The sequence below is a fragment of the Anopheles nili genome, chromosome 3 (genome assembly GCF_943737925.1).
Source record: "Anopheles nili chromosome 3, idAnoNiliSN_F5_01, whole genome shotgun sequence".
Lineage (NCBI taxonomy): Eukaryota > Metazoa > Arthropoda > Insecta > Diptera > Culicidae > Anopheles > Anopheles nili.
In genome coordinates this window covers 32,562,984-32,707,162 of record NC_071292.1, presented here as the reverse complement: position 1 = coordinate 32,707,162, position 144,179 = coordinate 32,562,984, and the positions used below count along the sequence as shown (strand labels likewise).

At 45.3% G+C, this 144,179-nt stretch overlaps 6 protein-coding genes and 1 non-coding gene across 8 annotated transcripts in view; 1 reads left to right on the top strand and 6 right to left on the bottom strand.

The window, feature by feature from the left end:
- The window catches only part of LOC128727780 (coatomer subunit gamma), a 4,583-nt gene extending 451 nt beyond the window's left edge, over positions 1–4,132 (bottom strand). Inside the window, exons 1-8 of one of the 2 annotated variants that reach the window (XM_053821723.1) lie at positions 3,782–4,132; positions 3,467–3,594; positions 1,764–3,393; positions 1,501–1,685; positions 1,247–1,421; positions 987–1,172; positions 758–910; positions 1–688 (exon numbers count right to left, since the gene is read on the bottom strand). The exon at positions 1–688 is cut by the window's left edge and continues 451 nt beyond it. In XM_053821723.1, coding sequence (XP_053677698.1) covers positions 558–688; positions 758–910; positions 987–1,172; positions 1,247–1,421; positions 1,501–1,685; positions 1,764–3,393; positions 3,467–3,594; positions 3,782–3,821 — 2,628 coding nt within the window. In that variant the 5' untranslated portion in view covers positions 3,822–4,132 and the 3' untranslated portion in view covers positions 1–557. Of the gene's footprint in view, positions 689–757; positions 911–986; positions 1,173–1,246; positions 1,422–1,500; positions 1,686–1,763; positions 3,394–3,466; positions 3,641–3,781 lie in introns of those variants that run through there. The other variant, XM_053821722.1, reaches the window with a different exon arrangement.
- Positions 4,133–7,106: 2,974 nt separating this feature from the next.
- Positions 7,107–16,008, bottom strand: LOC128723082 (nipped-B protein). Its single transcript, XM_053816791.1, has 16 exons — positions 15,942–16,008; positions 15,485–15,862; positions 14,095–14,822; positions 10,747–13,995; positions 10,464–10,658; positions 10,295–10,387; positions 9,940–10,233; positions 9,690–9,865; positions 9,436–9,626; positions 9,077–9,355; positions 8,757–8,992; positions 8,194–8,659; positions 7,937–8,102; positions 7,690–7,867; positions 7,377–7,613; positions 7,107–7,298 (listed from the first exon to the last, which is right to left on the bottom strand). Exons 1-16 carry the CDS (start codon positions 16,006–16,008, stop codon positions 7,107–7,109), a joined length of 7,125 nt encoding a protein of 2,374 aa, XP_053672766.1.
- A 3,881-nt stretch (positions 16,009–19,889) lies between these two features.
- Positions 19,890–21,028, bottom strand: LOC128724094 (protein ABHD11-like). The gene is made up of 4 exons (XM_053817858.1): positions 20,783–21,028; positions 20,543–20,716; positions 20,094–20,467; positions 19,890–20,025 (listed from the first exon to the last, which is right to left on the bottom strand). Exons 1-4 carry the CDS (start codon positions 21,026–21,028, stop codon positions 19,890–19,892), a joined length of 930 nt encoding a protein of 309 aa, XP_053673833.1.
- Positions 21,029–21,251: 223 nt separating this feature from the next.
- On the bottom strand, positions 21,252–22,534 carry LOC128723582 (derlin-1). Its single transcript, XM_053817338.1, has 4 exons — positions 22,357–22,534; positions 22,090–22,281; positions 21,859–22,019; positions 21,252–21,790 (listed from the first exon to the last, which is right to left on the bottom strand). The coding sequence occupies exons 1-4, from the start codon at positions 22,507–22,509 to the stop codon at positions 21,544–21,546; spliced, it is 753 nt and encodes a 250-aa protein (XP_053673313.1). The 5' UTR covers positions 22,510–22,534; the 3' UTR covers positions 21,252–21,543.
- Positions 22,535–43,192: 20,658 nt separating this feature from the next.
- Trnar-ucg (transfer RNA arginine (anticodon UCG)) lies at positions 43,193–43,265 on the bottom strand. The gene has a single exon. It is a non-coding gene; the product is annotated as a tRNA-Arg (tRNA).
- A 3,644-nt stretch (positions 43,266–46,909) lies between these two features.
- On the top strand, positions 46,910–50,272 carry LOC128725172 (fez family zinc finger protein erm). The gene is made up of 2 exons (XM_053818894.1): positions 46,910–46,921; positions 48,020–50,272. The coding sequence occupies exons 1-2, from the start codon at positions 46,910–46,912 to the stop codon at positions 50,270–50,272; spliced, it is 2,265 nt and encodes a 754-aa protein (XP_053674869.1).
- A 30,456-nt stretch (positions 50,273–80,728) lies between these two features.
- Positions 80,729–138,760, bottom strand: LOC128722930 (uncharacterized). The gene is made up of 15 exons (XM_053816623.1): positions 138,677–138,760; positions 96,109–96,200; positions 92,236–92,955; positions 90,045–92,153; positions 89,665–89,963; positions 89,453–89,589; positions 89,098–89,157; positions 87,715–87,814; positions 83,887–86,907; positions 82,624–82,713; positions 81,865–82,052; positions 81,597–81,777; positions 81,233–81,517; positions 80,976–81,165; positions 80,729–80,849 (listed from the first exon to the last, which is right to left on the bottom strand). The coding sequence occupies exons 1-15, from the start codon at positions 138,758–138,760 to the stop codon at positions 80,729–80,731; spliced, it is 7,677 nt and encodes a 2,558-aa protein (XP_053672598.1).
- Positions 138,761–144,179: the final 5,419 nt, after the last annotated feature.

The following is a 144,179-nucleotide window of genomic DNA, read 5'->3' as shown; positions in this document are numbered from 1 at the left end:
ATTTGGATGATCCCACGTGCGACTTCCACAACGTCCCTTCCATTTCATGATGAATGTGTCTATAAGTAACGTAAGCTAAAATATTCCGCAATATTTCCATGTTCCCTCATTTGCCACCGAATGCGGTCACCGAAGGAAACGCAAGAAAAGGCCACCTACTTCTTTAGCCGAGCATTATCCTGGATATCCTACGAGAAAGTATCGGAAACCAAATCGAACAGGAAGGTTTTGCGATGCACGAGCGGTTCGTTCTTGGAGATGGGCATCCACGAGAAACGGAATGAAATAACATCGACCGACAGCCAGTAATAGCGACCCGCCATAATTCCTTTGCATGTACACGTGTGTGTATGTGTGTGGTTTTGGGTATCAGTGTGTGTGTGTGTGTGTGTGTGTGGGTATATGGTGTGCTTCCTTGCATGTGGCTCATAACGAGAGCAGGACAATTTTCTGCTAGGGATACGTGTGTTGGTACAGTTTGTTGCACATGAGAGTTCCGATTTGATGGGCAGGAAAATCGTATCTTGACGGTACACACGGCTGACGGGGATGATGTCTTAGCCCACCGCTGAGGTGATCAATTCAGCAACGTCCATGTTCGTCGATCGTACCGTCAGCTGCATTGTTACTCCATCTGAAACGGCCAGCTTGGAGCGGACGAGCACTTCTACATCGCCACGGAACACTCCTAGATTTCAAGAGAACACAACAATTCAGTATCTGACTGTGAACCAATATAAAGGGCGAGTGAACTCACCAGAGCACATTAACGTGTGTGTATGGGCACCTTCCGGGACATTATGGGAAAAGTTGGCGGCGACCATCCCGAGGAACTTAAGGATAGTATTGACCGCATCCTGTAAGCTGTTTACCGATGACAGCTCAAATGTGTCTTCCGCTTCGATCCATTCTACACCACCACATGTCGGGAAACGAAAATGGTGTCATTAAACACACGAATCTGTATCGATCGGTTCAACCGTTACCTTCCGTGTCGGCACTCTCCCAGTCGCTGATAAAGTTTTGCTTCTTCGATTTCTGTATCTGGTCGGCGACGGTGATTTCGATGTCCTCCAGGATGTACTCGTCATTGTAGCCCTCGTCCGAATCTGGTTGTCCTGTTGCCGGATCGCAATCCTTCACCATGAAGCGCAGCGTTGCACCCAACGTAGCTGAAAGTGTGAATCAAACAGAACGGTAAGATCCTCCGAACCTTCTTCCACCGTCACTGCACTGCAATACTAACCAATTGAGCTCGGTATGTCTTCCGGGAACTGCACGATGACATAGGTAGATTCCTTGTCACCGTACGGTAGCTTGGGGCACGGAATTACGGCCCGCGAAACGAAACCCTCCGGAAGCTCCAGATCTACGCGCACATTCTCCAGCAGTTGATCGGACAGCGTGTTGACGCAATCGAACTTTAAGAACGGAGAAATGGGATGATAGCAATGCTTGATTAGGATCTTGGGAATAAGCATCGTCCGAAAAACGCCATACCTGGAACACGATGTGATGCGCGAAGCAGTGTTTGATGCAGGACACCGTGTATTCCGTTTCGCTTTCGGTCAGCTGCACGGGAGCGCAAGATTTGTGCAGCGCGCCGACATGATGAATGCCCGGAATCGCGAGCAGCTTCTCCGTGTTAACCTCTTCGCGGTTGACGCGAGCAATTTTTGGTGCCGCTGAAATAAATTCGAAATCGTGTAAGCGTTACATTAACCGTCAACCATGCGCTGTTCACCCCAACAAGGTGGCCTTACCTTTGTTCATAATCACCTCGTTCACCTCCGGCTGCACGACCTGAGATTTTGGAACGACCGTCAGATCGAACCGCTCTGTCAGCGGTCCCTTGAGATGATCGTTGAGCGATTTTTCCAGTAGTGGAAGCGACACAATCTCATGGTCCGCGATGAACCGTTTGTTAAGATCCGCGTTCGATTGGTTCAGTATGGTGTAGTAATAGGTCGCGCGATCTCGCACCTCATCGTCGCAATCCATCTGGCATCGGTTAAGCAGCACCAGCACGTTTGGTAGTAAATCGGGACAACTGGCACCGAACTGGGCAATCGCTGCAACGGCGGCTGCTCGAACAGTCGCGTTTTCCAGTATCACCCGGTTGTAGATGAACCGGATGTATCGTGAGGGACACTTGGAGTACGGTCCCTCCTTTCCGAGCAGATGAAGGATGCGAACCGCCAAGGACGTGTGCTCGCAATCCTCGATAAACTCGCACAGATGCGCCAAACCGGACTCCTTTGCGTCCGGGTTCTCCTCGATGATCAAGATGATTGTATCGACGATCGACGTCTTGTACTCCAGACCGCCCTCCTCACGCAGCATTCCGCTGAGGAAGTTCATCGTGACCGCGTGCTTGCGGGGGAACTTCGTGCAGAGCGAGCGGATCGCCTGAACCACCACTAGCTTGAATTCGTCCGATATCTCAGCAACGAACGTCGCGATTTGCTTCATCAATCGTTCGACGGAACTTTCCGCACCGGTCTTCAGGAGCGTGGTGATGGCCAGTGTTGCTACCGAGCGGTTCGTGTCCACGATAAGCGCCTCCAAATCCAGATTGCACACGTTTACGGCCGTTGGGTGCAACACGGTCACCTTGTTCATCGTACGCACGGCCGCGAAACGCAGCGTGGCTTTCGATGATCCGCAGAACAGTTGCAGAATGCTGATCGCCGTCGAGAGTTCGCGTGGGTTCGTCCGCTTCAGGTTGACCACGGCATGGGCTGCCTCATACACCACCATCTCGGACTTGTTGCGCAGGCAACACTCAACAAAGTTGAACAGCGGAGACTCCTCAGTTGCGTTGCCGCTCGCATCCTCTTCCTCCATGATTTTACACGCGATACGGATAAGGAAACACGTTGCGTACGGGCTGCGTAGGGTCTGCCGCGTCAGCTTGTTGACCAGCTTCGTCACCGCGAGTCGATCCGCCTTGCGAATGTGATACAACAGGCCAAGCCCATGATACTGCACCATGATATTGTCGCTATTCAATGCCTCCTGGGCTTCGTTCGCCCAACGCTTCACCACCTCACCGGCCGTGCTGGCCAGATGCAACGAGCTTACGAGTGCACCACTCGATACCGGTGCGTTCCGGTCAACGATGCACTGTTTCATGTACCGCTCCACGGCTTGCAGCATCGTGCTGTCCGTAATGCTGCACAGCGCACGGATCGCCGGAGCACGGTACAGATCCTCCTTGCCGGTCATGTCCTTCGTCAGCGAGCTCGTCACAATGATGACGTCATCGGCGATTGGGCTGAGCTCTTTGATGCCGAGATACACCATGCGCCGCATGACGACATCCTTGGATTGGAACAGTTTCGTCATTGCGAAGAAACATTCGGTGGCCTCTCGAGTGCCGAGCACCTCTCCCTGGAAAATCAAGCAACCAAACAGCGCAGCATAAGAGGCCCGTTGAGTATCGCTACACCAAACTCATTCTTACCTGATTCAAGAGATACAAAATCTTGGTCAGAATGTGTGTACATTTCCGAGCGTTCACCGGTGTTTCGTTGAACATTCGAGTTTCCTGCAGCACTGACGTTTTCTCCAAATTTTGCCACGGGTTACCTCCTGCATGTTCCCGTCGCAGCCGACGTCCGCGTTTCGTGCGCCACATAGTGCGGCAAATTTAGGAAAGGAAAGCGAGTGTTACTGGACAGTATTTCTAATCACTACGGTGCTACGACAGCGGTGCTCACTATGATCCTCGCATTCGCCGCCATGGGTGTACGCAAACAGTCAACCCTTAAATACATACCGTCATCCTCCTCCTTGTTATCTCGCTTAAACGAGCTCATCCTGATGTTCACGGATAGGTTCTTTGGCGCGTTCCGTGCGCGACCTCACAACAGAACAGCGTTGCCGTACAATTTCTACCGTGCCGTGTTGGAATTGGCAACGAAATTATCGCAATTTCCGACGACGAACCGAAACACTTTTCCCGTCCCAATTTTCACCACGTCACAATGTTTTTTATTTATTTATTTTTTTTTATTCTCACCACACCACGTCACATAGTGAGTAGAACCGCAGGTGAGCTCGTTTTTGACAGTTTGCTTTTAATTCGCGGTATTCAACAATGCGCCTCTCAAAGAAGGGAGTAAACGTAAATCATATTAAACCATATTATTTTATAAAACTATACCCGAAGACAATCGACCGTAATGCGGTTAATAGTGTACTCTTTGCACGGATTCCAATTTGACAATCATGATATCCGGTGAAAAAGTTACATATATGAAACACGTTGACGTTGGTCATTTTTGTTTTCCACATCAAACACTTTTATTAAAATGCACGATATCCATTACAGCTCAGCCCAATGAAGAATATACTTATTTTTACAAGCATTTTCCGAACTATGCTTTTGTAATGCTCTTTTGTGACAATGAAACACATATGCACCTAGAAAATTTGATGAAATATTTCATGAAATAGTGTTTATTTCACAATCACCCTGTTGTGTTCGAGTGGTGAAAATATTCCTACATATTTGAACTCCGTACTTTCAATAATCGTTGCTTTTTAGTTATTGTATGTAGTGTTTAAAACATAATTTTCAATGAAATTATGATTGCTTAGTAGGGTGGTGCTACAACTACTAGAAATGGGTTATTCCACAAGCATATTCTTTGGCTTTTATCTGCTGCTTGATATATGTCATGCACAATCGTCATGAGCTAACACTCTTCATATCAATCAACTATAGTATTTTTGAATATTGCTTATAATTAAAAATGATATAAATGCTGTAATGGAACTTCCAAATAACAATACGAAATACAATACTCTGTCTTATTTTACGCCCGCCATAAGCTAACGATGAATTCGTAAATGAAACACACATTTAGTACATTTGGACGAGAAAATATATTTCTTTTCTCGATTGTTTCGTCGTTTTTTAATCGTCTTCTAATTTAACTCCACTGTATTTTATATCTTTTACAACTTTGCGTTTGCTCCATTCCAGTTTTTGTTCAAATATGTACATGAAACAAAACTTGTTACATTAGATGTCGATCAATCACACAAGAGCGTACATTCCCTAATCTCCCATTCAAATTTCAGCCTACTTATGCAGCAGATACACGCACACACACATACACACACACACGTAGTAAAACTTCTTGCCATTCGTTTCCTTCTCCCGAAACAGTCGGTAATACTCTCTAATCGAATCAATTCTTTTCTAGCATTTGTTCCGGTACTGCCTGATCTCCCATCAATCATTGCCCTCACGCTGTGATTTCAAACTGTATTCATTCTACCACCGTTCCGTTGCATTAAATATTCGTTTTAAAATTATTACACATACATGAATGCGATGTTCCGGTAGATGCTGCATCTTTCACACCCCCTTGGCTAGCTGCACGCTGTATCTTAAATACATCGCATTTCCTTCAGTCCGTTACGTTTTTTTTTACTTAAACTCACTGTTAGCAGAAGATAGAAGACCAAACAAAGCTACGGATGTACTATTTACAACTACTTTAACTACGGCTACGGACCACCATCACGCGATTACTCCGATCGCACTGACCCCACTAAACAGCACAGAAGCGGGATCTGAAAACGTGCTACGCCGGTTTTAACATTTATACAACTTCGCGGGTGTGTATGACTAATAACTTACGCTACCCTCTTCACGAAGGGAGAACTTTAAACTTTCCTCACATAAACCACTGGGGCTCCGGGGATCTACCCAGCGTGCTTCAGTTTCGTGTTCTACCCGTTCTGCTCTGCGCGGTTAGTGGTAAACCTATTAGATTCTTTTAAACTAAGGACCTCATTTTGTTAAACACCCGACACAATCTGGATTTAAATATATGTTACAAAACTTGTTTTGCAAATTTTACACCTATCCCGTATCCACACGCTTCATTTTTCACAAATTCTCAGACACACATGCACACAAGCAAGCACGCGAACGAAATACCATCTGCTGCTTTCTTACTTTGCTTTTGCGTTTGCTTTTGTATAACCTTCAAGAACAACCCGTCTTTAAACCCATCCCCCAAAGTCTTTCCTTTACGATTTTAATCATCTAAATTGTTCTCATGCCGTATTTCACTTGGCTACCAATATGAATTAATATCTCTTACATCTGCTCACTTTGTATGCTCAGGCGCACTCGCCTCGTGTCATTTGCTCAACCGGCTCATTTTTGCCAGTCTCCACACTTCCCCCTTCTTTAGCATCGTAACGTTTCTAGCAAAGCATCCGAACGGTTTATAAATATTTCGATAAACTTTAAAAAAAATCATCTCTTTTCTCTTATAATTGTTCTCCCGGAGAGGTAAACTATAACCGACTCTATTGGTTGGTAATAGTTTTGTGTTTGTTTCTATTCGATTTAAGATACTACTCTTTTTGTCCCAATTTTTCACAGCAAAAAGGTTCCACGTGTTATGTTCGACGCCAAATAAATTCCGAAAAATCCGTTTTTGTTTTTTGTTTGTAGAAATCGTGAGGGATTCCAAAGGGATTTTTTTTTGCAAACACACTTCCGACTCACAAAATGTACATACATGTATCGGACAGAGGTAACAGGGATATCAAACCAAGCAAGTATAACCATATATCAAAGCCATCGCCAAACCTACAAGAATAAATATGTAATGGATAAATTTATTTGAAATGAAATGTGAAGTGTGAAAGCTTCATATAAAATGCAATCAGGTGAGCAACAGTTCTGCGATAAATGGATTGTGCTTTTTTGCTGAGCAAATCAATCCTGCAGGATTGGGAATGCAGCAGTTTGCTTTAAGCGTTTTGTAATAAGTATGCGACAAAATTATAGTAAGAGAAGTGATGAAGGTGAATAAAACTAATTTGGGTTGCTTTCTGTCCCGCTAATCGATTGCAATCTGTGGCTTGAAAGCATTTCTGTAATGTAAAGCGCGATATTAATCACTAAAGAACCTAACGATCCGTTTCATGGTATAGTCGACCGTGTCCCGTGCCTTTCCCAGAGCATGCATACATGAGGTACTTGTATGGTTTCGTAACCCGATCGAGTGGTAACACGAGTCTGGACTTCGGGGCTAAGATTGATGTGGTTTGGTTACTAAATTAGATCCGGCTTAATCGTAATCACCCTCGCTAGCATCACTTTCCTCCTCCTCGGAGCTGGATATCTTTTGTTTTCTCTTCTTGGCGCTCCGGGACGAAACGGCAGATTTGCGCGATGTTGCCGTAGCTTGCCGGTTCGATGATGATTTCGGTGTCTTTGGTACACTGCTGACACCATGGTAGCTAGAACGACTACTATAATCCTACAAATTCACAGTAAATGTTTCGGTAACTTCCCCATCGTACGTGGCGCAAGGGCGCGATTATAAATGAATACTTACGTTCTGCTGCATCGCCGGTGGCATGCCGGCGTTATGCACGTTGTTAACGTGAATATTATTGCTTGTTCCATCTAAAGCATGATTATGTTGTGCATCGGCACTTTGCACTGCAGAGTTTCCGGATGCAGATGCAATAGGATTTTGTTTGACTGGGGTCACATTCGTGGTATTAGGCTTTTCGTCTTCATCCTGTAGATCCGGATCATCCGGATCTAGCTTCAGCATTAGTTGCTTGAACTGTTTGTTTGAGAACGCAGATAGTATTGTAAGATAATGCGATAACTTACACGCCAAGACGGCTAGTAATACTCACGTCCAAGTAGCGTTGCGTCAGCTGGATTCGGTTTTGTTCACTCTTGGTGTTACTGTTGGCTAGATTTTCCTTGAGGATTGCTATCGTCGCCTTAGGATCGAATATCGAGTTGGATCTTCGTTGCATTGCCTTGTCGTAAATTTTGCCAGCTTCTGATGGAGAGTAGCGTGAGATTTTGCTAAAAGAAAATACATCACCTCAGTAAAATGCTTAGCAAGCTTCTTTGCTATTAGTATGCTTTCTTTACCTGTCTGTGATACCGTAAATATCCTTGAGATGCTGCTTGAGTATTAAGAGAAGCATACAGCCTTGGGCTGATTGAATACAGCTTTCTAAGTCAGAAATGTCATCGGGAAGTCGATTCAGTATAGCTTCCTGATCATCGTCGTCGTCATCTTCGAGAGGATTTTGTGCTGAAAATGACAATAAAATTAATGTTTCATTATATAGTTCACGAGTGTTTGTGAAGAAACAAAATCAAATGTAGTATAAATCCCTACGAACCTTTCTGTTCAGCATTCGATTCAGTTGCGGGCAATGGCTTCAAGCCTTCGCGGAACGAGGCCAACAAGTTCGTTCCGTTAACGGAAATGGCCATTTCAATGTGATGGATAATATACAACGGCTCATCCTGCACCACATACGGGAAATAGGCTAGATTGTCGGCAAGATACAGCATGTGCCGTAGACTGCTTTTTCCGTCGTCAAACTGCTTGGTCATAGACTGGATTAAAGCACGTCGCTGCGGTTTAGTACCACGAAGCAGTGTGTAGAGGAACCCATTCATCGCCGCCGGCGGTTCCTGCGGATCCTTTATACGGAAACCACGCACGATGCTGTTCTCGTTACGCCGTTGTAACATCTCTTGCAACTCGAACGACAGCTGCATACCGGCATGAGACTTCATATTTACAAAGCCCGGATACTGCTTATCAATCTCCTGCAAATGACGATCTGCACTATGTGCCACCTGTGTGCCAAGAAGAAAAGAGGAAGAAGAGAGTTTAAAGCTTTATCGTACAAGCAACTTCGCACCATGATAGTCAGCACAAGAAAAAACATCATACCTCTTTTTCCGGATCTGTACTTAAGCATATGAGATAAGGAACTATTTGTACTGGATGGACCAAGCCTTGCCGCAGGACAATCTCGATAACCCGCATCGCCCAACTCCGCACACCACAGTCCCGGTGCAGAAAGCTGCGAAGTATCTCCTTCAGGTAAATCTGTATCACACGACTCGCCATACCAGACGACAAGTCGCCCATCTCTTTCAGATCCTCCATCTGCGATTGTTTGGACCCTAATTGAAAAAAAAAATAAAAACAAATATAAACGCACACTGAATCGAGAAGCCAAGAAGATAGGTACCAAGTGCTGCACTTACATTCTTTATCATTTCGCACCATCTTGTTCTCTTCCTCAGTTAAATACATCAGAATGTTTTTCAGCACCGTGATTTTCATATCCGTCAGAACGGTATCTTGTGTAAGTAGATAGTTATAGTAATCTCGCAGCTCGACCTTGGTCAAGTATTCGTAGTTCTTCACGCAAAAGTTGCCCATAGACGTAAGGGCTTCCTTGCAAATTTCACTGTGTGCACAGGAAAGGAAAAATGCCAATGTGGCGAATACATCTTCACAAATGTTTGATGGTAGAGTCGAGCCTGCAAAACAAATACGTATTAGCAAATTAAATGCTTATGCCACAGAGTAATGGTACGGTAAAATGCAAAACAGTACGCACCTTGATTGCCGGTATCTTCGCCACTTTGCGGGGCACCGTACACTTCCGGGAGTCTAAAGTCGAAGTACCGCATGATCAACCCGACGGTGAAAATGCTGCGCCTAAACTGGGGTCGAAAGAACTGCTCGATAGGTATTGTCGGTTCCGCTACTAGCTTGTCTTTGATGCAAACTAAGCCTTTATAATAAAGTCTGAAATACAAAATCAAGACGTTAATAACATAAGAACTGACAACACTTTTGTCAATTACTTACTTTGAAAAACAATCTCGAATAAGTTTGTAGTTCTTGGTAATTTTGTTTACAACAGTCGACAAACAAGACACACAGCTAAGCACAATGGTTCGGCTTTGTGTGACGATTAGCATCATGAGATGCGATTCGAGATCAGCTAAGAATACTTCACTTGGGTGATCCATCAGCGGAACAACCTATGAAAAAGAAGAATATTAGAATTTGTTTACTGCAAGGCAATTAATAGAGCGGTTATGTTTTTCATACACACTTGCTCAAGAATTTCTGCAATCGAACTTATAAACTTCGAGATAATCTGATTCTGGCATCGCATGTTCAGATAAGGCTCCAGCGACATTGCATGGTTGACCAGGAGTTGAGGTTGAATTTTTGCAAACAAATGCAGTGCCGTGATGCATCCAACGAGCCGCGTGTTTTCTGCACCTTCTAGGCGCATCGTGGCCTCTACCAACCCATCAACGATCTGCTGACAGGCTTTGATCAACGTTTTAGGAATCTCTTTTTTCTGCTTTGAATCCTCTTTACTCTCTTTTGGTTCAAATATCTGAAAGTACACACCGGCATATTATTGTTGATCCACATCTAACATGTACACTATAACGTACCGTCTTTAATAGAGCATCAAAACCTTGCGTTCCCGTTTCATGCGACGAACAGACAACATCTATAATTTGTGTTATTTTCCTATCCATTGCAGCCTACAAGCATTCCGATAAAAAGTAAATATTATTTGATTGTTGTTATGCATAGTAAATAAAGCTAACCACAACGTACCTTATCGTTATCATTGCACGGTGTAAACCACATCGTCATAAATACGTCCATAACCAACTTTTGGATTCCTTCTTCGTCATTCACTCGTCGAATCATCTTGACGCAGATATCCGGTATTTTATCATGCGCCGGATACTCTATGCAGATATCTCGTAGAATTTTAATCACCCGTTTTCGCACCGATACGCCCGTATCCTACACAAAAAAATAGAAAGGGAAATGATTAAAATAAAGACAAAACTCAATAGTAATCCTTCGAACTATAAATCTCGACGACGCTTACCAGTATTCGTTGCGATATCATTTCGTAATACTGATCGATAAGATCGGGATCGGAAAGTATGTACTTTCCCACTAAATCGACGGCCGCTTCTCGCACAGAAATTGCCGTATCAAGCAGCTTCTGTTGGACGCCCATCTGCATGTCTTTGCGGGCCAGAACGAGCTGATCCACTTCCACAATGTTGGCGAGACATTTCATCGCGCGCGTCCGTATGGCTACGACCGGTTCCCGTACGACGAGAATGATCTTCTGTAGGTACTTATCGTAGCTCTGCGAGAAAGACCGCTTGCTTGCCAGATATTGCGCGATCAGATTAGCGTTGCTATAGTCGATGTAGGTTTTGATCTCGTACTTCCCTCCCGCTGGCCCACCACCAGATCGTACGCTTCCGGTTCTTAGGAACGACGAAACTTGGCTAAGATAGTATTGCTTCCGGGTGTCCAGCATCCGGAAGATTTCACTATTTAACTCCTGATCAACTTGTCCTTCGCGGATGTTTGCCTCATCTCCACCATCCGAATCGTCAGCGCCATCTGAATCCGAATCGCTTTGATACTTTTTACGTTTTTTCGATGCAGCTTTCTTGCGTGATGCGTAGCCTTTCTCGCCCTCGGCAATTTTCTTTTTACGCTGCATCATATCCCGGTACCACTGCGTGATGTAGAAATGACGTGCGTGATGCCAGACACCGTGGCCCTCATGCGCATTGACCGCGAGAAAGTCCAGCAGGATCTTCTGCAGAAATTCCGTACGCTCTTCCTCCTCGTCCAACTGAAATTTGCTGTTATTCAGAGGCTCATCGCCTTCCTTCTCCTGCTCGATTTTAATGTACTTTATCAGCGTGTCCATGGTGTTCACCTTGCAGCGTGACTCGACGGTATCCTTCCGCAAACGAGCAGCCACGATGCCGAGGTACTCGAGCGAAACGACTCGTATTGACTGCTCCACACCTTTGTCGGACATCTTCTTCACTAGCATCGTACCGAGCAGGCTGAGCAGTAGCTCTGCTGCTGGCCACTCCGGTTTGTTCACCGTAGTGAGCAAATCGTGAATGAAATTCTCAAACAGGGGACGGAAATCGGTTTCGTTCGAGCGGCTCTTGCACTTGTCGAGAAAGGTCGTCAGAAAGTTGCCTCCGATGCTGAGGGCCGTGTTGTATTTGCCGAAGATGAACAAATCCGTACTTTTGGCACCAGCCCCGCCGGCCTGCGTTGCATCTTCAGCATCGTTGAGGGCTCTCTGTTTTCCTCCAGCTGCTCCTGCGCCACCCTCGGGGCTGAACGTATCGGGCAGAATAACAGACGATTGAATTAGCTGCAACACCAGCGCCGTCATCATCTGAATGTTACCACCGTTGTTGACCAGTTTGTAAGGTCGTAGATTACGCTTCGAGTGTGGTAATCGATCGAACGACGTCAGTATGTCCGAAACGATGTTCCGCCGGTGGTGTGCGTACTTTTCATTCTGAAAAATCGTCGTCACCAGATCGAGGCACACGAACTGCAACGTTTCGATGTTGTCCACAAAGAATGGCTCAACTCCGAGCGATGACGCATGAATCACGATGGTATCAACAAAATGGAACGATTCGAACATGGTCACTAGCTGCTTCGACAGCTCCACAGTCTTGGTATAAAGCATCGAGATTCCCTTCTGCTGATACGTAATCACTTTTTTCTTCTTGTTGTCGGCTCCTTTCCTTTTCGTCTCCACCGAGTACACCGGATCGTACGAGGGAAAGAGGGTCTCACGGAGCTGAAACTGCACAAATTTAATTATCGCGTCGATGTTGTCTTCCTGCAGAAATTTCGTGCTCTTGCTCGTGTACAGCAGGCAGATCAACAGCGACGCCTCGACGGCGTTGAGAATCTTCTCGATACACTCATCCCCGACCAGATCGTCCTGTAGCTCGGAGCCACTCAAGTTTTTCGCCGAATGGATCGATCGCATTGCGTACGAGATCAACAGCGTCAGTTTGTTCTCCGGTATGGCGTCGATTGCGTTCCGCACCTTAAGTTTAGCCGCCTCGGCACAGATACTGTTCAGCAGTCCCGTAGGAATGCATTCGTACTGCTCGTCGCCTTCCTCCATCGTTGGTGTTTCTGTTTCGTCGAGCTGATCGAAGATTTTGTTCATCAACGAGACGAACCGTTGATAGGTGCTGGTGGCCATTAGTTCTTCCTTGCTGAGTTTCTTCACAACCGGTGCCGCCGATCGTTCCACCCGACGGACTTTCGGTTTGCTAAGGTAATCTTCCGGATTTTCCTCCACCCGTTCCTGCGCCCTTCGCTTGAGGGTCGAGCTGCCGCGCGATTCCTCCTTCATTTTGCTGAAAATTTGATCGTACGTCTTTTTCACCAGACCCATACGGACGGCCAGCTTAGGCTCTTCGGCGGCAAACTTTTTAATGTCCTCTTGTAGCAACCGAATCTGCTTGTCGTTCAATCGATCGAGGCAGACGGATAGCTTACGCAGCTTTACGCTCGAAACTTCACTCATCGGTATGGAACGAAACAGGACCTTGGGATCAATTTTGGGCTTAATTGGTCCCGGTCGATGTCTGCCAACTGCACTGGTCGATTGGGACGCTCCTCCGGCCGGTTGTGATTGTGGTGCCGTTGGACGAGCCACCGCCACAGGTGCCGCATTGCTTATCAATGCTCCACTGATTCCAATGGGACGAATGGCAGGGGTGCTAACGCCAGATTGTTGACCACCGCCTGCCCCTGGCGGTCTTGGTTTATTCGGAGTCAGCAGGGGCGTAGGATAACGATGACCAGCGGTAGCAGTTTGCGCATGCTGAGGTCCCTTCATGCCTCCACTCTGGTGCTGTTGCATACTGAGCGTGGTTGGCGTTGGTTGCTGAGATGGGACCGGTACCGTTTCCGGTGCCGTACTACCCTGCGCCGGAGAGGGTCGCCCCCGAGCGTCAAGATTTTTGCTCTGTTGTTGCTGCAGATACTCGTTGTTCCTCGGGGCCGTTTCCGGAAGTTTGGCAAGATTGCTAGCATTGCTATACTGTTGCTGCTGTTGCTGGTGATGATTCATTCCAGCAGGGACGATCCCAACCGGGCTGCCATTGTTCAAATGAGATTGCTGGAACGGCTGTTGAGATTGCGATATCTGCTGACCTTGCGGCAGAAGGTTGTGGTTGGGAAGGTGTTGTTGCTGCTGCTGTTGCGTATATTGGTGCTGCTGAATTGAGGCACTGTGTATATTATTATTCGTTTGAGTTATCACATTCGAGTGCTGTAAAACAGAGATGAAAACCGGACGAAATTAACAATCATCCCAAAGGAAAGCTTATTTTGAGCAGAAAACTACATTCAACATGGAAGATATCCATACCTGGGTTAAGTGATTTTGTTGCAACATTGTCGACTGATTACTACTGGGTGCGGCAATTCCCGCCGACGAACCAACCACATGACCCGCAGAACTGTATGGCGCAGACGGCTGGATTACACTCTGCTGCGGATCCAACTGCACAATGTTTGACGAATGAGACACGATCACATTTTGATTGTTTTGAAGTTGCTGCTGCTGCTGCTGCTGCTGGAAGAGCTGTTGCTGCTGCAGTTGGTTGTTCTCTGAAGGATTTGATAAGTATGGAACATTTTGCACGTTAATCAATTGCTGGTGCACTGGCCCACCCGCCTGTTGCTGCTGGCCGAGCAAAACAGCAGAGGAAGACGCTTGAGAAGCAAGATTGGGGAAAGTGGAGCTGGCTCCAGTTTCCGGCTGCCCTTGTATGATTATAGTTTGCTGAGTCGGGACTACATGGTTTGGGTGAGTGAAATGAAATTGCTGCTGCAGCAGCTGAGGTTGCTGCGATACCAGCTGGGATTGTTGCGACAACAGCTGCTGTTGTTGCAGTAATTGTTGCTGCTGTACATGTTGAAGCGTTTGCTGTGCTTGTTGAAATTGTTGCTGCTGAATATCATGTTGGTTTTGAAACACCGTTTGCAACTGTTCGATTGGTGGTTGTTGCTGATTCGTATACGTTTGCTGTGGTTGCACTGGATTGGAATAGCTCTCGTTGGGGAGATTGTAAAATTGAGTGTGTGATGTTGGAGCTGCTCACACGTGTATCGAAAACATGGCAAGAAAATAAAACAAAACAAATAAAAATGAACCAATTAAGCTTAATGCAATCGTTATAAATGTACATACAAGAGTTTTTTAATATACCATGTAGCAACCAGTGCATAGCTTAGATAATTATTAGCTTAGCTAGAAGGATTAGCAAAAAAGGATCGACTTTCAATGTTAGTTACCTATTAGTCTAAAAGGTTTCCGTAAGAGCTTACATCAAAGCAATAATCAACCATTCGATTAGGTGGTACCGGTTAAGTTTCGTTAAACATACACATTTATACAGCAGCAGATTTAACAACAATTCTGCAGCAGCTCTATCAGCCTAGGTGATGTCTATTTGGCTAACATATCCATAGAATTGCTATAATGGACCCTTGGGAATATGTTAGCATTGCCAATGCCAGAAAATAACTACAAATCATTAGAATATTAGTTTTTCAATAGCATACAATGCTGTTATCTGCTAAATTGTGCACGATAAAAATATTGCAGAGCATAGCTCATACATAATTCAAATAAATTCATATTAATTAATATATTAATCGGCGAGGAAATTGATCTTGTACTCTTATTCAATCGCGTTGTGTTAGTGTGCTGTTAGAAGTTAACTCGTCTATTACAACAATGCAATAGAACTTACTTATTTTTTGCTGCTGTGCCACCAACTGTTGCTGATTTCCGACTCCTAACGCTACTGCACTACTAAACATTTGATGAATTTGCGGATTATAAGGACTCTTGAAGACATTTGGGCGGCAGGCATGAATTGCCTGCAGCAGTGGTGGCCCCTCAATCAGGGCGCCATTGGCGGGGGCAGCAGGTTGCGGATATTGATCTTTCAGCTCTATGCTGTCGGAATTGGTTTGCTCGATCGCAGTGACCAGCTGTGCTGTAAGGGCATCATCTCGGGTGGCTAGCAGATTATTCGCCTCTTCGGCCACTCGAGGATGAAACAGTAGCGGACGGTTCAATGGTACTGATACCGACAATGAATCCGAAATGGGCAGTTCACTGAGCACTAAAAGTAGATCATGGTTTAAAAAAATTGCTTAGTAGTATCATTTACTAAAGGGTAATAGTCAAAAGGAATTACTTACAATCCGAAAGGCTGGTAAGACCAGCGAGTGTGGTTATTGGGACGCTTGGAACATCACGATCACTCATTGCTACTGATGGATTATCCGCCGTTGATTGAAACTGTTGAATTTAATAAAAATGTTGATGTCCGTTTGCTTAGGTTGGACACCAAGGAAGGGCGTTAACTAACCTTGGAAGAACGGTTATGCTATGGTTTTATCCTTTTGTGCTGCTTTCGGTTCGTTGCAATTGCTATCGATTATCTCTAAAACGGTGGTTGATGATTATCGGACCTACAGTAAACAACAAAAACATATTAAAAACATTGTTTATATCCCAAAGAAAAACGTTTAAATGTGACAAAAGATTCACGCAATTTTTCCCTTACTGCTGAGAACAATCAACTACTTGTTTACAATGACATTGATCAATCGCATCCCGATTTTATGTCATGTAAGATGTGCAAAAAATTAAACAAAATCGAAATTTGACCCCTAATTATCAATAAACATTAAATCCAGCTCCAGACCCAACACACCGCTCGAAGCAGCGCCACAAAACAGCAGTAGCAGCCTGCATTCGATAGCGGGAAAACATTTTCCGTGCCGTTTTGTTTTGAATGGGCGATTTAAAGGAGTAGGTATTGGTTTGAACGGTCGTCGTCCGCTTGCAGTGCAGTGGTCGCGACGGCTAGACTGAGACACACACACTCCCTTCGCTGGTCTGGGGCCCAGCTGCTAGGTTCATCCCTTTCGCGCTTCGTGTACGGTGAAAAGGGTAAACAAGCTGCAACCTCTAAGCGGGCCAGCGACATTCAGCACTGGCTGGGAACGGCAAATAATAATAATAATTAATCACTGCGTCTTTAAAAGCATGCGAGCGAGCTGGCAAGCAATAGCACACGGTGGTGGCGGCACAATAACGCTCTATAATCGTGCTATTGCGTTCCACGAGGTACAGGTTCTGTCACTGCGTTCTCATCTTGGACATTTTTCATTCATGAAACTGGAGCGCAGAGAATTTTCTCCGCCCTAACACGGCAGCCAGTGCCTGCGGGCAAGGCAAAACAAAGAAACCATGAAAACTCCACGACCACGGAGCGCGTCGACAGCATCTGTCAAAAACGGGAGCAGCGCGAAAATGATTCCTTTTTAGTGTGGTGGCAAAGCCGTATCTGGAGTTTCCCTTTTGAATTCCTCGCTGTACGCGGTACACTTTTTTAAATACCCGTTCGAGGAATGCTGAGATGAATCAATGAAAACACAACAAATTACACGCTCAATTCATCGCAGAACATCTCCGTCCTGGGTACCGTTAACAAAGAGAGCGGAAACTATCTTCCTGCCAGAGAATCTGACCACAAGAAATACCGTTTGAGCTCACCAGCGATGTTGGGCAGCTAATTATGTTCATTGTGCATGCAGATTTTTTAATGTTCTTCTACAATGAATCTATGCGTAAGTGGCAGCTGATTTGCGTTGGATGTTCATTTGGCAAAAATCCATGGAAAGGATCGTCGAAAGTTCACTAAACTGTCATTTTCCATCTGCCATGAAGAGGAATAGCAGTAGGCCACGGAAAGAAGATGCTGTAACCGGTCATTTTTGATAGTTTACGTCCAGTATGTGCTAAGGAAGTTCACTCACAGGACTAAAAATTGTTCGGGGTTTTTGTCACAGGCACAGCTAATAATTTGTCCCGCGGCAAATTGAACGCCGGCTTACTTTGCACCTGGCAGTCGACATTGTACGAACTTAAGCGTGCATAGAATGATTTTGTCGACGATTACTTCACTACCGAACATTTGCGCTAAATGCGACTCGCGCGCCCAACGGATACAACCACGGAGGAGGGTTTTTTGCCCCTGTCACAAGCCGTTCGCGAAGAAAGCAAAGAAAAGGGAGATAGAATGAGCGAGAAAGAAAGAAACAAAAAAAACGACGGACAAAAAACTGTCCTCGGAATTTAAGCATTCCACGCACCCACCTCCTGCGTAAGCCTCACACAATGTTGGCTGGCAACTGGCGATATCGCCGGTGATCTCAGAAACTGGAACTTGCCACCAACATTCGGAACTGATGCGAATCCTTTCCGTTGCACCAGATGATCGAAGGAAATGGTCCGCTTGGGGACCTACGCTGCACTCCGCTTCATGCTGCCTCAATCGGAAATGCACAGCTGCGGCGAGAGTGTGCACTTTGTATTCATTCACAAACGGCGGCAAACTCACGGCACTATGATCATCGCTTAGGCGCATCCGAGATCGTGCATTTTCCTCGAAATGCACCGCAGCCAACTAGCGAATGCTTTCGTTGCTTGAGCCTCGCGACTCGCAACGCAGCAGCAACAGCAGCAGCTTCAGCTGTCGTGGGATTCTTCCGCCAGAGGGCTACCGTCACAGAAAGAAACAACACACACGCCACGGGAGGAGGTCAGCGAACCAAAATATTGCTTCTCGCGCTGAGACAGCGCGCCACCAAGACCGACGAAAGCAGACGAAAAATCACCCACAATATTCACTTTCTCTCGACCTCAGAGCACCACTGCTGGCTTCCTTCGCTTCACTGTTTCGCGGACGCTTTTCCTCGGCACTACGACCGCGATTGTCTGCTTCACTTTTCTCCCACCCTAGCAGACACACACGACTTCACTGCTCACTGCTCACCACAAGGCACAGGAAGCAGGGGTGCGGGGTACGCGTCGTCTACACACTTTGCCCTCGCTGGGATAACTGTCAGCCGACAACACGGGGCTGAATCGAACTCACTTCGACACAACGGGAAAACGCACTTCTGATACGGAAGTTGCACTTAGATTGCACGGCAGGATCTCCGGATGCGACGGTCAAAGATTGCAGCGCGTTGGTTGCTTTGACCGAGTAGGCTGGATGCGCCGTTGTTTCCGTCGCCGTTGCTGCTGCTGACACTGTCGATTGTTGCCGTTGGATTGCTTGTGTCGACGATGATGGTGATGATAAATGATACCGTGCTTCTGCAGCTGTACTACACGAAAAGTACACGCAAATCGACGGAAAACGAAACAAAACACCGCACCGGCCCTGCGCGGATGCTGTTGTTCATCGTAAGCCACTACACTTTCGCGTGATCTCGATCAAATTTTCAACGTATTTCGAGGGCTCGCGCGTGCTATCCCGCTGGAGAATCGGGCAGAGAGACGAAATTTGCTACTCGAGCGCACCAGTTTAAACATAAAAACAGGAAAGAAAGAAACGATTCCAGCAGAAAATTTCACTTCGAGCTTCTCGAGCTTTTTCACTTCGTAGCAAAATGACAGCCATTAAAAAAAACACTCCACTATGCCAAGGTGAGCACTGGTGTGGTCTCGCTCTCACGACCGGTTATTTGCGCTTACGAAAGAGCCGACACGATGAACTGTCTACGGTGTTTAATGGGGCTGCCTGATGAGAGATTTGATTCGTTCATACACCGCACGCTTTTTCTGTGAGCCATCGAGCTATAGCTGTGTTCGTCGGGTCGTTTTGAGTGCTAGGAAGATACCTTCATTTTCTGTTTCATTTTGCAACACCATGCATCTTCTAACGGACGACAAGACAGCCACAATGGATGCTTCTATGGCGTCATAATTCGAAAATATGTGTAATACTTGCACCAACAGCGTAATGCACGGGGCTTGACTGTGTACATTCGAACACGTAACATGCACCGTTTTGAAATCCTCGAAAATATGGATACACAGTGTGTTTTAACAATTATTCATTCTTTCTATCGTATTTTATTCAAATCTCCAATCCAGACAGACTTAGTTAGAACCAAATTGTGTGAAAAGTTTAATTAACGATCCGCGAGTATTAGATTCGCAGGATTCTATATACAAAAATAACGTATGTAATTTTTTTAAACAAAGAAATAACGACTTCTATTTATTATCACTCCGAAGAAACTAGATAAATTCGGTATCACGAACCTGTTCGCAGCACAATACTGCTACTATTTGTTGAGGAATTCCAAGACTAATTTAGAAAATTCTGTAGACTTTTCGCTATGAACCCAATGGCCAGCATCTTTTACATACGTAATATTTGAATTAGGAAATAATGTTTTAATCAGAGGCACATCATCCGGTCTGTAAATACAAAAAAAAATACATCTTGGCAAAAAATATTCCGATTGCATCGTAGATAAGAGACATACTTTACATAATCAGATCTTCCACCTGCGATGAACAACGTCGGCCCATCGAACTTGACTCCTGCCAGGGTTGGAAATTGGGCGACGCCGGTTGTGAAATTACGCTCCAGCGATGGCAAGTTTATACGCCATCGGAATCTGCCTTCATCTTTAGGGTTTTTCACGAGATTAGTAATCAAAAAATCTCGCAATGATTTTTCCCGCACGATTTTGCTCAACTGTTCGTCGGCGATCTTACGCGCCTGGTGTATAGTTGCATTGGGCGATATCTCAATCATCTTCATTGATTGTAGAAATAGCGGGATATCCGTATTACTCGTGCCTAAGCCAGTTGAGGGAGAAATATCAACAATAATTGCTTTTTCTACCAATTTAGGCTGGAATACGAAGAAAACCGGGTTATTAACGGAGAGTGCAACGTCAGTACTTCTCTCTAAAACGATTTGCCGTACATATTTCAAAGCTAGCAACATCATGGCTCGGCCTCCCATGCTATGCCCGATAATGGAAGCTTTTTGGATATCCAAGGTTTTGTAAAGCGCGACCAAATCTTCCACCATGTGATCGTATGAATGCTCATCCGTGTGCGGGCTGTCTCCATGGTTTCGTGCATCTATCGCATATATCTGAATAAGGCATACTATATGTTACTCTTCGTCCTGGGGAACTTACACGCATATTGGCCGAAATACCTTACGGACTGGTTTGGTGTTTTTATGGAACGCTTTAGCTAAGCTGTTCCAATTCGATTTCGACCCAAACAGACCGTGAAGTACGAGAACCGGTGGGACGTCGTTACTTGACACGTTGTTTTCGTATCTAGTGAACGCCAGCGGTACTGGAACCGGTGGTGAATATATGACCGCACTCCTATGAAACGCACGCAAGGATGTCACAGCTCCTCTGCAAACCGGCTTTCTAGCGATGGTCGAGAACATTTTTATCCTGCAGTTGTGACTAGTTTTTCTTTTGTTCAGGTTTAGTATTTGTTTTGATAATTTGACAGATGCTTTCCTTCTTTTTGCTGCTCTTCTTTCGTTGGTGATAGTTTTTCTAATCGGATCTTATTTTTTGAATATGTTACTACTTTTTGGAATCATTTCAGCAGGGGATTTCCTAGAATGGAGCTCATTTTAAACAAAACTGATTTTAGTATAGTTTAAATATTTATTACAATACAAACATGACGATTCTCTTCCTAGCAGTTCCTAGTTATTTTTGCCGTTTTTTCTCTCTTGAAAACAGGTTAAATCGCAACGAAATACATGTATGATAGTACATAGAAGAGGTGACACTCTGGCAACGATAAGGAGAGAAGAGGTTTCGAATAGGATGATGACGACGAGCTGGATTTTATCGTGACAATGATGCCGAACAATTTTTAAACACTTCCCTAGCCTGACGTTTAGGTTTTCTATGATTTATGTACAGTAATTTCCGTTGTTTCATCTTTTCATTCACGACCTAGCGTATGACCATGACCCCAGGTTTGTCGCGTTCCTGGCTGCTGTTGTTGTACCGGGCGTTGTCCAACCGGTGGCACACCAAAACCATGAACACCACCCTGCACGTCGGGGAAATAGCGTTTGATGAAAAACGGCGTGTCGATTAGGCTAGGTCCTCCCAGTTCAGTGGGGTAGCTGAATTTGAGGAAGTAGTAAGCATGTCCGACGAAGATGCCCACGAGCGAGAAAACACTTCTGCGGAAATGAAGAGATATTACCATGAGTATTGCAGCTACATTGAATTGCTGGTACGTGACGCTTACCCTGAAGAAAGTATCATGTTGATTCCGAGTAACACCCATGGAAGGTACATCGCCTTGAAACGCATACCGAACCAGAAATTTACAATCACATCCTGATTCAATTTGCACCACACGTACAGCACTGATAAAACCATCGGATCCATGAGGATAGGCAAGTCAACCTAAAAGGCGAAACGGATGAGTGAAATCAATTTCTCTCGTACGGGACACCCACAGAGTCAGACCACTTACCACTAGACCAATGATGACGCATAGGAACCAGTTGAAAAAAAGCATATAAAAGTAGTCACCTGGTTTTTGCTTGTAATGATCAGACTCAAGCCGCAGTGAGTAATTGTATAGGAAAAAGCAGTTCATCATGAAATGGAACCCAGTTCCAGGATTCAACGGATAGAATAATACCGAAGTCATGGGTCTCCATAGCTAGAAGAAAAAGAGTAATATAGCAAATTCATTCACAACATTCTATCTCCAGACAACGGTCACGGTGTTACATACTTGCAGCTGGTAGAATAAAGGATAGTACTGCAGGATGAGATAACCCATCGGCAGCAAACCAATTTTGGCTAACAACGAAATGGCAATTGTTGCGGTCAGCCAAATGCGTGTGAGAGGCGGTACCTGTTGGTACCAAGTTTGGAAATCACTCATGATAACTGAATGTCTTTTTGGTTAACAACAGGAATTGGATTTTCCGAAAATGCAGCCAAAAATGCGTACAGCTTTTCGTACAACTACTATTTGTTTTGATGTTTCTGTCTTATGTTATGACGTGGTCTTCACTCTTCTTCTGCCAATCTTTTTTATTTCCTTACAAACATTAAGAATTGATTGCTTATTCCATCTGTAGGAAGAATATTTGCATGTAAACTTGTGTATATATTCACGTATTTGTAGTAAAATCAATCAAATCACTTCAAAAACTTCCCGATATCAAGATCGTTTAAAAAACACAGAATCATCGTTTTGTAGCAAAATGCCGTTCAAAACAATAGCGCTTTGACGCAACGAACGTCAAATTTTACATTACCGGTTTTTGAAATCTAGCCGTTAATTTTCCGTTGCAATAAATTTAATTCATAACAGAAATGATAGTTGCATTAACTTTTTTTTAAATCCGAAAGCCTTGTTGTCGAAATATTCATCTAGTGCTGATAAGTACAAGAATACGTTTTTAGGAAAGGATGTAGTATATAACATGGGCACGCATTGCGTCTCCATCTGTAACTAGGCGTAGCTAGGTCTCTACGGAACATGCTCGTGCTAATGTTTAGTATTATTATTTTATTAGAGTTTGATTTATCATCGCTTAATCGTTTAATCAAGTTATAGGGTAATCGATCAAGTTGCAGGATTTTTTGTAAACTTAAGAGATTAAAATCACGCCTCTGCAATTTGAATATTTCAAGCAATACTTCAAAGATGAGTGAAGCATTACAAATGTTTATAGAGCCTAAGAACGCCTAATAAAGGTATGTAGAGGCTAAGAACGTTAAGACAAGGAACGATTTTATTTTCAAATTAAATTTAAATTAAGTTTAAATTGCTACAACAAGCATTTTGCGTTTAATACTTAAGAGCTGTTCCTTATGAAAATGTCGTACGTTTCAAACTCTTCGTTCTCAAAGCTAAAATCTGCAAAAAAAACTAAACAATAAAAAATCATATGATTAACGCATATGATGCCTTAAATATTGCACCAATGATTCTTTCTACGAGATTATACATTTTATTATATGTATGCATAATCCCATTTAGAACGTACTTTGATACCGGCGTGTCTCTCGTGTTTCGTGAATGTTAAGATGATAAGATTGTTTCGTGAATAGGTAACTTCGAAAGGTATCAAACTGTTTAGGTGTATAGAGAGTTCATGCATGGCTCTGATGGTATTCCGAGGATTTGACGTAAATCAAATGTATTTGATGACTCATTTGCAAAGATGCATAATCCCGCACATTTAATGTAGGTAAAACAAAAAAAAGCATGCAAAAAAAATCATAAATAACAGAATTACTAAATCGGTTGAGGTAAATGAACGATCATGTTGATACCAAACATTGTCAGGAACAAATTCACATATATTCTGGCTCTCAATTTATTAAGCAATTAACGTAAAAGCGAGAACGCTTGCAGTTTCATCATAAATCCTCCACATCCCATTCAAATATCAACGCAGACACAGCCCCGGAGTTGATGCGGGGCAGCAAGCAAAGCAAACAAACAAAGTACCATCCGCCTCCATCCGATCGATATTTCGTGCACCGAATGGCGGCCGTGTAGCTTTTTTTTTGTACAGCCCTCTCCGTGCCATGTGTAGCTGGGTGTTTTTTTTGCTCGATTTTCCCCCCACACTAGGCCTTTGACAGGATACGTACCCTCGATTTCTGGTCTTTATTTACCTCACGCCAAGACGATGATGGCCGCCGCGGCCCTGCCAATGATGACGATGATGATGATGATGATGACGTGAAATTAAACTTCTGCCATTAAGCCCCGCGTGTGTGCTCGCATGTTTGTGTGTGTGTGTGATGCGGTAGGCCATTGGTTTGGGTTTGCCATTGCTGGTAACGCATACAGCCGTACGGTCGCGACCACGCGGGTTTGTCGTTAAAAGCCAAAAAAAAGGAAGAGAAGGCGGATTTGCTTTAAGCCCTCACATCCCCGGTGATCTCTTTGCCAAACCCACCTACGGACGGACATTCAGCGCAGAGTGTGTTAATAAATACATATATATAGCCGCGCTTGTAGCCGTGACCCCTGTTCCTGTGGTCCTCCCGTGCTGGTCTAGTTCTTCTTTTCGCAACCACACCAACCCGCGCGAGGTCCTCGAACACCGCAGCAGCCCGCTGGCGTAACCATGGTGACATGACGACGATTGCATGTGTTGGTGAGCGTACGGATACGATCGAAGCGGACTCTCCTCCGGCAATTGGCTGGCTGGCCGTCCTGGCGAGCGGAGTTCGTCGTCGGGATTTCGAGGCGCGGAGCGTGTGCCTTTTTTTTCGCGCACGCTTGCTTTTTGGCGGTTTTGGACGTTGGCTTTTTTGTTGTTGTTGTGTTCTTGTGCTACTCCGGGGGCCGATCGGATGGTGCGCTTTTCCAATCGCTCGATGGCAGTGGGTGACATTTTCCGGCCATTTTCCGAACAAACAACAATCGACTACGGCAGTGAGTGATCGCAAGCGCGATAAAGCTCAAGACAAACGGAGAGGACGATGGTGGAATCCTTGCGCCCGTGGATCGATCATTAGCATAAACTCGTGAATTTGTGGCGCTTGTGTGTGCTTGTGCAGTGGTTTCGGTACGGAAGTGTGACTATTGTTAAATCGCATCGCCACCAATCGAGCATAGCGTTGTGAATTATTGATGAGTGGCTGAGTCGCACGGTTTGCGAATAGAAGAGGGCACAGATTTTGCATTGGCTCGAGATGTGAGATGGTGAGATGATGGTTTTCCGTGGCATTTTCTGCGCCCGCTGCTGTCAGATGCAGGTGTTTCCATGCTGAGCAAGCGACGTTCGTCAAAGTGAACTAGATCGGGCCTGTCCTTGTTTGCCGTCGGCAAATTGGGATAACGCATTCTCGCGTACGGTGTTTGCGATGGATCCCTGCTCGAGCCGTTCTGTGCCGGTGAGTATGAAGTTATTTTAGTTTAAGTAACTTAACTCGATCGAAAATAAATACAAAAAGACACCTGAAGGCTCGTGGAAGTGAGCATGGGAAGGTTTTCGAGATAGTGGTTCAAAAAGCAGCACCATTGCTTTCAGAATTTTGGTTATTTTTCTATGAAAAAGCATTTGTACTTGCACACCGTTCAACTGCGTTTTTTAGTAATTATTTTATTTATTTTAGAGTCGTTTTTAGTCTCTTATAAAATGAACAAACAACAATGTAAATTTCAGTGTTGCGAAGTATATATAGCCTTTGTTAAAATCAAACTCGAAAAGGTTACAAGCATTTAACTGATAAAAAGTTGGCCAGTAGTAAGAGAGTATCATTGTTCGACCTGCTTTATTATGTCAAATTTTTGCATTCTAATGCTTAATTCATTACAAATATTGTACATCTGTGAGTTATTTTTTGCGTTAAATAATGTATATCTGTATAAACCATAAATTCAAATAAAAAAATCAAAACTGCAACAGAAAAAAGAAGGTCTTGTTGATCAAGCGGTTAAAGCAAATCTCGAAATATACACACCAAAAAGGTTTGCAACCTGTTTTAAATCTTTTGTGTGTAATAAACGTCTATCTATCACACTGTTACGTTATTAATAAATAATACATAATGCTTTCTCATGTACACAGAGAGTTCCAACTGTATTGAAAAGGCAAATTAATTGAATATGCAGCATTATAAGCCGTTTTAGCATTATGCGGAACCTTCAACGCATTTTGCTTGTGTTTTGTGTTGATACTTGTTTCAAATTACTACAAAACAAAAGTATTCAAAGCAAATACCGTGGTATATTTGATACAAATTTGTTACTTGCCAGCCAATAACCGTACAAAGCTGTTAAATAAAACTAGCAAAAAGGAAAATTTCCCCGATGCTATTTTTAAAACGATTTTTGCATTTCTTCTCGGAGTTTGTGTCGTAGTTTTCATTGAATCAACCCGCATTGGCAAACAGTACGCGGCCCCGGATTAACATGAGCAGCAGTAGCAGCGAAAAAAAAAGGCTCAATCCCAACGATTGTATTAAAGAATCATTAAATTGAATAAATCTGACACGGTCCATCGCATCCCGTTGCGGATAGCAGATGCGGTGCGTGCAATCCACCCCTGGCCGATCCGCTTGTCTGCTAGTCCGATGTATCCGCTGCCAGAGGAGATGCATGATACGAAATGCAGTAGCAGCGTGTGCATGCGTAACAGTTGCGCATTGTTCCGCCATTGGTTCGGTGCAGGGCGGCGCAAGCCGACCGAATGCGCAGCAATAAAAATGTACATCCTTTCGAGGGTCCGAAGCTGGGCGTTGAAGGGTCGAAGGGACCGCAGAGGACTGATGAACCAACCAACGAAACCAACGAAACCAACGAAACCAACCAAACCAACAGACAATCACGATCAAGCGAGAGTGGAGGCCTCGTTGTGCGGTCCGACGTTCGTTTGCCATTCTGGTGCTGCCTCGGTCCGCGGAAGCTAATGGCCGCCATTTTGCGGCCGCGTTTGGTGAGGTTTTTCCTGCATGCAGCAAATGGCCAGCGTTCTCCCCACGACCGACCGACCGACCGACTGAGCGAAGGTGGCTTTTCGCCGGTATACGCCCAAGCGCTACAATTGATAGCGATAAATTACAGCAATGACTGGGGACCTGTGTTCTTTTGGAGCATTTGGATTGTTGGAGCTTCACCACCGTTGGGGACAGGGTGTGTTTTTGGAGAAAGCGATCTGAGTGTGTGAAGCCATCGTGTTGGTTTTTGGGCACAAAAAATGGTGCCTTTTTGCAGGGTGAATACGAGGCAGCAAGAGCTAATATGTAAAGTTATCTACCAGCTTCATGATCATGATGTGGCAATTTGAGGAATAGTAAAAAGCATGGATAACACTCACATCCCAAAAGGAGACGAGATTTTAAATAAGTTTGTTTGCAACGAGTTTGTTAAGAGATGTGTTTAAAATGAAACGCGCCATTGCGTTTAGAAAAAGAACATTTACCAACTCCATGTTGTTGAGCTTTGAGGAAAAGTTAAAAACAAGTTAAAACACTTACATTCGCGCTTTTTTTTTGGCCGAAAGAAGTGATAGTGATTCCGACAGTGAGCTATAAGGAAACGTGACTTTGATAAATGTGTTTTTCTTTATAACTCATGCTCTGGTTTGATGTCTTTGACGCATTAAAAAAAGGAAAATTACCAGTCATAATATGAAAATTAAAAATTTTAACCGTCCATAAACTCGCACATGGTTTTTTGGGATCGTAAAAAATACATTTTCTAGGCACTTCTTAAACACTGTATTGTCACCATTTATGTTGATTGGTTATCGTTTGCAAAAGTGATCACCCCACCATGTTGTTGTGTTTATTTTCCATTTCTCTCTCCTTTTTATTCCACTCCAAGTTCTTCCACCGTACTTCTCACCCAACTCAAGCTCAATTCCCTGTTCCCTACAAAGGAAAAATAAGCCCTCAGCTGCGCCATTTTTGCACAACCATCCGTTGTCCGTTTTGTTTCGTCCGCTCTCTCGATGCAATCTCTTCACAAAACCCATGATTGCATATGGCCTGCAACGCGAACGGAAAGTGTACACATGGTAATTATTTTATCGACAATTAGAGATCGTGTTTTTTTGCCTCCCCTCTCGCTCTCTCCTGCTTTGTTTCTGTCCCTTCCACCGATGGAAAGCGGGCACACCCTAGGCCTTGAGCGGATGCTGCTGGCCGGAAAAAGGCGCAACACCTTTAGCGTCAATCCGGCTCAAAGGGCGAACTGTGAGCTTCTCGTACCCACTATCGCCCGTATGGGTGATGAAGAGGGCGTGCGTTTGAAGTTCTCCCGTTGGAAGCTGGAAAGACCCTGGCAGGAAAAATGCGTCCAGCGCAACATTTGGCCTCGGCAGCTGCCACAAGCCAGCTGTTCCAAAGGCAGAACTCAGGCTGCATAACATTGGCAGCAAGTGTGACCTACGCTGACGACGAAAGCAGTCCTTCCCGCGGTGGGACATCACGCGACGATCACGGCACCGCGGGTTCTCCTTTCTTTCGTTCGCATTCTTTTTCCACCCAGCGTGGAGTCGGCCAGTTTTGGCGCGCGTGGAAAAGTGCCCCGAGTCCAACGAAAAAAAGGAACTCCGGCGTTGTGCACTTCGCGGTGTGTGTGTTTCTCCGGGTTCGTAGTTGTGTTGCCGAATTTTCCACGCTGCGGCCGGAAAAGTGGCCACCGTGCTGGGCAGTGGACTCCGGTGGCGTTGCACGTGAGCATCTTTGCCTGGCCAGGGGGTCCTTATAGGGGTCCTTTTTTCTGGCAACGCTGTGTCTCGCCGCCATCCAATGCCTCGAGGCTTTTCGTGCGAACAATGTGCGCTCGTAACGGATATTTTAGATGGATGGCGTGGTCGATTTTTCAGTGCGAAATTGTACGCTGAATGGCATCACGCGGTGCACGGTTTTTAAACGCGAATGTGTCGGTCCAATCGACGTGGGGTCAAAGTGAGGATTTTTTCCGCTAACGCACGGAAGCGTTTGGGTGTTTTTGCGCGCAGTTTAGACCTTTAATGCTCACTTTTTCTGCGGCGAGACAATGGTGCCAATGGCAGAAGGGGCCCGATCAAACGAAGCCAATTACGGGATGAATGGAAACACTCACTATGAGGTGACAACAGACAAGCGGTTTTGCTGTGTCGTATAAAACAGCTCTAAACTGTGGAGAAAAGTTGGATTGAATTTGATAAAACTCGCTTCAAAAGGGCTTCGTGAATCAAAGGCACAACTGCATAAAACAAAATAAAAATAAAATGGGTAAGCATAACGAAGACGTGGGAAATGACTGTAAATAAAATAAACTGCTAACAGAACTTTAATAATAAACCATGTGGCACCAAAATAAGAAACAAATTGCACCGCTAAATATTTGAAAATTCAAACAGATTCCTCTCTTTGTCACTCTAACTACAACGCGTATAACAACCAACCTCTTTAGCCAGATCTATTATGAAATGTGTAATTTCCTCCCGGGACAAACCGAACGCATATGCTCCATACCCACAGCACGCGGTAATGAGGCTGGCAAAATGAAATGAAAATGAAAAAAAAATGCACACCTTGTTAAACGGAACCAAATCTCCCTTCCCCCAAAAAAAAAGGAACCAATCACAACAAAAGCGAGCACCGTTTGTTGACGGCAGGAAAAAGGAACTGCCATCGTTAAAAAGGACACCCACCGGAAAGTGTCACCCCATGCCGGCGGGCCTTAAAATCATCTAATAACGGCTCGCGCCCAAACCAGACCCACCCTTCGGCCGTTGGATGGGGTGATTTAAATGCTCGCCAGAACCGTTGGTCGTGTGTGTTTTGGAATTGCGTTAAGTATGGGATTCAGAGAGGCCAGCAAACCGGGAGCCATGAGTGGGAATTTAAAAAAAAATCGGGCTACTACGATTGAGCTCATTCGATCGCCACATAAATGTTGCTTAGGCCTACTTGGATAAGTCCAACGCGTGGTTCTCAACTGGCCACAGAAACGGACGATCTCACACTACAGTCCCAGGCAGTCCGGGATCGCTTTGATTGGGTAATTTTGAGCACCGATTATGGTCAATTCCGTCCCGAGGGGCAACCATTAGTCCATTAGTTTAATCACCTCGCCATCAGTTGACCACCACAACAACGTAGGTGTGATATGATGCATTGTTCACACTCGCCTCGTGTGATGGGCATTTTTAAACGAACTTCCCTCCCCAAACGAGCCTGAACGCTTCTGAAAGACGGAATTGAATTCGAACGTTTTTCGGTGGGTTTTCCGGGGAAGATTTCGGTGGGATTGTAAAATTTTCCCGCCTCACCACACGGGTGTGACGGAACAGAAGCCGAATGTTTGCCGGTGACAGTTACGACAACGCCGGCGACACTTTGGCAGCCAAACCACGCGACCGGAAAAGGGATTAAAAACACCTTCCTCCGGCGCAGCTTCTTGCGAATGGCGAAGGGCTCTTTTGGTGTTCGTACGCCCGTGCCCGTTTTTGGTGGATGGGATTGAATTTTAACGGTTGCTGTGAAAGCGGCTCCCGGTGAAGCCCTCTTTTGGTGTTGGCGGGAGCATCAGCGATTTTCCCGGTGGTCTTTGTTGCCAAAAACAGGCCGCTCGCACGTACGTAAGGGATGGCTTTGGGTAGGTAGGGTGTAATCCTTTTGCTGACGCTTTCTTGCTCTTTGCCACGCGCGACCGGCTGCAAGGACGGTTGGTTGGTTGGTCGTTTGGTAAATGGTTCGTTGACAAGTTTCTGATAGGATTTGTCACGGGGCCACGAGACCCGAGTGATTCTCACGGGCGCATCTTTCGTAGTGGGGGCGAGTTTGACATACCACTTGGGTGGAGTTTTAATTTTAAGCCCACGATCCGCGCATTGTTTCGTTTGAGGCGCGTGTTTAATTGTCGGTCGGTCTCTTCCCCGGCGGGCCCTTTTTGAGGTGATCCGGGAGTTGGTGTTTGGTGGGTCAACGTACCCAATTACGTGATGAAGGTGAACAGATATAGCACCGAAAATTGAATCGGTTAAGGTACATTATTTTGAAGCATTTAAAGCAACGGCTGGTTAAAATGCTGTAATTTTAAACAATTGTCTTAGCAGATGGTACTCTATCATTCTGAGGTTATGTTTCTCAACCTCGCAAATGAACATAATCTTCAAATATGCTTCCTCATACGCTCTCTTAACGCTTCTTAAACGACAATGTTCGCTTCGTCCGTTTTCTTTCCTCGAAATGTTGCTGCCACCTTTTTGCGAGTAAAATCGTACAATCGACACCTTCCAGGCACATGTTCCATCACCAGAATGGCCACCTTCATCGCGGTGGCAATTGATCAACACCCTCGAAAAGGACTCAAACCGTCACCTAATTGTCACTTACACGACCGTTATTGTACAGCGACGCGTCGAAAGCAGCAAAAAAGATGCCCAAAAGCGCTGACACAAACCGAATCGAAAGGTTAGCACGATTGCAAACCTATTAGCCTTCCTGTGCCACATTGTGGATTCGAAGGCGGACAGCCACGTCGTGAAGCGGACTACCGGATGTGAATAAAAGCGGGGGAAAACTACACGTGTGTGTGCATTTTCCGCGCACAAAAAAGGCAGGGCGTTCCGGAAGCATGTCACATCCTGCCCACCAGCAAACACACACACACACACTCACAAGCGCCCTTTGGGGTTGAAAGATCCGATTGAGTCGAGCCAATTTACGCGTCCGGCAGTTAATAATCCCCTCAGGGTGCACACGGTTGGCCATCGTCCCGAGCATTCCCTTCGTTCGGTGGACGAGAGTTTTCCACCGTTTTCCAGCACCACGTCGAGTGGAAGATTGCCATGCGAACGGTGCAAACGGCACGCGGCCAGCTCGTTGTCACAAATGGGGTTTTTCCGGCTTTTCGAGGCTACGCGGGGGTGGGTGCGCACTTCCGGCACTATTTAGGGGATGTTTCTCACCACCATCCACTCTTCGCTAGATCATCGGGCGGTATTATTATCATTTGCGATTGATTTGTTTGTAATACAGTTTAAATTGTTTCCGCCACGGTACACGCGCCCTCGAATCGGTGGCACGTGGCTCAGTTATGTGTGTGTGTGTGTGTGTGGGAGGGCTGAGCCAGAGCCAGAGCCACCGCCCTTTTGGTCAGGAAGTGATGAGTTAATTGTAACCGCGTTGACTTTCCCGAGGCACCCGAGGGCATCGAGCGAAGGGTCAACGGGTTTGTTATTTCGTTCTGGTTGCCATCGTGAAGATGAGTAAATTTTCGGGCTCGCCTTGAGCTCGCAGGAATGCAATATTCGGTGATCCAGTGATTAATAGCACACAGGTAGGATCAACATGAATGCGGGTGGGGCATTATTTCGAGAGGCGATCGGTTAATGAAGGGATGATAAATGTTTGCGCCACTCGGTGGTACTTTGGTGGTGGATGAAAATATCATTTGGTTACGTTCGAAATTGAAATATCGAGCACGATGCGAACGGGCGCTCTAATCAAAATGATATTTTATTGCGCAATAGAGCAGATTAGCGGTGCTTGGGGGTTGAGTGTTTCGAGAGTGAGCACATGCACAGGTTTGAAAGCGTTTACGTAATAAACTGTCAATGATCTTTGCACGAAATTCGTTTTAAATAAACACATTATGCGTCAAGGGGATTACTCTATAGTAACAGATTAGATTGCATCAAATTGATTGTGATATTTAATAAAGAAAATTTGAGTGCGCCCATCGTCCGGAAAAATACCTAATAATCTACGTTTAAGTGAATTTAAATAAGAGTAGCGTGACGAATTGATTTTTTGTTACTTAATTGATATTAAGGATAAAGAAATGCTTCATCGTAGGTACTTGAATAAAATAAACAAAAAATAGTAAAATAAAATTCACTACAATCATAACCACCTACAGTGGTAGTTAAAAAATAAGCATCAATTTTAGGGTGTGATTTGCAGCATGGTGTCTTATCGTATCGTGTCTTATCCCCGGGGTAATTCGATTGTTTTACCGTGGTTTTTTCCCACAATTGCCACCCGCAAGCAGGGTCCGCATACGAAAGGGAACTCGGGTGAAAATGACATCAAACACAGCCCAGCATCCCTGCGGTGGTTGCGAAACGACGGTTGATTTCCAGCTCCCGGAAGTCGAAACGGCACGTTGAGTTGATTGTTGATTTCCGCAGCGTGTGTTTTCCCGCGTTAGCTTTTCCCGCTGGCGGTTGGTAATTATTTTGTCCCCTCTTCTTGCGCCAAGGACTCGTCCCAGATTCGAGTTTATCCACCCTGACGGCACAGGATATGCTCGGTGTCATTTCTCGGGCGGTGGGCGACGATGCGGTCCAGACATCGCTAAAACGTCCGGAATTGGATTGCCCATTTTCCCCGGTGCTTGTTTTTTGATCCCCAAAGGACGACGTCAACCGTTCGTAAGGTAGGGACGGCGCAAGTTCTCTTGTTCGGGTTTGTTGCAACCACACAAAACCCCATGTACAAAAAACAAGCGAAACCCATTCTCTTGAGGGTTTGAGAGCGCTACCCCATAATTGTCACCAGCTGTAGAACGGCTCCGGTGAGCGATGGTTCGGTTTATGCGAGGGTGCGTAAACGTCGTGAGAAGGATTTTTCTCAAGCAAAAAACCAGTTCAGTAAAAATGTTGTGTAAAAAGAAGCATGTCTTTTAGCTTAAGAAATTTTGCCACGTTGCGCTAAAGCTGTTGAGCAAGAATTTGAACCAAATAAGGCATACAGCATTTGAAATATCACTGAAAAAAAATACAAAGAAATCCTGCTTGATAATAAAAATGTGGTGGCATCCTGGAACAATGCGCGAGCTAAAACAAACGCCCGCCAAACCTGGTTGGACGCCGTTACAATAGCCCGAACCATACCCGGGTTTTATTTGGCGCGTGCTGCTGCGACCGTCGACACAAGAAAGGGCATCTTTTGACGACGGCATTAATCGCTCGATCGGTGGTAAAACCATTATCACAAGCGAAGCGGAAAACAAATACGCTCACTTCATATTTTCCACCCCTATCCAACGATGGGTGTTTTTTTTTTCTTCATTTCCCCCATTTAGGGGTTGCCACGAGGGCTGGGCTCGCTTTCCATCGGCAAGCCGCGGTAGCAATATGTTTGTTGTTCCAAATTAAAACCAAACACCGATTTTGGTTTCCCGTTTCCTCGCGAGGAGAGGCTCTTTCCAGCGCCCTTTTGCGAGGAGACAAAAAGCTCGCCCCCTTGGGAAGGTGGCGTTGGGCAATTCGTAATCTTTTCCACACGCTCTCGTGGGAGTTTGTGCCCCGAGGAAAACCGGTCGTTTTCGAGTTCGCAAACAAGGACGAACGCGCGTACGTAAGTGGGGATCATCCATCGATCCTGCTTAAGCATGTGCCGCTTGTTATCACCATGCAATAGTGGTCGTTTGTGTAGGATCTGATCCGGCTTACACCGTGCCATGTCGCTGCTGCTGGTTGTGTGTGTCCTCTTGTGGCTCTTCCCGTGGTGTGTTGGGAAAATATTTACCCCCCAACAAACGGTGCAATATTTGCAAACTTGCCCGCTCTCGGTGTCATACGATGCTGCTGATACGAATGTGTCCCGTGTGAGCGTATGCAAATCCTCGTGCAAGCTCGGCTCACTAAAACCCTGTAACCGTATAAAACAATCTGTCCATTACTTTTCATTAGCGGGATCATTAGGATGCACTGGCATTCGGCTTAGCTGGTCGCGTTCCGAAGGACTACCGTGAACATCAGCTCCGGTCCTTCTCGCCTCTCGTCAAGAAGCGACCCCGAATCGGATCGGCTTATCCTCGAGCTCGAGAAGCAACCGTCGCGCTGACCGTAACGAAATAATCAAAAGTAAAGCGATGTGGGCTGGTAATCGCTTTACACACGGGCCGGGTTCCGTCGAAAACTGGGCTAATCCGTTCGAAAACATCCCTAATCTCGACCGGCGAAGATGAATGGAGAAGTTCGAGGTCTTTGAGGACGTTACCTGTGATCCTCGCGTGAGTGAACGATCCTCGAGAAGGTCTGGAAGGTCTGCAGGATCATTCGAGGTGCGCGTGGTTGGTGAAATTGAAAAATGAGATGAGCGCGAAGCCTTCGTCCGAGGATCCTTTCAGCCGAGGCAGGTCCCAAGGGCCTTTAATTGGGTATTGTTGGTTTAGGAAATTAGAGCAATTTGCAGACGGATGCTCTCGGGGTGGGAGGTGAATTATGGGATTCCGTGATTTGTGGATGGGATGAAGGTGCATTAGAGGGTGTCTAGTTCGGTTTACTTTTTTTTCTCCTGGATTCCTGAGGGTGCTCGCTGGGAAAGGTACACAAATCGGAAAGTCGGATGGGTTGTCGTGAGAAGTGCATTTTCCGGGCATGTGGCATTATGCAGATGAAAAAAACGAGCCCATCACAAAAAAAGAGAATAAATGACGAGACAAAAATGACTCGTATACATGAGAAGCCACGTTGGGGGGTTTTTCTTTTCATTATCCTGCCACAAATGCATGCGATCTGGTGTGTTTTTTTTCCCGCGCGACAAAATTTCGTCCAACGAAATGACAAAAACGGCACGTTCCACCCGCGGGTGGCATTCTTTTTTTCTTCTTTATTTAGTGCCGCAATGAAATTCCATCCCCTACCAAGGTGGGCCCGCTGCGTGTGGGCTGCTTAGAACGACGGCATTCACAATTCACCGTCAACTCGCAGCTTCCCCATTTGTGGCAATTAATTTCGGCACAAACAACGCGATTCTCGCGCAACACACAATGCCACTGAACGTCGTGTGTGCGATTTCGTGACCTAAAAGCCTTGGTGAAGGAAAAAAAAATACCCCCACGGGTACGTGCCTGATGCGGCCCGTCTGGTTGCAGCCAAAAGCGATCGAGTGAAGTGCATCCCGTGGCTGCGTGCACTTTTGTCGTGGCGTGTGTTCCTTTTGTCCTTGCTCTGGTGCGTCCTGGAGGGAAGCGTGCTGCTGGTGAGACCGGGATGAAGATGTGCGTTTTATGGTTTTGCACACTCGCTGGGGAGCGATTTAGGCGTGCGTTATTCTTCGGCGTCTCGGGAAATGTGCGATTGTTGTGGGAGACAGTTTCATTGTGTACGTATGTGCATTGCGAGGAAGCCGATGCAACCGATTAAAACCGACCCATTCATGGGAGCGAATAAAGCGAGCGAATTGTGATGATAATGTGGGATTTGAAATCATGAAACCAGCTTCTTTTGTCTTCTCACAGTTCAGCAATCAAATCACCTGATCTTCGAGTATAAACAGCTCCACAGGATGCCGACAAAAAAGCCCATCTCTAAAGGCTCAATGTGCCGCAAAACCACTGTCGGCTTCGAGGCTAGCTTCTAATTAGTAAATTCGGCGTTACTACAACGTGTTGGCACTGGCGGTTCGTTATCGTGCCCTTTGTGATATCGATACACCGCCCCAGGGATCAAAGCCGATCGCACCGATCACAAATGCATCCAAAGGACCTTGCCGCCAGCCAGCGGTATCTTGCTGGACCGATCCTAAAAGGAGTGGATGCTGATCCGAGACCTGCTGACAGCTCGCAAAACAGATCATCAATGAGCAGCGGGCGCGTGTGTGAACCTTGGGCAGAAGTTCGTTTTCGAAGCCGGCTCAGCTCTCTGGCCACAATCGGATAATATCCTCATTAAAGGATTTCCATTCCCCTGGGTTCTCTGGCACTTCTCGCTCTCGATCTCGCTCTCGCTCTCGCTCTCTCTCTCTTTCTGACCTCTCGAACCACATTGGGCGGTCAGCTTCCAAAAAAGGGCTCGATCTTCTCGATCTCCCGCACGAGATCATCCGATTTAACCGCCACTGGGCGATGAGCACAGGTACGATCGCTGGTAGCTGGGAAAAACGTGCAGATGTTGAGCTCATTAGCGGGTATGTTTCGCTCCGGCACGCTTCACTAACCATTCCGGGCATCGAGATGATCCGGGACACCGAAAGCGAGCGGTTCTGCGGTTGCAAATTCCACCCACACCGGTCCAAACGAGCGATAAAGCCCTCGGCAAGGACCCTCGCATCATCCCGAGTCCTTCCTTCCAGCCTTTTTTTGTTTTGTTCTATTTCCATCGACCAAACTCCGGCCGATTGTGGTGAAAATATTTACCACCGAGTGAAAGGAAAATGCCCGATAATTTATGGTAAATATTGGCAAATATTGTGGTCCGCGTGTCCGGGCTGCTCGTCCAGGACTCTCTAGCGGGCCTTTCGAAACACCATTCGGCGAGTTTTCACATTCGAGTGAGGAGAGATACAGAGAGAGAGAGAGAGCGCCCTTTATGCGATGGCGTGCGGGCGTGGAGTCCTTTGAAATCCTTCGAAACAATGTCCCAAACATTCAAGCGCTATTGTTTTAATGGTTTACGCTCGTTTTAATGTAAATGCGAGAAAACGATTCCAACGTGGGTTGGATTATTGTTCAGGGAGAATTTTATGCTCAGAAAAAAAAACAACATTTGCTCAAAATCATTGTTTCCAAAGCATGAAAGGTTGTTTATTGTTAGTGGGTGGATTAAAAAGGAATAAAATTCGAATGCGAAACACTAGCAAAGCAAAGCACTAGTGAGACCCATACCAGTGGGTGTTGCATTATTTATTGCCACTTGTTTTAACTTGCGCTGGAAAACAACCCATATTTAGCCCCATAAAATCTAGTCTATTTACAGCCCCTATTTAATTCGAACGCGCTATCATGAGCGGAATAAAATGTGCCAAGCAGATCCTTTCCCTCCCATCGTAAGCCCTGTGGAAAATGTGGAACAAAGAAGTATCACTCTCCCCACACATTGGGGGCGATAAATTACAAAATTAGTACCCTTCAGCGGCACTTCAAACCCCCACGAACAAATGAAAAGAACAAATTGCACATTATACCCCACGCGTTGGCTAACGCTCGCGGGCAAGCATTAGAGTGGACGGATTATCGCTTCGAAAACCCTGCCGGAATCGGAACCCACGCGTCCGTCCGGTCGACTTTCAGCGGCTATTTTTCTTCGCCACCCACCTTCCGGTCGAGCGAGTGGGCTTGGGGGGATTTTTTTTCCTTTTTCCGACCGGAAATGGGTCGACCCTTTTTCTTTTCTTTTCTGCTGCTCTCTGCGCTTTCGCCGGCTGGGAAGAAAGTGCCCGATGCCCCGATAGATAAGTCACGCGAGCTGGCTGGCGATCACGTACCGTGTGTTGGGTGGGAGTTTTATCGGTGACCGACTATCAGATCCGCTGGTATCCGCCAGGGTCTGGGAAATGTGCGCGCTCAAAGGGCACATACGCTCTTATCGCGAATCCCTTCACCGCGTGGTCTCGAGTGACGGGCCAAAAAGGGCCTCGCAAAAGGTTCGCCACTCGAACGGCTTCAAAGGGAAAATGAGGGAAAACCAAGGGAGAGAAAGAGAGAGCAGAAAAGGACGCGTGGGTACTGCTTTTGCCGCATCGTCGATGCTCACCTACGCCGATGATAATTTGCATAGTAGATTGGATCATGCGATTAGCTTGGGTTGGGTTTTTTTCGAGGGCACGAGGATGTTTTGGTCGTTTCCATGGGGCGCGTGGGTTTTGTTTCGCTTTTCAACCGAGTTCCAGCCTCGGTTTCACGATAAATCGTGACATTTTAATAGAATGATTACGCGCGATAACGAGCGTATAATTTCTTAATCAACTTCGCGTCACTTTCAACGCCACGCCAGGAACGTGAGCGTATGCAACGAATCTCGGCGTTCTGAACGAATGCGGGCACTTTGGCTCAGACCACGTGCACGGGCCCGTTTTTGGGTGGCTTCCAGATGTGGCTACTTCCTTCAGGCACATCTGTTCCACTACCCAACCACACGTGTGTGTGTATAAGACTCTGGTTTGCCCGGAAAGGTCTCACTTGAAGAAGGAATCACCCCGTCGAAACCAGTAACACCCGGACCGGAAGTTTTGGCAAGGCGCCCAAGCCCAACTGATTAGCATACGGTTCTGCTCGGTTTCGGAACCCTTTCTGTTTGGTGCTGCGTCACGTAAAAACGCGAAAGAAGACACTCGGTACCCGGTACGGTGACTTTCAACGGAACACGTGTCCCAACTTGTCGCCAGGTGGGCGACAAAGGACCCTAAGTTTGTTGAGAGCAATTATGAGCTTGCCTTCCGGAGTGTGTGTGTTTTTTTTTGCTGTTGTTGCTCCAGCTCTCCAGCGCGAATTAATTACCTTCGGCATCTCCGCATTCCGCGAGCTCGGAGTGAGTAAATGGGCAATCAAACGAGACTCTCGAGCAAAGTGACACATGACGCATGACAGCTTTGAGCATATGTTGAGCATCATTTGCTTGCGCAATGTTCCACCAACGATCCGGCGGAATCAAAGCCCTAGAATGTCCTTTTTTGTTTTGAGCGCGTGGGCCACAAACCGTGCTGCAGTGGAAAATATGTATGCAAAAGTAAACGCCCGATGCTCCACGAAGCACTGTTGCGTGAGTGAAGGCCACTTGATTTAATCAAGATCGGTACTGAATATGATGCATGATGCACTTCAGGACGAAGGCCTAATAGATGTCCTGTGGCAGCTGAGCTGACTGAATGTTAAACGGGTCCTGATGCACACCTTCGAGACGGGGGTTGAAATCCCAAATCCACATCCCATTTCGTCCTGACAAAACGCGGCACGAGCCAACTGTCGTGAGCTCATGAAACATTATCCCGCGTGCGGTGTGACGTGAAGGTAGGGGCGTAATAGGGCTAAGAAAAAGAAGAACAAAAAAAAAAAAGAAACCGACCGGCCGCACTATAATTAACCGGAAATCGCAACACACGCACGCGTGCGCCTCCGTGCCGATTTGGCTTCAGCTGTCAGCAGTTCTTCTATCCCAGGTTGAGACTCGATCGGGTCAGGAAGGACAAAGAAGGATGCTTTATTATTGCCGTAGTCGCGTTCGCGCGTACGTACAAGGACATCCCTCCCGAAGGGACACAAGACGCGAGCCGATCGCGCACCGTGCCACAATAGCACCTGGGTTGGGCGTGGACGTTCCATGTGATCTCGGTTTTCGTCTTCGAGCGGTCGGGAAAAACCGGTACACGGCAATCGAGGGCTGCTTCCGGTGTGGCGGAAGTGGTGCGCGTACAATAGATTCTGGGCTTTCGGGGCCGGTTTGTTTTCTGAGACGACTGGAGGGCGACTGGAGGGCGACCGGAGGTGAGCAAGAAGGAAAAATGAGCCGTCGTATATCGGCCCTTCGAGTGTTCGCGTGGCCCTTCGCGAGGTGGTCTTTCATCGAAGAAGGTGCATTCGGTGTTGTGAGGAAAACTCGCCCAACGGCCTTCCACCGTCCGGTTGAAGGAATCCGGAAATCGGGCTCGGTCGCTTATTAAAATATCAAATGATCCCTGTCTCGGTTTTGTTTTTTTTTTTTGGAAGGGCGAGATTGTGCAAGGGCGAGTCGGCGGGCACTGCAGATGACAGTGATGCAATTTGACAAGCGCTAAAGTGATCGTTAGGGGGAAAACGGGAACGTGGGTTTGGCGCATAATGGGAGTAGCAAAAAATAAGAATAAAGGGCAAGAGTACAACTGACTCTCGCAGCTTGCCAGCAGCCATATGCCGGTTTGAAAGAAAAGGCCAAGACGTTTGGTATTGATGAGGAGTTCCGTTGAAAGAGTCGCGGATTGTTTCGATGTGCCTTGTGCAGAAATCGTTGGGTGATTCGAAACATGGAAGTGGAGATTGTCGTTTTCTTTTGCGTTAATTATTTATTAAATCCAATGGGGTGGATTTGAATTATTTACGAAGTTTTCACTGTTTCATTTTACATATATTTGTGCAATTTTTCTAGCATTTTTTCTTATCTTTTTCTATTCTAAAAACTTACTTTCTGTTTGACTAAAACAAATACCGCATTTTTTTATTAATTTTCAACATTGGCTTTATTAGACGAAATATCCGATTGCAGTCACACTTATTACGCCTTCCTGATTTTCGATATCCAATTTACTGAATACGCATCATTATCCTGTAAAATTCATACTCATCAAAGTTCATCAATCGAGTAGGCACTTGAACTGATCATGTTGCTATGGCATCGCACGGATACATTCTCATGCACTGTGATTGCTTATGAGAGTTATTGATAGAAATAATAGATAAAAAGGAATGAGGAGGATAGTGCATTCGTATCCATCACAGATACGCTATCGAGAAAATTGAAGAATGTGTAGGATGAAGCAATGAAGAAAACTTCAATATTTGGATAGATAAGATCTGAGATTGGTAGAAGGACTAATGAGACTTGTCTCCAAGCACTCGACTAACATCAAAGTAGGTATCAAAGTATACTTTCTTTGCCTTCAGCATATACGATTTGAAAATGCAACACGTGATGCTGTTTCAGGATATTTTACTTTAAGTTTGTGACTGAAACATCACATCAGCCATATATTGAGCTTACCATTATCACTCGGCTGGGTGCTTTCATTTGTCGGTGGCATTTCCCTGGCGCCCTTCGGTGGCTTCGTGTGGCCCCACCTCGTGTTTGCGTTCTATCATGCCTTGGTCAACACCTTGGTCCGTTTGTTGCACACAATGCCACCAGCATCACCGACAGTTGTTGAGACGAACCAGCAAGAGGACATCCTTCCCCGAGGTGACTCGAGTGATGGCTTTGCCCTGGGGGCGGGAAAAATGCATCCAACACAAACACACGAAACAAAAACTGTTGCCCACCCGTTGGTGAGTGTTTGGGCAATAATGGGCGGAAGAGAGAGAGAGTTCATCGGCACACAAGTGTGCAATTGAATTTGCTTTGTGTCAATCGCAAACGTACATCGAGCCTACGGTGGTGTTGATCGTGACTTCTTCTATCCTGTGTGACGAGAAGGCTGTTGGTTGGTAGGCGAGAGCAAACTTAGGCACGTTCCAAGCGTCTGGCAACGGGTAGTTGAAGAAGTTCATACAAATGCACAATTCTCGAGCCGACAAGCCCGAGAACTCGGCAGTGCAACAAGCCCTCAGGGCAGCTCGAGCACCGAGAACAGCCGACAAGAAGCCAGCCCAGCCCAGCATCCTGAGTCCTTTGCTCAGCCAAAGCCACTTCGCTTCTTTGCTCGGTGGATTCTTCATTAATTTTGCATCGTTGCTCCATTGTTAGGTGGTCTGGTCAGCAATGCTCTGGTCCTTTTCGCAGTCACCGTGCCCAACGGAGACGGAGTCCTTGTTCGTGTCCTGTCGGTCGGAATTTCTGTTTAAGAATTCCGTATGGATCCCCGTTCCGGTAGCGTCTTTGGAACGACCTGAGATGAGGATCTGTGCCCGTGAGGTACATCCGGCAGACGACGAGTGCGTCTGGGTGTAATTCTATCCCCGTAAGGGCGAAGGCGGAACATGAGACCGATGAAGTGACAGGATTCGGTGCGCGCGTGTTGATGGAGTTGAGAACTGAGCAATCATTGTGAGCGCACATTGTGTTGTCGAGCAGCCGGAACGCAGCCGATCTTGTTGCAGTTCCGAAAGAAAGAGAGAGAGAGAGAGGTTGCTCGTTCGTTAATAGGCAGGAACAATACGGACAGGTGCTTCCTTCCGAATCGTGGCTGCTCATAAAGCGCACGTTGGACGACGAGTGCGTGGCACACGCCAGGTGCTGGCCGCTTATTATGTTGTACCGTGCGTCCGGAGCGGAACAACGGCAAAAGAGGGGCGATGATTCAACTACTTATGCATTACACGAGGTTAGGGATTTTTATCCTTTCCCGGTTTTATCCTTCGTGGGCATTCCATTAGCTGGGGTGACTCCTGTGCCAAGTTCAAGGTAATGAGCTCATAAAAATAGTTGAAGGAGAGGCAATATTAGGTCTTACAGCGATTGTTTTCGATTGCTGAACTTGGAATAGTTGATGTATGGAAAACTAAATCACTGAAGATCATAGGACATAAACATAGTAGGCTAAGACCGTATACATAGTAGGCATCGATTCTATGCAGTTTCTTTGTCCAATAATCGTTTTTTATTGCACAATTTTAAGTGTATGTTAATTTGTTACAGCTTCATTAGGTAAATTAAGTTTCTTTTAAAAAAATAACTTTAACCAAAACTACCATTTCCACTCTATCGTAGGAGCCTGGAAGGAAAAACAAGTAGCTTTTCTTTCGACCGTGACAGGACTCGAACCTGCAATCTTCGGATCCGAAGTCCGACGCCTTCTCCATTAGGCCACACGGTCTCGTATGCATACGTGGCGTTATCTTCCATGCTGCTGACGACAACGTCGCGTTTAGTGCGTGCGTGTTTGATGCGCGGCTTTGTGTGCTTATGCGATTTCTGGCCCTTGTGTGCGATCTCCTCCCCACTCTGGGACCTTCTTAGTTGCGCTTCCGCGGCGCCGCACTATTTCTTCAACGCACCACTGCCCATTTCGTTTGATTGTGAAATTATGTGCATTTGCTCGCCGCTGTTGGGGTGCGATGGGTGCCCGGTGGACGGTCGCGTGGGGAGGTGTGATGGATGGGGCGGGCTCAGATGAGATTGTGGATTTTAGCACTGCCGATGTCTATTTTTATCTTGGATGTGGGAATCAATCGATAGGAACTTCGTGTGAATAAATTATTTGTTCCACCAACTGAAACCGGAGACATTGTGCATCTCGTGGTGTTGGATATGCTGAGATAAGTTGTGTTATTTCGATTCACGTATTTGAGAATTAATGCGTTAATGTACAACAGTACTGTTAGTGTTATAAAAAATGTATATATTTATTGGCTTTATACATAATGGTTTTATATTATAAGCTATGTAAACTGCTCAGGAATCGACTTATGCATACAATTTATTTACATTCAAATATATTTTTAGCTATATTTTTGATATACCCATAAGAATAAATTTGTTCTGCAGCTATTGTGGACGTTGTTATAACTCAATGGTATTTATCATTTGATACATAAAATTTTCTTTCCTACCTTTATAAATATCGTGGAATATATTGTAATAAATAATATAAAAACAAATTTTGGACCAAAAAAACTCTTATCAAATTTTAAATTTTTACCGTATCGTGTCAAATTTAAAGTTCCATAAAACCCAAACAGCTCAATATTCCGTTCGTTCTGCATTGTGACTTTTTCACTCCCAAATCGACATTCATTTCGAAACTCAAACGGCACGTATCGATCCGGCGACTCAGAAATTCTCGCACTGACGTAAGACTGTTCGCAAGAAATGCTCCATCCTAATTTGTATACTGCCGCGAAAATCCTCAAGACTGTCCGCGGAATCGCGTTCGAGCGGCGCAACAAAAGATTGTTCATATTTTACTCGCTTCACCGTGCTCTTTTGCCAACCCAAGCTGTGAACCTGCCACTGCGTCTTGGCACAGCTTTGGAAGGATTGGCCCTTCCCTCAGTCCTTATCATCCCCTGGACCGCCATCACCAAAAGGTCCTTCCGCGTGGGCCGATGTTGAGCTTTCTGCTTAACACATAAAGTCGCCTTTTCTGCCATACCTCGTTCCACCGAGCAGTTTTATTCTATTTACTGTTTGCTTAATGCTTCTTTTTTTCACATCGCCTCTCTCTTTCTCTCTCTCGCGGTCTCATACACACGCACACTCACATTCCTTCGCTATCGGATCGCGCATTTCTGACTGGTGGTGGGAAGACTGTCCTGGCTCCGTTTCAGATTTGTCAACCCGGTGCGGCTGCGGTGGTCTTTTCGAATTAAAAGAGCGAGAAAAAAAAGGAACAGCCCACTCCGCCGGGTGGGTGAAAAACCCCACCGACATCGGTACGAGGGCGCCTCATCGACCTAACGCTGCTCAAGTGTACGATAATGAGCTAACAAGAATATAGCAACCCTGGTCGCTTCGCCTATCCATCGCCTTCCCGCGGCATGTCCTTAATGTGCCCTTTGTGAGCGACGATCGAGCGGTTCTTTCGCTGCCGGAACGTGGCCCCTGTTTGCTCATCCACTCAGCGCCTCGCGGGCCGCAAAAGGCGCGCAGGAGCGAGAAAGGTCTCCCCCCATCGCCCTCTTACGGGGGCCGGTTGTCCTTTTTCCACCCACGGCCACGGTGCGCGGTGCTCTAGAGAGCGCGTGCGTCAGGACGAACGGGGCCAACCAATGCCAACCACCGAACGGCGTCGACGGTGACGGCAAGGACGATGAGCATCGAGGATTCGAATCGACGGCGAAAAATAACGGGGCGTCACCGAAAAAAGGACCTTCCGTGCGATTGCTCATCATCCCGACGATGACGACGAGACGAGCATGAAGATGATGATGATGATGATGATGATGCTGGTGGTGATGATGATGATGATGCTGAGGAGTCTGCTGGAGAGGGGTCAACCCGAAGTGTGCAACCGAAGTTGGCCCTGGCTGGCTCCTTGGCGGACCTGGCGCACAAACACACGCAAGAGAGGGCTGGCAAAGGACTCAAGGATACCACCGCGCTGGTGGCATAAAGGCGCTTGCCGAGGAAAAGAGCACGCGAATCGCTCGAAAACAGCACACCAAACGTATCCTTGGTCCTCGCATATCGCACGCCGTCTAATGAAAAGAACATACACGCACGCGGATGAGTCGGAAAGAGAGGGCATGACGGTGCCACACTTGCACACACACACACAAATGCCACGGTGTGTGTGCGTGTGTGTACAGAGAATGTCCTTTTCTGCTCGTGGCAGCAGAGCGAGCAGTAGGCGCAGACCATTTCCCATCGCTTGCTGCGTTTTTCAACACGATGACAGCCACAGTGTGTGTGTATGCGTGTGTGTGTGTAGAGAGAGTCGCTCCTGCGCAGGCTGAAAATGTCGGCGCGACGGAGCAGTGATTTTTGAGCGGGACGGGAAAAAAGGGACACACGTAGGGTGTGCTCGAGATTGTACGTGAATGTGCGTGTGGATGTGTGTGTGTAGAGGGCTTTCCATTTTTGTTTTGTTTTCCACACAACGCAACGTTGCCGTTGGAACGGGGAGGGGTCTCTAGAGAGGCCAAGGGATCGGGCGGTCCTTTTACGGGTGTTGCTATTCGTCCTTTTTTGCTCGTCCTGGCGCTAACCCAAACCGTCCTTGTGCCAGGCGAGCTCTGGCAGTACCGTCGACGTGTGGTCGATTTTCCATCACCAGTCAGACCAGTCCCAGCGGCCGAACCGGTTGGTGCTCCTTTTTGTGCGCTGCATTTTCCGGAACTCGTCCACTAGACCAGGCTACTTACGAGGCCAACAACACGACGTCATTGGAGTGCTTGTACATAAGGCGGGTGTGATTTTGTGCGTGAACTAACACCGACTCCTTCGCCGGTTGCATGCGTGTGATAAGACGCTTGGAGTTGTGGATCGGGTGGCATAAATTAAGACAGCCGCATCCCGCAAGGACCACTTGTGTGCGATCAATTGAATTAATTTCCTTAATTGAGTTTCCAACTTCCGGTGGCACTTGTAACACGTGCACATGTGTGTGTGTGTGTGGTGGAGCATAATATCACGCAAACGTTCTTAAACGGTCCAGGTCCAAGTGTCCAGGGAATCAGGGCCTCTCGGAACGGGGCATGTGAGGAGTGTCAAGTGGCCGCACCGAGCGTGTAAAACAATTGCCCTTCGAGTGGGTGCGAGAGAAGGCGTGAATTAAGGGCCTCCTGGTCTCGGCATGGGAGTAGAACGTTGATGCTGGTAGGCAGACAATCCGTTGGGTGTGTTTTTTTCCGGAGACGGTTCGCGAGTGGTGTTCACCGGGAAAACGATTTCGAAGAGTGCGCTAAAATTTTGTCCGGCGGAAGTGAAACGATTGGTACGGGAAGATCGGTGTGCGGCGGAACGGACGGGAGAGACGACGAGACTTCGCCAGATTTATCCGTCGACGAGCACGACAACATGGTTTATTTCGTACGTATTTTGTTAGTTGCGTTCATTATGGGAAGATTGCTTTTAATCAGAGCTTGGGAGATGAGTTAAGGGAGGAGGCTACATGTGGGTCTATCAAATGATAAATTATTCAAGGTCCTATTTAGTGTCTAAAATCGGAGTTTACTGTACCGTTTTGGGCACTGTTGCAGACCGTTCCATTTATGAAAATTACTTCGGATTTGTATCTGAATACGTTGTATGCAATGTAATTGATCTGAATTCGTTCTATAGTATGCGGTAAATGTAAAACGTCGATGAGTTGAACTACCATTGGATTATTTTCAATTCGATTACTCATTAAAATCCTTTTAAATATCAGTGATAAAGATTAAAGCTTTATAGGAACTTGGAACTATTTTTTCAATAAAAGGTTCAAATAAAACAAATGCTCATACATTATATAATCTGCAACAGTTAGAGCTGAATGCTAGACTTTTGAATTGGATTTTTGTAACATAAAACATAGTTAGGTACATGATAAATTTAAAACATTCAGCAAAATCAAACCCCAGTCACTGTTATACATGTCAATGGGAATTTAGTCACGAAGAGTTTGAAAATATTGTACCAATATTGCACCAACATGAGTTCTAGCTCCCGAACAATGGCCATGAGAGCTCGAAGGATATTCCACCAACGGAAAACCCCCTTCTTCGAAATCGCTAATGAGACTTTTGGCTCATTCAATTCGTACTGACTGCAATCAAACACAACACCTCAGCTGCGCTCGAACAAGGGGTCGATGCAAATAATAGGCAAAAAAAACGACTGTACGCTGCATTGTTCCGGAATGGGTTTGTTGATAAAACATAATTAAACTCGGTGGAAACAATCGACAAAAAAAAGGGGAGTCACCGTGACCGCGGACACACGCCTGGTTCGTAATGGGCGGATGTCGCGTGTGGATTGTTTTCGGGTCGGGAATAATTTTGGACCTCCTCCGGATGGTCTCGATTGTCCGATCAATCATCTCGTCGGGTATCTCGCCCGGTTGCAGCTGCTTTGTGGTTATGTTTTTTTCCGTTTGCTAATCCTTAATCGTTTCCCTATTTCTCTCTCACACACACACACTCACAGAGTCCCCGAGGCATGCAGGAACCGTGTAGCCCACCAGGAATGCCACTGACAGCGAAAAGCCCCACCATGGAAGGAGCCGTCCGTGTCGATCTGACGCCAGTTCCCGACTCGGAAGTGACTGACACTGTGCCGAATCCATCGCACGTGGCCATTAGCTCCTCCACGCCTGCTAGCACCGTTACCCCAACGATCACGACCGCATCCAGTGTTGGCATGCCACCGGCTAAAAGTCAGCGACCGAGTGGAGTCACGCTGAAGTTCTCGATCGCTAACATCATGGGTCAGGATGAGGATCGCGTGGATGATCGTCGGCAGGAGGAGAGACATGATCACGAGGAGGACGTTGAAGAGGAAGAGGAGGAACTCGACGAGGACATCGACGAAGATGACGAGGATGCGGTTGTCGATGTGGCTAGTGACGATGATACGATCGAGCTGTCAATGACATCACCGGGAAGTAGTAGTCTCGGTCCTCGAAAGCGTCGTCTAAGCCACGAAAAGTCGGTGAGTCCTGTATCGGCGGCAGGATCGAGTCCGTGTTATGAGCCACCATCGGCGGGAAGTTCCGTAGCGGAGGCGTACGATTCAGCGTTCAAAAAGTACGTCCCGAGCTCGGTACATCAGTTTGTGGCGAACAACCGACACCAAGAGTTGTTGAGTCAGTATCCACTGTTGTACTACCCAGGTGGGTTGATGTGTGCTGCTGCAGCCGCCCAATATGCGGCTCTCACACACCAACATCATCCACATCACCCACACCATCATCACCATGCGGCGGCTGCTGTGGCGGCTGGTTTACATCCTTACAGCGTGGCGGCTGGTCGGTTACATAGTCCTACACTATCACCGCCTCCACCTGGACCACCGGGTGTTGGGTCAACTCCTTCAGGTGTTCACGGTCACGGGTTGAACGGACGACACCAGCTTCATGGAGGAGGACATGGCCATCATCATCCGCTGTTGTCGGCGGCTGCTGCAGCAGCAGCCGCCGCAGCTGCAGCCGCCGCTGCTCAAGGCAAACACCCGTCGGGAGCGGCTAAACGAGCTAACCTGAACCTATCCGCCAGCAGTACCTGCTCGTCGGTGAGCTCGAGTGGTAGCTCCACTGGTGGTGGATCACCTGGTCGAGGAAGTGGTCCCGATGGTACGACATCGGCAGCGGCTGCTGCAGCAGCAGCCGCCTTGGCGGCTAAGCAGAAAACCTTCGCTTGTCCCGAGTGCGGTAAGGTGTTCAATGCGCACTACAACCTGACGCGGCATATGCCGGTGCATACGGGAGCGCGCCCATTTATCTGCAAGATCTGTGGCAAAGGTTTCCGACAGGCGTCGACATTGTGCCGGCACAAGATTATCCACACCTCGGAGAAACCGCACAAGTGTCAGACCTGCGGGAAGGCGTTTAATCGCTCGTCGACGTTGAATACGCACACGCGAATCCACGCTGGCTACAAGCCGTACATCTGCGAGTACTGTGGTAAGGGTTTTCATCAGAAGGGCAACTACAAGAACCACAAGCTAACGCACAGTGGTGATAAGGCGTACAAGTGCACGATCTGCAACAAGGCGTTCCATCAGATCTACAATCTCACGTTCCACATGCACACGCACAACGACAAGAAGCCGTTCACGTGCAAGATCTGTGCGAAGGGCTTCTGTCGGAACTTCGATCTGAAGAAGCACATGCGTAAGTTGCACGACGTCAGTCTCGGAGGCGGACACAAGCGTTCGCGAAGTTGTGGAACTCCACAACACCACCGGCGTTCTCCGTTGGATCTTCCCTCACGGCATGTTCCCTCTCCACATCCACGGTCACCATCTCGGCAACACCCACATCCGGCGTTGGCACCTCCACCACCACCACCACCAGCCCCAGTTCCAGGTGGTTCCATTCCAGTTCCGGGTTCAACGGGTTCCCCGACGGCGCTACATCATCACGCGCCCTCACAACCCACGGCACCAGCTCAACCTCCACAGCCACCGCAACATTTGCACCATCCGCTGCATCTGCACGGACCGACCCTTGGACACGTGCCGCATCCGCACGCTCACGTAGATCTACAGTCCCGGTCATCACCTGTACCCTGGTCGAGTGCGTCCTCGTTAGCTGCTCTACACCATACAGCCGTTGCGGCAGCTGCAATGCGAGGCGGAGACTATGGCAGCCCGTTCCTGATGCCACCGGGACGTCATCATCAGCGACTGGCGGCTGCGGCAGCCGTCGCTGATAGCCCGTTCATCGGCAAGGTGTTTTGACAGAAGTACTACCAGCACTCGGGAGCGAGCTTCGCTGGATTGCCGCCAGGAGCGCCACCAGTCGGATCAACGCAGGCGGGCATCACAGTGACAGCTGTCGCTTCGGCATCAGTATCTCAGTAGGCGATGATGCCCGTGCACCGGTCTGTGTGTGTGTGTGTGGGTGCGTGTGCAGTGTGCAATAGTAGAGAAGTCGAACAGAGGGAAGCGCCAGAGTGATTTGAACCTCCTCATCTCCGCAACGTAGAACCAGTAGGACCAGTAGAACCAGGCTGTCTGCCTCAGGGCGGCAGACATTGTTCCGTTGTCGTGTCCCAGTTTCCCCGGGAAGGGCCCCATTCGTAGCGTTTGTACATAGGGCGAGCTTAGTGACCGGGGTTAGTGTGTAAGTCGTAGCAGCAATCGCAGGACGCATTAGGAATTTACGCTAGTTCGTGTACATTTGCCGTACATTTTGTCCCGAATTTCTTGTTAGGTAGGACCGATCGCGGGATCGATTAGAAAGAGGCTAGCATCGCAGGTGAGAGAGAGGATGCCACGGATTAATGGAATTAATACGTTGATCGATATATTATTAAATATATATATATATACACACACACTCATGATGAAGACTAAATAAATCCTTTACATCGGGTCGCGATGGCTAATGATCAAAAATGAACCGAATATTGTAAGGTTTTTTTTCTTTACATTTTAATCTATATTTCTCTTCACTGATACGGATGAAAGAAAGTTTATTTCCGAATATTGTACGGGCAGAATCATTATAGAGGAGAGTTAAGTAGTAACTTGATTCCGCGACCTTCAATGGACCTTGAATATCAAAGCCTTTAAACATTGAGAACTGTTACAGAGGTCGTGTAATGAATTTCGTTACTGGAACCAACCTGTAAACTTTAATTTAACCTTTGAAATGCATCTAGATTGTGCTTGGTTTTCGTTGTTTTTTAGAGTAAAATTACAAAACTATAAATTGGTGGTAACATTGCAGATGCAGAGCGTTGGTATTTGGCGATACATTGACTTATTAGTCTCGCTAACTATTAAGAGTATTATGTTGTTTTTATTTTGGATATTGGTGTTTTGAGCTTCATATCTCTAATTTCTTTCAACTTTGTTTTCGATTAAAGTTTAAAGCTAATTGAAGAATTTGCTTAAGCTATGTAGAATTAATCCTAGGCTTCTACAATATTTAAGAATCATTGTATATGTTTAGTAAAATCGGATAAATTTATTTTATTAAGTTTTATCCTGAAACGTGCATGATCTGTGTAAAAAAACTAGACACATGTAACATGCATAATGCACCAATATTGTATTCTTTGCAAAATTGTTTTCAAAATGACACAATTAAAGCGTAGGCAAAGAACAACTTTGAATAAATAATTGTGTCATAAATAGATTAGGTATATAAACAGACATATTTTATCGAAAACATATTTTGAAACTCAATCCAACCCAACTACCAATCAATTTCGTCCTGTATTCCCATTAAACAAATCGTGAGTTGTCTACCGAAATACCGATCCGATCCCCGACGTTGCCAACAAATTGAAAATAGTCAAAACGTGCCGCAAGGACCTGAATTAGGGGAATGTTTGCAATTTCATCGAAAAATCACCGACGTGAATAAAGTAGACACAATCGATCATGTTTATCATCCACAGTATGGAACGTTTGTCTCTTCCTTCGCCGCCATCGTTCGTACCTTTGCTCCTTCCAGCTCGGTGGCCAGTGGAATGTACGACGGAGTGGAATATATTGAACCAAATTTCAATTATAATGATATTTCCATCCGTCATGCAACTTTTTGTGCGGAAGCACGCCACAAACCCGGCACGGTACGAAACAATCGAGCATTGTGGACCTTGCCGGTGTCATAAATTGTGCGAGTTGGCGAATGGAGATTGATTTGTAACATTCCACCTGGTTGATTGGAGCAGCTCCGTCGTCTTGGAGCAGTTCGGTGGAGCTCCCAGCGAAGGAATGAGACCCGAACGAGAAAAGTACCTACTGAACACCAACATGGCGAAGGGTGAAAAATGTGGCAGAATTGCATATTGCATTGTGAAGGCATTATGCATTCGAACGGTTCGGCTCGAAACCGGCAAGCTGCAACGGGCTTATGCAACAACTGGGGCTCAGAATCGGATCGGATTAGGCCCGGGACTCGGGAGTTCGCATCGTGCAGGAGGAGGTGCATTTTCTGCCAAACAAAATGGACTCCGTCAAAGGGCGAGGATTGCGGTCCGAGAGCGGATCAGGTAGGAGGATCCTTTCCCCGGGTTCGAGGAATAATGGCTCGGAAGGACACTCGATCTCGGTCTGGTCAATGTTTCGTTTTCAGAGTGAGGTTCTTATTGGTCAGAATTTCGGGCTCGGGGCCGGTTTGCAAACTTCAACCTGGCCGGGAGATTAACGCCCTGGGAAGGCACACACATGGCATCAGAATTTTGGGAAAAATTGTTCAATATTGATGAGGGATACTTTTCACTCCCCCATCGAAGAATAATCCTTGCAGTGAAAAATAATCCCAACTAGATTACACAAGCTTCGGAATTTACAGACAATAAGTGGAATGGTTCAAACAGGCCAAAATGTGTACTAAAATAGTAAAAAAGTATTTATTTGGATACATGTTTCGTATAACGACTTGATTTAATTGCTTGTTGCATGCTTCAATCTCGAACATAAACATATTTAAATGATTTTCGAAATTATTCTTTTCATTTGAGCATTGTGCTTAAATAATGTTGTTTTCTACACCAATGTAATTTTCTTCCCTGAAATCACAAAGAACTTTTACAACATTCGATCCCATTAGCTACTCCTACGAATCGAACGTCACAAACAATCCGTTTGATCTCCGTGTCCCGTCAGCCGGGCCCTTTTTCCCGGCATCGTTCACCGTGCGGACAAAAACTAGCCAAATCCGGTTGTAATCCGGTAATCGTCCGATACATGATTGCAGGAATTACACAAATAGAAAATAAATCGGCTTGTCCCTTGTCTCGCTCGCCGAAGCGTTGCCCACCGATTGAGCTTGTTACCATCGAGACAAAGCGCACAGAAACGTCACTGGCCCAGCAGGCCATGCGGAGTAGTTTTCCCGACAACATCGCGTTGGAAAGCGTTACAAACGCCTGCTACGTCTGCCCGGTCGATCAATGGCCTGTGAATGGAGGAGTCGCCCTGCAACTCCATACGATGGTCCGTTCGGTGCAATACGTACGAAGGAACGTTTCTGCTGAATGCCTTCAGCCCTGAACTCTCCGGGCGCGGTCGGATGAAAGCGCACACATACACGCCCACTGCTTTTCCACGCATTCCCGGTTCCCAGGTCCGTGAAGCGCATTGTTTTCGGGATCCTTTTCAGGGTGCCCCTGGTCCGCTTTGGAAGCGCAAATCCTTCTGCATTCTTTCAGCACGAAACGGACCCCGTCCTCAGGTGCAGGATCGATCGCACGCACACACACAAGAGCGGGATGGACAGCCGTAAATTGCCGTGGTGATTGTTTTATGCGATCTTAATCTTCTGCCCACACAATGCGTAAGATCATTAGGGGCTATTAGAGCCGGCAAACATTATCCCAAAATATTTGCTCAACACCCCGGCCATGTGAAGCAGCGCTTGACCGAGGATGGGCTCGATCCTCGGATCGTCCTTCGGTTGATCCTTGTTTCCGTTGTTTGTTTTGGTCGCGCCCAGTGGCAGGCGCTGCCGGAAAAGCTTCCGTAAGGACATGGTTCTGGATTGCAATGTTGAAAAGGAACCGCGTCCGAGCCCGGACATCCTTTTGGGTGGGGATTTGGTTTGACGGTGAAAGTAACAAAAAAAAGGAACGCTGCGTGATCGAGAATGGCTCGAGGAAGGAGATTTTTTTCACAGCTTTGGTGCGGTTTCGAGATGAAAGCATTGGTTCCGGCACGTCGGAAGATTGTGTTCTAGGCGGCGTTCATTAATTGTTCGATTGCTATCAGCTAGGTTGGGAGGGATGCATCAGAGTTAAGCAAATGGAACGAATGCTTTCTGTTTAAAGAGTGTAATGGGGTGGTGAACATTCTTGTCGGAATGTCTGGTTATTATCTGCCTTTGAGAAAGAAACCTATCAGCTTATAGTTTTCCGGGAACTCACAGTTGTTTCGCTTCATGGGTAAATTAATGTGTAGATTGATGTGTGAAGCTCAAGTGAAGATAAGCAAAGATCAAACGTAAATCACACCTGTTGTGCTTGGAATTAAAATGAAAATAAGAACCTTTAGATGGTCTCAGAGCTCACATTAACGTGTACTAAAAGAGCATATTCATTACAAAAGATAGATGTTTGATTCTTGCATTCTGTAGTGTAAAAATTAGATTCTATTTGTAGAATTTATTGATAAAATTCAATTTATTTTAGACTATTGCAAGGAATATACGAATTATCGAAAGAAATATTGGATTATTCCCGAAATATACTCGACGAGCACACTATATCATTTAAACATCAACGTATTAACTTTGGATTCAAGTCGATAAGAACATCTGTTTTAAAAATGTTATCCTATTCATTTGAAATTCCACTCCACCGGTAATCCGGTTCGTATTATCACCGGAAAAGCGGAACACTTCACACCTCAAACGATGCGCTCCGTAATGTTTAGCGCGAAAATAACAATTCCAACCATTCCACCCCGACCGACCCATTAAATCTCATTCGATTCCAGGATAGAAATGTCCCAACGCCATCCTTATAATTGCACCAATACTCCCTCACGAACCGTGTCGCCTTTTGACACCCGCGACAACCCTTGCCACGTGGCCCGATTCACAGGTGGATTTTGTACGGCCGGTGCAATTATTAATCCGTTCCGTTTCCTCCCTTTCGGGAAACGTCCAACGTAGGACACGTCTAGGGCCTCAATTGTCCTTGCCTAGGGCTTGCGTCCGTGGCAAGAATTATCAACGCCCGAACGGTTTCTCACCTGAGCGCGAGGATCGGCATTCAATCCAGCATTCCTGCCCATGTCCGGGGGTGTTTTCCAAAAACCCCACCCCACCAGCGGGTGCATCCTTTCGAGCGTTTTGTTCCGGATTGATGAAATTATTGAAATATTTCACACTTACCAACGCACACGGACACGTCGCCGGGTGTTGGTCGGGTCAACGAGAATTCACCCCCCCCCAGGCCACCCCCTTAATAATCCGGCTTCCCAGCCACCCACCCACCCAGCGGCGTGATGTCTTCATGTTCGATGGACGCTTTTCCCGACTCCACGACTGAAGGAGGGAAAGCATGGTTTTCGAATTACATCGCACGGTTCAACACCGCCACTGAAAGGCCGGATTATATGGACGAAATGTGCCATCGTGGTGGAGATCCCTCCCCGGTTTCGCACATTTTGCCACGCCAGCTTACGCCATTGTGCACTTTCCCGGTGCCGGCGGTCGCCCGTCGGAAGAAGGTGTCCTTTTCCGGGGGCATGCGTTGGGTGTTGTTAAATGGCAACGTCGGGCGATCGAAGCGTTACCAAGCGGCCGGTTTTTCCCGATAGGGATAGGGGGGTGGTGATATAAGGTGAACGCATCTTGCTGCAATTCCCAGGCAGGGATTCGTAGGGAAAGCTGGGACGTTTTCCCCGAGCGAGGCATATTTCCGAGACAATGCGGCTTTGTGTCGCTCGCTGGGAGAAGGTTCAATTTAATTGGGACTTATCACCGCACGAACCTCCCAATCGGGAAGAATGCACCGGCTGGCTCCGATGGGCCCTAGTGCATCGAGTGACGAGACGTGGGTAAGCATTTCGCCTTGCTTGCAATGAAGGTAGTTTCAATCTTTGAATCGCTTTTACAACTCTAAACACTCGCTGGCGCTCGCACTTTCGCCGGATGCACCATCGCATCGCATTCGTTGTGTTAAATAAATCGGCACTGCTTTTCCTTTCACTAGCGCTGATTGCGCTCGCCGAAAGGACTTCATCAAAGGCTTCATCACCCACACACGGGGCGAATGAAAGGACCAACTCGTTCATCTTCAAACGTGACCGCTTCGTTATCGCTGTTGAGCATCTTTTCGGGTCTTTCGAGATTTGTGGTGTAGCCGGTTCTTCAAAGTCGAGCCAGGTCTGGCCGGCAGGTGCAATCGCATCGCTATCCTATCGCACCGGTACGATCAAATTAGCACCGGGCAGGGGGCACGGAATTGCGCGATCGTTCCGAGAAGCGAAAAACCTCCAAATGACTGCGAGACTGCGGCGTGGAAAACTCGCCCCCATTCCCCGAAGGGGGGGCCAGAGATTTCATTTGATAATGGTGTTGACTCGGGCGAAGAAAGCCCACAGATCGTAAGATCGGCCACCCATTAGGTGGAATTATTTGCCCACGGGGGGTGGAAGGAAAGAAAAAAAATGAAGCAAAATGTCGCTTCGAAGTGCTTCAAAAGATCAAAGTAAAATGCAAATACGCGCGCGGTACCTTCAAGTGGTAGATGGGAGCCGGCAAACTGTGACTTCTGTGGGCTTCTGCGGCTGAGACCACATACCGAGATGAGAGTGGAATTTTCTCGCACCCACCCACACACACACACAAGGGGGTCCCGTGTGCCCTCGGTGATGGCCCTCTTGAATGACACTCGAACCTCGGGAGCCTCTCGAGGGCGTCGTTCAGTTTCCGGCTCGGTCCCGTGGTGCGCGAAGGACGCAGAAAAATATGGAAATTTAAAAGCATCAGTTATTTTTCCAGCACACTCACCGCACACAGACGCGAGAGCGGACCGGGTAATATTATCGAGCGGGTGGTATTATCGTTATTATTTTAAGCCCATCTCACGATACGGAAACTCATCCCACCGGGTGCGGGTGTGGTTAGAATTTTCCCACCCGCGTAGGGTGGGTGGGTGAAAAAGCAAAGCACCATAAAAATCGCACACGGCCTACCGAGGCGAAAACAATTCGTTAGCAACCGTCGTCAACAAGTGCAACGCGGCCGGGAGGCATGCTTCGATTGCAGCCAGGTCGGAATGGCAAATATCGCACGGGTCGGGGGATGCGAAAGATATTAATTATAATATACCACTCGCTTTGATGTTTGATTGTTATTTGTCCAGCGAGCAAGAGGGGGATGGAAAGGGCCCGACGAGGACACGTAGAATAACGACCGGCAAAAGGGGCCGGAATCGCCGAATCGCGTAAGGGAGGAAAATGGGAAGATGCCGCTGAAAAAGCGGTCCATCGACAAAATCGACATAATTACTGCCGCGCGGTTCAGCTGTTGAATGTGATTTATGTTCGCTTTTCTTTTTTTTTTGTTTTTGTTTAGCTTGTCCCCGTGTCTGGTGGTGATTGTAATACGATGTCCTGCGCTTTGTGTGTGTGCGAAGTGGGGAAAAAAAGTTATCATGAGATAAAAAAAAAACACACACCCTCGAGGACGATGCTCGTTAGGAAGATGCTCCACGTTGAAGGACACGCGGAAAGATCAGAGAGAGAGAGAGTGAGAGAGAGAAACGCCCACGGTTCACTTGACGGGAGGCTTCCCAAAGGACCCTTCGTCCTGGTGGAATCAAGTGAGCGTGTAGCCCTTCCGAGTGGGTTCCGTGGTTCGAGTGTCGATAATCAATCGCCAGCCAGCCGGTTCCTTTGGATGGGCGAATTATGACGTGATGCCGCGCGAAACAACACCACCCCTGGATGGTGGTTTTTCTTTGATTGTTATTCACTTTTCTTCTCGATGCTTCTTTTTTTTACACCGATCGGCCTATTGTGTGTGTGTGTTTTTTGCTTCATTCCCCGTTCGAGGACATCCTCGGGAGACCACTGGATGGATGGGGCGAGTTTTTTTTCTCCCTTTCATCTGCGGGAAAATGCCGTCGATGGCTAATCGAAAACCGGCGATTGGCCGCAGAAGGCATTGTTTGGGATGCTTCAAACGATTTTTATGATCAGCTTTGATTTTCTTACATCGAGCCCACTTGGGATTGAGAAATCGGAGAACGAAGCGAAAGGGAGTGGATTTCACCGGGACATTTCAACACGTTTTTGGCCGCGTGTAGATGTAATGATAAATTTAAAGCTAAAAATTGACATTCAATTCAAAGCCGCCGGTTTGGCATCTTATCACCGATGAATACACTTAATATAGGTAGACCAAAAATGCCCCGGGGCGCTTTTTGGCGAGTTCGCGCGAAAGGTCACCGAGAAGAAAACGATCCTCGATCTGTGATCCTTCTTGTGCTTCAGCCCACAGCACACTCGTGCAAAAAATCCGACTCTAATCTGTTGGCAAAACACCGTCCGGATCGTCACCGGCACCGGAGTCAAACCGTCTTGGTTCGTCCGTTCAAAGACGCGAAATACGATACTTTAGAACTCTCCCACGAAACGCGCCCGAGGCTGTCGATCGTAAGGATCGCCTTCCTTCGAACCCTTCGAGATCCGTCCTGCTGGGATTGAAAGCTTCGACTCTCGATGGCGTTGTTTAGCGTCCGGTCGATGCGCTTGATCGATGCAACAGTTCAAACAGTTTTGCACTGGACCGGAAAGGCACAAATTCGGAGCAGAAAAGCCTCGCATTGTTTCCACCGCCGAGCTTTAGACCCGAGAAGCGAGGGATTATCCTTGAATGGGGCACGCAAGAAACGTTCCTCGCCGCTTTAAATGCAGCCATCGTCGGATTTATTAAACGAAGCAAAAAAAAAAAGAAAAGAAATCAGTAGGAGGGAATAAGAGTGGAAAAGAAGAAGAAGAAGAAAAACACCCGAAAGCGACGAAAGTTTTTCCAACCATATTGTGTACGGTGGCACGAATTGCATGATCAGCGTCAGCGTGATTGTGGTGGCATCCTTGTTTTTTTTTGGCTTCCTACATTTCCTTCTGCAATTATGAGCGTAGCAGCGAGTCCAATTTGCCCACTTGAGCAGCTTTATTTTTCCTGCCTCCGAACGGGTGCAAAGGGACTCCAATCCAACCGATTCGAATCCCGTTCCACCGGGGTACTGTCTCGTTTGGAAAGGATACGCGTCTGGAAACGCGCTGAAACCGAGCGATGGCATAATGCACCAGCACACAGCTCTTTGAAGTGGGTTGCTGCCTTTTTTTTTGTCTTTCGTTTTGTTTGTTTGGCATTTTTGGTTGTTGCAATTTTAGCTTCTCTTTTTCGCACCGGTTGTGGTTTTCCTTTGCGGTGGAACGTTTCGGTGCCGTGTCGATTGTAAAAAGTCTAGTTGTGTGAGTAGCCATTTTGGGGTGACTAAAGTCTGACGAAGGGTTTTAAAATATTTATGGAAAATTATGATCACAATTTGCGAGGGTTTGTGAAGGCGAAACAAAACAAGAAAACGGTGCATTATCGCCTCAAAAGGCCGTACAAATCGTACGCTCCTTTAGTTTTCTACGGACGCACGCGGAAACAGCTGAAAAACGCCGGGTTTGTGGGGTGACAAATGTGCCGAAATTCGGCGTTCGTGAAAACACCACCAACGCGGCACCACAATCTGGCGAAAGTCACCGTTCTCGACGACAGCTACACCACGCCCACGACGATGTCGGGTGGTTTTTGAATGGCGGACGGAAAGTTTCCTCCAGAACGCGATTTTCCCGGCATTTCCTTAGTGCGCTGCTACATTCGGCGGTGGAAAACCGGCACGGAGAGAGGCCCGTGTCCCCAAATAACGCAATCAAACGTGGCGCGTCCAAATGTGCGAGGGAGAAACTGCGGGAAAAACCCCAGCCGGAAGAGCGAGAGAAAAGCGCGAATGGGAGAACGCACCAGCACCGGAGACATAGGGAGAAAAAAGGACGCGCAGAGAAACGTTTCATAATTCATAAATCGTGACCCGGTCCGTCTTTTTCTGACAACCGGCGTGGGAGCGGGAAAATTGCGATGACGGCGAGAAGGAAAAACCAACACCGATGACGGTAACGATGGCAACCGTTGTGTGGAGTGCTTGGACGATTGCAAAATGTTGGCAGCTGAATAAAAGCAGCGCTCGCTGGGCAGGGAAATTCCGATCGAATTTTCAATCTCCTAATGGCCGGTATCTAATTGGCGCGTAAATAAGCCGCTTCAAACTCGCTGAACTGAATGCTACTTTTTTTTCCTCGTTGGGTCCAGCGAAAACAAAGCCGGAAATGTTGCGTCGCGTTGGTTACATTGGAGTGGCTGTGTCGGGAAAATCCGTTAGGGAAAAATCTGTGCAGTTTTTTTTTGACATAAATTTAAGCTGGGAGTTCAGATATTGGTTTGTATTTATTTTAAGTAAATGCTGTTTGTTGCTAGACTTTGCGTTACATTTCCATATCATACCGAGGAGATTACTTTCCAGCAAATAGAACCAACATATTTCAATCAGCCAGACCCTGGAGTACTTCTTTTAAGCGTTTTTTTTCTCATCACCCCATACCTAGGCTAGAATGTTTTAATTCCACATTTCCAGAGCATTTTTAGAAAACCCGCATTTTCTGAATCAACTGGGTCGCTTTCGCGTACCTTTGCGTTCGCATTTTCCCGCACACGCCCACAAATTTATCCCTTTTTTCCTCCCTTCATCCCCCTATAAAGCACCCTCGTTGACCACTAACCGTAAGGCTCTCATAAAATGCTCATTGATGGAATGTGGCGCGATATGCCTGGTGGCCAGGTCCGCATGAAGCGGTCTTATCCTTTCTCGACACCCGCGCACTCGTGTATAAGTCCACGTACACACACACACGCACACACACACGCACACACTCAAAAAGCAGCGGCTCGAAATGAAATGGAATCGTACAACCCCCATCCCCAGGTTGGAGGCGTTCTTTATTATCCCACACCGAGCAGCGAGTGCGGGAAAACGAGCCTCTCCGGCGTCGCGCATAGTTCACGCGCGCTTTTCATCATTTTCCACGCAATCGACGGACTCCCATCGTCGATCCCCGTGGGTCCTGCATGCGAGATATGATTGGCGCGTTCTGGTGGGTGGTGGTTTTTTTTAATCCTCCGAATCCTCCGAACCCGCGATGCCGTCACCCGTCGACGACCGCGAATGGGAGCCGCGTTAGATGAGTGGGGCTGGAAAACTGGTGGGTTTTTCCTTTTTGTGTACCAGTGCAATTATTTCCACTTTCGTATTCATTGCTTCCATCCATCTACGTGTCTCTCTGGGCGGGGGTGGCGCCCGGAGTCCTTAGTAGGGTGGGAAAATGAAAGGAAAACCATCCACGACTCTCTCATTACCCTTTCACGGCGGTGCCTACACGAAGTGGGGGCACTTTTTTTCTCTCTCTCTCTCTTTCCCTCTTTTTCGTGCGTTTTCCATCACGCTTCGTATCCCGCTACAATCGGAATCCTTGCCTCCCCACCCAACCCCAGTGTCGTCCCGAGACATCCACTCATAAGCAACCGGAGCAAATACGAATTTGTGAAAGTGTGCAAATTTGTGTGGCCATCATAAATATTAATAAGAAAATGATTGTTTCATTACAACGCTGCCGTGTGGGCGCGTTTAGTCGCGCCTAACGACTGTGCGGGCCGTGTTCTGGCGCACCTGCTCTCACCCCATCCTTTGGGGGCGCGTCGTAATTATTGGAGAACAAAAAGTAGATAATTGTGCCATCGCATCTCTCGGAATCCCCTTTCGAATGTAATTCGCCTGAGGTGCGTGTGAATGTGTGTGGTGCGTTTGGCGTCCATTTGTGGGGAAGATTACATTGCTTTTACGGTGGTTCGCATTGAAATTGATACTCGATCAATTCGCACAACGAAACCGATGCATTTCAATCAGGCCGTGTGAATGGTTTCTTAGGTGGAGGCTCATATATTATTCATTGCTCGTACCCAGGGAGCAAGGCATAAATAACAGCCATACGTGTGGGAAATGTCCATTATGAGGAATATAAAGATTCAATGGACACTGGTTTTACATTCGACATTGCTATATTATAATAATAAATGGGCTATTGAAAGCTAAATCAATATGGCGCCGTGATACTAAGTAGGCGTTGAGAAGCCCCCCAATCGAATCCAAGTGGGCCTTGAATGCTATATGTTGAATAAGGTGCTTAAACTAATGTTGATTTTATGTAACAATTATTTGTTTCCCGCTGGCTTGATATTTGGCCCTTAAGAATACTATATTGTAGTAAAATGACTACATGCGCACGCTGCAATCACTATACGCCCAAAGGTATGAAAAAATTACTTGTTTAACTACCATGGCATACCATGACATGTATTAACCGTGCTTTGGAAATGTCTTCAAACAAACCGAATACATCGGGTGATCCTGCCAGCATTCTTTCACTTGCCGGGATTATCGCACACCATAAAACAATCACCTTGTTCGGGCGGCGATACACAGCTCGACCCCAAAGACAGCTGGCCATTCACCGAAACGCATGCAAATCCCATTGTCGCCGAAGACCGGTGATATCCTCTTACCCAGGGGCCCACTGAAAGGCGTCACCAGGACATAAGACGATTGTCGTGATACTCCGGTCCCAGAAGCACGCGCTAATGAGTGGGTGGAGAATAGCATTAAAACATAATTAAGTCGAATTATCCGACCTCCGGCGAGTACCGACTGGTTCGGTGCCGTGCGCGGCAGAAAAGAAAGAACCAGCTCTGGGTTTCTCATTGTTAGGAGGCCTAAGGACGAGGTAGATTACCAATATTTGCATTTACCAATAGGAAAACAATTGACCGACAACGTGTGTGTATGCTCAAATACTGGTTTGACGACGATGGAAAAATGCGAGAAAATGACACGACTCCCTGGGCGGGTGTTCTGTGCCGAAATGACCCCCGGGATGGAAGCGAATTCTCACGGCGAATGGTCGAGAACTCACATCGGTGGCAACAATAGGCAGCTCCTTAAGAGGATGCGGTGCCGCAAAAAAAAAAAGGAAAAAGAAAACCGGTAGCACGACGGGAACGGAAGCAATCAATAGGTTCGCTTGTTCCGGAGCGATTATCGCTTTCTCGGGTGTGAGCGAAATGTTGTGGAAAAGCAATTCGTACGCTGCCCACGGTGCGGCAGAAAGACCGGTTTACGAGGGCTAATGAGCGAGGATTAGGAGGTTTTATGTGTTTTATGCAAACAGTGTGATTGTGAAGGAATTTGAGCGAGTTTTTCTGAGGGCTTATGAAGCGAACTGATGCTTGGTGCATTTCTAAATTAGTGTCTTTTTACTTCTGCGAAATAAAAACCTCCTAACAGTTTTCCAAACCAGTAGTGCCGATCAAATTTGGATGTCCTTTCGTAAGGCTTCCCAGCTGGTCTCACAGCGGTGCATTTGCAAAGGAAGCGCTAATCAGGTAAGTGATCAACGAGCACGCGACTCCTTCGATGATTAGAATCAAAAGCAGCGACTTACAAACCGGCATTGTCATCGCGCAAACGGTTTGTTTTGCGTGCGTGTGCGCGCGTGTGGAAACCTCCGAAATGATGCCAATGCAGCCAGAGAAAAAAAGGTTTTGCGCAAACAAAGACACAAACTGCACCGGCTGCATCCTGAAATCGGGAGGACAACATGAAAAAAAAAAAACCCAAACCCCTTCACAACTGACTGCCGCAGCGAAACGTGGTCGGTGACAACGTGGCAAAGCTGCTGCGCAAACAATTTCACCCATGATCGGGAATCATGAGCCGTAGCCCGGGGTTTTTGGGGTGCGGTTTTTAGCGTCCGGTTCGGTCTTAAATCCGCACCGCAAACAGACAGTTCGCGGTCGGATTCGTGGTGACATGGCGGGATGGCGTCGAGAGTGTGTCACTTTGTCTTTGAGCCTTGAGTGCTAGGCATGCGGCTACGTTAAAATCCATCGCATCCGTGGCATCCCTGGGCATCGTTGATGAAGCCTCACGGTTGCGTGTGGCTTCCAAAAGGACCACATCGTAGAGGCGCACATCGAGCGCAAACAATCGGGGACCTTAGTCGCGGGGTTTGCCAGCAACTGGCAGAGTGAACTGGATGCTTTTCATTCAACCCACGCGCCCCAAAAACGTTCGGGCTGAATTTTTCGGGCTCTCGAACGCGAACGCTACCATCGCCGGGAAGGAAAAGCCCCGGCTCCGGTAAATATTTGCCCAAGATAATTGATCTTTTTCGCTCGCATGAAGTGCGCGCGCGCTGTTTGGTTGGTTGATTCGAACCGGAAGCGGCATCCTTCGTCCTTTGGGTGTTTGCAGGGATGGTGTAGGGAAACCTGCCTCGAGTGTTTTCAAACGAAACCCAGGCTGAAGGCAATCGGGATCGGGCAGCGTTATTTGTAACGGATCGCCCTTTCAGCCTGAAGCGGTTGCCGATAGTTGAGCCATCATAGGTGATGATGATGATGGTGAGAGGGAAATATTGGGTGGAAAATGAATTATACGACTCGATGTTTGGGTGTTTTGTTGGCTTTATTTTGATGAAAACGCTCCTTTGGGTTTTATTAAAACATAATGCCGCGTTGGCTGAACAAGAGTCCCCCGTACGTAGGATTTGACCAATCAAAGACAGCCTTAAAAAGCAAACTAAGCAGGCGTTGACCGTACAATTTCACCAGATATGAAGAACTAGAAGATTCTTTTCTTTTTCTTTTATTCTTCTGCGAAACAAATATGGCTTTCTACAATTCCCTACACATTCAGAGGATTATCCTCTCTATTTTCGAATTTTCAACCAAAAACGTTACTTAACTGTCTCTCTATTTACACTTGAAGTTCGATATCCCCGCAGTCTAATAAAGGACTCGAAAACCGGTAATTCAACCGACTCGGGTTTATCGATACTGGTAGGCTGGAGTAAGGATTTTACCGGCATGACCATTCGACTTTGACGCTTGAAGTAGACTCGAACTTTCATTAACAGCTAACCAACCGTTAATTATGATTAATTTTTGCAGAAAACGCCTTGCTTCGTTTCATCCCAAATTTAAGCTTGTGCCGATTCTTCGAACCCTTGTGCGAAGTGAAACTAACGAATGTTTGCAAAACACGCCACTGCGGTGTACACAATCCTTATTGTTTTATTGTTCTGTTCTGACGCGCGGAATTAAATGATTCGCAAAGACGAGGTTCTCACGATTTCGCGACTGGAATCCTCCATCCTTAAAAGAAGGGGTTTTCGGACCGTGGAAAACGGCGTCTCGTTCCCACAAGTGCACCCCGCCACGGCAGCACGGCAAGATGGTCCAACCTCCCGAAGAAGGAAACCAGCGCCACACCACGATGGCGGTGACTTTCGACTTCACCGGTCAGGGAACATCCTCCAAAAATACGCGCCTTCACAGACACTGAGACCGTCCTTGGTGGCTGGTTCTCATCATCGGCATGGCACATTCCGATAGCTCCCGATGGGCCAGCTAACCCATCGGCTATAATTATGGCAGCGGGAAGGATGCAGCCGTAGGCATGCACCCAAGAGTCGGTTGCACCCCTCAGTGGCGAAGGTTTTCCAGAACGGCGCAACCGAAAGGTGACCGAGAGAAACTTCTTGATTCGACCGTAATGAAATAATTCAACCCTCACAAAAGGGGGTGCGATCCTTGCCCGGGGTGCCCTTGTTGGTGCAACACCGGTCTGGTGGCGTGCTGTGCCGTGGAAGGAGGAGCAAATGGCCCGTCGTGCCGTACCATCGACCGGATGCTGGCACCCGGGGATCGGAAAGGATCACGCGAGTCTGAGTTTGCTTTTTTTTTCTCCTCCTTCGGAATTACGGCCCGATTTCTTTGGTCCGCTGGCTTGGGTTTTGGGCCGGCTGACATCGAGCCCGATATGAAGATATTGTTTCATGCTCGAGTGCCCTCAAGAACCCGAATTGGGAGCTGAGACCACGCTACGGTCGCTTCCTTTTCCGGCTCAACGATGATTAAGGACGGCAGGCGAGATGAGTCGCTTGGACGAGTTCGCACCAGACGCCGGTGCCGTTTTGCGGGCCACGATGGGATGCGCTGGAGGATTAGTGGCCTCCGTTTGGTGCGGATCCTTGTTCACGGTTTGATCAAGGATTCGAACCGCGCGAGAAGACGACCTTTTCTGCGCACGGTACGACTCCCGACCTTTTGTGTCCCAATCAGCAGCTGTGAAATGTCTGCTTTGGAGGCGCGCGGCAAAAAAGCGTGTTGAATGCTGTGTGTGGACGCATGCCGGGCTGTTTGGCCAACAGAAGTGATGATTTTTTGATAATAATTCCATAACAGCAAGGTGACTGGGGAAACATTAGCAGCTTTGCATGCTAAATTGCTCCTTTGAAGGTGTCAAACTAAGTAGTAGGCCATGTCCTTTAGACACTAATTATTGACAGCTGTCATCTTCATGACACGCATAGGGTTAGGATGTAAATATTGTACAACGAATGAGAGTGAATGGCGGTATTCGTTGCCTCGTTCGGTTTTCCAAAGGTTTTTTTGGTGGTTATCTCGCAAATATATTAACAACCATCACATCTCGTATCGGAGTAGTTATTAAACAATGGACACAAACACAGCAGCAGTCACAGCGACAACACGTATATCGGTGTGGTGTTTTCCTGAATGGCCATGAATGGCGCACTAATTATGCATCTGCATCGGTTCAAGGTATCCGCCCGTAAGTGAAACCCACCGGGCCAGTTTCCGTGGCTTTCCCATGGCGTCCTGCTGCGCCTGCATTGGGAAATCGTGGTACGAATGCCAAAGTGAAGTGTGCGTGTGCTTTCCGTTTGTGGTGATCAAAAATCGGGTGGAAACTGGTAGCTAGTGGAAGGACAACTATCCTTTTCACGGGTGGCATAGGGAACTGGTGCAGATTTCCGATGCATTCCATTCGGGTTCTCTAATCCAAACGGCTCGTTCGATTGTGCCCGATGTTGTTGGAGTGGATCGAAAAGCATACCAAGCGAGTGTGCAAAAGGATTTGCAGCCGTCGGGTAAGAACGGCCAGTAGAGGCTTGCCGAAAAAGCCCAATAGTAACGATTTCAATGTTTGCCACTTCATACGAGCGGGTCGATGGTTTTGTAGCAATTAAAAGGTCCTCACAGCTGTTGCCAGAGCAATTGGCACTTGAGGATGCAGTTGGAAAGAATGCAAAAGGACTTGTGTTGGGGTGAATATACTTTCCGTTAAATTCCCCGTTGCAAGGCTGATTTTGAGGTCCGTTTAAAGAGCACTGGTACTGGCTTGCTTATACGCTTTTAATTTCTCCAGACAACTTGAGGGTAAATATTTACCATCAACCATGTTGGCCACGCCACATTAATCGGCTGATGGAAGCAAACGAAACAACGGTGGCCGTTACGGTGACAAAGTATCCTGCCGGATATCAATTGGACCTGGCTGGAGCTGAGCAAAAGGGGCCAAACTGGTCCCAGACATCCCAGCAAAATGAGCAAAGGCCGCTATTCACAGCCACCAACGAGCGTATCATCAACGACCGACATCCAATTCCACCGCACAGGCCAGTGCCGGTGTTGAGTGTGTGTTTACTTTTCTCAAGGTATTTAAAAGAAAGAAAAACATGCCTCCTCATGGTAATCCAGCGCGATGCGATCTCCGGTGTGTTGTTTCGATAGCAAAGCGATCCTCGGGTCGGGAGATCCTTTAAATGGCGTGTTTCGTCTTTTAGTTCTTCGTCCCGGGCGCTGTTTGGTTATCGATTTAAGTTTTCACTTCTTCCGATGGAACAACACAAGAGGGGGAAAGCGCATTCGTTTTCGTCCTGGAAAGCCTTGAGCCGCGGGTTTTTTTGTTGGGCAACGTGCGAGTGTTTTCCTACGGCCGGTTCAGTTACTGTTTGAGGTTAGGCTTAATGCGAGCTTCTGTAAACGTGCCCTGGGGGTATTACATTTTGTTGTACACGATCGGTGGTGTCGAGGAATGGATACGAGCAAAGGCCAGTCTGGGAGGGTCTATTTGAAGGAGAATATAAGTAAAATAAAAAAAGGATGCTTTCGTCAATCAGACTATCATTGGTTGGATAACAAATGAACAGTTCCGGGATGAACTTTGCGCTACCGGGGACGAAATGGAAAAGGTACAAACTCGTTAAGCATCCATCGAATGAGGCACCCTATTTTTTATAAGCCCGTGGTTGTGAGTGGTCCTTTTCGCAAACAGGATGATTGTTTAAGGGAAGCTAATAAATTTTAATACGCGAAGGTTACAAAGTACTTAAATGAAATGGGGTGAAAAGAGATGGGAAAATGGGTTTAGGAAAACTGACAAAACAAACTATGTTACGTTTGCATAGTTTCAGGCGTTTAGGATATTCCCTTTTAATTGGGGGGTTTGAATAGGATACAAATGCTCATTGATAACATTTGTTTAAAAAAAAATCTCACATTTATGGGTATTAATAAAAATCAATAATCAAATGCTCTTTTCATCCCATTCTGAATATAGACTAGTTCGAAGAAATCTATACCCAAAGAACAGTAATCTTCTCTTGGAACCCTGTCCTGCACTAATATAATGTAAAAAAAAACATTCAAAGAAAACATGAAAATGAGCAAAATTGATTGCAATAATTGGCGTTCTAGTGTTTCCGAGGACACTAATGTTTATGTAAATCTCATCGAATTGATAAAGCTATATTTCCGCTACCGATGAATATGACTGCAGAAAAGTGAGCGTCAACACAGTATCGATGAACTAATGGCATGAAATAACCAAAACCATCGCTAGCAAGAGGATAACGAAGAGTGTCAAGAATGCACATGCATCTTTAAACACAGAGAGGTACGAAAAATTTAACATAGCTCACAGCTATCCAATTTGCAACTGGCAGCAAGCGATTAGGCACGCTGGTCGCGAACGCAACCACTTCCTGTTTTGCCGGTTTTCAAACAGCCAAGCATCGACACATCGAGAGCCCTTTGCCTGGCTGGCTTGTAGGCAAGAGCGCTACTTCAAACATTGCGTCTTTCCCGCGAATCCCTCTCCTCGGTCCAGCAACAATCCCACGAGTGGCATTTGGACAAGGAATGCACATGCACCCCAATTACGAACGTGCGCGCCCGTCCTGAAGTCTTTATTTTCGCCGCGTTCAGTTAATATGTTTACATTTCAAGGGGCGAACACGTAAATTAATTGTTACAGTTTTATTAGTTTTCGCAGGGGTTGGCCACAGGAACTACCCTTCTCGTTTTATTTTGTTTCCAGCATTTTGTTTTCCCTTCCCGTTCGCGCGCTCCCGAGGCATGCAAAAGAACCCAACCACGTGGACGAACATTAATCTACGCCGCGGAACAGCCTACCCGGGTCGGGTGGTGGTCGCGAGAGACTCAAGAGTGAAACACTCCTTCGTACGATTCGGGAGCGCTTCAACGCGTGGAAGGGTGGAATCGGAACTTCCGGACGATTCGGTCAAGCGAATACATAATTCATTATGCCTCTGATAAGCCGGCGAGTAGCTGTGAGTTTTGTGTCTCACTCAATGGGGAGAGTTTCTAAATTTTTCCAACCAGCAAAACTACGGTGTGCTGTAAAATGTGGGCAACATTTGCAAAAAGAGCATAAGGAAAATGTACTCTAAAACATGAAACAAAAAAATGAAAATAAGAACTCAATATGCACAGTCAATGCTTGTTATGAAATATTGTTATTTTCCTATAATTTGCGAATCTTTACTGTCTCATGCCGGAGCTCATGAAATACCAATAAATACGTCTCATATAAACCTTCGCCCAGCTAATTGATCGAAGTCTCTAAGCTGAAAATTGATGCCTCTTGCTTGGAAGCAGCTTAGCTCTCTCTCTTTCCTCCTACTTTGTTCACCCAAAACATCCCCTTTTTTCGCAGAAACACAGCAAGAAACGCAAAAACCGCATTGCTTGGCCACCCTCAATATTCCCCCCCCCCCAGTCCATCATACGGGAGCAATAAATAAAACGCAAATTACCAGACCGATTAGCGCCCGTTAGATAGCTCGTTTTCGACTGAACGGGGGTGAATGTTATGCTGCCGGTCACCCTTACGCGAGCGCGGGGTGTAATTGGGCGTAGGAGTGAACCGATTGGCACCCCCGACCCGGAACCCGGAATCGGGGCTTGGGTGTGTGAAATTATGAGTGGCGAATGAATTTATCAGCGATCAGGAAGTGTAATATTGGCCCTTCCGGATGGTATGTGCCCCCGGGATGGAGGATTAGGGGTGACGTTTCGTCGCGATTCCGACAGTAATCGAAACGTAATCGCCTTATCGGGCAGGTGGGCACTACGGAAATAGTAATTATTGTAATTAGCAATTGTGGTTGGAACACATTTTGGCGCTGGGCGTGAGACGATTATTAGCTCCGAGGATGGCAATGAGAATGAGAAAGATGGGAATGTGAAAATCTAGTAGGCTGCTGCACAGTCGAGCAGCCCGGAAGAAACCGTTACCATGAATAATTTTTTTCTTTTTCTTTTTTTCTATTAAAAGTTGCTCACGTACCAACACACCATAATTTTATGCTTTGGATTTTATGCTTTCTTTCCTTCGTTTTAGATCTTTTGGAGTATACTATGCATGTAAGCATTTTTTTTTAACATTTGATAATGCTTTATTTGTTTATAAGACAGAGATTTATTCATCATTTTCATAAGGTATTTTCACATTGTTTAATGTTAATGATTTATTTACAACTACGGTCTGATGTAATGAAAGGTCTGCATTTTTTGTATTGACATACTACACATATTCTCGGTGAGAAATAGATCCTTTTTAACTGGCTTGTTCACGATATAAAGAGAAAATTATGCTAAGCTTAACCGTTTCCTCGCTGCGTGTAGATGAAGGTCAATTCTTGACGTACTGCTTCGTTATCCTCTTTTTGACGATGGTCATTTCTATCATCCTATGGCAGGTTAGGGTTCGAAGTGATGAAGTTTTCATTTGATTTCGATTTCTTTGAATTACCAGACTGATGAACAGTTTTTTTGTGATTTATACAGCACAGATACGTGTAAGAACTAATCCTGCAAATATAAACTATTATTATTATTATATTTCTATTTTCTCCACCAGACATGGTCGCTTTCAGCATAAGCAGGTTCGGCTGCATTAACATTTGCGTTCCTGTAACTATGATCTATAGAATATTCACTATGATCCGAATTCGTTTTGTAAGTATATGACAGACGTCCGGAACAGCAGGATACTTTGTATGAAGGGACCCCGTGGAAACAATGAGTTCGACAGGCGATGATGCTCTATGCCCGACACCCAAAACCAGACCTCTGAACCAGAATCGTTCTTTTTGACGACATCCTGAAGAAGTGAGAAGTGAAACGTGTGCCGTGAGAAGAAAGAAGTGAGAAGTGAGACGTGAGACATTTTAAGAAGCGAATGTAGCTGATAAAGCACAACGTCTCTAACAATCATATTTAAAAAGACGTGGTGAGATGGGTGATGGGTGATGAGAGGTGAAACAGAAGAAATGAGAACAAACAAATGTGAATTGAATAATTGTAGGAGGTTTCATTTATATTAAGAGATATCACAGCTAATTGTTTCATTTTTTCTTTTAGTTTTTAAATTCCCAAAGAATATTTTATTGTAAATGCACATTAAAGCAAATTTGTGAAACATTTAACTATAACATTCAAAATTACTACAAATAAAACATCCAACACCGTAAGTTTTCTTCGGTTATACATTTAAGCGATATATAAGTATAACGAATAGAATATTTATTTATGTTATTTGTTTAGAGCAGACAAATTTATGCTCCTAATAATGTATAATTTATAAGTTTTTATTTTACATGCAATTAGCTAAAATATGTGTATGCAATCCTTATAATTTGTGCTGTTTGATACACTTTTTTGGTTTTGAAGTGTTAAGTGACATCTCAGTGGAGAAAGTTCTCGCAGCTTCTTATAACAATATGTAGTTAAGTATATGATTTTCATTTTGAAGAAAAAGAGGGAAATAGTATATCCTGTCATCCAAGGGATATTTGTATAGGATTGATAAGGAAAAGAACGGGTATAGACAATAGGATTTACTTATTACATGGCAACGACAAGTCAAAAGTTATGTAGAAGAATATTGGCAAGGATAGGTTGGTTGTACGACAGAAAGAGCATGTAGCGAAAGCATGTATAATTAAAAATTCTATTAGATGAAGTTAGGAATGGATCAAACAGATTGATACATTACGAGAGAATTCGTATCGACACAAGAATGTTTGCATTGCAACTTTTTTCACTGGTTTTTAAGAGCTTATTCCGCTACATTAACCTCTCTTGCATTACAAAAGCGAATATTATAAATGTCCCCGTAAATATTCGCTTAAACAACAACCCGAATGAAATCGGCTAAATCTGCTAGTATATAAGCTGATTCTAGCTAATATAATTAGTCAAAAATGATCATGATTCTTAGAATCCTTTTTGATCGAGAACAAGACTTTTTCCAGTGGTCATAGTTGAATACAATTTCGCTTGCAATTTTCTTTTAAGAGGGATTAAAAAAAGCATTGCAGAGCTTCCGAAAATAGAAACAAAACGGGCAAAATGTTGAGATTTTTCCAAGGTCGCATGACAAAAAGAGGCTACCTTGCCTGGTCGTTATCTACTCTGCGGTTACATAAGTAATGCCATTAGTATAGGATTTTCTATAGTATAGTCATTGTTAATTGACCGTTGACACCGATTGGCTTATCAGCCTTATCACCCAATTAAAAGTTTCGAACATGGAGGGGAAATATCACGGCCGATCGGCTTATCAGTGTGTGGGTGGGAATGATCTAATGGATGTGAGAGCGGGACAACTCCATCTTCGATATGATCGCACACGTGCAGCCTCTTTGCAGCATGATCTCCTGTTACTAGCGTAGCAAAGCTCCTGCAAAATCACTCCATTTGAGGACGCTTTTTTCCCATATTTGTGGAGTATTCAAGCGCACGTCAACTGTCTGCAACGCTGGCACATTTGGCACTGTCGCTAAAATCTATTTAGACAGCAATTATAAATGATAAGATGATCGAACGTTAGAATAAGAGTGAAAGAAACGTACTTTCTCTCGCCCATGGCGAGCAACGCGATAGGTCTAATCGGATTGATCATCATTGCACTATGGGTCAATGGGAGCTGGGCGCTCACGGTTTTATACCCATTGCTATTATTTTAGACAATTTCGCAAAATAAAGATACTCAGCAGGATGAAAAACATTGAATTACATCGCACACACAGTTTACTTGTTTGTATTCAAAATGTATTATTGATGCGTTTAAATAACGTACGCCCGATCATAATCACACGACTTTTGACCACTTAGATCGATACCGCTACCACGCAGTGCGCCAAGAACAAAATGATCAAAGGCCAAAAGAGTGGGGGGCGTGGATTATCACGCGACAGAGTGAGCGACGATATGGGCTGATATCGCTAGAGAGAGAGAGAGAGAGAGAGAGAGCTAGCAATCAAACTTAACAGATGTGTGAAAACGAGAAGGAATATTCGTATATCGTTCGTAGTGACGAGCGAGATCATTTGCGAACGGGTACCAGCTGCAGCAGCCTCCTTGACGTCATGTACTCCTGTTATTTTTCGTTTTTAGCAGCGAAATCGGCCGTCGAAATGCTCTCGAGAAGTTTCAGCGTCGCGTGATCTTTTTGTTCTGGTGACGGCGATTTCGTGAGTCAATGAATAAAAAGTAGCGGACATGTGTAGTTTGGACTAAAAAAGAAGCCATTTGTTTAATTCAGGCCAGACTACATAATTCATTTATTGATTCAAGTTTAAATCTATTTTAAGTATAGCTAAACATTTTATAGCGCGTTACAATTTTCATCATACAAATGATATCAAAAGCATAAATGTATAAGAAATGTGCATAACATTGATCATTCTCAACATTTATATATTATACAGACCTATACGGAAAATTCTCAACCTTTATTTTCTGTAAAAATATGATTTTTACCGTTCTTGTACTTCCTTCATGCAATCAAATCAAATGTATCGGATTGTTGAGCGCATAAAAACGGACAATAAAAAAACACACATCATTTTAGGAACCGTAAATATTTTATTAAGAACCATTAGAAAATCCGATTCAAGAGATAGATAAATATTTTCCTCAAAAGCATGACCCCTGCTTCGGGATGCTAATATTGATTCAGTTTAATTACATTAGCGAATGCACGCTGCACCATACCGGGAAGGTGACCGTAAATATCAAGCGTTTCCGCCGCACGCTGGAAAACTTGCCCTACCCGTCTCTCTAGCGCCCATCCACCAGCTGTCACGCAATTAGGATATCCGGAAAATGCGCACCAATCCCGGAAGGTCCACCGGGTGCTTCACCGATCGTCACTCAAAAGTACATCAAACAATGCGCGTCGTGTGTGTGTGTGGCTGTGTGCAACGAGTAACAATTACGACAAATCACGATCGCCACGAAGGACTACCGGTGGCATGAAAAAAGAAGAAATAGAAGAAAAAGGAAAGGCACCCGGGAAAATCAAACACACTCATCGAATTGACTTTGGTGTCGCGGAAAACGCTCGCATGTCTCGGGGCACCTTTGGCACCCTTTGGCAGCTGGTGTCCTCGGTGTTAGTGGTTCGAGTTGGAGTGGCGCACTTCACCCTGTCACACGTTGGTTTGGGTGGTTTGTTCGTGTGGGCAGAATGGCACCTGCGGATCTAAAAGTAGCAAAAAAAAAACCCTCTACGAAACAGCACAGTCAGACGACCCCGTCGTCCTTGGGTGCAGGATCCTGTTCCAGGGTGTCTGGCCGGCGTGTGAGCACGTGTGAAGTCCTTTGTCGGGTGTTTGCGAAATGAAAATTGATTTTCCTCCAACACTCGGGCGCGTTCTGTGTGCGAGTGTTCACTTTTCGTTCGCTTCCGAGACACACTTTGCTCGGGGCTGGGTTTCTTTTTGTCCTGTTCGGACCTCGGGACGGAGTGTACGTTTTTGCCCTTTTTTTTACCGCCCCCATTCACTCAAACTAGCTTGCCAGCTTGCTTTCTCGAGCATGGCCTTATCCCTTCCGGTGGTCCAGCAAACGGCTCTCCATGCATTCGAAATGCCCACATACAAGTTTAATGTGATGCTGCTCTGTGTCCGGATGTCGCAAATCTGGTTCGAAACGCCCGCTTACTTCCGAATACTGGTGGACCCGTATTCGGTACCACCGGTTGGTCACTTTGACCCACCGGGGGTCAAGTGACACTCTTCCTCTCTCTTCGCGGGAGATGTGAGACCGGCGGAAGTTTACTTTACAACGCCACTCTATGGGGCTCTACTGTGGCTTCCAGATGACCATTCCGGGGTTGGTTCTCGCCTCTCGGTCGAAGCAAGCAAACGCCGCTCTACGGCACCGACGGCCATTTCTTTTTCAGTACTCGCTTTTTCTGCCCGCACGCTTCCGTCCGGTTCGCGTATCCGTGATGGTGTTGGGCAAGCATCCTTGAGCGGCCGCGTGTGGATTGGTGAAGGTTGTTTTTTTTTTGCTGGAGTCCCGCTCAGGGCAGTCCTTTTCATCGGCCGATTCAATTGAACTAGTACAAACAAAACTCCAAACTATGGTTGAACATCCCGAGCTGCGAGCTGCCATCGGCGGGCGAGTCCTTTCGACCAGGCTATCATGCTCGATTCCGCCGTTGCCAGGATGTGTGCTCCGTGGGTCAGCTTCTGGCACGCTGAATAGTTTGCTTTCCCGGTAGCCATTTCCCTTTTTCGTCCACTTCAGACTCGTACGGACGTCCTCGCTCGGGTGATCTCTCGCTCTCTCTCGCATCGCATCTCAAAACCCCTGATTCCGGATGGACATTTCCCGCGCCGCGTTCGACACTATTTCAATTAACGAAATTAAACAAACCGAAAACGACGGTTTCCTTGCTGCTCAGATCGATCGATAAACCCCCAGGGGGGGGGGGGGTGCCACTCGGTCAGTTCCCGTCAGCAAATAAGTGGTCCAGTTGCCGGAGTTGCTCTGGGCCCTGGCTGGTGGCTGGCTGGCTTGCGAAGAGGGCTTTGATGTTGCGCTGTTCGTCCTTGCCTGGGGGAGAGAAATTGAATCGATTTACATTCGTGCTTGACTGTTTGCGCTTTCCAATTTTCCGAAAGGCACATAGAAACGCGAATCCTACCGTTTGGAAGACGACTGATCCCGGTGTGTTATCGGTTCGATCCGGCAGCGTGAAGGTGTTTTGGGGGTTCGTTTCGCCCACTTCAAGGGAACCGGGCGATTAAGAGATAACGCCGTGGCTAATGGGACGCGCTAGGTTAATTCATGCTGAAGGGGACCCATCCATGGCTATGCCGGGCGGTAGAGTGTCGCCTTTTGATCCACATCCGGACAATGGCACAGGGTGACACATCTGGAGATCGGGATGTCGTACTGGTAAAGCGAAACAATGACCGCAAGGATTATAATTACATTCCAAGCTAGAGCGACATCAACCTAAGGTACGGTAAAAGAGCTCGTGTATATTACGTTTAATTTAATTAACAAAGAAATACACAGTTAAACTCAAAGCAGACCATTGATTAACAATACGTAAAAAACACTCAAATATTAAAAAGATAAAAACTGTAGTTTAGGAAACTAATTATGATTCTTTCTTTTTCATACCGATTGAAAACGACTCTGATGCAATCGATGCAGTGTTTTATTATCTTGTTGGTGTAAAAACAGGTTCGATAAAAATTATTTGGATGTACTTTGAAACCCCTTACAGAGCGATATATTTTATATACAGATTTGGTCTTACTGCTAACGGTAACGACGGTTGGGCGGTTGTAGCATAGTTTGAGGCCAGGTGAGATAAATACTACTGTTACTACACTTCGAGGATAGCAAGAAAAGCTTTCTCAGCATCATCGCCACCATCATGTCTGCGAAAGTTACGTTTATTCCACCACCATGAATTAGACCTACCTTGTACCAGAGCTCCAGTGCCGATCGTCCGACCGGTATCCTTGCCACCGAGGCAAGCAAACCGTCGTACGGAGACTGTTCCACGGAGGAGTTGTTTCAAGAAGCGTCAGTTCCAACACACCAAGCACCAGCAGCACGCAGTTCTATCAGCATACACGTCGCTCGTCTAGCGTTCGATCGTTCATCACCGAAGGCAGAGAGCCGGCCGACAGGTTGCTGGTTAGTAGGGATCGCTAGCAATGGCTGTTATTGTACGGAAGAGAAAGCATTACTGATTACCCGCTTACGACGCAGAGGACTACGACGACTACGTTCTGGTTAACTTTCTTTCACACCAAACGCTTATCCGAATTCGCAGCACGAACTAGCACGGATGTTGGTTTTAAATCATCTTGCTCTTTTAAATATATTTCCATTTCACGTTTTTTCACATCCACATTTAGATTCTCCTGCGTTCATTTCTTCCGTACTCTCACTTTCTGGCTTTCACGTTCACTCGTTGAGTTAGGTTGGGTTTGTTTTTATTATTATCTCCACATCACGCGTGTGAAAGACCAGAATGTTAAATTATTAATTATTACTTGCTCGTTTTCGAAGTCTTACACACTCAAATCCATCGTTTACTCTCTCTCTCTCGCGCACTTTCCTTTTTAAACGCATCCTTGCGCATTCAGCAAATCGTCGCTCTAACTCTTCTGAGCGTTTGATAAGGGTGAGTTTTGTGTTGTTAACGATCATTTGTTAACCAAACCTTAGCAGCGCGGCAATATTATACGCCTAGCCATGTCAGAATAATGCTTTGTGTCAGTGTAGTAGTAGCGACGGGATTAGCGGGTAGAGATAATAATTATAGTTATTAATATACTTATACAATAAATTGATGCTGTAATTAATGCGGGTCATAGCGGGAAACTTTTATCGTTAAATATGGTAAAGATGTAGGGTTTTTGCTTTTTTAAGAACTCTGCCGAACCAACTCGTCGCGTTTGCTGAGTAGTAGTACTCTATCACTCTACTAACTCGTTTCCCAAATTCAGTTGTTATTTTTTGTTTTCACAACAGTCAAAACTTAAACCTATTCCGATGCATTCCATTCCGATTTCGTTTGCTTGTGTCTTCTAATGAATTTCCACATGTAATCAAGACCTTCTGGAATGCTTCAAATGTTTAAAATTCCGAACACGTTTGCAAGAATGAAGTGGTGTAATCTACTGATGGCGACAAATCGGTACAAAGATAGTGGATAAAATGTGACAAGTAGTTTTGGGAGGCCCGTGTCTAGCAAATCACTTCCGGAAAATCGTTTCCAACTTCCGCGAAATATTCAAATTCTACAGTTGTCTTGGTGTGTGTTATGTGACGTGTTCCGAATGTTGGTTACTGTGTGTCGCTCACTCGCAGAGCATAACTAGTAATTTACTGCCCTATATTCGTTTGTTTGCTTTGCTTGCTGAACTATCAAATATGATAAAACAGTGCGTAAGTGTGTACTTTGATTGTGAACTAGCAAGAAGTGGGAGAATAACTGTGGCATAGATTTTGTGTTGGGTGGGCTCATCCCCCGCGGCGTGGTGTGTCTGAAATCGCTCGTTTGTAAATATCTTACATCTTCGCTATCTACCCCATCGCAACCAGCGACTAAGGGAATGGGCATCATTGTGTTTTCCCCTGTTCCTACCCACGGTTACAATTCGAGACAAAGTTTCCTTGCCACATTTAGGTACCTCGTTTGTTTAATTTTTTCTCGCTATATTAATTTGCTCAAAAATACTGAGGTTTTCTTCAATATTGGAAAGACAACGTGTTGTTTTGTTTTCGATCGCATGGATTAGTTAACTTTCACACCGGTAAAATAAGTACTTCTCATGGCTGCAGGGCGGGGATATAAGGATTATAAAAGACTTGCCGCATCTCATGTACACGTTTATTCTCCGACAACACACCTCGATCCAGGCGGGAAGAACCGGTTCGATCAGGGTGGCTCCTCTGTGGTGTGTGCTTGAGTAAATTAATGGGCCGGATTTTATCAACTAGCGAACCGACCCGTGAATACGACATAAATGTGTAAGCTTCGTATATGTACAGCGATTTGGTGGAAATGTTTCCAAGATACTACTACTCCAGTGCTATCTTTATACAGTCGCTTTTCTTTTTTCTGCTACTTCTCCGACTTGACCAGTTGGTTTAGAATAGTCACATTATCCACAGCACAATGATTAAATAGTTAATTACTTGATAAATCCTCTACTCTGTTATCGCATTGCTGGTGCCCGCCCGGAAGGTTGACACGAGAACGTGAACGTGAATATGAACTAGATTTACTGCCATCGCTTACCCCTGCTTTCGCTTATTTTCTGGTATTAGGTATTAATTATGATTTAGTTAATTTCCTTCCGAGGGGAAAAGTAAATCAATATGATTTAATAGCTTTGTGTTGTGTGTTGGTAAGGCTAGATATTAGTACTGACTGAAACTGTTCTGTCTTGGCTTGGTTGGATTCCGTTTCCTTGCCGAACGTTACATCTTACACACGAAACACCTGCTCCCATGTGTGGTACTGGTTACAAGAACGAGATATAAAGTCACAGAGCGCATTAGTTAGATTCGGTGTAACGATGATTAAAAAACGTGCGGTTCAATGGTTGACGTGCTGGAAAAAGCAAACTTGTTCGCTACATAAAACTTGACGTAAATCGATGTTATTGAACAAATAAGAGATGAGCGGTAAAGTGAGCCGCTTTCTCCACTTCGAACAAACCTACAAACAATGCTTTACGTGAGGCTACCTAAACGTTCCAACCAGTCAGGTTGACAAAACCGATGAACAAATAAACTAACACGTTTCGACTAAAAACTCATTTGGACGGCGTAGATGCGTGGATATTTTTGTTGTTGCTTTACATACTACATCAATGCAAACCTAACTCAACAAACTGCCCAAGTCTGGCTAACAAAATTTAACTCTAGAACATTATCTTGGCTATCAAAAATTTAGTGTTGGATGGCCAACGTTCGAAAAACAAAAAAACACTGCTTGTACTCGTTACTGTAATACGAATGAAACATTACGAGTATTAGCAAATGCGAAACGAGCTAGATGTAAAAGCTAAACAAATACCATTCAGTACGGATCGCCTATAATAGGGGTATTTTCTGTTAATTTCTCCTTTACTCTAACATAAAACTCTACTCAAATGTCTTTTTGCTTTCTGGTTTTCGTATCATCACTCCTTAGATTAACTCATTCTAGATATGGCGCTGATATATCGTCATCGATTAATTAAATCCTCATGTGGGATTCCTCGCGATCACATAGAATGTGATCTTGGGCTTCGGAATTCAAATTCGTTCGTACGTATTAACATTTAATGCGTTTTACCCGCAAAAGAAAACGAAACATCGAAAATTACTCCACAACATATGAAACGAATCTTTGAGAGAAAAAAAGAAGAAGTAAATCTAACAATTTCAAGCGCGTTCGATGTGTGTATCGAATACGCTTTCTGTTACCCTTTCTACCGGTAGAAATAGACGGCTTTATGCTGGGGGAATGTTTCCGTTTTGCATATCCTTCGCTGGTAGAGAGGTGACAAGACATGGGACTCGATGATTCGCGGTCATTACCGGTGCACCATTGAATTTATGTGATCGGAGGTCGCCTCCTAGCCGTTATTGTTCACGTGCTTTTGCACCTGGTTGAGCATGTCGACGCACTTTTCGTGCATAATTTGATTGTTGGTGTTATTGCTCATAGTGTTATTGTTTATGCCATCGTTGTGGTTGCTGTAAAATGACACAACGGACGTTCATTAGTACCAATACAGCTATCAGTAAATATTAAGCTCTAGCTACAACGCCCGCAAGGCAATGAAATGAGGTTTCTGATGAAGCGCCCTTTCGTCCACCTACCGATTTGTAACTTTGGTGAGCATGTTTTGCGTCATTATGACGGCATTTTCAAGCTCTTTCAGCATGAGCGAATTGTTGCGCCTATTGATGCTCGTTTCGTCGCTCGACTTCAACCGCTGGTGTAGCTGAATGACGGACGACGTTGTTTGCACGAGCTGATTAATTATGTTGGTACAGACTTGGTTGGTTACTGCAAGTAGATAACAGCGGTATTAAAAAGGAATGTTTACGACAACAAAATGCACATTTAAGCTTACTGTCTTCATTGTCTAGATCGGCATCTTTGGCGGGCATGATTCCTCCATTGCCATTACCTCCACCTCCGCCATTTGTCGCATCGGTGATGATGGTCGTTGTCCCACCTACGGTAACCGTTTTCTTGACGTTTATTAGACTAGCGTTCACGTTGGCTATCCGTTTGTGCTCAAAGGCGATGCTTCGCGGACGCGGTGGCACGGCCGGTTTTGTCGGGACCGTACTAACTGTACTTGTGGGGGATTCTTCCGAGCTTGATTCATCCTGGCCGGTGGTTGAGATGTTCACTGTTGGAAAAAGATTAATTCGTGAGTTTTGATGGGTTCCCTCGCCAAGGATTCATATAAGCGAGCCACCAGTCCTTACCACTACTGTAGGCATTTTGCAGGCCTTTTCGTCGATTGATGATGCCTGCTGCGCTGCGTGGGTTTATGTACTTTCCACCGTTTCCATTACCGACTCCGCTGCCTGTGCCATTAATTTTGTTCTGCGATGAAATCGTTGGCTTCAGCAGGCCTCCCCTCGTGGGTTCCGGTTCGGAGTCACTCTGAAAGTGAAACATACAAAGCTGTTAGTGCTAGCTCGAAAATAGTTATACAAAAACTGGTTCTTGAGACTTGAGGAACATGCATACCGCTTGATTTAACATTCCAACCGAAACGCTACGGACTCCCATTCCGGAAGCTAACGAGGTGCCGCCTTTTCCGACCGATGACGTGCTTCGTTTCGGTGTGGTCCGAGTCGGCGTGCTTGGAGCTCGATTGCTTACAGACGGCTTGTAAGGCCCACTGGCAGCTGTTGAAGGATTGGATGATTTGTAGCCTGATTTGTTGTGTTACGTTTCCGTAACATAAGCAATATTACAAACAAACAAAAAATAATCGAAAAAAAAAGAAAATAAATGTTATTCAAGGTATATTTAAAAACAGAAGCAAATAAAGAGAAAAAGTTTCATTTTTACAAATCGAATATAGTTTTGAAATGCTTTGTTTAGTTCCATACATTCGTCTCGGCAATTTTTAATAAATTATTTTTATATTTCAATATAAAATTATGCTTTTAAATGAACCGTTTGAATAGTGCTTTGAAATAAACGCGGAAAACACGTTACACAACAAAACAAAACTTACAACGAACAATCATGCAAAATGGCGTTATGATCGTTTATGAATTAAATAGATAATCAATATTAAAGTTATGGAATAAAAATCGCATAATATCACACTCGAATGGACATAATTTTTTCCAAGAATTGCTTTTAAAGGAATTTTTATAAGGACTTGCTCTTAAAAAAAATCTTAAAACGCCAAAGACGACAAAGGAAAAAATAGCGCAAAAAAAGAAAATAGACAGTTGTATCGGAAAGAAAGATAAAATAAAATCATTGCATTACCTTTTCCCATACTCAAATCACTAAGCGAACAAGCACGTCTAATCGATGATTCACTATCTTGCGCAGAGATTAAGCTTCGGGGATTGCCGCCTACACAACGTATTTGGGGGGTGGTGTTTGAGTATGTGTACATATTTGAGGGATTGCAAAATCGCAAACATGAATCGTGTAACAATTTCGACGCGTTTCGATTTCGTTTCGTGAGGATCATCGCGTAGTTTAATTTTCATGGAAGGATTTTGTTTTGCACAGGATCGCCAACATGGATGGAAAAGACAGATAAAAAGAAAAGAGAACAAATTTATTGTAACATAGCCTTTCAGACACACCTGCATGGCATTACAAATGCGCTAATGTTTCATCAACGTCCAATAGGCTGGCAAAAAGTAAATATCTACAGCTTTATTATTTACAGAGTACTGACTGGCGTATGGAATGATATCACTTGAGCTAAGGGATTTTAAATAAATTAACGACGAATTAAATTCGTTGGTGATGGCCATTATTGGATTACGATCAGAAGCTGCACAGAACACAGCGGTGAATGGTTGTTCTACGCGACGAATGTTGATGGCATGGGGATTTCAATACACGATTTGTTATAGTTTTTTTTTAATCATTACGAGTGTTACCACAAAATTAAATGAGGCTGCAAAATGACATTTCTTTTAGAGAATATCGATCAGATGACATTATAACCGTGGCCCATTGAAATGGTGTTTAAGAAATACCGGAGTCGGTTGCCGAACCATCCAATAATGAGAGACGAATGTAACGATGTGGTGCAGGCTGAGCGAGGTGGGTCATAAGCGGTGACATATTATAGCAAAGCGTGGTTTAATACGGTTTCCCTCAAACCAATATCCTACAAATTACAAGCTCTTAATATGATATAGTTAAATGGTATGAATTGTGATTTAAAAGCATTAATTTACAGCTAAAGCGAAATTAAGCCGTGAAGTGGAAATCATCCTGAACATGAAACATAAATTCAATGAAATATGCTTGTCATCAACAAATGAATATAATCATTTTGATAATGTTACACAAATTCAATAGTAAAAAATTATCCGAAGTTAAGATATAAGTCTACAATACGTGCTCTGAGAAAAGAAAAGTAACAAAACAACATTTAGATAACAATTGAATGGTATGCTAGGAAACAAACGTTCCCTTAGCCAACGGAAACGAAACCGAAGAGAGAAGAAAAAAAGGCACAACAAAAGAAAGAAAAAATCGAACGAGTCAGGAAGCAATAAAAACCTTCATCGCTTTCGCATATCCCGATGGCTGCAACGGCCGCTGCAACCGCCGCAACGGCAGCCGCCATCGAGTTTTCCTCCTTTTCCGACAGCTCGTCTTCGTCCTTCTGTTTGTAAGCATGCCGTCCGTCTTCTGGATCATCGACACACTCATCACAGCAGCAACCACAACCGCCTTCGATGTCCTCCTGATCGCCGCATTTATCATGCCTGCAGCATCGATCCGCACCAAAATCAAGCACATCCGGAAGGCTGAAATTACGCTTCATGCGCGCCTTCGCCAGATACCAGCTCTTCTCATTTTCCAGCTCTTCCTGCGCGTCCTTCGCAAGCCGGTCGAAATTTTCCGTCAAACTTTTCACGTACCCTTTCTGCCTTGGGTCGCAATCGAACGGACGCATTCGGTACTCCTTCGCTGAGCGTTCTTGTTCCAGCTTGCGCTCTTCCAGCTCAACCAGCTTGTTAATTATGTCTATCTTTTTCTCGATATCAAGGAATCGGTTGTACTCTCCGCTCGAAAGCAAACCACGTCCGACCAGCTTTTCCAGCTCACTGGCGCTTCCCTGCGTGGCAGTTTTCTTTGGTGATTCGTGAGCTTCCTCGGCCTCAAGTGCATCGACACCAGTAGTGGCATCGTTATCAATTGCATCGTCATCACCTTCCAGCGCTTCTACACCGACTTCGGTTCCACACTCTACCACCGGAGCATCGAGGGAATCGGTTGAATTGATTTTCGGCACGCCGCCAACATTCCGTGCCTTTGAGAGCAGTTCCAAGCTGTCCATGTTGTCGTCCTCACTGACTCCTTTCTCCGCGACGTACACTTCGAAGGACTTTTCTTCACCAATGTCGCCGCGACGGCATCCTAATGACGCAGCCATCCCGTCCGAGGATTTACTGTGCGGCACCTTGAAGTCCCTATTTACAAAATCCCGTAGCTTGCCTCCGATCATCGCTGGTTCGTCGCACTGGCTGGAGAGAGTCGTTGTACCGGCAGAGATCGACATCTGGCCTATGATCGTGTTGAACTTCTCCTTCGAACGGACTCTGCCTCGACCTTTCATGCTTGCCGAACGCCGATGAGCGACCGGAGGTTTATGCGGAACGTAATCCATCTCAAGAGTTCCCCCAAACTGGTGTTGATAGCGATCACTCGATTGTTTGCGCTCCTGCTCGAACCGCTGCAGATTCTGCTCGAATTTCTTCGAGTTGCGTGCGATCCGTCGGCCACCCATTTCGATCTCGAAAGAGCATGATTTTTTCATCACATAGACGGACGATTCCGTGCTGAAAATGTCCGATCGAGTGATCTGGTGTTGATGGTTTGTGGCGTTGATCGTTTTACGCACGAACAGTTCCCCCCCATTTGTGCCGTCGTTGCAATTATACAGCGGATTCGAGTTCATCTGCTTGCGTTGGTTGGCGAAGTCCTTGCTGAGACTTTTCACGGTGGCTCCACCGTACTGAGCTGCTTTCGACGTGAGCGATGGAATGAAATCTTCCTCTTCATCGAACACTTCACCGAATAGTAGCTCTTCGCGCCCGGTGGATAATGGGGCTGTTGGAGGTTGGGCTGCAAGGCTTGGAAGAAACCGAGGATAGCTCATTGAAGTTGGCATACCGGGGACTCCTTGGCGAGCGTTCGTGCGACGATCTTGACCACCGTACTCCAAGCTATCGTGTACCATACCGTAGTAGCTGCTGTCGGTGGTAGCAGTGGCATGGAAGTAATTACCCTGCATGTAATAATCAAACCCACTCCCGGCGTTCGGACTAGAGCCGTACGATTTTGAGGTTGTACAACCGACGCCTTCAAGCTTGTACTCAAAGTTGGCAGGATTACGGCCTCCGCCGTGACCATGCCCAACGTGGCCAAGATGATCCCGTCGCATGCGACCGAAGAGTACCTCCAGTGGAGCACTTTTGCACTCGGAATCATCCGACAGAATGCTTTCCATGCTATTGCAGAAGCTAACACCACCGCTACCGTACTCATCCGAAAGGATGCTTTCCTGGCTCTTTCTCGTCGGGTACTGTTGACCGAGAAAGAAACTTGCGCTGGAGTGCCGTTGTGTTTCGAGAAACCGATTTTCCGCCTGCCGAATCGCCTCCTCGTCATCAAGGATGTCCGAGAGCGACACGTTTCGGTAGGGAATGCCAGCTGAGGGTCCTTGGGGTGGCTGATCGTAGATAAAGTAGTCAGAAACGGAACGTTTTGGCAGTGAGAGAGGTGTTTTCTTGGCTGGCGGATGTTTGGCACATGGTTTTCGTCTTGTTGGCACCGCTTGGCCGGTTCGTTCGAGATCCAGATCGAGACTGCAGTCTTCCAGTGAATCGGAGCTAAAGTTTGGATCGTCACCGCAAAGCACATCGTGCTCTTGGTGTTCCAGGGTATTGGAAGCATTTGAAGCGGGAGTTTCGTCAGAGATGTTGACCGTCTCCTGGGCGGGTGGGATGGGTTTTTGTTCTACCTTTCCTTTCGCAGTTGGTTGGATATCATCGAGATCGCCGTACTTGCTGGTGATTTCCCGGATCATTTTCTCCGTGTCGGAGTGAATCATGCTTAGAATCGTCTTTGCATCCTCGTAGTACATCGAATGGCGCATTTGCCCATGCCGACCGGAGCGATCTTGTGGGTTTTGCTGATTGTGCGACGACTCGTCGTGATTCGATGGGCTCGACCATTCCTGTTCCTCGTGTACGGGTGATACAGGGCACGATTTGTAGTTTTTCAGTATGCCTGGATGCTTCCGAAGTTTATCAGCTGGCACTGGAGGTAGCTCGACCAGATCTAGCTTGTCGGGTCGTTGTACCGGTTGATCATAAATACCAACGTCTCGTGGGTAGGGTGGAAGTTCCTGCTGAATCTGGTTCATGAGCATACAATTTTGTGCTAATTTCGAACGCGGTGCGGCACTGTGAAGGAAATTCGAAGAATTCATATACGCGACGGAACCGGCACCCGTTCCAGACACACCGACCGCCGACGGGTACATCCTGTATGGTGAATTACTATCGACGTCTGCGCAACAATTAATCACAAGATCCGGAAGCACAATTTGAATGAACACCGGGCAGCAGAAAGACGCAATACGGAATGTAAATGCAGCAATAAAGTGAAAAAGAACCAGTACCATTTACCGTCATATGAACGAACGATCAGTTCAACGAGAGCCGAGAACGAGCGGCATGGAAAAATAGGGAAGAGAAAAGAGGTTTTCTAGTTGAAATGTGTACAATCAACGAGACAAAACAGGTTTTTGAAATAACCTGTTGGGAAAACCAAAGATACTTGCTTCAAGTGGATTGAAAATAAAAACAGTTGGGCGTCATATTTCAGACAAAACATGAGAAAAAAAGATTCAAATTCAGAATGGTTTCAGAAAACAACACCATCTAGCGAAAGGAGCAGTAATTGTGCTATTATTAGCAGTTTGTTTTAAGAATATGTCAATTAGCTTCTTACTATTTAATGATTCTAAACCAATGAGATTAAGCTGCCTTATTGTAATCGCTAGCTTTCTACCTCTATCGGTTGTACCGCTTCATTTTTCCAGATTGCATGGAAAATGAAAAGTATCTTTGCGACATAGGTAGGCAATGTTTGCAGTGGTGTTAAGAAAATTACAACAAAACAAATACAAGGTGTACAATTCACGCAGAATAAGCCCGCAGTGACCACGCTATCACAATTAGCTACAATGAAACAATAGGGTGATGTTGGGTGAGGTTAGTCGCTGGATAAATGAGCAAAAATACCAAACAAACCAAACGGAATAAACGGGGAGGATGTAGGATTATGTGTTTTAACGGTACTGGAAGAACTTACCTATCCGCTGCGTGCGATTTGGACTCGCCCCGGCCATGTTCATCGAGTGGCTCAGATCGGAAATACTTTGACTAGCGCGTAGACCGGATCGGTAGCCGACCTGTAAATATTTCATGGTATGTTTTAGAGCGTTGCATTTTATACGATCATAAACGTGATAGAACGTTTATTTGTTAGAGGAGAAATATTTCATCTGATAGTATTTAAATCGACATTAAAAGCAATTAGTGTCTGATTGCTACATCAATAGATGTGTTAACAACAAATCATTAAAAAGCATTAAATTTGAATTATTTAAGTTTAGAGGAGTCATACTTGAACTGTAAAAACATATAAATTTCTACGGTAGAAAATGGAGAGAGAAAATATCAGTTTCCATACAAACAAAAGTAAGGATATGGATTTTTAACAAATTCGTGATTGAATTAATAATTGTCAATAATCTTTACGAGTATTTATTCTCATTAGCTTCATTTAGCTTAAAAGTTTTGCAATAAAAACTAATTTTGCTTTTGACTAAGCTGCGTATACTCTTATACTTGTTTCATAGAGGGTGTACTGGTATCTCTACACATTGAATGTTTAATATCTCAAATGTTTATCTTTACTAGAATAACGCAAACAGAGAAAGCATCAAATATCACATTCTCTCAAAAATCTCAATCCTTCTCATTGATTACTTTCAACGATACGTAAGTTTAAAGCGAAACAAACAAAAATACTTCGCCAGCTGAAAGATAGCATGTCGACCAACACGACACGTGTAGGAGGACATTTGCAAACTGCAACCGGAATGGATTAATTATGGAACGAACGCCCAGTGAGCTTCGCGTTCAACTGCCGTGGTGACGGTTCGGCCTAGGTCGGTTACTTTGATTGATGGCGTTTTGATGGCTTTCTGGGTGGACAGGGACATGTCCTAAAGTGGACAACAGTAACGTTATTCGCTTGAGTCGGCTGGGTATTAGGCAAAAGTATTAGCATATTGTGGAAGCAGTGGTTTGATATTGCAAGTCAGTTTTTGCAGCTAACGAAAGCAAATTGAAATGTATCCACACTGTAACAAGCTGCTTTCAATCAATCACTATTCTTTTTTGTAACAAAATGAGTGCTTTACACAAGGACAGTCGAATAACACAAACGCTCCACGTAAAGACACATAAAGTGATACATTTTGTGACACACAAAGCGAACATTTGAAAATTATATCATTGAGAAAAAACTGTAAATGACGTGTAACCACAACATTAAAAGGGGTTTAAAGAAATGTTAAAAATTGTCTCCATTAAAGCACGTGCGCATTGCAAATGAGTGAGCTAATTTTGATGATAGAAAGTTCCAATTAGTTAGATTAACAAAAAGAAAATGCAACACTTATCTCACCTTCAAATGAGCAAGATTAAATGGGGATTTAACCTCACGCATATTATGAAACATTATCCCCTAGAAAATATAGTTTTGACCATAAGGAGTTAAAAAATGAGCATATTCAGTAGGATGAAAACTAAGACAAAGAAACAGACACACATGATAAATTCAAACGGAAAACGATACACACAAAATGCGAGCAAATGGATAATAATTTTATGATGTAGGAATATTTTGACCATTTTGAAGGAAACCGCTAAAAATAATAAATAAAAAGCCATAACACTAACAAGGAATATCTTTGAAAGGGATGAAAATTATGGCAAATTTGATGGGTTGTTCAGGGCCGATTGGTACTCTCCATACTCACATTCTCCAGCTTTGCCTTGGCTTCGTTGATCACCTTCATTAGCTCTTCCTTTTTGTTGTTGGCAAACGATTTCGATATGCTGGTGGTGATTTTTGAATCGTTGTTGTGCTTCGCACTCATGCTCTTCCGTGCTTGCGCTGCAGAGAGTTAGAAGGAAAATTAGATATCCATCCGGCATGTTGGCAACATCGCTGCTGTCTGAAACTACTTACAACGCTCTCGGTCGGACAAACTGCCAGGGCCATCGAGGACAGCTTGCAGGAAAGTGGAAGACGATTGCTGCGGGATGCTTTCCGAACTACCACCGAGAGTGGAGGCAAGCGATCGATCCGCGTTGTCACCGCTCGGAGTTGATCCTTCGTCTTCGTCATCGGACGTGCCGGTACCCGTACCGGATGCTGCACTTTGCATCTGAAACTGGGCTGCTATGCTGAGGCCTTGCTTTTCCAGCTTCTGCCTTCGAATTGACTTACGCAGCTCATTCGTGTCAACATCGTTGATTTTGAAGTCGCTGTCGATGGATAGAAAAAGAGAAGAAGTGTATTAAATATTGTTTAACACCTTCCTGGTTGGCCATCGGCTTGACACTTACGTTGGAGTAGACGGTGCAGCTGATGGGTAGTAAACCATGCCATGATCCGAGCTCGTCCGTTCGCCGTCGGAAATGTCTTCAACATCTCCGTCGTGTTCGGTGTTCGATTCCGAATTCAAACTATTCAGGGCCTTGGTTTCCGTGATCTTCTTGTGCAGAAACGAGCTCAGATCGGGACGTCGGTTCTCTCGCCCGCTGTCGATGGAGCTGTCTTCGCTGAGGTAGGCATTGCTGTAGACATCCTTTGAACCGCTGCTATTGTACCCGGACGTCGGTGTGTTTGTGGCCGGTGGATGCGTGTTCTGCGACGGTTGACCGATGGATTGGGAGGTTGGCGTCATGGGCTGACGTTCTTTGAATGAAGAACTGAGAGGACTCGATTCGACCATGTTCAACACATCGAGTGGATCATCCAACACGCCACCGACACCCTTCTGACCCCAGCGACCGCGCGGTTTGGGTGCCATTCCGCCGAAGTTGCTGCCACCTTGGCTAGGGCTGCTACCGAGAACAGGCGAATTTGACTGCAGATCCTCAGAGGGCTTCCGTTTGGCCCACTGCGGCAATTGACCGACGTCGGAAAAGCGATACCCGGGCGTGACTGGAACGTCTTCGAGCGAGAAATTGCTGTTTGGAGGAGAACCAAACTCTGCAGCGCTCATCGAGGCACTGTTCGGTACCGCCGTCGGTTGTGGATGATTGAGAATGGCATCAGTAAACGGGTTGGTAGGTTGGAGCGTTCGCGGAATCGGTTGATGGCCGGAACGTAGAGCTTGCTGCGATAAGCGGGCTTGCATTGTAACGATCATATCGTGGGGCACTTGCCAGATGAACACACATCCATCACCACTAGCTGAGATGAGATATTTGCAGTCGTTGGTAAACTTTAACCCCGTCACCAGCTCGCTGTGGCCGTACATTCGTGCCATACATTCGTTCGAGTAGTAATCGTACACGCTAAGCGTCTTGTCCGTGCAGGATGTCGCGATGTAGATGCCACTCAGATCCAGGCTCACCTTGATGAGACTGCCCTCGTCCGAATGTGAACCCTTAAAAGTCTTCGTATGCTTCGCATTTTGCGTGCTGTACACGCGAATGTTACGATCCTGGCAGGCGGTTAGGATGTGCTTGCTGTTGCTGTCCACCTCCATGTCGTAGAGTGTGTTCTTGCCCGAGCAATTGTTACCACGCAGAAACACGTTGTTCTGGTAGTTACGGAAGATGATGGATTTATCCGCGCCACACGACACCATCTGGAACTGCTTGCCGGCGCCAATGAACCGCACCGAAGTAATGCTGCTCGAGTGATCGTCCAGTGTCTGCAGAATCCGATAGTTGGCCTCGCAGTCGAAGATGTGTATCAGTCGATCGCGACTCGCGCTGGCCAACAGCCGCCGGTCGATGCGTTCGTTCGTGTACTCCAGACACAAAACCTCCGAATCGTGCGCTTCGATGGTCGTGATGAGCTTCAGGTTGCTGAGATTGTAGATTCGAATGTTACCGCTTCGGTCACCCGTCGCCAGCTGCCGGCTGTCCGGGCTGATCTTGATACACCGAACACCGTTGCGGCCATCGTAGCTGGAGTTTTTCTCCGTGCTGTGGATCGGGTTGTCCGTGTCCTTGATGAAGTTAAGCTCATCGTCGATGTACAGCACCTTGAGCAGCTCCTTGCTGTAGATATTCTTCCGATACACCTCGTTCGCCTCGCAGCTGTCCACGTCCCACACGCGAATCGTGTCGTCTGACGAGCAGGTCATGAAGCAATCCGAAGGCAACGTGTCGCCCCCGTTAGCACTGTGCTGGAGCTGCTGGTAGCTGAATGGCACTGTTTCCACGCCCCAGATGCAGGCGGAGTGGTACAGGAAGGATTGACTTTTACCCACTCGCCGGATGTCCCGCAGGTCCCAGATGTACAGACTGTGGTCGTTGTACACGCACGTCACCTTCGAGCGGACGTCGTCGTACACGATGGCGATGGTGTCGGGATACTTGGCGCTCTGGGGCACCGCCATCATGTGGTTAATGTGTACTCCTTGCGCGACATCCACGCCCAGAAAGTGCGTTCTCGGAAGGGTGGTGATGTACTCGAGAGTTTCGGCATTGAATACCCTGCAACAGATGGAGAAAAATAGTGGACATATGTTTTAAATTTGCTATCATTCTGTCGCTGATTGACTGTGAGAAAACTTACCTAACGATGGCATCGGCACATCCGACGAGAATGTACTTCGTGCTGGCTACCATGCAATTTGCCGCGTTGGTCCGGCACATCACCCATTTATCCAGTAGTCGGCGCGCGTTGAACTCCACCAAATGGCCGTTCCGCGTGATGGCATAAGTACTCTCGGCCATCTCGCCTTTACCACACGCGACCGCACAGAAGTCGTTGTTGCGCAGCTCTCCCAGGATGGCACTGCGTCCCATCAGTGGGATCGGTTCCTTGTACTTCCGGCTGCCCTCGAGGTACCAGTACTTCACGTGTCGGTTGCCCACGGTTACGAAGTAGTTGCCGTCCTCGCTGAAGCTGACCGCCACCACCTTGGCCGTGACCTTGTTCGAGGCGATCTTCAGATTCGCCTTCCAGTCGAACACGTTCACGATGTTGTCATGTTGCGATCCGACCGACACCAGGTACTTGCCCGTGGGCGAGAAGGCCACACAGCTGACCGCGTATTTGTGACCGGAGAACTCCGCCACGATGCTACCGGCGGTTCCATTTTCGAGTGATCCACTCCCACCGGTCCCGGATGCGTCCAGATCCCACACCTTGATGGAGGGATTGTGGCCACACTCGCCCGTGGCCAGATACCGACCGCACTCCGAGTACGCTACGGCTGTGATGGCTTTTTTCGTTGTATTTAGCAGGAAGTTCTGGGACATCTTTTTGGAGTTGAACAGTACCACCGTGCATCTGTATAGAGATTGGGAGGAGGAAACAATAACCATTAATTAATCATTTTTGCAATGAAAAGATGATATTGTTTATTAGCTTTAAACGGAACATTTTAAAGTATTTAGGAATAATATTCTGCTTCAACGCGAGCGAACCAGATCGCATTCAACAGCATCTCTCTTTACCGCTCTTCCATTCCACATTAATTAAGCGTTAAAGAAGAGGAAGTCTTTCTTACTCTCTGTATTGTAGTTAAAAGCGGATAATAAAGACTATTGTTGTAATTAAAAAGCAATTCATGAAGAATCACCGTGAGAGGGTGAGAGCATTGCAATCAGCCAAAAACCTCCCCCACTGGTAACAATGACAAAATTCGTCCGCCAAAAGCTTTATTCGGGAAAAGCTCAATTTAGCTCCACTTTCGATGAGTTGAGAAATCACGTCGAGGCTGTCGGAAAACCACGCGAAATAAAACAATCGAAATCTACTTAGGTCTTTTAAACAGCGAAAGAGCCGGGGTCAAACTAGGGTAGCGGCACGGACCAATGCAAATTGAACGGTTTGCCATCGGGTGCCCTAGTCTTTCGAGCATTTTGAGCGGGTCTGTTGATTACTTGGTCTTGTTGACCACCTTACCTTGGCAACACACCGGCGGTGACTTTGGAGCTGTTGCGAAACAAACGAACTCCCTGCCGTTCGGTTTGCAACATCGGCAACAAAACGAGTGCTCCCGCAGTGGTTCCTTCTTCTGTTTGTTTTACCGGATTCGGGCACAGAGTGTACAATTTCGGTGGTAGTTTGTGCATGAGGGCATTGGACCATCATCAACGAAATTTCCACGCGTCCATTAACGAGCATTAACACATTCTGCGGCACTAGCTGTCCACTGGCGACTTCCCGTGGAGGTAACGGAACGGGCAAATAGTGCAACACCCCAACGTATAAGCAGCTTTGTGTGAGGTGAGATATTAATATCTGCCACAATGCACAATAGACGGCTACGTCGTTTTCCTCTTCGTCGGGTAAATATCTGCATCCGAAAGCGGAGGCATAAATAGACGCAAGCGTTCCGCGATCGCTTTGGTTAGGTTGAGCCACCTAGTTAGCATGTAGCCTTTTAAGGGTCTCTTACGCAACCATTCGCTTGATCAGCTGTCGATGGTTGCTCCTTCGAATCGGTCATTCAGTACAACAGTGGTCCCCCACACAAGACCGTGGCTCGATGCGCAGTTGAACGCGTTCAACCCGTGAGGACCGTACCGTTTTGTGGAAGAAAAATCGTGCGTATAACCATTGAACATCAACGTGCTTAAAGCTCTTAAAGGGTCACGATATATGCGTGATTTAGGAAAACACACTACCCAGAAACCTACGGCAATACGGGGTACAAAACCCGTGTAGGTGGCCTTTTGACTCCTTCTTCACGCAACAGCACGTCTGTCTATTGATTTCTCTCGGATACTAAAATACACACGCACGAACGTCACTTCGTCTCGCGCTAGTTCTGCGTTTTTATCCAATATTTGTGTGACTGTCATAAGCGCAAACGAAGGGAAAAAAATACATCTTGTCTACCAGCATGTTAGGCTATCGGTTAATCTTCAGCTCATCGAACATTGTGTTCGAGCATTAGCGAGGTGGTTGTTTATCCTCGGTGTATTTATTTTGCTCCAACAGCGACGCGTGGTCGCAAAGATACACCCCAGCGTGCGTGGTCACTATTGTCTAAATTTTGTTTTGCTTGAAGGTTTTGTTATCTACACGTCTATGATGGTTTGCAATCTCAAACGAGTTGGGGCACTTCAGATGCAAATATGCTAGCCTACGCACCCGTTCGGACATTTATTCCGTTTAATATGTTAAAAAAAATCATCCCCAGTAGTATGCGTGGACCCAAATTTTGAGAGTACATCTGGGCGTTCGTGGTCCGACTGGGTTGAATTAATTGTGTGTTGTTGTCTCTGCTTCAGCTTGGAACGTTATTTGAAGCATGAAATATTCACCTATTGGTATTCGCTGGCCAACTGGAGGACTGTCAGTTCGAAGACGGTGTTTGCATTTTATTGAGAGGATGTAAAATTTACGACATTCTTTAGAGTCCAGTTGGATTAGTCGATGGTGACAAAACAAAGCTTATGAGATAGTATCGCATGTGGGCGCGCTGTTGATGAACAAACGCTATATGCATCCGTTACGGTGGATTAACGTCCTCACTTATTAGCTATCGTCGGTCGCCAGATTGAAATATATTGATAGAAACGGTCCCTTTGGCAAATGGCTTATGGGGCGTTCAGTAGAAACTGAAATTTGAAACAATTTTCCATTTACATTTCGTGCTGGTGGACAAACCTTTGGGAGCATCATAAACGGCAGCAGTTGATTGAGTCATTAACATTGCCGTATCGAATTGCAAACTTTGTATTAATTTATTCAAACTTTTGAGTGGTTTTTAATTTAATGAGATAAAAAAACACACTTATTAGATACTTTATTTTGTACAGTAGTTTATAAGCCATGTATTAGCATAACAAACTATCAAAATCTAGAATTTCATATTTTCAAGCATCTTAAACTTTACCGGAAGACCGTTTATCTGAATATTTTGTTTTTAACAACACATTCTATTACTAATTGAGCGATAATCCTCCACAAGCAAACCGCATTCGATTGTGGAAGTTTAAACCGAGTATGCGAATATTAACAGTTGACTTTAAGGCCAGGAGCTTAGGGATATACTTCCATCATCAGCTCATTGATCGGGATAGCTTGCTTGGGTTTCACACGCGGGTTCGGTATTCGATACCGAAACTGCTGGCCGGTTCCGCTTTCCGATCCACCGATCCGGCGAATTAAGGTTACGGTGTTTCTAAACCGGCCCGTGATGTTCGAACTGACGCTCACGTTCGTGAACTGGCAGTCGATGAAAAATGCTAACGCAACGCCGTGAAAAACTTCCACCAAATTCAAGCCCAACGCAGCTACGCATGTTGGCTAGTATGTTGTGTTTTTATAAGTTTTTCATTGAAAGATAATTAAATTTTATCATGGGTTGCACATGACATATATAGCAACAAACTTTATATGAAAAATATCATTCTTTAATAGTATTGTGTAATATCAGTAATGTAAAATTAAATGTGTGGTAAATATAATATTACAAAATGAACTTACCCTGCCGGATACGCCAACACGCCGGTTGTGGAGGAGACATCGAGCCCTGCGCTGCTGCATACTGTTAATCCTAGGATTTTCTTCAATTTTATCTGCAAAGACAAAAAATGCGACACCACCATCGTTAAAACAGATGAACTTTGAGCGGTAGGTTGAGGAATTTCGTTCTCCATCGAGCCCAGGAGGAGACACCAACATCGATATCTTTAGTGCTCTTGCCGCGCACGTCAAATGGATAAGTTATCTTTTTCTGTCTAGCACAGGGACTCTGTTGATAAGAGTTCACACCATTTTAACAACTAAGGAAAGCAAACAAACCAAGCGCACGATCGTCGTCTGTTAAACGTCAACAAAGGAGGAAGCTGCTTCGTTATTAGCAAGTTTTCACCCAACTCCCATCCAACAACACTTCATTTTTCGAAAGGTCACCGTCGCTCTGCTGCCTAATCGTCACGAGGTCAATGGCAAGATGAGTTATTATTTTAGCGCAGGAGTTAAAATAAAATCAGTTATATTGCCAAATGAGCGCATGAACGTGCCGCCATTGGGCAACGAGAAACGGCCGCCGATTGAGCGTTGCTAATGGAATGGGAGAGTTCGTTTGGGGGAAGGAAAAAAAAAGCCCACCATTAACACGGCTGCCGTATGATTGCTCATTCACGTCGGCGGCGTCGGCTCTCATTGATTGGAAATGAAGCGTGCAAATATGATGTCTGACGCTATGCACGCTGTGCAAAAGGTAATACGTTGCATAGCGTGAATTAATTTAACGTTTTTCTTCCCAAAAAAAAGAACAGATTGCAAAATTGTTTTTAACAATAGCAGCAACAATTGGCTATTTTGCTAAAAAAAAGATGGCTAACATTTGTGTAATTTAGTTTTTTTTTATTCATTTTTAACGTTCATAAATTTGTAGAATTCGCCTTCGATGGCTCTGACTAGTCAAATAAATTTTCGAACAAAATGTTTATGAATGGAATCATTCAAACCAAACAGAAACGATAGCTTACTCGCATATGCTGATTCGATCGAGGATCACCTGAGAGCATTGAGGAAAATAATTTGGTAAAAAGCGAAATTGAAAATTTTCCACTGCACCCCCCCCCATTGTAGGTCCATCGTACACTTCGGACAGGTTTGCCTTTACTCAACTGCCGCCCTACATAAAAGGGCTCTCCGGCGGCCACGAGAGGAAACCGGGGCCGGTAAAAGTTCGATCGAGAGCTTTTCCTCCCGTAGGGTTTTCGTGTGCGGTAGAAAGTGTTCCTCGGCGCGCCACGCTAGTGTACATTCGAAGGTATCCGCATATTGCAAGCGAAATAGAAAGAGATTTCCGTTGTTTGCAGACCTTAATTCAACCGCCCCAGGGAGTGGGTTTTTGTGTGTGGATCGCGCTTGGTTTAAATTTCGCAATAAAAAAGTGCTCCACAACCAAGAAATGCATGAGCACGGAGTAGGGTACGTGCATTAATCGTACCCCAAAAACTGCTACCTAAAGCCATACAATGGGGCTGGGTGGTTTAGCCCTAACATATGCATATTCGAATAGCCGCAAACTTTCAATGGCACCAAATGTTCCAGCGCACGAGCTATTTCCAGTGCAGTGTATTTTATCCGCCCTAGAGCACCGATGCACTATGCTGGTTTTGGTGGAATTTAACTCGAAGGCAGCAAAAATGAGGCATTATTTCGATACAACGACAAGGTGCGTCAGGTCACGCCACGGTACGCGTTTCTCGCTGGTAGAAGAGGGCTGACAGAACGGGCCTGCAGTATACCTTGCCGTAAAAGACCTCCTGTCTGTCGGTTACAGACTGCCTGACGAAAAGGTCATGGGAAAAGTGGCCTACAACTAAACTAACTTTAGTGTCTGCAGCCATTTCAATGAAGGTTCCCACTTCCAGCGTAAACTTGCCGTGGCGGAAAAGCCCGTCGTTGCAAATTGAAAACTTTTTACATGATGCTGCATGCGGTTCACGGGCAAAAGGGCTCGCGAGTAATCAAATGAAGTGTTTCACGTTGTGTTACAATGTTTCGATGCACTTGTATTAGAAAATTGCTACAGGGTAATTGAGTATTGAGTATAATGAGAGTTGCCCTTTTGATTAAAAAAGTTAAACCCTCCTCAAACTTATTCTATTCTATTGAAATAAAAGGTTGGGATTAAACCATTATTATCAATCGACTTTGACTCAGGCCTGTATTCCTAAAAGCACGAGGGTTTGTTTTGGATTTTTGCCAATTCATTTTCCGCAATAGCTATGCAAATAACATCCGGTTCAATAACCTTCTCTTCCTTTCAGCAGACAAAAAAAAGAACATACCGCGTTTGGGAAGCATTGGATCCATTTTCGTAGTCCGTAGCTTTTAACGATATGCTTCAGTGACAGTTGCTAATTTGCAGAATGGATTTACCGTCAAGTCCGAGAAAAAAAACGGACTTCGGGTCTTTACTTCGGTAAATTATTGCAAAATTTTCACAACCAACCCGGGGAGGTTTCAGTGACGAAAATGAATGAAATGAGCGATTTTCCCACCCGTTTTGAGCAGATAAAATATATCATGCTTTCAGAGGCGTTCGGTGATTTTTATTATAGACATCTCGCGCACATCCAAACCACCGGGTTTCAAAGATTCGAAGTGTGCAATTAGTTTCGTTAGCTTCTCGAAATCGGTCTACGTTTCGAAATAAAAAAAAACCGACAACAAATTAATGAAAATAAAAAGGAGAAATATCCCAAGATAGGAAGTACGAACCGCTAGGGGGTTTATTATATTCGTTTCGGGCAGGTCGCCGGTGAATGAAATTTACTTTCACGCACGGGTGCACTTTTTGTCTTTTGGGAGAATTCGCTTTCAAAGCACCGGATGAAAATGAAATCCGCCCACCGGGCAACGGGTAAAGAAAAGAAATCCCATTAGTTAAGTGATGGAAAGCCCTGAGTACTTTTAGCTTAACACGATCTAGAGTTGTTATGTTAACTGTTTTTATTAATAAAGAATATATAGTCACAATAATCACAATTCAAAGTCATTCCTTTCAATATAAGTTCAACAATTGTACAATATTTCATTATTTAAAGTAATTTATCCGTTTTTCTTGAACGATTTCATGTTTTCCATGAATATTTCGGGGCTCTGATGTCAAAGAACGAAGAAAAACTTTTCTCTAGCGATATGATGCCGACGGTGCGCTGCTATGCTTATTTTATGCGCCATCTACCCACCACAATTGTCCTCCACTCGTATGCCTCAAGGTCATCTCGCCGTGGGAAAAAGAAGGAAAAAAATCGCCTCCTTTACGTAAACAGACTTGCGAAACACGCATGCAAAAACAAGCTAAACACATTGATGTTTAACGAGGCAGGGAAAAATATGTTGATCTTTCGCATTGCTTTCCAAACACGGTTATTTATATTTCGTTTCATTCAACGCCCGGGATTAGGTTGGCCAGCACCCTTCGGCGGGAGACCTTCTGCTTGAGAAAGCGCCCCTTTTTTTTTTCTTTTCATTGCATCCAGGAAGTGGGTCATCCGGTGCAGCGAGATATTGCACCCACCGGCGCGGATTGATGGCGGTACTGGCGCAAAGGCGCAACGAGAATCGAACACGCCACCCTCGTTAACCGCGCCCGAGGACCATCGTTACACTCATCACGATCATCATCATCATCATCATCTGGTGATCGATCGATCGAGACGGACGACACGTTTTCTCCCGCCCAGTGGGTGGCTGGCTGCGTAACAAGGATGAAGCGAAGGGACCGACCGAGTTGGATTTTGTAATGCAAGCCGACTAACTGGCCGCCGCTGTCCAGCAAATACTAGGCCACACTGATCGTAACTGAAGCGCAATCGATGAGCCACATCACGTCGGTTTCTCCGATGGCCCCTGGGGCCGGGTAATCCGATACGAGCCGGAAGATATGATGTTTCCTTCACTGCTGCTGCTGCTGTTGCTGCTGGAGAGATGTGGCACGTGTGAGGTTGAGGCGATCTACGCCTGCTGGGAGGCCGTTTTTGCTCGAGAGTAGCCACGGATCTGCTGCTACTAATTGAATCGCCCCTGGAAAACGAACGTCCACACACGCCAACAGAAGGGTCTTCGGTCTCGATCACCATCTTTGGTTACGGTTGCAGTTACGGCGGCAGTTTGTTGCGAACAAAGCGAACATTGCGCGTCTTGACGAGCCGTCACACACGCCAGCAAGCATCTTATTCCTGCTTCACGTGGATGAAGTGTGCTTTGGTCCAACTTCTTGCCCCTATTGGGCTGGAACGGCTTCCCTCGGTTGGCCTCCAGAACGAGTCGGAACCTCGCCCGCCACTCCAGGTTGAGTTGATTGTGTCATAAAGCGGGGATTAATTATTCGCGACACCTTTACCCACGAGACACTCGAAGGGCGAGATGCATTGCGTCGATGTTGTGCGGCCTCCCGTGCGTCTAGGTCGGGACAGCCTTCGGTAGAATTTTCCGCCCACCATTCGCATTCCAGCTGATGTTTATTGGATTGACACACGCGGGGCTGTCTGTGGAAGGGAGCTACTGACAGTCGAAGGGATGTTTATGACCGTGATTTTCTGCAGCCCTCCTGAGATTCCTCCTGAGGCGACACTAATTTCTGCTACTTCACTGCTTACGCACGATAGCGTGTTTAATGGTTTACGAGGTTGTTGAACATTTCAATTGCCAATTGCAGCGCCACCGTGGCGCGGATAATTTTTATGAAATATGACCTTTTCTCGTTTTTGACGCGTGGGGACTACTTTTTACTACCAACTTGCTGCTGTTGCTTGCGGATGTAAGAGGATTATCATGAAGTCATCAAAGACATTTAGCTAAAACAAATTGCACCGTTCGCGGGGCCTGGTGAAAAACACTCATCGTTAAGCTGACCAAAATTTAAATTTAGCTGTCGTTCTGCTAAAAAAAAAATTAAAATGCAATAATCCCTAGGACTTTCCTTGACCTATTTAAAGCCGAATGCAAATGAAAAGTATGTTAATGACTTAAAAAAGACTTTTTTTTATTGATGCTATATCTCTTTAACAGATCTCTTTTCAGTCTGTAAAAAGATATATAAAATCTTAAATTTGATCTCACATTTTTTTTCGTTAACTGCAGTTTTGGATATAGTTGCACCAATTTACGATAAATACTTTTTACAATTGCGCTTACATCCGGCGAAGCAAATGTGCGTGCACAGGCGTGCTAGCCCGCCCATTACATTCTCCCTCCAAAGGACCGAAAAGCAGGGTGCACACCTGATTAAAAGCTCATTACATTTCATGGCCAATGCCGATGGCGCCCATTTAAGCCAACGCCGTTGTTCCCAAGCCCGAGCCGAAATCCATTCGCCGGAAGTAAGCACAGCACGCATATGCACGGCGTGCACATATTTGAATATGCAGTTGCAATCGTGAATCGTGCTGCATCGTTGCCCTTCCATTCCATCTCTTGCTGGTTTATTCCGCTGGTCGAAACAAGCGCGCGCACGAGCAGAAGTACACACAAATATTAAATAGCGTGCGAGGCAGGTTGAGTACGAGCTACCGAATTAATACCGACCACAGGGAGTAAAAGGAAGTGCGATTCCTCGAGCAGATAGCCAGAAGATGAGCAATAAACCTTTCTACACCAATCTACTCCGACGCAGTTCGTGCGTTTCAGATTTGCTACGGTTTCTTCCTGTTTCATCGCGAAAATGCTTCCTCGAAAGCAACCGACCATCCCCCACAGCACAGGTGGCTCTCAGAGGTCCCCCGCTTGGCTTCCTTCTGCGGTAGAACAGGTCGAAATAAATCATTTCAAGCGCTTGCTTCACGACGCGTGTCCATAACGATCGACGACCCGGGCGTCTCGAGTATCACACCAATGCGCAATGGGACGATTAAACATGCACGAACTATCTCGAGCAACGCCAAACGCCAAGATCGTTTCTGTTTCCTTCAGAGCCAGGGTTTCACCCTGTGCTTATGATTAATTGCTCTGCCGCGAATCATCGACAAGGAATCGGCAAATTCGTCCTACGCAAACTACGTCTTTGGGATCGACATTGAAGACGTGCTCGGGCACGTATGTAAAACACTTGTTCGAGGAAATATGCCTTGTCGCCCGCGCGGTAGGCATTTTCGATGAAATATGTATCACCTTTTTTTTAGATTTCATTTGTCAGGCGAGATTTGCATTCCCGGGCGCGATAAATATGATCCATCGTCATGTTGAATTATGAGCTAGATGAATTAAAATCATATTAAAGCACAAAGGCGATCTTTTCTCAGTTAGGCAGCGGAGAAGCCACCGTGCTGATTTTCCCGTTTTTTGTCTGTTTAAAAATACAACGACCGTTGGAGTTTAAGGTGGTTCTGGCCGCGATGCGTAGGATTTGTGCCATTCGGGAGAACTGATCGAAGCTGCCGATGGCTTCCGGAGGTGGTTTATGAGATTTTTCTCGCTCGAATAGAACGGCAAAAAAAAACAACAATGAAACGTACGTGTAGGTCGTGTAATGGAATTTCCGGATGCTTGAATCGCGTTGTAAAAACTATTCGCTAAATCGATGGGAATTATTCGATTCGAGGGGGATGAGTCTGCTTAACCTACACACTACATTTTTTACATCGACAGAAATGCTTCATTGAAATAAAGGTTCTCTAATAAACCTGATGCAACGATCGATATAACAGTCAGTTGTTATGCGATATTGAAAACTTTATGTTTGAATGATAATTTATATTGATTTTTTTAAGTTTGCTGCACTCTCTGGCACCCTAACTAATTTTTCACACAATCACAGCAGCTGACAGGAACTTCATACGTTTTGAAGTAACTCTTCATATATGGGTAAGAGATGAAGCCCGTGTAATTACAAACAACACGCACTCCTCTAAGCCTCTGTCAAAGGGCAACACAAACATAAATCATACAAGGAGTGAATAATTAAGTTCCCTTGTTTCTTGCCATCAACTCATGCACTAGGACGAGGCAACTTTCTTCTACTGCGTTTACACTTTTCACCTTTCACGAACACTTGCTGGAGTCTGGGATAAGATGAACGGCCAAGATTGTCCAGGAAACGAAAGGTAAAAGCGAAGAAATAAGTCAAAACGCTAATAGCACTGCATGCCGCATTCGTACGGTGCAGTGTCATTTTTCCACCAGCACCAAAAAGCATCCCGATGATTCATTGACGCTCTCCAAACACAGCCCATAATGAAGACAGTGCCTATGGTCGATCCCATCTAGAGCCACTTTGGGGGCGAAGAGAAAGATATTTTCCCAACTTCCGCTCTTTCATTAGCGAACGCGTGGAAGATGGGGAGAAGTTTTATCCGACAAAAAGCTCATACGGCGGCTTTGGCACAGTGAAATAATCATTACGCCTAATTGAGTTTGCTTAGCGCTTTGAAATCGACCACCACCTGCGGATGAGCGGAAGGAACCTTGCATGTGCCAATGTTTGAGAAGTGCATCGACTTTGGCTTCGTATGAAAAGTGAAACGTTTTCCCGCGCTTGTGAGCGAGATCGAGAAGGGCCGAAGAAGGTGCATGGCCGTAATCGGACTTTTCGCCAGAGTTGAAAGCCACCAAGTGCCGACCAGCACTTCCGGGAACGCATGTGTGTTCTGTCAGCTGGCAGCAGAGGTGGCACCATCAGTAAAGTGAACTTTTTCTGCAACAACCATCTTCACGTGCGTTCGACAGTTCCCTTTGCGGAAAAGAAAAAGCAGGAAGTGGTCGCAAAGATTAGGACCGCTGCAAATGAGCGCTGCGAAACAGGAAAACCATCGTCCTCGAGTGACGATTTAACCAAACCGCCATGAAGCACTGGGCAAATCGAATTATAGCCACGGCGGGACGCGGTACACGCCACAAGACATCCACTTAATAAACCGAAAGACCTCTGACCCTTTACTGGCAGCACCCGCGAGGTCGATGGCTTCCGAGTGGACCAAGAAAAAGGCATAGCAAAAGATTAGGAAACGCCGGCAGCCTGACAGGACGGACGGAAGTAGTAAAGCGGCCATAATAATCAAATTATGGCATGGCGGAACGTACCCGGTGCGACAGGTCCACCCGGGACCTGGGTGTTCAGGTGGTTGAAATGGAATTGGGTTCGCTTGCAATTTTGCCTTTCTCTTTACCTTTCCATATTTCGAGTACAGAGACATAACCCTCGAAGAGGATTTCTTAATTCCACAATCCAAAAAGTGACACCTGGTGATGATGGATTTTTTTGCACCTTCTCTTTACCGTAACACATTCAAAATTGGAGGATAAATTCAAGCGTCAATGAATGGTACAGCAAAATGAATTCGTAACACTCCGAGAACGTGTGTGAGCGGTGATCGAAGTAGTATCTCCGAATACTACTGACCTAACCTCCAAGCAAGCACCTCCGCTGGATTCTGAAAACCCACAGGCGTTGTGAGCTAGCACGGGACTGGAGCGTAAAATTGTGTGTGATTTTTTGTGGCTTTGTTTTTATATGAAATTTATCGACCATCGTTGTTGTACCACACCGTACCGGGCAGTGGTCAATAGGCACATAAATTAAATATTGATGCAATTTAGACCCCCACACACGCATCTCGCTGGCCGCGAAACTGGGCAATGGCGTCGCAGAATCGACATCACTTCTTGTCGCGTGGAAGGCAAATTGTGGGCACATCGATGGAAGCAACAAAAAAACGGCAGAACAAGCGTAAAAACGAGAAAAGGAAGCAGAGACTTTTTTCCCCATTTTTACCGTGGGCGCTACGTTACTATTTCTGCGCCGAACTGACCGCCACGATCGAATCGATTGAGGCTAGAGCGCACACAATATAAATGTCAGAATGCTGTCTACTTTAACGCAACAAAAGAACATGCTAATCGAATGCACGGTATCGGAATTGTGCGATTCGAAAATCATGTCATATTTAAAAGAGGTTTGGTTTATTTAAAATGTTTTTAAAAGGCAGTTTGAAGAAACTGCAACTGGAACTACCAAGCAATACCCTACAATGGATGAATTATTTATCGTTTTATCATTGCACTTTTTTTTCTGCAAATTTTATCCTTCATTGAATTTTTTCAGAGCCTTAGCAATGACTTACACTCTTTACGGAAGGAATACGATAATCAGAGCAATGACACTCAATTAGCTTTCCCTTTTAGGGTGTAGCATTCACGGCATTAATTTTAATACGGTTGAGATTTTTCACTTTTGGAAGTATACTTTTCACTTCGCTTTCTAGTAGTGCTCAATAACGAAAACTTACCCAAGAATACGTCTTCCAGGGCAGCTGTTTGGAACGAGCCAACAAGGTAGAGAGAGAATCGTATCTTCGTAAAGCAGCCTGCTCAAAAGCGAACAATTCGTGCCATGATAAGGTAAAAAGGTACAAGAAAATCGTTCATATTTTTTTGTTGAAACTCAATTCAATGGAGTAGAAGTTTTATCGTCAATTTTTATTCAAGTTTTCCCAAGCACTCTATGGCATCGCTGGCTCGCGTAACGAGGACAAAGGCAAATGAACGAAGCCTTCGGGAAATCGATACAAAATAAAATACCAAGAATGAGGACAACAGCACACTGATACAAGCATCGCATAAAAAACAACCCGAGCATGGCGAAACTGAGACGAAAATTCATACAAAAAATAAAACAAAAACAAGGAGCAAGTGGTTCATGAAAAGTGTGAACCAGAACTATCTTTTGCCGATGACAGGCAACCCAACCGAAGCGAACAGCAGTTCCAGTAATAAAGAGGCAATTTTACCGAGATTTGGAACGTGCTTCGTGGTTGATCCCAAAATGAATTGAATCGCTTGCTTGAAAGGAAAAAAGCTCAAATTTAGTGTAGAACATTTCAAAGTTGAACATTCGGAGCATAATTTAGTGGTGCTTCGATCTGGAGAGTTTTGTAACTCTTTTGGATACCTTGAAGAATGTTTAAGAAACGCAATCGATTTCTCGAGCTTTTTTGCTGGTAAATTGGTGAACGACACCGAGTGTGTTGGTTATGCATTTTCACCGGTAATCAAGCGTGCGGCTGGTGAATGCATTTCCTGCTGCCGAATGCACCAAATCGAACTTTTTCGCCAGCTGTGAGACGGGTGCGTCTGAAGCAACGGTACCGTATAATATGTTTATTAGTTTTTTTGCGACCGGGCTCGGTCGTTCGCTTCGTAAAACCAACTCCGTCCCGCCTGGTGGACACCCGCACACCAGGCGCACACGGGACAGAGAGAAGACAAAAAAACGAAGAAGAAGACAGAAAACACACCACCAACGGAATAGGGGTAAAGTAGCTAACCAACCGTTAGCAAAGGGTCGTTACGCATAGCATACCGTTTTTCGTCGCTGCGAGACGCTTTCAACGCTTTCGCGCAAGCTTCGAACGATTTGCATAAGCTTACGGTACCCCTCTGCTGCTTCTCACCCATGCTTTCCGACAACCAACTGTTCCTTCATCATGCACCCACCACCCCACACAGGCGACGTTATAGTTATGCTCTTCCATTGCCGTGGCTACGTGGCTTTAGCGAAACGACCATTCGAGCGCACCATTTTCAGCCGTACCGTTCCGTTGGGGTTGCGGGTCGTCGTTGTGTGAGCTTCTTCCCGAGAGCTCACTTCCTATGCGCCACAGGAAATCCATCAAAGACAGTCGCTTTTCGTTCGCTGACTCGCGTATTTTTCCACCCCATCCTCGCACGTTTGATGAAACGGAACGGAACCGAGCGGCGGTGCAAAAGCGCACCCTGTGACATGATAACGCGCGCGAAAGCTCCCTGGGCGTGCATTTTCAAGTAGCAGCAGAACCTCACTGTTGCAATAGGAAAAGGCAAACGTCTCGACTTGCTCGCTGGCACTAAACGCGGAAGCCTAATTTAAATTCTACGTAACGCGTTGTTCGCCTGTTGGACACTCGACAAGACGCTTTGAAGATTTGTCTAGCTGGGTTGGTATCATTTCAGTTACAGGAATTTTCTATGATTGCTACATTCCTTGCAAGGTTCCTTTTCCAGCGCTGGTTCGTATACGGGTAATAAAATTCTCATGACAGTTTCGTGTCAAATTAAGCTATCGTAGGATTTTGTAGAGTAGGGATTTATTCTAGGATCAGTGATGGTGTTAGGATGGATGATTTTAAACAACGATTTTGTCATTCGAGGAAATATTAAAAATATGCTAATTTCCACAGGAAGAACATTAAAACTCTACGACTTGAGCATGAGTTGCATCGATCGTTTTGCACGAAATATAATGACGCTTAACATTCAAAGACAACCGAGCACACTCGCAAACGAGCAGAGGCATACTGTGTTGCTAGCCTTTAAATTGCGATTCTAACCGGTAGCACACTATTTCAGTGTGGCACACGTCCGCTATTAGCTTAGAAAACGTGATACGTGAGCAAATTTGATGCGAACGGGTGGTTCTCGGGAAGTCTATGACGGAATGAAATAATGTTACATAAATGTCATGCAGCTAGTTCAAGGTTATTTCATTGCGAAACGATGTTTGTGAGGAACAAAAATACACTAAAAATTGAGCTTCCTTAATTCAGATTTCAGTCTGTTCATTTACATTCCAAAGATACACTATGAACGTAACCCATCGCATCTGTTTTCCTCATAGTGGGAACATCCAATTCCACTAGCGATCAATCAACTCCCTCCGGAGCCGTCTCTAGCCGCCAATGAAGCAGCATAAATCTACTTGTTTTGATCGCATAAAAACATCACATCAAACCAAACTTGGATCGATCGATAGCACTCGCACATGATGGGATGGAAAAATCGTGTTACTATCTGACAGCGTCATCTTCGTGGGAATAATCACAGCAATTATAGCGAGATGTGACCGATCGTTCCTCAAGGCATTCGTGATCGCCACAAAAGTATGCACACATGTATCGTCGAGTGCAACACGTGGGTTTCGTTTTACTATTCACGAGAGTATGCTGCAGTGGAAATTGTTACAAAAAGCCTCTTTTTAGTTAGTCGTACTTAGAGAACAGGTCAACCTGTTAAGCGATGATTTATAGAATTCTAAATCGTAATTCGTGTGATTTGGATTGCATATCAACACTGAACCAATGTAAAGGAGAAGTGCAACAATCGTAAAGCAAAAATATCGCACATTACGATACTGCGCATTAGCATGAGCGCAAAACATTAGCACGCCCTCGAGCTAGGACTTTTATCTTTGTGAAAAAGCAAAAAAAACACCCCTTACATGAAGATGCATATCAAAGTTACCTTGTTTTCACAACGTGCCTGTGTGTAGCGTATGTCGCCGTATGAATGACATCTATTGATTCTACTGACACTGGTGCGGCTAGATTGTGCGGAAAGAAGGCGCCTCCCTGGATGCCCTCGATCTCCTTCGGCCCTTGGCCTCATCCGACGGTCGCAAGTTGTGCTTTTTGAATCACTTTCCAAATGGAAGACGACGCCGTCTCGCGAGGCTGTGGCGCGGGTATTTACATGCGAATGAGTTCATTAAGGGGAGCTAATGATGGCCGTTTACATGGTCCGTTCTCGAGCTGCGGACGGATTCGAGATCCAAGTTTACGAGCTGAACCGTGAATAAAAGCTACATCACTGTGAGCTGCTGTGGCGCATCGTTAGGGAGGCTTTAACTGCATGTAGGAAGCATTTTGACAGCCTATCGCCTCATTTCGAGTGAAACGTTGGAAAATTCGGGCAAGATTTAGTGCACCGTTTACCCGTTTGATGTACGATCTTACTGATGCACCTACCGTCCATTCAGTGGGTCGTTCCGGTGCACTGAAAACGACCCAAAACGCGACCATATGGTCAGGAAATAATAATAAAAATCTCAAACGGGTGCTGCAGGTGGAAGGCATACGCACAAGTCCGTAGCAAGAGAAACGACGGTGCGATGTAAATATTCCATTAGACTTGGGTTATTTCTACAACCAACAGCGAGCTAGGACTAGCTTATCTCTCAGCTTGGTTGGATATTGTTTACACACTCTGAGCTGTAGGCACAGGTTTCTCAGCAAACGCAAGCTTGGGTTGTAGTGCTCTTTTACATCGACACACCTTCACCTTCGTGGGCCTCCTTGGCCGAGAGGCTGGGCCAGAGGATGACATAATTCTTTCCTCGCGCATCACACCGTTTGCCGTGTTGCTCCGTATATGGTGGACGTTGTCGGTGGTGGGTATCATCGTCATCGGCGAAGTTGTTACTGAGACGACCGGGTTGTGGGGGTTTTGTTTCGCAAATCGCTAACATACACCACCACGAGGGACGCACACGTACGGTGATTTAAAACCCTGAGTCGCTGAGAACCATAAAATTTGCCCGATCATGACCGAACCGGTCCAGGCGGCTATCGGTACAAATTAGCACCGGTGAGAAGTTTCCGATTCATTATGATACATAAATATCGCTTAATGATTTATTATCACAACAGGTACAAATTTGAAATAATATCGTAGTTTAAATTTATAGCGGATTTTTAAAGCTAACCACTGCATAAAAAGTGATTTAGTGGAGTTGTTTTTTTATGAATACTAAATAAAAACAGTTGTGTTGTAGAAAACTACTAAAAATCATATTTTGTTGCATTACTTCTCACTCAACCAACAAAAATTAGGTTTATCAGGTTTGGCAGTCAAATTAGTAGCTTCAATCGAATGATCAATTTTTAAAAAGGGTTTACATTTTTATTAAACAATCGTCACTTTCACAAAGCATTGCGTTGTTTCATATAAAAATCCTTGAAGCAAAAGAAGCCTTCACAGTGAACCAGTCGGCATGGAAGCCTTCATACCAAATGCCTTCAAAATAAATGCATCAAATTCCGCCCGAAACCACCCTCGACAACCGTGTGAAACACGTTCGATCAGAAACAAAATTGCGAATCTACCGGCCAACCTTTCGTTTGACGTGTTGCAGCAGCGTATTGCTTCAAACGCCACACCTTTGGAGACGTGCGGTTCTAAAAGCTCGCGTTTTCTCTCCCTCTCTCTCTCTGTTTCTCGTCACTACTGCTCACCTCACAGCCACATCATGCAGCGGAACCTCAACTGCTAACTGTGAAGCTATAATTTAGAGCAATTTCACCGCCAGCCGGCAATTAATGCGCCCCTATTACCGTGAAGGACGACGGATGAAAGGGATGATCGAGCGGGTGCGCACAGTTGCTTACTAATGCAAAATCACTAAGCGGTTTCGCTTATGATCTCCTGGTCGGTTGATGAAGAGGAAAAAAACACGGTAGCATGGAGAAAACCGAGAGCGAACGATAGAAGAATGCGGGCGAATTCTCCAGCGTGCAGCGTTTTAATCACTCCAAACCGGTGCTGGCTCCAGTTAGTTCATCCATAAATTGAATCATTCACAACGCGATTTAAATACCATTTTCGTTGCATTTTGCGTTGTTGAAAATGAAAGCTCATGTTCGCTTGATCCATTAGAAGTAGGTGGATCGCATGCGATATTCAACTCCCTCGCGAGAGCTCAAAACCCGAGATAGAGCGATCAAGAGCAGTAATCCAGCGAGGGGTTTTTTTTATGGATCAAATGCGGTGCCAAAAGTCACACTGTCATCGAAAGTCCGCTGGGGGACTTTCCATTGGACAGATAAAACCGCATTTGAGCCACCAAAAGTGTGCACTCCGCTAGTGATTGACAGTCGTCGGCGGCGCCCGTTTGTGGTCGGCGTCGGATGGAAGTCGTAAATTTTAACACAAAAACCCGTGAAAAACGGTCACACCATGTAAGTGATGGTCACGACGTCGAGACCGGACATCAGGGCGAGATAGATCCGACCACTATCCCGCCGTTTCTGTCAACCGGCGACAGAATGCAACATATTTCGCTTAATGTAAACGCCCCTAGGGATGCATGAGTCGCTGACAGAGTGAGATGATGGGGTGACCACTCACTTTCGGCTATCTACTTGCGCAGCTGCCCACGATACTAGTTGGAAGAGGGATTCATTTTCCTTCACAGCGCGTGTGTGTGTATGTGTGTCTCGCACCTATCAGCACCCCCGGCGAGTGTGTCGTGAGCGCTCAATAATGACACCCGAGATGCACCCCCATGGGCTAGGGCGAGCTGTAGGGCGAACACACGAATGAGCGGCGTTATTAGTGCCGACGGTGAAACAGAGACTTTCACCGGACAAACACAGAGACATCGAAAGGGAATATGCATGCCCCCACAGCGAAATGTTTCGAAAATTGCTCCGAAATAGAATGGTGCCCGAGGGTGGTGTGGGTCGACGTCGAAACACACCCTTTCCAGCCACGTGGGGGATGGTTGGAGACTTCCTCCATCGGTTCCCTTCTCTTCAGGGAGAAAGTACGGACGGAAGCATAAAAGCCTTCCTTTTTTTTCGTTGGTCTCTCCCTTCTGCTGCGGTCACATGAGGCACGAGATTTCCTCTCTAAAAACAAGCATATGCTGCTGCGCTTTCCGATCACCAGAATCAACCCCCAGCAAGCTCGTTGTTATGTCAACGGGACGACAGACACACCATAATCACCACACACACACAGCGAGCACGTATACTAACCTGATAGGCGGCCACCTCGTCGCTGTTGTAGATATGCAGCGGAGGTGACGAATTTCTCGGCGCAAACATTGTGAACGGCGATGAATTTGCGTTTCTACTTCGTTTTCGTTCCCACTTTTTCTCTCATTTACACGCACGCAAACGAATAATACGTAATCGCACAGAATATACGATAACCCTCAGAGAAGGCGCTTCGTAGTCAGCAATGCTGACGCGTTTTGTCGAATGACGTTTGTTGAATTGGTTTCAGATTTTCGCAATTATCCGTACAGTTATCGGCGCTTTTGTGTAATATCTTTTTTTTTCACTCACAAAGCTCGTTCGCCACAGCCACTTTTTAGTTTCATCTCGTTCCGCTCGGTCGCGGAAAATTCGAATTAATCCCAACTATATCACACTCGGTCGTATCGGTAGTCGATTTTCTCACGCTTGACAAATTTCTCCATTTGCACAATGTTCGGATTCGCACTTGCACTTTCCATTGTCATCGCGTACGGTCAGCCGGTTTGTTGATGCTGCTGCTGCTGCGGCTGCGATTCCACCTTCTCTTTTCTCGATTTTCATTCGGTTCGATTCTGCAAGACAGAAGTCACATTCCCGACAAGCAACGTTGGGGTGTGTCTGTGAGTTTTACGGTTGGGCAATTTTTCCAAGCAAAAAAAAAAGCTCTGCCTGCGGGAAAAGGGCGATGGCCATCCCGTTCGTTATCCTTTCAGCCCGACGATTATGCCAGCCGGTAAGATGGTTCGTTTTTTTTTTCACTACTCTTCTGACTGTATTTTCGATTCGTTCGACGTTTCGATCCTGCCACCAGTACGATTTTTAGGAAGACACAATTTGCGATGAGGTAGCTGCTTTATTTATTTATTTGTTTTTGATTTTATATTTGCTCTAGCCAGCCGTTGTGTCTGAGAATGTCGAATGCTTATCCCACACAAGAGAAGACTGGAATCCTTTCTCGCTATCGCACCCACCACCGTGTGGAACCGGAAAAATTTCGAGCCGCTTAGAAGGTAAACATTTTTGATAAAATTGAACACCAAATGGTGGACCACATCATGGGACCAGCGAGCGGTGGCCAGCAGCGAGAAGGACGGTCGAATTCGGGTGGTGCTAAAAAGTTGGCAAACAACACAGGCTGCCGGCAATGGCCAGCTCAATCTTGGGTGTATTATTGACAACGGAATTCGAAAAACTTGTTGCCCGCGGCGTTCGAATAAGGCGACGGATAATTTACATATTTAAATTGTTCACAAACTTCCAAGCTTCAACTGTCGGGCGCAGAATGGATACATCCACAAATGCGTGCCACCGAACAGTGCCGTCAGCCAGTTGGCTCATTCGATGTTGAGGAATTTAACGGCTCTCGTAATGATTCTATTCCGGACTCTTTTGTCCGGTCGATCGCTTAAGGAAGATCTAGAGTTTTGTCGCGTTACTCAATATTTTAAAATAGATGGAACGGAACAACAAAGATACACCCACCCATTCGAGCGCCATTCGATATTGGGCATGGTACCATCGCAAGCGACACGTGGGGTTTTAAACCTGACGTCAACTTCCTGTTCGGCGATGGTACAACGTCATTGTCATATTTTTGTGAGCATCTGTTAAGCACCGTAATTTAGAAATCCCGACAGCAGCGTGCCTAATTATGTAACCGAGAAACCAGTTGTGCGATTATTGGATTTGTTTGCATAAATAACATTGATTCGCCAAACTCGCGGTCTTCGCTCGATCGCGACCATTCCGAATAATTATATCATATCGGGGATTAAGGATCACTTTGCGGTGAGACAAGCCACAACCTACCATCATGCACAATAAAAAAAAACAAGCAAATGATGGGCCATGGATGCAAAGGTCAAATGATCAAGGTCGAAGCGTTTTTTTTAACTGCCTTTATGATTGTCACTAAAAGACATCAATGCAGGGAACAGCGATGAACCTGTTTTGGATGGCTTATTCGTGCAGTGTTTGTTCGGGTTTTGAGCGAAAGCAAATAAGTAAGCAACGAAACAAGTCGATACACCTTCGGATACAGTCGAGAGAAGATTAAAAACATATGCAAATAAAATTAAATTCACTGATCAGGTTCAAATAGGCAGAAGAGAAGGGAGATAAATAATGACAAAAGATATCGAATGTTATTCAACTGGAATTATGCAGACAACCTGTTCTCTGTTGTGTAGAATAGCACCCAAACACAAGCGCGCATTTTGGCTGCAATAATCGTCAGTGCATATGATGGCAATATTTATTGTAATGCATTACCAACTCTTGTGTACCCGAAAGATTTTGTTATCCCAAAAGTAGGAAATGAAAAATCTAAAAATTGTCCTACTCGATCAGGCCAGCAAAAATCACCTTCATTTCGAAATAACACGCTCGTAGGACTCGCCGTAAGCGTTGCAAATGATATAGGGTGTTGGATTTATCGCTTCCAAGGCTCGTAAACGCTCGTGAGTGTTCCGTTTGGTCAAAAGCCATTCATTTCGCCGTTTTAGCTTGGTTGCGAGTTTAAAACCCCGTGAGAATGAATGGCATGCGTGCATGTATTGGATCACTTCCGCCTCACGGTGGTAGAATAGAAAGCCGTAGGTGGCATCTTGTGACCACTCGGAGGGCGTTAGAATCCACCACATCCACTGTTCGCTGGGAACAGAGACAGAGAAGGAAAATAAACACGCCGTACTATTAATCAGGTTGCCTCCCGAACGGGGGAGTTTTCCATTAGCATCGAGATGTGTGTTGTTCATTTGGTGACAACAGTGGTATAAAACCCAACAAGCGCGACTCAAACTGATGCCAGAATGAAGCGCGCTTGAGACATTTTTGACACTCACGTGAAGAGCCTGACTTGAAATAATAAGCAGATCAAGCTGGCTTCTCCGGCAGCACCGGCGATGCGTGGTATGATTACGCAATCACCGTCGATTAATCAAGAACCGTTCTTAAGCCACATGTCGGCAAAGTTGACTAAAAATGGGAGATCAATTAAATAAAGATTAGACAGGGTAGCAGAGCTGAGAGTGTTGGAGCCCGCCCCTTACACATTGCATACCTTGGAACGCTATTACAGCCGCCCACTGGCAGAGAGCCCACTAGAGCACGAACGAAACAGAAGAACGTTCTTCCAGCCAAAGCCGGTCATAAGGGAACTGCACTGCTTTGAATGCCACGGTAGCATGAATCAATGCCTTGCTAAGCGATGATTGTGGTAGATTGGAATGTTTAGTGCTAGTGTGCGTGTTTGTTGCACATGCAAAGAAAAGCGCACACCTGCTGTTTGATTTGACTAAATTTATGCCATAGATCGATTTTTTGACTTATTTGAAGCATATTGAAGTCGTTTAAATTTTCTGTTGTTTTTCGTGATTTTCTTTTGTAAAAATACTGATAATGTGAATTTGACACAACTTATCAAGGTACAATTAAAAATTTCCAAAAGATAAATCTAAATCCATCACGTTTTCTACGATCAACTATCGCACACCAGTGCGAAAACTAAATCACTTAAGATCAACAATCGCTTGTCGAAATAAAAGAGGGCAAAACAGACATCCATCTGCCTTTTGCCTTGAGCACCGGCAGCTTTGGGAAGGAAAGCGTTGAACTCGCGAAGAGAATCGGCACGGCGTACACATACTTTCCCTTCACGGCCATCGGTGCACCATTAATCTTGCCTTGTGACACTAAAGATTTTCCCTTCGCGACACCGATCTTATGCCAGTTGGCTCTCGTTCGAGCCCGGTGAAGTTGCAAGGGTGTTTATTGAACCAAAAGTGACACGTACACCAGATTTTACCGGCCCACTTTGGCACGGAAAGCACGTTTGGATCCGCTATCGTTCGGCAACAACAACCGAAGGGACAACTTTGCATGCGCTCCAGCGAATGTGCTTCTGTTTCCTACGTTACGCAGACGGACTACGTAATTAAATGGACCTTTGGTCGACGCGATACGAATCTGATGGTCCCGGAGCTCGGGTTCTTCGTTCGAATCGCCCGATCCATCGTGGAACCGCTAACACCAAGCGTTTTTTCCCATTAACCCCCAATCAGCCGGATACGAAAAAGAGACACACATTGGAAGGTGCGGTCATGATTTGGCTGCCTTTCATCGTTTCGATTTCGTCGTGAAATTGGAGAGCAAAACAAAAGAAACTACAAATGTGGAAGTGCACACATAAAACAACAAACCATCATAAAACTATTGTTTGAAAATAAGGTCAATCAAATGCATCAATCAGCCGCTAAAACCATTTTATATTGGAATAGTGACAAAATTATGATTTGGAGCACAATGGCAAAACTTTTCCGATGAACTAGTTCACGATGTAACGATAATGGATAATATAATTTAGTATACAAAATTGATCTTACGAATATCACAAAAATATGTAATGCGGCCGTGTGAAAGAGACACAAAAACCACTTGTGCTACAATTAATTAAAAGCACATTTTACAGTTTATACGTTTTTAACACCCCATAAAATCAAGCAATCCAAACCACATAATGGATTTAAAAAGCGTAACTTGGTGTTTTATGGGCATTACTCTTTTTGTATTTATATTTAATCTTTCTCTTCATGAAGAGACAGCAGATAAAAACACGATACAACTTTCTTTTCCAGCCACGTGAAGGGTCGGGTGGGTTCCCTTAAAAACTCTCAAGTGTCAAGTAAACGAAAGATTTAACTAGTGGCACAAGTGACGAACCGAATCTCCCGCAGCGCCCACATCCGTGCAACGGATCCCTTTGAAGGGCGACCACACCACACGAAGGCAAGATTTTGCCAGTAAATATGTTTAGAAAATATGTTGATTGCTCGATCACCGAACGTTCCCGCGAGGAGAGATCGCTAGAGAGGCCACGGTCGGGAGAAAGCCCCAGGAGAACGTGACCAACATACCTGTGTCGCCTTTGTGGCGGTCCGTGTCGAACGGCCGCATTCGGTATTATTAAGGGCTCGGGCGAATAGTCTTCCACCTCGCGAGTAGGTTTCAAGATAGATCAGAGCACACGGCCGCGGAGCGACGCCAACGGTACAGCTATCATCATCGACATCATCCCCTGACCGAACGAAAGCGAGAATTGTTCAATTTTCTCGACCACTCGGAACGAGCCGAGCCCCATCATCTCAAAGGAGAAGCTTCCGCAGCAGATAAGGGGGTCCGTTTTACGGCACACAAAATGACTTCAATGCCGTACGCGTCTCGGCAAGTATCGAGCACTGAGAGCTGCCGAAGGTTCCCGCTGGCAGGAAAGTACTTTCATCTGCTTCGGAATCTTTTTTTCACAGCTTCTCTCAATAGGCCTCGTGCGCTAAAAATAGGCCACTAGGTTCATGCAACGTTTGGTGAAGATGGATGGTATCTCAAAACGGTGGAAAGAAGGAAAATCTCCCATTTAGCGGATACTCGAAGCATCTTGCCAAAGGGGAAAACATTCTTCTTCTTCGGCTAGTTTGAAAGAGGTGCGAAGAATAACTGCAGAAAGGTAACGGTGCCCCCATACCGGCGGGAACAGTTTGCTGGCGAGAGCAGGGCTTTTCTTTCCTTTAGCACCACAAACAAGCCAGCCAGACACACAAAAGACACTCCAAATTGAAGCACCCAAATTTGGAGGTTAATTAATTTCCTTCCACAACTGATTCACCCGTTATCCATCCCAACAGGGTGGATTTTTCTAAACAGTTCGCTTTCCCGGGTTCATTTTCGTGGTGAGCGTGAATCTCTTGCTTCGGCTGGCTTACGGATTTATCAACAAAGTTATGGCCAGTGCATCCGATGGAGATTAACAATTCATTTTGTCAGTCAAGCGACTTAACGTAACGCATTAAGAGCGTGTTGCCAGAGAATTTATTACTGGAGGTCAGCTCAGCATGGCCCATTTCATAATCAGAAGCGACAGGTCTCTTGGACAGATTCATTAAACAAAACCGAAGAAAATATAATTGATTGAAACAGACGAATTATATATCTGAACTAATTGCCATCATATTTGAATGGAAAAATGTTTTCCCATCGGTAAATGATAATAAGCCATCGGTAAATGATAATCAGGGTAATAAAGATTTTTTTCAACACAGAACCTTGTCGTTTATTGTTGTACCATACCATTCTAATCAAACTGAACTCACACGTTTTACCAAAATGATCTAATTAAATCATTTGTCTTTTCGACTTTATGTTATATGGATCGAATAAAATAATATATTATATGCTCTACTTTCAGATTGCTCAACGTTAAAAAGGTTACTGCATCACCAGAAACTATAAAACGCTTAACTTAATTCCGATCTACCCACAGTTCCCTGAGCAATCGAAACTCAATGACGGACTCTGAGAACAAACTGAGTCGTGAATGTGGCTTTCGAATAAATATATCTCATACCAGCCGCTGCATCACGCAGGCCGGCTCTGATGCTGTTTGCTGTGGAACAGGAGGGGAAAGAAGTGATCTCAAAGCGCATTATGGAAGTGGTGGTGTATAGTTGTAAAACGTCGAAAAATCTAGTCCACAGCCTTCGCAAATTAAGCGTGAACGAGCGGCAACGATTAGCCGCTCTGGAGGTATTTAGAAAATTGTCTTCCAAAGATCGACGCAATGGTTCGGAAAAATAAAAAAAGCCCACACTTCTCGCCTTTCAGTGGGGTTATCGAATAAAATTGCCCTCTCGGGGTTCGTTAGCGCCGCCGTGCACGTTGCCATTTGCCACGACGACAAGCGTGCCTTTACATGTGATACATTTTTTGGTGGGCGTCCTCGTCGACAAAGAAAACCGGAAAATGCGAGCTAGTGAGCACGTAGACCAGGGACCATTATCAATTTCCCACTCGTGCATGTAGTGCTTTATGGAATTGCACGGTGCGAGAGCAACATTCCAGCCATAGCCATTTGTGTGCTAGATCAAGCTCGACACCGCCATGATACAAAGCTCGTAGTCATCGCTTAGAGAAGGTGTAAATTTCACAAGAACGTCGTCAGCCGATTTTCCCATTTAGGCGGAACCCATTGGCCCGCGTGTAAGCGATCGAATTTGGCGATACAGGCGATGCGTGTCACCACCATAAAGAAAGCGATCCAAGGAAACATATCAAGCGCTTTTCGGCCTGTTCGCATAACGCGACAAAAATGGCGCACTAATTATCGGGAAATCATCATAAAAGGATCTGTTGGATGTTTCGGTTGGATGATGACGGAACGATGACAAACGATCACCAACGTTGCGGAGAGTGATCGATGAAAAAAAAATGCTTTCAAACATAGCACATTACCGGGCGAAATCGCCAACAAGCGTACCGGTCGGTATGGTGTTGTTAATTAAATTAAAAAGCGATTTTTCTCCCAAAAAAGGCACCGTGAACACACGCGTGTCGAGAGACGCATATCGGCGGCCCAAAAATCACCGAAGGAAACCGCATTGCGTGTATGAAAATCGTAGACATTTGCTATAAATTATGATTTAATTAGCAGCCACCTTGTCGTTACCATACGCTCGCGGTATACGTGCTTTTGCGACGAGAAAGAACCATTATGACAGACAAAAAAACCAAACTTGAACGGTGTCTAGCACATGCTAATTAAAATTGCCGCCGACCTTGGCGCTATGCACATAGTGTGTAACTAAAAAAGGGAAAAAAAGGGAAGGTCTCGACTATTCGAGGTGGTGGTGAGTCAAAGCGAGTAAACCCTCATCCACGCACCGACCTTTGGCAACACAATTGATCGTTTGTTTATGCAGAGCAGAAACACATGCCAGAAGGAAATTATGCGCAGGATGTGGATTGTAAAAGTGCTTCAATTCCCATTCAAGAAATGCAACATCTTCTGAGAGCATTTTTATTTGCTTGTAAACGTCAATCTGAGAGGCACAAATTAGCATTGCATGATTCTTCCGAGCCTATGTGAGTGATGTAAACATAAGAAAGCAGGAAAGCAGGCGAAAAAAAATGCATTCGAATGATCGCAATAATTGACCACCGGACCATGTTCTCGCCGGTACCTCGATTTCACATGCAGGTACTTTAAGCCGAGGGGAGATCACGTCTCAATCGCGGGCTCATTGTTTGCGATGTGAAAACTTGCCCTCGGCGAGGGTTGTTTGGAAGGGCTACCCTCCGGGGGGTGGGTTTGGTTGCTAAGGGCTGTCGACGGACGATGGAAAGGGTGGCGCTCGAAGCGTTTACTTTTTTAGTGTCTCTGATCTGACCGCAATCTTGAATGCGTAGGAGAGCAACGATTTCACTTCGCTCTTTTATCCACCATAGAAGTGATCTCTATTTCTCATTCGGGCACTGTCTCTCGCTCTTTCGTTAGCTCTTTGTTTTAATGATAAGAAAAATGACCAGCTACATGGAAGCAGGCCAGCAAAACAGCGGTCGGGCAAGTTCCTTTTCTAATTCGCCTAAACTGCCTCGGAACGATCGCGGCGTAGGCGCCTATATGTCAACTAGCGAACGGAGACTAAAATGATGGCGGCATGGTCAATGAAAACTTGTCTATAAACGCAATTCTTGACTTTCTCAGCCCAAAGGCGGCACCAACCCTGTCAGTGTTGCAATTCGATTATTTTTCTACGCTATATGATATTTGGCGTGGAAATATTTCTGCTCCAACCAGGGCTGACCCGGGGCTGTCGTGGATTAACTGTCTATTTCCCTTCAGGCGATCAAACGTCAACACCGTTTTTATCGATAATCGGATAAACGAATAACCGTCTCTAGAAGGCAACAGGAAACGAGACGATTTCTCTTTTGAATTTGTCGCATATTAGGGAATGGATGATGCGTTGCGATTATTTCATTAATAATTAAATTTATATTTAAACCGCATGTATTTAGTTTGTTATACGAAAAGCCTCCAAAAAAACACGTCGTCGAACACGAAATGGCACATCGCACTTTTCCTACATTCCCTGTATCACCAGGCGTTGTTGAACGAAGCCGCGTGAAAAAAGGATTAAAATAAACCGTTGTGTCAACGGCACCACAATCACGTTGCACACGTGCGTGCAATGCAAGTGTAAACGGCTACACTGCACTTTAATGGAGAGAGAGAGAAAAAAAACTGCACAATAGCTCGCAGGACGCACACGCAAAGCGATTCGAGGGTTGCCCACCGAAAAACCTTCCAAACACTCACTAGTCACCACCGATTCACCATAATTATTCTCGCGAAATAGGAGCGCCTTTTCGCCACGAATTCCCCATTCGATTCGTTTTGCAATCCAGCGCGATCGTTTCACATTTCCCAAGACGAAGGTTTCACTGAGGGATTTTCTAAATCCTGCTTCCAAACGCTAGCGCTGATTGGCTTACTTTTCGCATTCGGTTGATAAGAGTATTTTTGTGTGTTGGCACACTTAAAACTGCCACCCGCGGATCACGGATCTACGCGGTTTTTTCGTTCGAGATAGTCACCCGGTTGGGTCTCGTTGACCGCTCCCGTTACTGGTTGGTGTAGAACTGTGAGGTGACGCGTGTACCATCGGTTCGATCCCGCAACACGCAAACCACACAACGAACCTGCTGCCACCGCGTTGTTGTTCGTTCGCTGGTGGTGGTGCTGTTGCTGGAATTGCCTGGTAGTCGTGTGGTTGGTTGTTTCAGTCTTCAAGATACACAACACACCTCTCGCCGTCTTCGCTAAAGGCTAGACCCACCACGGACGATGAATGAATACTATACACCCACTGTGGGAGTGAAAAAGCGCACCTTCGTGCGTTAGTGGTAGTGGCATTGGAGTCGCATTGTGCAGTGTTGTTGTTTTCATTCGCGTGCTTCAACAGTGACGGTTTCACGTCAGCCACCTCGGAGGTGGTTTTATGTTGGTTCGTTGCCCATAGAACTTCTTATGCTGGCTTTCCGCGAGTGTGAAATGCGTTGGGTTTCGTGCTTTAAGTATTCACCTCGCAGAGGTTCCATTCGACGACACGACATGTGTTGGTACGTACGGCATGAGAGAGAGAGGCGAAGGACAAGAGGTGTCTTGCGTGGGGTGGTGAGGAGGCGTTGACAGATCGCAAAAAAAAACATCTGCAATGACTGTAGGAGTTGTTGCCGTGTTGTCGCCAGCTGTTTGCCCCAAGAGTTGCTTACGCAGTACACGCATTTTGCGGTTGAAAAGCTTATCCCAAAGTGTGCAAAGGTTTTTGGCAAAAATTAGTTGACAAACGGAAAGCTGCAGCAGGTTTTAAGAATGCTTAATGACTAAACTTTCCCCCTAGGAAATTTGCCCGGTAAAGAACAGTTTAATCAATGGATAAAACAATTTCACCAAACCAACAATTTCACGAAGTGCTGTGAATAGACGAGCTATTCACGTTTGATATTTTCGCGTTTTTTAATGACAAACTTACAATAAGCCTTTGATTTGATGCTTAAGCCATAGACTCAATTTTACGGTCGATTAACGGAACGTGATACTTTTTGTTTAAAAGATTAGTAGTTTGTCGGTGAGAATGCTTACCTGCAAAGAAAAGGAAAAAAGAAATAAATATTAATGCTCCCGATATGGTTCACTGGATTAGCTTGCGAACATTCATTTACACCCGGTTTTGTCGGCCGGAAGGTGTTCAATAAAAAAAGAATAAATTATATTTTGTTTGAATTGATCGACAAATATGCACCATTTGGGCTATCTAACATTTTTGAGAGAAAGTGCAATTAAGAAATGAAAACCGTGCAGCAAATATTGCATTTTTAGTAAATTGCATTACAGACATTACATTGTAAGAGTAAATAACGATACACCGATTTGTGAATGGACGATCATGGCGATAGTGTAAAAACTCAAGATCAACTTTCAACCCACGCTTTTAGACTAGGTTTAACTCATCTAACATCATCTCATAATATATTCCCGGAAATAGCGGATGAAACAAATCAATAATGCTTGCTTCTTCGAGGAGCTTTAAGGCATTTTCGGTGAGAAGATGTATACGTTTCTTTTATACAGCTACAGCAAAATCTCCAGTTCAAGAACAAGCCAGGCTAAGCTCATGGAAGTAGCACAAAAAAATATCAGCGCACTTTAGCGCGAGCTTTTTATTAATTTCGGCAGCACCATTACTAAAAGACGTTAAATTTTGCGCCGGAACGAAGCACCAAAAACTTTACAGCCAAGCGCCAAATAACCGGTGAGTGATACATTCCGAACTGCGGGCAACGAACTACACCGTGGCTTGTTACCGCGAGTAGAAAAGTCATGACCAGGCAATGCTCAAGACCAAGACACCGAGGTCGTTTTGGATTTGTTTCAAACATGGAGGAACTTAAATAAAAAAAAACCGCGCGCGTCAAACCGTACAATGAGAAGAGAGGCCGGAAGTGTATGAGCAGAGTTTAGGTAGACAGGTGGGAGAAGACCGTGGATGATGGAACAGTCGTAAAGAAAATCATTTTATAAACTGTACCGACATCGTGGTGCTATAATAGGTAATGCGCTATAAAATACCACACCAATCATTTTACGGGTGAAGAACACGTATGGTATGTTCTGCTCGCTTGCATGCATGAGGTTCTTATTCTAATTCGTATTATTTTTTGCAATATCGTTTTCTCGTATGAAACTACAGAAGATTTGGAATCCTATTCAACACTGGATTGTAGATAATTCATTCATATATTATCCTTATGTCCGGGATAAACGGAGACATCATCACTACACCGAATGATGATGGTCAGTTAACAGCACATTCGTTGTTATAAAAAACAACCAAGAAAAACAAAACAAACATCATTAATTTACATAAAGCACACAAAACGACATGATAAGAACAGCCGGTTGGAGCACGTTTTTTGGGCAGTTTTTACTCATCGCAGCTCGTACCATGGTTAACTGCACTAACCGGTAAATGGTGGTAACGTTCGTTACGAAACTTATTCAAATGAACCAGAAAAAAAGCCCAAAAAGAAGATGTAAGCAAATGCTCATGGAGAGTAGCGAAGTTACACGGAGGTTTCACGGTACCCACCCGCTGGGAGCAGGAATTTCCAACCACAACAGATTCGGTGAATCTCGCTTTAGTGCGTGTAAATATTAAAGTACAAATCACCCCAGAGGCACACCCGGCAGCGAACACCGAACATCTGCTTACGTCATAAGAAGGCACTTTCGACGGATCCTAAACGGAACCGCAGCACCGTGGCCGCGAGCCTCCGGGAAAGCCAGGAATGCACGAGCGAAACCATTTTCATGCTCATTGAAGCAAATTTGTTCGCTCTCGAACAGATGTGTGTACGGGCGGCCCTAAAACGGGGGCACATGATTCGCGGGTGAATATTTGATTATTTTCGTTGGCACCTGAAAAGCGTACCGCCACAGAGGCACCGTTCAGAACGAAACCGAGCCGTTAGAGGCTGTGTAATGCAGATTATCGGAGATACGCTTTCGGCACTCGCTCGGTATTGCTCCATGCACGGTACCGTTGAAAGTCGTGGGAATATTTTTAAATGTTTAAAGTGGATTTTAAGAGGTAATTGGTCTTATGGAAACGTACTAATTAAAACACACGAAATAAAAATGTTAATCCCAGCGCTAAACACACTTGATTAATTTGTTGGTACGTGTACACGTACACGCGTCAGTGGCCATTAAAAAAACACAACTAAAATGATTGACATTGATTCGTTTGACATTTTCATGGGAATTGAGTGCATCGCGCCCACTCAACCGCATTTGAACACATTTAGACAGATTCGTCGGTAAACCGGAATTGCAACCGCCACGGCCATGCTCGAATGGGTGGGTAAATGAGAGAATGAGAATAGTAATAAAAAAATGCGTGGGTGGATAAAGGAATCGCATGGCTTGATCGTGCGAGAAGGAAGTGATCGCTGATGGTTTGAGCGCGAAATACTTGACGGACGGGCGGCGAACTGTCGGTTAGACAATTTAATTATGAACTATGGTGGTTAAAATAATTGCTTCATGTATCAATTTCATCACTTCATTGGGTCGCCGTCATAGACAACGCGATCGGTTAAAGGGTGTTGGTGTCAAATTATAAGCCCACCTCATGCCAGATAAATGCAGACAGCCAGCTAGACGGGTGTCTCGAGGACTGGCGAATACCACGGACGGTGGCAATGTCGACCCGCATTATGGCGTGTCTCGTAAAGTTCGCAAACGAGCGAAACCTAGAATCGAAGGAAACCGTGAACGGAACAAACGGCACATTCGAAGGTTTCTCCCAGCACAAGTAAGGGCTAGAAAAGCGACTAACGCAGGAGGAAGCGCTGCCTGGCGCATTCCAATTGCAACAATTGTGGCAATCGTAATGCGGTCAGCCATCGTTCGATCTCCACTCGATCTCGTCGATGGTCGGGCTGGGTATGTCGAGGTCTTTGCCATTTCGACCCACGCTGGAGCCGCCGACAGGATCTAGAAGACGGCGGTAAATGCGGGATAAATTTATCGTTTCACTTTCTAGCCCTCTCGGCGAGCTGAGTTTTCGTTTTTTTTTGTGCTGCATGCGCTTCAATTGGAGCGTTGTCCACTCGAGTGGTGTAGCTGTGTAGTTTCACTTTCTTTCGAGCACATGCTTGGGGTTAGTTGCTCAAAATGCACTCCAGATGTGGCTCCAGAGGTTGTGCTCTATTTTAATTCGAAGTGAGTTAGTTCTGTTTGACTTTCAGTTTAGTCGATCAACCAGTTTAAAATAGATAAAATATTCAACATCCAAATATATGCCCATCATGTTGAAAGCTTGGGTTGGTAAACAAATTAATATAATTAAGTATTTGTATACATATGCTCACATTTCATGACCACTAGCGCTAACAAGCGCATGAACCAGTTTGAATTGTTTTCCCATCTGAAACAAACATCGCGCTACCGTTTAGATCTCTCCCAGCATGTGGTTCCAATCTGAGCCCGGCTTCGGGAGGCCCTTTAATGGCGCAGGAAAAGGACTCCACAGTGCTCTGGCCACTCCCTGACGCGAGTTGTTTTACTTCGTGACCATCCGCACGGTTCCACCGACGTCTCTCTTCATCGTTCGACCAAAGAAAAGGGGTTTCCATGTACGGTACCGAAACAGCAAAACGACCACACCAATTGCTCGCCCGCTGTTCAACCAACTTGCGACACACATTTATTCGGGGTGGCAGCAGCACATTCCTCTTCGTTCCGCAAGGGTGGTGAACTTTTCAACGCGCCCCAAAGCGTCGCATGCACCCGCGGGAATTTGGCGGGGACGGAATAGGAAGAAAACATAAATCACGATCACGAGCGATCACTTGGGTATCGACTTTGGGCAACCGTAAAAGGAGCTAGCGGTGCGCACAAAAGTCACAGAGAAAAGAAAATATGACGTTGATGTTGTGAGGGAAGTAAGAAAAAAAAGAACCACAAATAAAACGATCGAGTTCACTTTCCTTTTCGATAAAACAACCCTAGTGAAGTCTAAAACATGAGATGTTAATGCTCCCTAAAATGCATTCTCCTCACAATATGACATTGGTTCGCATTTGTAATAGCAGCGTTATTGGGCTCGCAGAAGACAACTACAAAAATGCCACCACCGAATTCACGCAATCGTGGAAATGATTTCGACGACAAGATTAGTGGGCTATTGAAGAAAACGATGAAAAACCTCCGGACTTCACCGACTGCATCGCACGATTTCACCACCCAAAACAGCGGGACTTAAGAGCACTTTGGTCGCTTATTAAAAATATTCACATGAAATCCACGTGGAGAAAGGAGGAAAATGGGGAGCGCCAGCTTCGATTGGCACATTTTTATGATTCAACATGGCGTCGAAGGCGGCATTTACAGTCGAGAGACCAAAGTGCAGGACCACCAACGGGGCCGTCTGGGTACAACACACGTGATCACATAACGAACATCGGTGTCGAGTTCACACAACAGCTGGTTTCGTGAGGCTCCTGAGATGGCGGGTGCCATTTTCCCGAATCTGTGTGATTGAGAAAATTGGTCAAAAATTGTCCCACCATGATGATGCATGCCCAGCGCAGCATGCTCGCGTGCGCGCTTATGAAAAGTGATCAAACCATCTTACCATTTCACCTCACCACAGAGGCGACGGAACGGATGATGATTGCCGGAAGCATTCAAACATCCGCTCGTTCCGAGTACGACGACCAACAGGTTTAAGAGCCGTGGGCGCTGATGGAAGACGTCAGGGCGCTCCATCGAACGGGGAGAAGTACGGTTCCGGAATGTGGGAAGATTTTATTTTATTTTATTGCAGGTTTGCGAAATGCACCCCAGAAAGCATTGCTCTCGTTTTGCACAAATGCGATTTTTTTTCAAGGATACTCTCGTGTGTTGGTGTGTCTGTTTTATGCAAATGAAAGAGGAGCTCCCATTATCGCGACGCGTCAAGTGGAATCTAGCCAGACTGACACAGTTTTTCAAGATTCTCGCTTTGAACGGTGGGTCGGTGAGATCATCGGCATAAAATTCCATTTGGCAAGGGGTTTGAAAAGAATTTTAGCGCTCAAAATGAGACAAAAGCCGAGAGAAAAAGCACGTAGATTCCAAAACTAGTCAGCTCATGTGTAGCTCATGCTATTTTAAATAACTCCATCTTAAAATCATATCAAACAATACCACTATGAGTCTCAAAATCCCCACACAATTCTAGCACCAACTTATGGATCATCGAAGTGAGATAGAGCAAACAACCCGATAGAATCGGTAACCGGATCAGCTTTCACTAAAGCAACACCCGACCTAGGAAATGGATTTTTAAAATTGTTTCTCCGACTGCACCCATCGATACACATCCTCCCGGTCGGGTGGGAATGAATATTCCGACAAATGTCACATTCGTCATCGCCAGAATGCATGCCGTCGTTAGGGTCACTGGAGGGTAATTCGAGCTCAAGAATGAAACAAAAAACAAAAACCGCGCATCGACAAACACACCCCAGTTGGGTGGGATGGGGTGGCTCGAGTTTCCAAATAGACAATCCGTTCTCCTGTGGTTGACGTTTGTTCCTCGCAAACATCACCCAACGTCAACGATGACGACGGGCTCACCTTAGCGGTGATCATTAACTGTTTGAAGCCACGAGTCAGGGAAAAAAAGCAAGCTTCTCAGTCTCAACGGGCAAACACACGTCGCCAACAAAGTTGATTGGATTTTAAGCGCGCGTTTCCATTCATTACTTGATGTTCTTTTTTTCCCTTCAATTCAAATGCACCAAACGACGCATCGACGGTCTTCGGAGAAAGAACGAGCGCTTTATACGGAAATCAAACGGAACTTGTTTGGTTGAGGCGTCGTCATACTATCATGCAAATTCTCCTCTCAGGTTGGCTAAGCAAATAGTAAATTAATTCGCCCACTGGCTCTACCATGCCCAGTCGCTTCTAGTTCGCCTTCCTGCTTTGCTTCCGGAACTTGATAATTATAGCTTCCGATTACGATTAGAATTCAACGGTAACGTTACCCACCGCAAATTTGTTGCAACAAACTGAAAAGCGCACGTTCAGAGCTCACGCCAGACTTTCGTCAGTCCATTTCCAGTCGGGTGAGCAATTTTGGCGAATTATTTCGCGAGCATTATCGATTCGGGCTTTGAGGGAAAGTGCGTGTCCACAACAAACAAAAAAAGAGCAATACATGCGCTTTCATGACGATACAAGCAATTCTCTGTAAATCGTTTATTTATTACGCGATTTCTCGCATTCATCTACATACAATCAATTGCACGATTCGGCAAAAAAGGACTTGAATAAAATCACTTTTCTTTTCTTTCGATCATGCATTTTTTCTTCATCTTTTGTGTGATAAATTTTATTTTCGATGCCAAATTTCTACCCGTCGAATGGTTTTCATCAATTAAATCAAAATAAGCTTTGTTTAGAAAATGGACTAAAAATGAATTTTCGAAAAGAAAGTGCTTCCCCGCCCGATGCAAATATGCACCATTGTGCACGTGTTTGCATAATAGAGCAGGGCGTTGGTTTTACTTTTATTTTCTGCTATCCACATTTCCTACGGCCACAATAATAAGTAAATCATTACGAATCGTGACTGCGGGAAAGTACAACGGAGACCGCTGTTTAGTATCGCTGTTTGATTACGGTGCGGTAAGGAATGCTAATCAACTTCCTATACAGATGAAGGCGCTCGTGCTTGAACATAATCAAAATTCGAGAGAAAGATCTAAGACATCTCGGCTAGGTTTTTATCGCAACAGACATTTTATCCTCACACTCTTGATCGTGTCATATGTAGTGTATAGGACAACACGCAAACCTTACGACATCGGGTTAATGATGATGATCGATAATTAGAAACCCGATGTTAGATCTCTCAAAGACGTGAGCAATGGCGTTCCCGCATTCGCACATCCACTGCTTAGTAGATCTACCTTGTAACTGTCGATATCGGAGCCGAAATATCTAAGATGTGATCTGTAAATTGGTAAATGATGCATAACCCATTTAAAGACCGAATGGCGGAACAGAATGGTATGGTTCGTTTCTTCGGATCAAACGTGTCGTTACCTCACCGAGCGACCTTAGGATCAGCCGGTAACGTACTCCATTACCCAATAGGTATGGATTAGGCTGTATTTTGATAGTTTGGAACTGATATAAATACTGGAGACAGAAGGGGCAAATTTCAAACACGCGATAGATACATATTTTACCATATCGCAAACAATAACACACGCATCCAGCTTTTAAAGGTATGTAGGTAATCAAACCGGATTCCCAGAACGATTGTGTGTCCAGACGACTTGATAGCCCTATAAAATGATAATAAATGCAAACTATTTCACCACTGTTTAGATACTTTGCAAATGGAAACCAGTTTGGGAGATCTTAAATTAGGGTAACATTTTCGTTTCCACAAACCAGTTTTAGTGCAAAAAATCGAAAACTTTGGGCAAGTGCCTGCGAACTGGAGTCTGGAAATTCTTCTAGAAATTGAGGAATTCTAGAAATTGTTTTCGAGAAGGCTGTTGATTTCAATATACTACAATAAAAATTTACATTCAAACATAATAAAACTTTTCAAGTTACATAATAGGTTTGATTATTTCTTCAATTTTATAGCATATTATTTCTGATACAAAGCATAAAAGTAGTAGCTAAAACCCGTACAAATGAGTTAAGTTGCTCTTCCTTCAAATAACAGACATTGAATGCACTTATTAATCCAGTCACGTATCATCCTACACGACGTTTGAGCCATTCTCTTTCCTTTTGAAAATGTTTAAAATTTCAAGTGCACTTTACCAAAGGAAAGTATTACAGTCGCGTCATTTAGCATTTTTATGGGCCAGTCTTTTAGCCATACGAGTGCTCCTTTATTGGAAACACTCAATCGTGTTGGAGGATTCAATGAAAGCCACCCAAATGCAAGATGCACTACAGAGACATCGTAGGCGTGCGAGCAGATACATACACTTGCTTGATTGATAGTGCACACACTTGCGTGCTGAACCAGTTTTCAATGAACTTCTTCAACGCCTACGCGCGGAATGAGCCTTTACGAACGATAAACATTAAATTTGAATGAGCCACGACTGGAAGCGCACGGTGCACTACGCGTGCCGTAACAGCAAAGGGTGAGAGAAACAACACTACCGCCGAATCGAACTACGCCCTTTTCGTAATTATATTGGAAGGGTTTCACAGCTCAGCATAATAAAATGGAACGAAGTCCATAACTTAGCCATCAATCAATTTAGATGACGATCTAGGGCAAAGCAACACCGTCACACTCAGCCTCAGGGAGGGAAAAGCATCGTCGTTTTTCCTCTCAATGCGCAGGGTGTTTAAACGAGATGGTGAAGCTCAATGTTAAGCCTTCCAAAATACAAAAAACCTCACAGATCGACCTGGCAAAAAGAAAACACATTACGGCACAGCAGCTCTTTCTCTTGCCGCCACCTCCAGGATAATTAACGACACCGAACTCATTTACATTTCAGTTTCAATCACTGCACGAAGCTGCACCAGGCCCATGCAGCCATGGTGAGACAAGGAAATGAGAAAATGACAGCAGATGGAGAAAACCCCGACCTGACTTTGGCCGTAGTAAATCAAGGAGGAATGAGAGACAGAAAAAAAGCTTCAAAACCAAACGAAGCCATTTGCATTTGGAAGGCGAAGGTGAACGCCGCAAGACGGACAGGCCGCGTCAATTAATTGAGAAAACCCAATGCGTGGCGAGAAGCCGCTCAAAACGGCAACACAGCTGCTGTCGGTTGCGGAAAACTTCCCCAAAAAAGGCGTCTTTTGTCGCGCACAGGTGCCTGCATATCAAAAAGCCCCGCTAAACGACAAAACGCACTAAGCGAATATGTTAATCGGTGGTGGTGGGCTCTCTCGTTGAAGGGTGTTGAAAGCTACCCGAGAAGAAAAGCTGAACAAAACGAGAACCTACACATTTCACTTCTGTGGAAAGAAGTCTAATGAGTTTGCCTGCGCGAACCGTGGCGTCTTGATGTCCATTCTAAACTGTCACCAACTGCTGCCATGATACTGATAGATGGCAGTGAAACAGAGGTGGACAGCCGGCAACACCGAGGATCAGGCGTTGTGTGGATAATGTTTGGGCGAGGTCGACGTTGAAGTGTTGTTGTTTGACCTAACTTTAGATTTTAGACTTATAATGCTTCGTTAACTTTAAATGGATTGTTCAGCAACTGAAATACAATAAAAAACCGTTAAACAATCAAAATGAAAACAGTGTTGTTTGAAAGTCATAAAAGGCTCTTCACATAATATTAAAACAATCCTGTTCTTTTAGATATATTATTAGAAATCTACTAATATAATTATAGAAAACTATTGCAATATATTTTTCTCTTTTCGTCTTGTTCATTTTGAACATTATACGTAAAAGTTGTATGTACGATCCGAAAACTGTTTTAAATATAGTTCACCGCAAATCGTGTCAACATCACAATTTGCAACAATGATCATGAAATAACGTTTTCACAATTTGTACGTCACTCTCATCAATCAAAACTGAACAGCATGCGATCGTGATGACCTTTTCCAGCGACTGAGAGCTTAACAGCATCGCATGGTTGTCATTTGACACTGAATAAAAGCTACAATGCTAAAACTACGAAAAAGAATCTTATAAATGACATGCTACTTGCTGTGTATACGTAGAAGTAGGTGTACTATATTTTATGGTAGACTCTACATTGCCGTCTTATAGACAACATATTTATTGCAAGATTGTTAATAGCTTTGATAAAACCAGCGACCTACATTTAATTCAAACATAAGTTATTATGTGCCATAAAGCATACGACATTTAGTAAAACGGTAGTATTATAATGTATTCAAAAGAAAAACGACGTACATCAATCTAGGGCAATAAGCGTTTGAATCCAGCCGCAGTCCAAAGGTTATTGGATCAAAAAGTTCTTTAGTTATGGTTTGTCTCTGGAGCATAACAAACAGCATAACTGGAACACTACCAACTGCTACCCGAGCGCGTGCATTCGCACGCATGAACCACATGAAATAAACCTGATTCCCACCAGCATTCCTGTTTGCCGCGGGTTGGGCTGATGAATTTGGCATATCGAAAGTACGGTCAGGTGGAACTCCGGAGGCGGTGACAGTATTCCTGCTTACGCAAGACAGTAAACCTTTGCCATGCAGCTACCAAGCCACTCTGAAGCCTCCTCCGGAAGCCGGTTGGGTAAGCACACCGTGTATGTCTGGTAATGTAGACAAAATTATGACGCCGCAAGCACGTGAGGAAAACCTCCGCATTTATGAGCAGAAGCAGACTCGCAACGTGAGAAAATGTCCTCAAGAAATGGAGCATGTAAATGTTGCCTCTTCTTGGTTGGGCCAATCTTTACCTTGCACGGTGTACCTTTACGTTAATTTAATTCAATTTATATGTTCAAGCCAGTAGGATAAGCGATATATTAACACCTATTTAATTACGAAGACATAAAAAAAGAATCAAGATCAAGAAAGAGCTGATTTTTGAAACGCAATATTCTGATTTATACAATTTCGTTTGACAGTCATACGTGCGAAATGGTGCGTACGTACACCTCCACAAAACTCACGCAGGTTGATGGCGTCATAATAAACGACATTTTTCCTACACAAGCCGTGTTTGAACGAGGTGACAAAACACAAGACCTGCTCCTCCGAGTCTTGAAAAAGAGGCAAGATAACAGGTTCGCGAGACTGGCGAGCTACCTTTGCAAGACATTTCGGGGCCCATAAAGTCTTATTCTGGTGGCATAACGCAATGTACCATCGTCCAGTTGGGTTATCGGAAGGTATGAGAGGCGCCACGTTTACGAGACGAAAAAACGAAACTAACTCACATGCTTTAAAAATACATCAACTCACGAAAAGTGAAACATGAGACGCACGTAATACACGACGGAGATAGCAGCGAACAACAAGCAGATAGGAGACGAAGGTGAAGGTACCAAAGAAAGAAAAAAAACCATGATTTTGACAGTGAAACATTTTGCGCGTCGAAAATATCATCACACATTATCACCTCTGGCGTTCGAGTGTGGAGAAGAAATGATTTCTTTCTACCGTGCCAATGAAAGGAAACCGCTAAAGCCGCAAGGTCATGGAAAATCGACCTCTCTCACTATCGGCGGGTACTACTGTGTGTGCCGGTGTAACTGCGATTGAGAAGAAATAAATTATCACCACACCTGAGGCAGTTTTCGAACATTAAAGCATTGAATTTTGAAATGTGGCGGCTCATGATACTTTTTTTCTCTCTCCTGTTGCTCCATTAGACCCCCAATAATGATGCCGAACAACGACGGGAAGGCGGAAAAATAGAAAAGGATCCACAAAACTACCCGAAAGCGACAGAAAAGGAAGCAAGAACCGGAGCAAGAGAGGAAAGCAAAATGGAAAATGTTTTCCACGAAATTTCCAGGCCGGTAAAAGTGAGCTAATTTTGTGTGGGAAAAGTCACTGCTCCTTCCCACATCCATCCCGGTTTAAACACAAAGTCTTCACACGAACACGACGGAACAGTTGCAAGTTGCAAGGCGTGATCGCTCGGGAGCATCCACCGGGCGTACAATGGAGCTCTCGATAGTCTTTCGTACACCGCGTACTCTCGCTCGACTTTGAGACGACCTCAAACCTAACCTTGTTTTATTAATCACCTGATGAGGGAACACGAAAAAAGGGTCAATTAACCGGTTGCATATCTTGGATTCCATTTTCCATGCTCTCGCATCTTTGGCCGATTTCAACTAGCTGAGGAAGTAGTTCGAGACTTTTCGATTCTACTGAAGCAGCTACCTGCTAATTGGTACTGAAACGACAGCTCTTTGATGGGCACTGCATAAAACCTCACTGTCCGCTCTATCTGTTACTGAGGGCTGTGGATGTAATTTTTAGATCCATTGTAAAAAAAGAGCTCACACTTGCGAAGGAGGTTAGTATTTCGTCAGCACAGTGTCAGTGCGGAGATGTCAATTTAATTCGTTCCGAGCTACTGAAATGTATGAGCCTAGCATACACGGCACAAATGCTCTAGTTCTTTACAGTCAATTAGTTTTACGAGACGCCCATTAGCGTAGTTCATTCGGGTTACTGACAATGATCGGCCTAATGTTTCATTTTGTTTTATGAACAAGTTACGGGGTTTTCTCTTTATGCAATACATAAAAAGATGTTTAAATAGAACAGGAACTAGGAACTTCGTTGTTGCTATGAATCTAACCTAGTGATACAAATAGCTGCAAGACCCGATCATGTGTTTCACGAAAGCATCAGTATCCTCCTTGAGTTCCAAAGTAAATTTCGATGAAAGTACAATGCCGACAGGAAAAAGCATTCACAGCAAACCCCGTATTACATGAACGACCTAAACCCGAGCCTAAACGCTCGGAGAGGCATTTACAATGTTTTCGAGATTGGCAGCAATTCGGGCAACATTTTCCAACCGACAGAAGTGAAGCTAAACTAGCGATAACGTGATAGCACCCTGCTGTAAACGATATTACTATCATAACGCCCACCGCGGCACAAGATTAGGTTAGTAGTGTGCGGCCGGTCGGCAATCAATGTTGTTCGTTCACCTAGCTAATAATAACTCATCATCATCGTCATCATCATTATCGTTGCACTTACTTGATCGCAACGGATGTAATCCATAGTGATGTATGCGATGGTTGTGCGTTGTTGACGCGATCTATGCACACACTCTCTTTCTCCGGTGGTCTGAGTGAAGCTCACATTCGCTCGAGGTAATGATCAATCGGGAGAACGCTACGAGTCAGCTATTTTGCATACGTGACCGGATGATTCTGAGAGCATGCTTCTTTCCTATTAGCTACCAGCGCACCAAGATGGGAAATGAACGGTGCTCCCGAAATAACTTCTCAAAGAAATGGATTTAGAAACTACCGGCCAACGGCACCACACAGGAACGACGCAAATCGTTTCCTCATTTTCACGCCTTTCGCTAATGCCGATACGACCATTTCAAATCATCCACTTAGATGTTGATTTTTTTTCTCGCTATCCCTCGAAAGAAATAGAAACGGCCCAGAAATATTTATACCACGAGCACATCGACCAAGAATCGATTAGGCACGTTGTTCTATAACTCCCTGTCGATAACTTTTGCTTCACTTGACAACGTTTGTCGCACTTCAAACCATCATGAACCATTGGATTGACACTTTCACTCCATCTGACCCCGGGCACGACCGTCCGTGCGTTTTGACCGATTCGGTACACTCTGAGCCACACAGCAACGCCGGAGAAAGCTTTCCGTTTTCCACTCGATCGAACCACTGGCGCCCGGCGGTATTTCTAAACTAAAGCGCGCCAATTATCTGCGACGTGGTTGGGAAAAACGGACTAGAGAAAAGCGTCCGCGCGCGCGAAACTAATCGTGTGGTCGTTTCGCTGAAACCTCCCACCTTCCTCACTATCGCACACTAACACTGTGACTAAATTCCCGGCTGTACAGCACATTCGGCGAGGGTAGCGCACGAAATACATTCGCCCTTATGCCCTGTGGCACTTTGAATGACGCGGCGAATGATGATGCTTCGGTTGTCATTTGCTTGTTTTGATGCACAGTTTCGGTAGCGCGATTTGACACCTGTTTGTTTAGATCGATTGTGACACCGGGATCGCTTGGGATTTATCACGGACAAGAGGCCCTTTTTGGGAGAGGGCGCTCGAAACGCGCCACACCGATGGATGCAGGAAACGGAACAAGCGCTACTGTCACCGACCGAGAGAACTTGTCAAATGGCGCACGTGAAAACAAGCGGATCCGGCGCTCGGAACCGCAGCAGAAACTCTAAACAATCGGCCACACTATCAACAACACCGGCACGGCACAATGATTGTGCGACAACGAGACGAAGCGGTAACGGTACGAGAAAGAGCAGTAGAAAGAGCCAGCATGCTTGCTCATACTTTCGCGTGCTCGTTCACGCACTGGCGCCGGGCTTTGGGGCACCACGGCACGCCATGCGAAAGAGCCACGCCGATATGATCCATTGCACACGGCTAAAGTGAGCAGGGAATAGCAACGGCGAGATGATTATTTTCGCGCTTACTCCCTCACACGCTTAGCCGGCATGGGGTTTAATGCGGCGGGGGACTGTTTTACTTACAAAATTATGTCTTCTCTCTGTTTTGTCTCTCTTTTCAGTGTAATTTTTCTCTGATCAACTCAATCCTGGGATGATTGCAATGCCGATCTACTCTTTTCATAAGCAAAATAACTGAAGCTTAGTATCGCTGGGACGAATTAATGAGTAATTTATGCGAGTTTGTATCAAAATAAAGAACGTAAAAAATGTTTATACTGCTCAAATAAGAGAAAAGGGACACTTGTTTATCCATTCCTCTAAAATTAAACTCAAAAAACTTCATAAAACAAAAATGAGCAAAGAGAAGAGAGAATTCAAATGTAACACCCCTTTCTTTTATTGCATTCGGGTTTCTCTCAAAAAAAAGGGTCAAAAAACATGCGCCCTCGATCGTTCGCCTCTTCATGCGTAGAGTTTCCTGCCGGTATGATCAAACTAACCCCTAACCGTAACTGCGTCATGCATCTATGCGTCTTCGAATGGGTTGCGTGTCTGCACCACATACAACCAAAATATCCCCAAAACGCATAACTGATCAACCCCTTTTTTCTGAACCCTCACTCTTACCGTTCCATATCCACCCGCGACCAAGATCAGGCTCTTGTAAGTGCAACAGCACCATGCACGTCATTATCATGGCTCATGATCAGCTGTCGTTATCGCACATGCAACAACGAGTGATCGAGAGAGAGAGAGAGAGAGAGAGAGAGTGTGCTAAAGGGAGCATTATATACAGCGAAGGTGAACAACAGAGTAGGAAAGAAGGCGTAAGTGACCTGTAGAGCATGGGGGATCTTTTGCGCACTATTTGCCGCCTTCGTGCCGATCTTCGATCTCGTGTGCGAGAGTTCAAGAGCAGGATGGAGAGAGCAAAATAGCACCCCCAATCACGTCAGGGTGAGGGTAAAAAAGAGTGCCGGAATGTTTCGAGGGCTGGCAGCATATGCAACCATTGCCTCCCTTGATGTGTATGACCGGTTGGGCTAATGGACGAAGCAGAAGGGGAAGCAAACAGGCGCCGGCGATGGTGCTGGGCTCAGTCGGGGGTTGCAATTAGGGGATCCCAAAACGAAACGTAATAACGGGCCCGAAATTGTGAGGGGATGATGAATACTTTCCCTTTTTCGGGAGGGGTGCGCAAAATGGCCATTGCAAAGTAACGTCACTCTTCTAGTTATGTTGAGTGGTCCTGTTGAGGATCATAATATTATTGTTCTTTCATAATCGATTATTTATAAGTAATTGCAAATATAAATCCGAGTACCAAAAAAGAGAAATATGAATAAAGAAGTTTTTTGAGTTATAAATAAAGATGTTTTTTGTGTTTTACACAAAATTGTGTAAAACAAAATAAAATGTTGTGTCTTGCACAATTTTATAATTTAACAATTATTTTAAATGCAAAATTTGTTACATGCAATGCTCAACATAAAAATTACATAACTACGCGAAGTCGTGCTGTCTACAAACAACATTCCATCGAAATGATGTTTAACCTTTTACTGTACAAAAACCGTATTTCATTTCACAACGAATCTATTGAAACAAATCATCTGAATGGACTTAACTCAATGGCACATTCCTTCTCTTACAACACATAGCATACGTGTACAAAACTCGTGTACTATTTCCACTCAGCCGCTTTTGAGCATGGGGACTACTCTAACGTTCGCCATCATAGTACATAAATTCCGCTCATAATTGAACCATTTGTAAAGCGCACGTAGATTACGATCGCCAGAAAACCGCACACACCACAATCTCGCATGCCAATATGTCTCTGTGTGTCTGGGAAAAGAAATTTACGCCCACCATCGGACAAAGTGTGCAAAAATATTCCAAAAAGTGGGTGTCTGCGAGCATGGGAGACCAGTAATAGTAGCAATGGCCCCATTCTATCGGGATCTGACTTCACAACCCAGATCAAACGGTTCTGGAAACAGGTTTTTCCTTTCTACTTTCCACCTCACATCCGGTGCCACCTTTCGGATGCGCCGGTTTGCTCACTGTCCGTGATTTAGGGCGGATGGTGGGCCAATGGTGTGCCAAAGTACGTTTCAAGGTCGTTGGGAGGTATGTTGCTCCCATAACCGACATAAGCTGTTGGAAATCCCGAGCCTGCGGTAGTTGGCAGGTAGGCATTGTGCAACGATTTATTATGCCGATTTATTATAATTCTGGTCACGGGGATACGCTTCTAAAGAACATTTACAAACTTTTTGAAAAATTGATGTAAAACTTCTGATCTTAGATGATGCAAAAAGTAAAAATATTCAAAAATAAATACCAAATGCACAAAATTAAAATAGACATTCAAGACTATTTGCGAAAGGAAACAAGCAGGAAAACAAAACACGAAATGATAAATATAAATCTGTTATACGCGCATGTTATACAAATAAACGACGACGATCTCACTTATCCTGGACACTCACCCTATTATTCAAGCCTTCGTCGTTCTTTCCCCGCTTCAGAGAGGGCGCTCGAATCACGTTATTGTTGGTGCTGAGCTGATTCATCGTGTTGCGCAGCGCGATGAGCGCGTTTTGTTCGTCGTTCGAGAAATTATACCAACTGCAGGAAGTTATACCAGCTCCAACCAGCTTCGTAAAACATCGCCGCGATGTTTATTACGCCGGGTTTACTCGAATGCCATGGATATCGTCTAACACGAAACTGTGTGCGTGTTGACAGCGACGATGTTACAGAAATCGTTTTAAACACTTTTGAACTTAACGGACATTCACTCAAATATTCAAACAAGTATTAAAATTAATCACTACACAATGGAAGCTGTAAATAATTTAAAATATTTTCCACATTTACTTACGATTGCAAATTATTCTCACTTACAAAAGAAAGAAAGATTTGTCGTAATAACGATTTCATTCCTATTCGTAGTTAACATGGAAATATCACATAGTTGAAAGGTATGTTAAATGCAAATGTTATATTAACTTCGATGCACGTGATCTATCTTCAGTATCTGAAAATATGGAAAATGAGAAAAAAAAGAAAGGTTATGCACATTACTTAACGATCTACCGGATGTTATACGTCTTAATTAGATCAAATTTCTTGTGTTTCTCTCCGCACGAGGAGGAAAAACTGTAGACAACGGATGGTAAAGAAAAACAAATAAACCGCGACCCCCTCGGTGCATCAAAACGCTCCTTGCGGATGCTTTTTATAATCAATTTCCCATCGATCAGACCCAATCGCCGAACGAAAGCGGAAACAAAACCAAAACGACAACATTAAACGATCGTCCAAAAAAACCGAATCTAAGGAGCGGGATATGTAACCTAACGCGCCAGATCCAACGGGACAGAAATCCATATAAAATGAAAGGTAAAAAACCAATAACCAACACGATAATTTCCGTTGTGGTTAGATTCGTGGAAACACAGAGAACAGGTTTTTTAATCTCGAGCCTAAACAAATCCTGGGAGTCCATGTCCACTGAAGAAGCGGAGACAAGTGCCGACCAACATTGGATTGGTAATTCGGATAGTTTTTTTTTTTTACACAACCCGCCTCATGTGAGTGTTTGTTTGCGTGTCACTTAAAGCGAATCGTTTTTTACGATCTCGTCCTGAATGAAAGTAAAAAAAAACACACGAGAGCGAATTTGGCATTAAGAGGAAACAGATATGATTTCGCAATCTCGTACCAACTTCGCTCGAGCCTCTTTTGCTGGCCCGTTTCGGTGGTTGTAAACGTAAAAAAAGGTCAATCGCGAATTATGAACCGACCATAAACTGGTAGCACTCTTGGCGGTTTCTTCCCAAAAAGAAAAATAATCCGCCACATACAAACAATCTTTGAAGGTAAAAGCTCAAAGATTACGGAGGCAAACACCATCGGCATGGAACTGCTGAGAAGTTGATTTTTCATCATCTTTCATGAGGAAACATAGCACTTCATCAAGGCTTCTGTTGTGGGACAGCAATGAAGGAGGATGTTTATCCAGTGATGCATTGGAGATTAAAAATACGCTCAAATCTGATCATAATAACACAGCATTTTCCATAAAATATGCAAAGTAGTCGAAGTAGACTACCCAAAATTTTTAACTAAAATTTCTAAAAAAAATCCGTAGCAAAGAAAAACTATAAAAATTCAATCCATACACATTGGATAAGCTTTTAAAACCAATACTGTGTTACTCGTGGAAGTATGATACAGAAAAATATAAATCTTAAACAGAATTTAAGGAATGCCTAGCGAAATTTCCTCCCAATCTGCAAAATTTGATCGTACTAAATTTCAATCTCAAATAAACGGTAAAAAGCAGACGAACGATTTTGATTAAATTACTGAAATGGAATGAAATATGATTGCAATGCAATCAAGTTCGATGCCAACAGAGGCGGTGGAAAAAGTAGACAAGATTTCAGCTCAACGACAATGACCTACTACAGAAAAAAAAATACAATTTCGTCCACCATCAGATTGAGAATTTATCCTTCTTACAGCAGCATCTTCACGCCATCTGACCTTGGAACGACTTTCGTGCGGTCCTGTGAATATGCTTCTTCTATAGGTCGAGCCGACGCGCATCTGGTACAACACGTTGAGGGCCATTTTCTTCTTACGCACCACCCTTGAGACGCCCTCAATAAGCACTCGAAGCCGGCAAAGACGGGTTTCGCCCTTTCAGTGGACATTTCAGGAGCCCAAAAATCCTTCCACACCGTGGATTTGGGGCTCGCTTCCCTGTTATTCTGTCACGGTCAACGGCACTCGAAAGGAATTCGTAAGCAAACACGCTCTTGCCGGTGACAGTTGAGAAGGAATTTATGAAATCCATTTCGGAGGAACATTCGCGCATCCTTTTGCGCCATGCCGAGGTAAAATCGAAGTCAGAGTGCTGATCAGCAACAGCTCTGGCACACCGAATGAAGCGAATTATTTTACGCACCGGTGGCTGGAATTGCCAATATCTCATCGCCCAACGCATTAATCCCATTTGGAAATGAAAACGAATCACCATTCGAGATTCATTTTATTTCTAAGATTATGCTTTTACGCTTTCCACAGTTCAAAAGAACATTGAAACATCAAAGAAATACTGGCGAAATTAAAAGCTTTAACCACGATTAGTCCGTCTTATCGCACAGACGCACTTGTGTGCCTCCTTGAAACGGCCTCCCTTTTCAAATCAAACAGAAGGTGCGAACGAAATGACATTCCGGGCGGCGTTTTTTTTGTTACGCATTCAAAAATTCAGTTTATTGCACCGCAATCACAACACTGCCAGCGGTGTACCGACTCGGGAAACCTTCTCAGCAAGGGTTAGTGACTTCGGGAGGGCGAACGCTTAACCGACTCATATCTCGTTCGTATCAGGATCTATTTCCCGTAAGCGAAGGAAACCTGCTTTCCAGGAAGAAAACACGTACAAAACCGGTGCGTCATTAATTTTTTTATCGTCCAATGAGCGAGTGGGGCGAGATAGCCACTTCACCGTGTGCAAGAAGCGAACGGCCTCTCTGTAGAACGTACTTCACCACAAGCCACAGCTGTCGCGTTGATGGTGTGCAAGGCAATTCCGTTAACTGCCGCGGTTAAGATACCCCAAGGTCACGACGCGTCGCATGAAGCGCTAACGAAAAACCCGTTTTTATTTGCTTCTCGAACGATAAGACACGCGTTTTCGAGTCCAATCAAGCACACGATCGTGAACCTGTGTATCGGTGATGTGTGTGTGCAAGGAAATGCACCTTTGTAGAACGCAACTACGAAGAAGTGTCAGTTGGTGCTGACGTTTTCGAAAAAAAAAACACCTGCGTCAGGTGGTACATTTACGGAAAACGATGACGTTGGTGATGGGCTTGTATCGAGCTCGCTTTTGGTCGAATAAATGCATTGAATTCAGCCATAATGGAAGGAAAACAAATCAATAAGACGACGCTTATCGTCGTGACGATCATACTGCTCCTTAAATGGATCTTAATCGCTTCTCTGTATGCACAAACGAGGCTATATGATCGCCATTATATCAGCAGCGATCAACGCATAAATAAGTCGTTGCTTATTTCCTTCATCCTCTAGTGAGGCATAAAAGCTAGACTACTACTTTGCAGGATCACATAAAACAACTTAGTTGCATTTATTTCTGTAATACATTATTCATACAACACAGAAAATCCATTCCGTCAGAGACCACCCGTTTTAGTGTTCTTACTTTTCGATTTAAGAAATCAGTGAAGCATCATGACTACAACATCGAGTATGTTCTGCTGCACTATCGTCAGTCAAGCCCAACTATACGTGCCCTCTTCCGTTTAGGAGAGATCTCCGACCCAGCCGCGATTCAACGTTGCCGACAGACAAACAAATCAATCAACTTCAGTGACAGATAATTGCATTAAGCGGAATAATATTTATTGTCCTTTATGTGCACTCCGCACCAGGTCTGGGATGCAATTGAGCCGTCGAGCGGACCGTCGGAGTGGCAACAAATAAACTCGGATTAATCTTTCGTAGATGGCGCGATGCTTTGGGGCGATGATGCACATAGATGGTAATGCACATCGATCACTGGAACTCCAGTTCGGTGAATCAGATAATTGCATTGAAGTGGAATCGTTTTAATCGGCACTCCCAGAGGTGACTTTGCACTTCAAACTTCGTTCGATTAACACACCATTATTTCAGCGTTTAGGATATTTCGAGAGCAGCTTGCAGAAAACGAAAGCTTATAATCGAATGAAACATAGAGTTAGAAAGCTCTAGGATCCATCATCGCAATAAAACACATAAAACCAAACAACTCTTATGCACGTGCTGCCCATTTATCATTTGGAAGACACTTCCGCTAATCGGTACAAATGCTTCTCGCCAGCATCATTAGATCAATTTATCATCAGCGAGGAGCCGGTTCCCATGGTAAGCCACACATCAACGTGCGATTCCAAACGACTTTACTAAGCTCGCGTGCGTCTGCCCTTCAAATCCATGGCGCCAAACATCACACGGTTTTGCGCCATTCGGCATCTCTAGATGTGGTTGAATGATTGAACGATTCGCCACCGAGCTGAGAGCAATGAGAAATCAAATGAAATTATCATACATTTTTTGGCTACAAGAAGTCGAACAAAGGTCAAATCAAGATGCAGACTAGCCGAATCTTCGCAGTGTAACCAACGAAACGGAAACCAATTTTTAAGAAAAGTTTCTCCCCCCAAAATAAAAGCACGACGAATTATGGTTCAAATTTGCCCTGCACCCTCTGGGTATTGAAATTCACACTGGCTTGTTTCCACTCGTTACATCAAACTCTCGCTTACCGCAATGCGGATAGAAGAAAAATAAAATCGTCTATCGCCAACGCTAACTCCCTGTGCAGACTTGAACCAATTTCTATTTGGCATAATCACCATCCGCTTCTTCCCGAATTGCTACAGTTTTCTGAATTCATGGCTTTAAACCGTGGAATTGCCCTCCTTGAACGTTGTAAGTTGTGTAACATTCGTTGCCGAAAGCAAAAAGGCTGTTTCGGGAAGGTACGCTTTTCTCCTTTATATTACTGCACACCAACGTCGGTACCATAATCTCGCGGTGCTGTATGATTACTGAGCTATGACAAAAAAAAAGCGTCATCTTATCCCACGAATTCGCCACTTAACGCCTCGCTGAGGCTGCGAAATATGACGGCAAATAAGGGAAAAATTGAAACACTGGAAAATCTTTACTTTGCATTTCTCGCTGTATTCAAAATTGCTAATAGATGTCCATTGCAAACGGGATGGAAGCTGAGAACCGGATAAAAGCGACAGAAATGATAGTAAAAAGAGAGTCAACAAAAAAAGGTTTACTACTTTCTCTTCCTTTCCAGCCAGCAGCAGCCAACAAGATCGAAGTCGCGATTGTCCGCGTTTCGACGCGATTCGCGGCTCCATGGATCGATGAGCCAAAACAAAAGCTTCCCTC

Bases quoted from the DNA above. Each gene is read 5' to 3' on its own strand.
- LOC128724094 (XM_053817858.1), bottom strand. From the start codon at position 21,028: ATGTTCTCGACCATCGCTAGAAAGCCGGTTTGCAGAGGAGCTGTGACA. The intron at 20,717-20,782 runs GTATTTCGGCCA...TGCCTTATTCAG, and splicing joins ACACCAAACCAGTCCGTAAG to ATATATGCGATAGATGCACG. The intron at 20,468-20,542 runs GTACGGCAAATC...TTCGTATTCCAG, and splicing joins TGTTGCTAGCTTTGAAATAT to CCTAAATTGGTAGAAAAAGC.
- LOC128722930 (XM_053816623.1), bottom strand. From the start codon at position 138,760: ATGAATCAGCTCAGCACCAACAATAACGTGATTCGAGCGCCCTCTCTG. The intron at 89,964-90,044 runs GTAAGTGTCAAG...ATCCATCGACAG, and splicing joins GCTGCACCGTCTACTCCAAC to CGACTTCAAAATCAACGATG. The intron at 86,908-87,714 runs GTAAGTTCTTCC...ATTGTTGCGCAG, and splicing joins AAATCGCACGCAGCGGATAG to ACGTCGATAGTAATTCACCA.
- LOC128723582 (XM_053817338.1), bottom strand. From the start codon at position 22,509: ATGAGTGATTTCCAAACTTGGTACCAACAGGTACCGCCTCTCACACGC. The intron at 22,020-22,089 runs GTAAGTGGTCTG...TTCGCCTTTTAG, and splicing joins GCGTCATCATTGGTCTAGTG to GTTGACTTGCCTATCCTCAT. The intron at 21,791-21,858 runs GTAAGCGTCACG...TCATTTCCGCAG, and splicing joins AACATGATACTTTCTTCAGG to AAGTGTTTTCTCGCTCGTGG.
- LOC128723082 (XM_053816791.1), bottom strand. From the start codon at position 16,008: ATGAGTGATCGTGATGTTCCAAGCGTCCCAATAACCACACTCGCTGGT. The intron at 8,660-8,756 runs GTATGATGTTTT...CTTGGCACACAG, and splicing joins GTACAGATCCGGAAAAAGAG to GTGGCACATAGTGCAGATCG. The intron at 7,614-7,689 runs GTGAGTATTACT...TCAAACAAACAG, and splicing joins TGACGCAACGCTACTTGGAC to TTCAAGCAACTAATGCTGAA.